This window comes from Narcine bancroftii, chromosome 7 (assembly GCF_036971445.1).
Source record: "Narcine bancroftii isolate sNarBan1 chromosome 7, sNarBan1.hap1, whole genome shotgun sequence".
Lineage (NCBI taxonomy): Eukaryota > Metazoa > Chordata > Chondrichthyes > Torpediniformes > Narcinidae > Narcine > Narcine bancroftii.
This window is the reverse complement of record NC_091475.1, coordinates 63,749,848-63,871,743: the sequence shown is the minus strand read 5'-3', so window position 1 is coordinate 63,871,743 and position 121,896 is coordinate 63,749,848. Positions and strand designations below refer to the sequence as shown.

The 121,896-nt window shown below is 43.3% G+C and overlaps 1 protein-coding gene and 1 long non-coding RNA gene across 10 annotated transcripts; one reads left to right on the top strand and one right to left on the bottom strand.

Moving 5' to 3' along the window:
- Positions 1–4,231: 4,231 nt before the first annotated feature.
- LOC138738971 (cell surface glycoprotein CD200 receptor 2-like) lies at positions 4,232–116,457 on the bottom strand. 9 transcript variants are annotated; one of them, XM_069890240.1, is made up of 8 exons: positions 116,363–116,457; positions 94,070–94,172; positions 38,913–39,067; positions 31,829–32,152; positions 26,250–26,537; positions 23,264–23,384; positions 12,190–12,217; positions 4,232–4,385 (listed from the first exon to the last, which is right to left on the bottom strand). In XM_069890240.1, the coding sequence occupies exons 3-8, from the start codon at positions 38,983–38,985 to the stop codon at positions 4,299–4,301; spliced, it is 921 nt and encodes a 306-aa protein (XP_069746341.1). In that variant the 5' UTR covers positions 38,986–39,067; positions 94,070–94,172; positions 116,363–116,457; the 3' UTR covers positions 4,232–4,298. The 9 variants fall into 9 exon arrangements, with proteins under 9 accessions (XP_069746341.1, XP_069746339.1, XP_069746344.1 ...); XM_069890238.1 differs by having other exon boundaries at positions 116,209–116,456; XM_069890243.1 differs by lacking the exon at positions 116,363–116,457 and adding an exon at positions 115,637–116,202.
- On the top strand, positions 75,791–79,323 carry LOC138738972 (uncharacterized). Its single transcript, XR_011341914.1, has 2 exons — positions 75,791–75,997; positions 79,004–79,323. It is a non-coding gene; the product is annotated as an uncharacterized lncRNA (long non-coding RNA).
- Positions 116,458–121,896: the final 5,439 nt, after the last annotated feature.

Genomic DNA, 121,896 nt, shown 5'->3' with positions numbered 1-121,896 from the left:
ATGGGGGTGTGGGGGAAGGGATGAGTGTTCTCATTTTATGGTGCCCTGTGCCAGTCCACTGTTTCCTGGAGTCTGCAATCCCTCATGGTATGCTGCCCAGCACAGGCACTGCTATCTTGGGCACAACATTGTGGTTTCAGGATTGAAAAGCAACACCTTTAACAGACCATTAAACGTTTGTATGGAGTCATTGGCATGGGGACTGGATGTTCGCACTCTGTGTTGAGAGAATAGTGATGGTGTGCATCAGGCAGAAGAGCCTTTAGATGGTGGTAATGTCACTTCTTGTCCTTGGAATGGAGAACACAGGTTCAGAAGGTGTGAGCAAGGTAGACTGGGTAAGTAACTGGTATGTGTTTTATAGATAATATTTTCTGCTGAAAAGGTGGCAGGAGGAATGAAAGGGACTGCTTTGTCATGGTTTCAAGGTCCTGAATGCTCTTGCATCTTCAGCTATCCAGACAGGTTGCAGTTATTTAGTTATTATGGTAGTGATGATTCTTGAAATGCTTTGTGGAGTGTAAAATGTAATGAGAGGATTAATAACAAATCTTTTTTTGTTTAAAACAGAGTTGCTGGCTCATAAACCTCAAACGGAGCAGGCTCGTTTAACTGGGAGGACGAGTAAGACAAGCCCTGATTCACAGCACCCATGAGGCCTTGAAACCTGCAAGCTGTATAGGAATGTGACGTGAGAAGGTGAATTTATTTTTGAGACTGAAAGATTGGTTTGGTGAACAACTTGGCGGGCCAAACAACACAGGTGGAAGGGAAAGAACAGTTGACAGTTTGGGCCCAGTCCTTTCACTGAAACTTCTGCTCCTGTTCCGTTCGTTGCTTCAGTGGTCTCAGTAATGTCTTGATGTCACAGGAACAGAATGGAAAGGCAAGTGGGGAGTATAGGATCATCCACAGTACTTCAGGCAGATGGTTCCAAACATCAATGCTAAAGACCCATGAGAGGCAGCATACACTGGAATTCAGGACAACACACAAGCTGCTGGGGGACCTCAGCAGGGTTGAGCAGCATCAGTGGGAGAAAAATAGTCGGCATCTCGAGCCAGTCTCTGCATTATTCCACGAGGTATTGTATGTGTGAATTATTGGGCATGAATGTAAATTTGATGAAACATGAGTCCCACCTATTTCCCATATGCTGTCAGTGGTGAGGTGATCAGCACTTGGCGATTGATTGGTGACAAGATTGATGACAGGAACAGATGGAAATGGGCTGCGCAGAATGCGTGGTTGTGACTGAATGGTGGGTGCTTTGGTTTGGTTTCTAGTGGATAAGTGAAGGCTGATTACAAATGCTGGCATTGTGCTAATTATGGCTGACTAAGGTAGGATGTTGACTGATCTTTGATGGTTGGGATTCTCCACTATTCAGGTGCTTTGGTCAGGTTATGACTAACCAGTTGGATGTTTTTCCAAATCATTATCAAATTGCTTAACACCAATATTTGGTGAACCACTCTGTTGATGAGGGAAGTATAGCAATGTAGCTCGGAGATTTTGCTCATTTTTGGACATTTCTGATCACTTCAATACCCTGTTTGTAATCATGGTCATGGTACCCATTGTGGAAACAGGGACTTTAGCCCAACTAAAATGTCCCATATAACCATATAACCACTTACAGCACAGAACAAGCCAGTTCGGCCCTACTAGTCCATTCCATAACAAATCCCCACCCTCCTAGTCCCACTGACCAGCACACGGTCCATAACCCTCCAGTCCTATCCTCTCCATGTAACTATCCAGTCTTTCCTTAAATGTAAACAATGATCCCGCCTCAACCACGTCTGCCGGAAGCTCATTCCACATACCTAGCACCCTTTGCGTAAAGAAATTTCCCCTCATGTTCCCCTTATAATTTTCCCCCTTCAATCTTCAATCTTAAACCATGCCCTCTAGTTTGAATCTCCCCCACTCTTAATTGAAAAAGCCTATCCACATTTACTCTGTCTGTCCCTTTTAAAATCTTAAACACCTCTATCGTCCCCTCTCAATCTTCTACGCTCCAGAGAAAAAAGCCCTAGTCTGCACAACCTTTCCCTGTAACTCAAACCTTGAAATCCTGTCAACATTCTCGTGAACCTTCTCTGCACTCTCTCTATTTTGTTTATATCTTTCCTATAATTTGGTGACCAAAACTGTACACAGTACTCCAAATTTGGCCTCACCAATGCCTTGTACAATTTCATCATAACCTCCCTACTCTTGAATTCAATACTCCGATTTATGAAGGCCAACATTCCAAATGCCTTCTTCACCACACCATCTACCTGAGTATCAGCCTTGAGGGTACTATTTACCATCACTCCTAAATCCCTTTGTTGCTCTGCACATCTCAATAGCCTACCATTCAATGTATATGACCTATTTAAATTTGCCTTTCCAAAATGTAGCACCTCACATTTATCTGTATTAAATTCCATCAGCCATTTCTCAGCCCACACCTCCAGCCTTCCTAAATCACCTTTTAATCTACGGTAATCTACCTCACTGTCCACAACACCACCAATCTTTGTGTCATCTGCAAACTTGCTTATCCAATTCTCCACCCCTACTTCCAGATCGTTAATATATATAACAAATAATAGTGGACCCAGGACCGAACCCTGAGGAACTCCACTAGTCACCGGCCTCCAATTGGACAAACAATTTTCTACCACTAATCTCTGACACCTCCCATCCAACCACTGCTGAATCCATTTCACTATCTCCTTATTTATACCTAATGTCTCCACCATTTTTCCTAACCTCCTGTGGGGAACTTTGTCAAAAGCTTTACTAAAGTCTAAATAGACAACATCCACAGCTTTCCCTTCATCAACCTTTTTTGTAACCTCCTTGAAAACTCAAATCAGGTTTGTCAAGCATGATCTACCCCTGACAAAACCATGCTGATTACTCCCTATCAATCCCTGTACCTCCAAAAATTTGTAAATACCCGCCCTCAGAACACTTTCCATCAACTTTCCCACTACAGACGTCAGACTCAAGGGCCTATAATTCCCAGGTTTACATTTGGACCCTTTCTTAAACAGCGGAACCACATGCGCCACCCTCCAATCCTTTGGCACTACCCCAGTGGCCAGTGACATTCTAAATATCTCTGTTAATGGCTCCACTGTCTGTCCACAAGCCTCCCTGAGTGTCTTTAGGAATATTTTGTCCAGTCCCAGAGATTTATCCACCTTTATCTTTTTCAACACAGCCATCACTACCTCCTCGGTTATCCTTATATGCTCATGACCTCCCCACTATTTTTCTTTACTTCAACTGGTTCAATATTTTTTTCCCTAGTGAATACCGAGGCAAAGAAATCATTCAAAATTTCCCCCATTTCCTCTGACTTCTCACTCAGGGGTCCAATTTTATTCCTCACTAATCTTTTACTTTTAATGTACCTATAGAAACCCTTTGGATTTATTTTTACTCTGTCTGCCAAAACCTCTTTGTGCCTTTTTTTGGTTCTTTCTTAAGATTCCTTCTACACTCCTTGTAGTCCACCTTCAAATTCTCAGCTACCTGCTCTTTATTCCTCTTGTACACCTCCCTTTTTCTCCTAACCAAATTTCCAATATTCCTCGAAAACCAAGCCTCCCTATGACTTCCAGCCTTTCCTTTGATCCTCACTGGGACATATCTACTCTGTACCCTCAAAATTTCTTTTTTGAATATCCTCCATTTTTCATTTACATCCTTACCTGAAAATATCCTGTCCCACTCAATACTCCCCAAATCCCCACTGACACTAGTCCCACCTGCCTGTGTTTGGCTGATATCACTCTAAATCTATATCCACTTTCTGCCTCGACCATCTCCTCCACCCTCAGATTCCAGTTAAATCTCTCCCTCCTCTCCTCCAGTTACCAGTTCCCCTGCTCTGAGTAAAAAACTCTCTGCGTTTGCCCGATCTATTCCTCTTGTGATTTTGTACACCACCCTTCATCCTCCTACATTCCAAGAAATAAAGCTCCATCTCTCCTTGTAGCTCAGGCCCCGGAGTCAACATCCTTTTACATTTTCTCTGCCCCCGCTCCAGCTTGACAACATCTTTCCTGCAGCATGGTGACCAAAACTGAACACAATGCTCCAAGTGGGGCCTCAGCAATGGCTTATACAACATACTCAGCTATCAAGCATCATATAATATAATGATAATATCCCCCCTCCATAAATCTTCGTCCGCGAAGCCAAGCCAAAGAGAAGAATATAATGATAAAGGAAAAAAAAAATTTTATTGCTTCTATTACAAATGAACTGTAATGTGATTGAGCAGAATGTTTTCATGGTTGCCTCATGTATTTTAGCTGCAATGTCTCATAAATGAAGTTCTCCATCTGTACAAAGGGGTCGTTTGATTGAGTTACATCCTAGAAGCAAAAATAATGAAATATTAAGGCCAGAATTTCTAACAGTAACACTGCAGCAGCAGCAAACCCTTCAGTGACAGCGGCCTTTCAACAACATATACAATATATCTAAAAATAAAATGAATAATTGTGGAAATACCCAGCTGTTTGAGTAGCATCAGTGGAGAGAGAAGCAGAACGACTATTTGAAGTATGTTCATCTCACCACAATTGAATCCTGTCATGGCTGGGAGAAATTTTAGGGGTGCACATTCCTGTGTGTTGTGTGAGATGGTAAGTTCAAAGCATCGGACTAGAAGTCAATACAGAGGGACATCAGGATGGCAAAGAAAATCACTGGGGTCTTCCTTTCCTCTATTGAAGACTTACAGCGGGAGCGTGACTGAAAGAGGGCTCAAGGTATTATAGAAGGCCCCTTGCATTCAGCATACAATATCTTTGACCCACTACCATCAGGAAGGAAGTGCAGGATCATCAACATCAGGATAGCCAGGCTGGAAAATAGCTTCTTCCCACAGGCTGTGAGATTGATGAACAATGTCCTGCAACTGACTTAGTCATCCCAAAATATTTACAGATATTTATTTTAAATTTTGTCTGTAAGCATTCCAGGAGGTATGTGTATCCAAACACACGTATCTTCTGCAGCTGAAAAATCCTTGTTATTTGTCAGACCTTTGAAGTTCAGCTCGGAGGCCTTGTATCAGACTTCAGCAAGGATTTTATCTGAAGGCTACACCTGGAAATTGGAGTCAGGTGACTCAGGCGGTTGGATTTGAAAAGCTCAGTCCGATGCTTTGAACTTACCATCTCACACAACACACAGGATTGTGCACCCCTAAAATTTCTCCCAGCCATGACAGGATTCAATTGTGGTGAGATGAACATACTTCAAATAGTCGTTCTGCTTCTCTCTCCACTGATTATTATGTGTTGTGTATTGTATGCTTTGTGCACTGTGGTGTGGAGAAACACTGTTTCATCTGGTTATATATGTAGATGATAATAAATTTGAACTTGAACTTGAAAACCATACCTAAAACATTGTGGTTCATGGGGTGGGGGGGGGGGTAATTAATGACATAGAGAGGAGTATGGATGAGGCCTTAAAAAGAGAATACAGGGGGTTAGGTAGGAAGTTAAGAATTAAGACCTCAAGGGTGGTGATCTCATGAATGCTGCTAGTGCCATGTGCAAGACAGGGGAGAAATAGGAAGTGGTGGAGGATGAAGGCGTGGCTCAAGAGTGGGGGCAGGGTTTCAGATTTGTGGATCATTGGGATCTCTTCTGAGGAAGGTCAGACGTCTACAAACAAGGTGAGCTGCACCTGAACTGGAGGGGGACTAATATCCTGGCAGGTCGGTTTACTAGAGCTGTTGGGGAGGGTTTAAACTAGTTTGGCAGGGTGGTGGGAATCCGAACAGTGCTGAGATTAGGGTAGAAAGAAACCAGGATGTAATGGTAGACAAAGTTAAAATTAGAAATAAGTCCACATTGATGTGCAGCAAAAAAGACAGATGAAGGAAATGTCAAGGTAATTTGGTGAACAATGGAACTACATAGAAACCAGATACCAGTCTAAGGGTGTTGTACTTAAATGCACGGAGTATTAGGAACAAGGTAGTTGTGCAGATGCAAGTGGAAAGGTCTGAGATTGTGGCCATCACTGAAACTTGGCTGAATGAGGGATGTGATTGGGAACTGAAAGTACAGGGTTACACCTTTTATAGGAAAGGTAGGCAGTAGGTAGAAGGGGTGGCCTATTCCTGATGGGAAACAATGCTATTAAATCACTTGAAAGAAGGGACATAGGGACAGAAATTGGTTGAAATAAGAAATGGCAAGGGTAAAAAGACCTTACTAGCTGTAATATACAGGCCCCCAAACACCAGCCGGGACATGGACTGTGAGATACAGCTGGAAATAGAAAAGCAGGTCAGAAGGAGAATGTCAAGATAATTATGGGAGATTTTAATATGAAAGGGGTTTGGGAAAGTCAGGAAGCTTCTGGATCTCAGGAGAAAGAGTTTCTAGAATGCCTAAAGGATGGCCTTTTGGAACCGCTGGTCGATCAGCCCATCAGAGGATCAACTGTTTTGAATTGGGTGATGTGTCATGAACCTGAGGTAATTCGGGATTTAAAGGTTGTGGAGCCCTTAGGAAGTAGTGATCACAACATGTTGGAGTTCAGCTTCCAATATTGAAGGGAAAAATGATATCAGGTGTGTCAATATTTCAGTGGAACAAAGGGAATTAGAGTGGGATGAGAGAGGAACTGGCCCAAGTTGACTGGAAAAGTGAGCTAGATAGGGGGGACAGCAGAACAGAAGGTGTTGATATTTCTACAAAAAAGCCCAGGATAGATATTTTCCAAGCAAAAGGAAAATTATGGGTGGTAAAATGATGCAGATGTGGCTAATGAGAGAGGTTAAAGCTAAAACAAAAGCAAAAGGGAGGGCAGACAGGGGAGGGAAAATTACCAGAAAAGCAGAGGACTGGGTCATTTTTAAAAACTTACAGAGAGAGGGAAAGAAAATCATTGGGAAAGAAAAGATGAATTAGGAAAGGAAATTGGCAAATAGCATGGAAAAAGATACTAAGAGTTTCTTCAAATATATGAAAAGTAAAAGAGAGACGAGGGCAGATTTAGGGCCGATTGAAAATGAAGCTAGAGAAATTGTAATGGGTGACAAGGAGATGACAGAGGAGCTAAATGGATATTTTGCTTCAGTCTTCACTGTGGAGGACATTAGCAATAGAGCTGATATTCACAGGACTCCGGGAATAGAATTAAGTAAAGTCAGGATTACTAGAGCGATGGTGCTTAGTAAGGTGAATGGTTTAAAAGTAAACAAGTTTCCGAGACCGGATGAGGTGCACCTATGGGTTCTGAAGGAGGTGGCCTTGGAGATTGTAGAGGTATTGGAATTGATTTCACTGAAATCAATAGACTCAAGCATGGTTCCCGAGGATTGGAAAGTCACAAATGTAGTTCCGCTGTTTAAGAAAGGAAAGAGGCAGAAAAAAGGAAATTATAGGCCTATTTGTCTGACTTCAGTAGTTGGAAAGATATTGGAGTCGATCCTCAAGGACGAGGTTATGGAATCCTTCGAGGTGCATGACATGATAGGTCCAAGCCAACATGGGTTTATGAAGGGAAGATCCTGCCTGACCAACCCAATGGAATGTTTTGAGGAAATCTCAATAGGGTGGACAAGGGAGAGGCTGTGGATGTTGTATATTTGGATTTTCAAAAGGCCTTCGATAAGGTGCCACATAGAGGCTTGTCAATAAGATGAGAGCCCATGGAATTACAGGGAAGATATTAGATTGAGTAGAGCATTGGCTGATGGGCAGGAAGCAAAGAGTGGGAATAAAGGGATGCTATTCTGGCTGGTTGCCTGTTACTAGTGGTGTTCTGCAGGGGTCAGTGTTGGGGCTGCTTCTTTTTATATTAATGATTTAGATTTTGGATTAAATGGTTTTGTGGCAAAGTTTTCAGATGACACCAAGATTGGTGGTAGAGTACAAAGTGTAGAAGAAATCGAAAGCTTGCAGAGAGACTTGGAAGGCTTAGGAGAATGGGCGAAGAAATGGCAGATGAGATATAATGTTGAGAAATGTACGGTTGTGCATTTTGGTCGAGGAAATAAACAGTCGGATTATTATTTCGATGGGAGGAAAATTCAAACCTCAGACGTACAAAGGGACTTGGGGGTCCTCGTGCAGGATAACCTGAAAGTTGGTCACCAGGTTGGATCGGTGGTAAAGAAGGCAAATGCTATGTTGGCATTTATTTCAAAGGGAATTGTGTATAAGAATAAAGAGGTGTTGATGAAACTCTATGGGGTACTGATGAGACCTCATTTGGAGAACTGTGTGCCCAATATCTTAGAAAGGATAGCGCAAGGTTGGAGAGGGGACAGAGGAGGTTTACCAGAATGATTCCAGGAATGAGAAGGATAACATATGAGGAAAGCTTAGTGGCTCTTGGACTCTTATTCATTAGAATATGGAAGAATGAGAGGAAATCTCATAGAAACATTTTGAATAATGAGTGGATTGGTCAGAGTGGATGTAAATAAGATGTTTCCCCTGTTGGGTGATTCCAGGACAAGAGGGCACAGTCTTTGAATTAAAAAGTACCAATTTACATCAGAGATAAGGAGAAATTTCTTTTAGCAAGAGGAATTTGTGGAATTCATTGCCACATGCAGCTGTCGAGGTCAGATCATTGGGGGAATTTAAAGGGGAAATTGATTGGTATCTAATTACTCAGGGTATCATAGGATATGGGGACAAGGTCGGAACTTGGAACTAGATGCAAGAAGAGTTTAGCTCAGGGAAGACTCACGGAGCAGACTTGATGGGCCAAATGACCTGCGTCTGTTCCTTTTTCTTGTATTCTTATGAACACTTCAACTAGTGACTGAAACTCCACACTGCACATGGAGCAGTGAGTTGGGAATTCACAATTAACTAGTTTTATTTTTCTACATGGTCCACAAATTACCATGTAACTGGAGCTTGTATAATTTAATCAAAATCTCCTTGTGCTAGGTTATTTGGAAGCATAATCAATGTACTATTGGTTTTGTCGATAATTATTATTTTGCTCAACTGATGATTTATAGCATTAGATTGGAATCATAGAACCCTACAGAGCAGGAACAGGCCCTTTGGCCCATCTTGTCTATACTGAACTATTATTCTGCTTGGTTCCACCGTCCTGCAATCAAACCATAGCCCTCCATACACCACTCATCCACATCCCTGTCCAAATCTTTCTTAAATGTTGCTATTGAGCCCATGTTCACCACTTCAGCTGGAAGCTCATTCCACACTCACTGCGTGAAGAGGCTCCCCTCTAATGTTCCCCCTAATCATTTCCCCTTTCATCCTTAACCCTTGTTCTCTGGTTCACATCTCACCTACTACCTAGTCTCTTTCAGACATCGGGGAAGATGGCTCTGAACTCTTTATGAATATTGTATTTTATCAGATGACACAAGAGAGTGTCCCACTTGCATCTATTTCACTGAACTCCCTCAAATACCTGTCCTCTTTAATCTGCTTTCGCTGCCAGGAGTGTGGGTATGACAATGGCTCTGTATACGCTAATCTTTGTGAGGTTTTTCAGTTGGTTGTTTTTCCACACTCTTTTGTGTAGTCTTCCAAAGGCGCTATTTGCCTTGGCGAGTCTTTTGTCTATCTCGTTGTCAATCCTACTATAATAGTGAACCAGGAAAAGATCACCTACCCCTTGCCCCTTGAATCCATGTTCCATTCAAAAAGATCATAGCCCACCTTCTACATCAGGTCCGCCTTCCTATCCTATCCCTAGGTACTTTGCCCCCTCTTATTTGGCTTGGCTTCGCGGACGAAGATTTATGGAGGGGTAAATGTCCACGTCAGCTGCAGGCTCGTTTGTGGCTGACAAGACCGATGCGGGACAGGCAGACACGGTTGGAGCGGTTGCAGGGGAAAATTGGTTGGTTGGGGTTGGGTGTTGGGTTTTTCCTCCTTTGTCTTTTGTCAGTGAGGTGGGCTCTGCGGTCTTCTTCAAAGGAGGTTCCTGCCCGCTGAACTGTGAGGCGCCAAGATGCACGGTTTGAGGCGATATCAGCCCACTGGCGGTGATCAATGTGGCAGGCACCAAGAGATTTCTTTAGGCAGTGCTTGTACCTCTTCTTTGGTGCACCTCTGTCACGGTGGCCAGTGGAGAGCTCGCCATATAACACAATCTTGGGAAGGCGATGGTCCTCCATTCTGGAGTCGTGACCTACCCAGCGCAGTTTGATCTTCAGCAGCGTGGATTCGATGCTGTCGGCCTCTGCCATCTCGAGTACTTCGATGTTAGGGATGAAGTCGCTCCAATGAATGTTGAGGATGGAGCGGAGACAACGCTGGTGGAAGCGTTCTAGGAGCCGTAGGTGATGCCGGTAGAGGACCCATGATTCGGAGCCAAACAGGAGTGTGGGTATGACAACGGCTCTGTATACGCTTATCTTTGTGAGGTTTTTCAGTTGGTTGTTTTTCCAGACTCTTTTGTGTAGTCTTCCAAAGGCGCTATTTGCCTTGGCGAGTCTGTTGTCTATCTCATTGTCGATCCTTGCATCCGATGAAATGGTGCAGCCGAGATAGGTAAACTGGTTAACCGTTTTGAGTTTTGTGTGCCCGATGGAGATGTGGGGGGGCTGGTAGTCATGTTGGGGAGCTGGCTGATGGAGGACCTCAGTTTTATTCAGGCTGACTTCCAGGCCAAACATTTTGGCAGTTTCCGCAAAACAGGACGTCAAGCGCTGAAGAGCTGGCTCTGAATGTGCAACTAAAGCGGCATCGTCTGCAAAGAGTAGTTCACGGACAAGTTGCTCTTGTGTCTTGGTGTGAGCTTGCAGGCGCCTGAGATTGAAGAGACTGCCATCCGTGCGGTACCGGATGTAAACAGCGTCTTCATTGTTGAGGTCGTTCATGGTTTGGTTCCTTTTGTGTGCACAAATAACAAATCTTAAAAAAAAGAGAATTGAACATTCCAGGAAGTACTGGCCATTCAGCCCACGATGCTGTGCTGACTTATGTAAACCTACTTTACAACAATCTAACCCAGTGGTTCTCAACCTTTTCCTTTTCACTCACATCCCACTTTAAGTAATCCCTGTGCTATCGGTGCTCTGTGATTAGTAAGGTGGGATGTGGGTGGAAAGGGAAGGTTCAGAACCACTGCTCTGGACCTAATTGTTACTGAAATATTTTGCTTGAGAAAAATTGTCATTGGCCCATTTCCTTTGAAGTTATGAAACCATTCATATAGAGTCAATGAGCTACGATTAAAACAGTGGTTTTCAAACTTTTTTATCTGACTTTCAGCAATCCCTTACTAATCACAGAGCACCTATGGCATAGGGAATACTTAAAGTGATAAGTGAGTGGAAAGAAAAAGGTTGAGAACGACTGATCTAACCCTTCCCATAGTCCTCTGACATTCACATCTTGCATCCCTATTATACTATTATACTAGCCTCCACCACCTCTCCCAGCAATGTATTCTCGGTATGCATCAATCTCTGAGTTAAAAAAAATTGCCTCTGGCATCTTCCCTAAACTTTCCTCCATTTACCTTAAACAGATGTCCTCTTGTACTTGCCATTGTCAAACCAGGAAAAAGTTGCTGGCTGTCCACCCAATAAAGGCTCCTCATAATCTTGTAGGCCTCATCTCTTGTCCTCCATCGATCCAGAGAAAATCCCGAGCTCTGTCAACCTTGCTTCATAAGACATGTTCTCCAATCCAGGCAACATCCTGGTAAATCTCCTCTGTGCCCTCTCTAAAATGCCCACATCCTTCCTGTATTGCAGTAATGAGAACTGGACACTCTACTCTAAGTGTGGTCTAACAATCCCTCCACTGATACAGTCCAGCACACCATTCAGCTTCGTGCCCATCTCCAGTGAGATGACCTGGACCCCAAGATATCTCTGTTCCTCCACACTGCTGAGACTCCACAGTTTGCACAGGGAACTCCCAAATCTGTTACAATATGCAGCAAGTCTTTTGTAGCTTTACCACAAGTTCTGAACCAGCTTGGTCAACCATTACTGTTGGGGACCTCATTAAGTCAGAGAGGGGAAAGCTACACACTTGGCATTCTCTAAATATTTGCCTGGCAATGGAAAAGAAAACTATAAGCTTAAGAAAATCTAACAGTAAAACTAAATAGTTAAAATCACATTACTCCCCAATACTCTGAGGACATTGCACCATTATTGATCTGACTTTATGATGTAAAATAGTTGGAAGGAATTACCTGAGTGGATCCTGACTTGCCCGTATTGCTGTGGGAAGAAAAGCAAAGTTGTGAATGCAGCATTTTAAGATTAAGTGGGGAAGTCTGCAGTTCCTATGATTGCAGCACAATACACAAATGTGCTAGAGAATCTCAGCAGGTCACACAGCATCTCTTGGAAGTAAAGGGTGACCAGCGTTTGGAGCCCGAGCCCCTTGTCAGATATAGATTTTTACTTATACCAAGCTCTTTATTCCTTGGAACTGGAGAATGAGGGGAGATTCAATAGATATAGACAAAATTATGTGTGTACAGATGCAGTAAATGTAAGCAGACTGTTTCCAGTGAGCTTGGGTGAGATAAGAACTAGAGGGCATGGGTTAAGGGTGAAATGTTTAAAGGCAGCATTTATGGGAATTTTTTCCACATGGAGTGTGGAATGAGCTGCCAGCTGAAGTGGTGAATGCAGGCTGAATTTTAACGTAAGAGAACAGTGGATAGGTAATGGATGGGAGGGGTATGGAAGGATGTGGTCCAGGGGCAGATCAGTGAGACTAAGCAGATTAATAGTTCAGCACAGACAAGATGGGCTGAAGGGCCTGGTACTGTGCTGTAGTATTTGATGGTACTCATCTGTGTGTTTAGGAAGCACATAGACAGGACTTCTCCTTGCTGATACCTGTGTTGCAGATGAGGTGAGAACAGCGAATGTTAATGCCAAGCAGGGCATGTTTATTGAAGGAGGCTCAGGTTCATTGTTTATTGTTCACCAAAATAGTCTTCAGAGCCTGGTCTCCAGTGTTCTTGGTTCACCTCGTCACCAGATCAAGACTTTGCTCATTGAAGGCTGGGGCACAATGGCTACCCCCGACACATAGTAAATAGCTCGAGAGGCTGACACTGAGTCACTGATCTACGATGGACAGGGACCTCATCATGTGCTGTGTTCCAGACTTTCTGGGGAAGTGTCAGGGTGATGGAGGCTTTATACGATATCAAAAGGTGGGGGTGGGGGGCGGCGGCAGGTACAGTCACAGGTTGAGGTGGAGCCAGGTAATCAGGAGTTTAGCACATTCACCCCTTGTTTATTTTTTATTGTCGGGTAGGGTGACGTGGGGCACGAAGTCTTACAGGTTAAGCCAGTCCGGAGGCTTGATCTTCTGTACTGACCGATGGAACGGCGGTTGTGGCCAGAGTCACAGTCTTGTCCTGGACCTCCAGCTATCGGCCTGCTGGGGGTGTGACGGCTCAGCTGGAGTCACTGGGGTGGGGGTGCAATGGTACATATTGTGTGACTGCAGAAGGGGGGAGTGGGAGTGCTGCTTGGTGGGTGTGCTCCTTTGGGGGGGGCCCCACACATGTGTGAGATTCCAGATGGACACCGTTTCCTTGTGTCCATCTGGGTAGGCTACATTCGCGTATTGGGGGTTCGTGTGGAGGAGCTGAACCCTTTCAACCAGAGGGTTGGTTTTATGGCCCCTCATTGTTTTCGTAGCAGGACCGGCCCCAGAGACGTCAGCCAGGAGGGCAGAGTGGTCCCCAACAGACATCCTGGGGAAGGAGAACATTCTTTCGTGAGGGGTAGCATTAGTGGCCGTACATAGCAGTGATCGAGTGGCTTGGAGCGCCTCTGGAAGGACCTCCTGTCAGTGAGAGACAGGCATTCCCCTGGACTTTACGGCAAGGATGATGGCTTTCCACATGGTGCCATTCTCTCTCTCTCTACCCAACCACCCCCGGGTGTTATAACTTGTTGTCCTGCTGGTGATGATACCCCTGGCCAGCAGGAATTGGCGCAGCTTGTTGTTCATAAATGAGGTCCCCCTGTCGCTGTGGATGTATGATGGGCACCCAGACCGGGTGAACAAGTTGCGTAGGGCCTCAATGACTATGATAGTGGTCATGTCAGGGGAACCACGAATACTCATCGATAACTGTGAGGAAGTATTTGTTGCGGTTGGTGGAGGGAAGGGGGCCCTTGAAGTCCATGCTCAGGCACTCGTAGGGGTGCATGGCTTTTATCAGGTGTGCCCTGACCTGTTGGTAGAAGTGCAGCTTGCACTCTGCACAAACCCTACAGTCCTGGTCATGCCTCTGACATCCCCAACGGAGTATGGCAGATTCTGAGATTTAATAAAGTGAAAAAAATCTTGTGACACCGGGATGGCAGAGGTTGTTGTGGAGGGCTTTGAGGCGATCCACCTGTGTGCTGACACATGTCCTTTGTGACAGAGGATCTGAGGGCTCATTGAGCTTCCCTGGCTGGTACAGAATGTCGTAATTGTAGGTGGAGAGCTTGATCCTCCACTTCAAAATTTAATCATTCTTTATCTTACCCCTCTGTTTATTGTTGAACATGAATGCCATGGCACGTTGGTCCATGACCAGGGTAAAACGCCTGCAGGCCAGGTAGTGCCTTCAGTGCCATACTGCCTCACCTATCACCTGAGCCTCCTTCTCTATCAAGGAGTGTTGGACTTCAGGGCCCTGGAGTGTGCGGGCATGGGGTGGGCTGCCTGATTAAGGATGGTGGCCAGAGTGAAATCTGATGCATTGCTGTCCACCTGGAAGGGGCAGATTATCCACCGCATACGTTGTACTATCGCGATGTCCTTTATGCGGTGGAAGGCTGCCCATGCATCATTTGTAAGGGGGAAGGAAGTGGACTTGATAAGGGGGTGGGCTTTATCACATAATTTGGAACCCACTGGGTATAATAAGAAAAGAACCCCAGGCACCTTTTTAGGGCTTTGAAGGGAAGAGGTAGGTCTAGCAGAGGCTATGTGTGCTCGGAGTCGGGGTCAATGAACCCATTCTCCATGACACAGCCAAGGTTAGTTCAGAAAAGACACATCCTTATTGTAAGTCAGATTCAGGCGGTGGTGAGGAATTTCTGGAGGTTCGTGTTGTGGCCTTGCAGGTCGTGGCCACAGATCATGACGTTATCCAGATATAGGAAGAGGCCTGCAGATTGTTTTGGTCTACCATCTGGTCTGTCCCCCATTGGAAAATGGACTGTGACACTGTAGGGGACCCTGAAGAAGTGGTAGAGATGGCCATCTGCCTCAAAAGCTATGCATTGGAGATTTCAGGGCAGATGGGGAGTTGGTGATAGGTGGATTTCAGGTCTGTTGTGGAGAACACATGATCTTGGGTGATCTGGTTAACCATATCCACGATGTGAGGGAGGGGGTACACATCAGTGGCATGTAGCAATTAATGCTTTGACTATAATCCAGGAATCATCGTACCTCCTCACTGTATCGCCCGCTCACTTGTAGCGACTGGCTTACAGTTGGGGGTAAGATTGGCGAACAGCAGCGGAAGGGTCGATGTGGAGAGTAGAGAGACTGTGCGTTGGTTGGGCCAGTGTGGGGGGTAGGGCAAAGTGGCCACTGGAGGGGGTGGTTAGGGCAGAGTGGCCAGGTGAGGAACTGTGGGTTGCCAACCTTGAAAGGTGGGAGACAAACATCATATAGTGAGATTGGAAGTCTAGCCCCAACAGTACCAGCACGCAGAGCTGCGGCATAACGAGGAATTTAAAGTCTCTATATGTCGTGCCCTGCACAGTCAGCATCACCGTAATGTAGCTGTGGATTTCTGCAGAGTGAGAGTGAGGCTAGTGCGACTTTGTAGCCGACTGGTCTGAAGAGAGTGTCAGGATGAATAAAGGTCTCGGTGTTCCCACTATCAAAAAGTCATTTAGTCACCTGGTTGTTGATGGAGACATCCATCCTGGAGCTTGCGAGTTGGTGAGGGCTGTTCTGATCCAGCACCACCAAAGCTAGGGTAAGTCGTTGGTCCGACCCACGCTGACTCACCATCTGGGGGAATGATGGCAGTGCCAACGCGGTGGCGTGGATCCCCCTGGAAGTCGGCAGCGCTGGGGATGGAGTGCTGTGATTGACATACCCTTGCGCAATGGCCCTTCTTTCTGGATTTGGAACATGTGTTTCTCCCTGGGCTGTGTTTTGGGGGGCGGGGTGGAGGGTTTACCTGGCCACAGAAGTAGCACTTCAGGTGATGACACCTGGGAGACAGCGACTGTGGTGGGCTTGTTAATTGGGCGTATTAGTGGACTATTGGTCTGTAGACCCGCGTACCAGAATGGCGATCTCCGTGTGGGCCTGCTTGCAGAGTACACTTCCGAGTCGTGGAGGGCAATCTCCAGTGACTTTGCAAGATCAATCGCCCCTTTTAAGTCTAACTCACTCTGCTCAAGTCATCTCTGGTGCACGTAGTTCAGACCTAATGCTTGCAACAAAGGCATCCTGGATCATGTCTTCCATGTTTTGGGCAGCTGATGTTGCCTGGAAGTTGCACTTGCATGCGAGTCCCTGCAGGGCCCAGGGGAACTCATAGCCTGATTTGCCCAGTTGCTGTCTGTGGGTGGCCAGCATGTGTCTGCCATACACCTCATTAAACTTTCTCCCTGTATTGTCTCTTTGAGTATATCTATTGCTTCCACGTATGTGGCGGCGTCCCTGATCGTTAGGAACACTCATGCTCCGACCTGGGAGAAGAGAAGATGCAGTCTGTTTGCATCGGTGGCCACGATTCTGGCTGAGTTATGTAGGAAGACCCTGAAACAGCATAGCCAGAGTTCGAAGCCATCTGAGGCATCAGGCGACTGTGGATCGATATCCAGTTTGTCGGGTTTCAGGAGTTGGTCCATTATTAGTGATAAAAACAAAAAAATTGTGAATAAAATTGATGCGCAGTAAATAACTTGAGAGGCTGATCTTCACAATGGGCAAAGTCCTCGTCCTGTGCTGTGACCCGGACTTTCTGGGGAAGGGTCAAGGTGTTAGAGGCTTTATTCAAGGTCAAAGAGGGAGGGGGCACAGGGTCAGTCACGGAACAGGGCGGAACCCGATAATCAGGGATACAGCAGTTCACCACACCCTCCATTTAAAAACATCACGAATTGGGACCTGAAAAGTTGGTCAGGACCTCGTGGATGTCCTCGGGGGGTTTTATCCTCAAGCTTGGACAGTAGTACTTATCAATAGGGGTCTATCAATAAATGTTCTTAATGATCGGGTGATAATTGCAGTGCAATATGAAAAAGTGTTGAAGAAACTCAGCAGGTCGCTCAGCACCCTCTCTTCTCCCCTCCCCCCATCTCCACCTCTGACCTCTTACCTGTTAGCCTGTACTCTTCCCCCCGCCCCGACCTCTACCTTCAAACGTTTGCCTGCTTTTGACTTGTCTCTTGACGAAAGGCTTCGACCTGAAACTTTGGCGACCCTTTGCTTCCTAGAGATGGTGCGAGACCTGCTCCTGCACTTTTGTGTATTCTACTACAATCACAGCACCTGCAGACTTGCCCATTTCAAAGCAATAATAACAGGCCAGAAGTTTAATCTTGGATCTGCTCCTGCTTCAGTGATGAAACTTGGGCTCCGAAACTTTCAGGAAAGTTATTGAACTGGATCCATTTCAGGGCAAAATTGATTCCAGGCAAAAATCTATTCTAACGTAAACACTGATCTAAGGAAACATTGTGAGTCATGTTTTTAGATGAATGGAAAGTATTTCCCATACCTTCACCTAGACCTAAATGTTTCACTCATTTAATCTTTTTTCACTGCCTGATGGCAGTTTGTTTTTCATATGGTCTCTCTCCCTCCTACAGTGTTTCCACAGGAGATTTCTATGTCGTTCTGGACTTTACAACATTGCACACAGTTTGATTTTCACATCAGCTCTTTCATGTGGTTTCATTTTTACCAGAAAGCTTCAAATGGTTGAAAGACATTAAATGATCTCACACCTGACAAAGATGAGCTTAGTTTGAGTTGTGTCCTTAGGACACCATTGTAATCACCAGCATCACATCAGTTCATTCTCCTGAAGAGAAACATACTTGGATAGTTTTCTTTGGGGTGTCCGAGGCAAGAGTTTTCCTGATGGAAGTTTGTAAATCTGTGAGAGCGTAGATATGGTGTGTCAACAGAGTCTGTTTCCCAGGGTGGAACTGTATTTTTTATCTTAGCCTATTCTGGACCTTTAACCTGCCAACCCCATATGTTTGGAGGGTGGAGTGGGTCCCAGGGAGAACTTGCAAACTCTTTATGGACAGCAGCAGATTTGAACCTGCGTCGCTGCCCCTGTAAATACCTTGCGCTAACCGCTACATTAGCTGCGCCAGCCGTGGAAATTTCAAACACCTGAAAATATAGAGGACAGAGCTTCAAGGTGGGGGAAGAGCAGAGGGATTTTAAAGGAGATTTCAAGTGCTAGTTTTTTTTCACATGGAGAAGGACAGCTAAGTTCCCAGAAGGAAGACAATGCCAGGGGATGTGGTGGGAACAGATACTTTTGTAACAATGATGAAGCATTTCAAAAGGCACATGAACAGGCAGGGATACAGACCATGGGTAGGCAGATGGAATTACTTTAAGTTCTCATTATGGTCGGTGCAGAGACTGGAGGATGATGTTCTCAATAGGGGAAAAAATTTAAATCTTGAATGTTTTGTGTTGGTGAAATGAACACTGTTCAGCAGGTTGGGTGGGACTGCAGGGTGAGAATGGGTTCAGTAACATCCAACAAAAGATGTCAAAAGGGTACTTGTGGTTCTGGTGCCCAAATCACATTTGGCTAGTACACAGATACTAAAGGGCAGCATAGTTAGTGTAGTGGTTAGCACAGGACCAGTGACCTGGGTTCAAATCTTGCACTGTCTGTAAGCAGTTTAGATGTTCTCCCTGTGTCTGTGTGGGTTTTCCCCAGGGGCTCTACTTCCCTCCCACTGTTCAAATAAAAATGTACCAGGGTTGTAGGTTAAGTGGGTTTAATTGGGTGGCACAGGCTCGTGGGCTGAAAGGGCCTGTTACTGCGCTATATGTCTAATTTTAAATTAAAAATTTAATTTGGGAGGAAGAAGAAGTGGGAGGAGAACAGGCTATCAGGCAAAAGGTAGGTGTAATGTGCGTCGAAAGAACCAAAGACCTGTTGATCCAAACCAAGGCTTTTATTAACTAAAAGACTAGAGCATATCACAAGTAGGTCGACCAGTCCAGAATGACCTGGTCTGGCTAGGAGCAATCCTTTAAGACCTGCCAGTAGGTGTGGCTACACTCTCAGCCAATCACAGTCATTCTACACTACCATCTGTACATATGTACATATACACGTTGGTGATAGAATCTGAACTATCACAGTGGGAAGATCACTGAGGTCTCCCTTTAGTCTATTCCAGTGGTTCTCAACCTTTTTCTTTCCATTCACATCCCACTTTAAGTATTTCCTATGCCATCGGTGCTCTGTGATTAGTAAGGGATTGCTGAAGGTGGAATGTGAATGGGAAGGGTCGGTTGAGAATCACAGCTCTAGACCCAATTATTGCTGAAATATTTTGCTTGAGAAAAATTGTCATAGACCCATTTCCTTTGGGGTTAAGACTCGCCAAGGCAAATAGCGCCTTTGGAAGACTACACAAAAGAATCTGGAAAAACAACCAACTGAAAAACCTCACAAAGATTAGCGTATGCAGAGCCGTTGTCATATCCACACTCCTGTTTGGCTCCGAATCATGGGTCCTTTAACGGCATCACCTACGGCTCCTAGAACGCTTCCACCAGCGTTGTCTCCGTTCCATCCTCAACATTCATTGGAGCGACTTCATCTCCAACATCGAAGTACTCTAGATGGCAGAGGCCGACAGCATCGAATCCATGCTGCTGAAGATCAAACTGCGCTGGGTAGGTCACGTCTCCAGAATGGAGGACCATCGCCTTCCCAAGATTGTGTTATATGGCGAGCTCTCCACTGGCCACCGAGACAGAGGTGCACCAAAGAAGAGGTACAAGGACTGCCTAAAGAAAGCTCTTGGTGCCTGCCACATTGACCATCGCCAGTGGGCTGATATTGCCTCAAACCGTGCATCTTGGCGCCTCACAGTTCGGTGGGCAGCAACCTCCTTTGAAGAAGACCACAGAGCCCATCTCACTGTCAAAAGACAAAGGAGGAAAAACCCAATACCCAACCCCAACCAACCAATTTTCCCTTACAACCGCTGCAACCGTGTCTGCCTGTCCCGCATCGGACTTGTCAGCCACAAACGAGCCTGCAGCTGACGTGGACATTACCCCTCCATAAATCTTCGTCCGCGAAGCCAAGCCAAAGAAAAAGAAGAAAAGAAAGAAGAAGAAACCCTGCTCATAACGAGTCAATGAGGTATGATTAAAACTGGTTTTCAAACTTTTTCATACCACCTTAAGCAATCCCTTACTAATCACAGAGAACAGATGACATAGGGAATATTTAAAGTGGTATGTGAGTGGAAAGAAAAAGCTTGAGAGCCACTGCTGTAGAAGAAATTATCCTCAGTGATATACTTTTCTTTGGCATGGTGGTGCAGAAAGATTATAAACCAAGAGATACTGAAGAGCCAGGTGTGATCAGAGTCGAGCAGGACACGTGGACTGTATCATTGAATAAAAATGGAGCAAATATTCCTTTCAAGTTCAACGTGTGGGAAAAGTCAATTTGATCTGTGAGCGTGACATCAGGCCAATGAAGATAAAGTCATACATCCATGCAAATCCTGTCCAACTCAAAGCCAACAATGGACATTGACACGAAAGGTGAAAGTTAAAGATAAAGAGCACCACCTCAGGTGCACAGTAGTCCCAGATGGACATGAATCACTGCTGGGTGACAAAGCATGTGAAAACTTACATGTAGTCAAGAGAGTGTACACACCAGGGAAACTTATTGTGTTAGCTGATGCATTATCCAAGGCAATGACATACACAATGAGAGTTCCACAGAGACAGATGTGAATCTCCACATGAACCTAATCACTGAATCTCTTCCTGTATCTGACATGAAATTCAAGTAGGTTACAGCTGAAACAGAAAAGGACACAGTTCTACAGAAGGTCATCAAGAATCTGTACGGCAGATGGCCTAGAGGTGAATGTCAGCCATATTATACATCAGAGCTGGCTTCTACTCAGACAGAGCAAATTGTCATTCTTCAATCACTGCAACAAGAGATGCTGAAAAGGGTGCACGAAGGGCACCTTGGAATGGAAAAATGCAAGAGGAGGGGCAGAACTGCTGTTTATTGGCCAGGGATAAATGCTGACATTGACAGGATGGTTTCCAACTGTGAGACCTGTTTGAAACATCATGCAAAGCAGGAAAAGGAATCCATGATAATAACTGATGTACCAGCAGAACCATTGCAGAGAGTTGGGACTGATCTGTTCCACATGGATGGAAAGCATTACTTACTGGTTATTGACTATCTATTGAACTATCCGGAGATTGCACAGCTTCCTAACATGTCTGCTGCTTGTGTGATCAAATATATGAAATTAATCTTTGCAAGACATGGAATTCTTCAAATTATCTACAGTGATAATGGGCTACGCTACAGCTGTAGAGAATTCCAGAACTTTGCAGAAGGGTATGATTTTCGACATGTGACGTCAAGACCTCTGCATCCAAAGTCAAACAGCAAAGCGGAGAAAGGAGTTCACATAGTTAAACAGCTGCTTAAGAAAGCACTAGACAGTGACTCAGATCCATATCTAGCTCTGTTGAGTTACCGAGCTTCAGCACTTGAACATGGCATGTCATCTGCTGAGCTTCTGATGGGACGTAGACTATGGACCACTCTTGGCAGACCCAAACAAGAACAGAAATGAAAGCATCTGCAAGGGAAACAAAAAGCAAACTATAACAAATCAGCAAGAAGCTTAGGGCCACTGGCACAACACGAGACAGTGAGACCCAGAGATTCCAACCCATGGGACATGTGGAAGAAATAAAGCCAAGATCCTATACTGTCAGAACAGAGGATGGTCAAATACTGAGGAGGAATCAAAAACAGCCTGCTAAAAATGCAAGAGACACTGCAGGAACAGACAAATGCAGAAGCTCCAACTTGCACAGCAACAGAAGAAATGCCGCTAGTAATGGACCAGCAGAGCTGACACAAGCACCTGTGTTTAAAAAGATCCACACATCTATCAAAGCACCTGACAGACTGAATCTCTAAAAGAAAAAGAACTGCACTCTTAAAAATTTGTGCTGCTTTTTGTTTATGTTTGTGTTGAGCTTTAAATGGAAATGAATTCTGTATTAGTGTTAGATTAAACATCTCAAGGAAAGGCGGTGTAATGGTAGGGTACTCGTGTTAATCCTGGCCACTAGAGGGAGTCAGAAGTGAGTTGTTGCAGCTAGGAGTACATTCAAAATGGATGCCTCCACAAGGTCAAGAACCCAAGTTTCTTTAAGATAAAAGAAACCACAACATCAGGGGTAAGTTTTTTTTACACAGAGAGTTGTGGGGGCTTGGAATGCCTTGATGATGGTGGAGGCTGGAACAATAGGGGCATTCAAGACCTCTTAGACACATGGATGAAGGAAAAATAGAGGGGTATGAGGTAGGGAGGGTTTAGTTTTTGCAGATTTACTGTAAATACAGTATTTGGATTCTAATCATTGGAACATTTCAAATGCTGGACAAAATAGATGTGAATCCAGGACAAGAGGGCACAGTCTTAGAATGAGAAGGTATCCATTTAAAACAGATGAGAAATTTCTTTAGCCAGAGGGTCATGGATTGGTGGAATTTGTTACCACATACAGCTGGGAGGCATTTAAGGAGGAGATTGATAAGGTATCTAATTAGTCAGGGTACCAAGGGATATGGGGGAAAGGCCGGAAATTGGAACTAGATGTGAGAACGGTTTAACTCAGAGTGGAGTTGCGGAGCAGACTCGTTGGGCTGAATGGCCTACTTCTGTTCCTTTATTATTGGCCTGAGGGCCTTACTGTGCTGCACTGTTCCACGTTGCTGTGGAAATTGATAAGGTGGGGTGTTGGTCTTCATTAGTTGGGGGATTGAGTTGTCGAGAGCTACGAGGTAATGGGCTGTTATGTTCCATGTTTCACGATATAGGACAAGAAGATAGGCAACAACTGTGGGTCTCACTGTGGGCTAAACAGACAGACTGGGCATCACTGACAACATTGTAACAACGTACGTTTCTCTTCTGATCAGAAAAGTTTGCTTTGAAATTGCAATTATTTCCCTTCCCTCTTGTCATTATCTTAAAGTTATGTTGGCTCACCTGTTGGAATTTTGCTTTTGTCTGCGCTTAAAATAGGTTACGGTGATGAAGGCCAGGAACATAACTATGGCCCCACTAATGAGGCACGAACACAATAAATAGATTGAAGTGAGTCCTAAATCTGTAATGACACAAGCATTAATTTAGTTTATTTGTTTGGAGTTCATTTTGGAGCAAATGTTGAAGAATATGGTTTCTAAAATCGGAGGCTTGTCAATACCTTCACTTGGAAAGAAAATTCACATTCAATTTTATTATTGCATTCACATTTAATTTACTCTTTTCAACAGTGAATAAAATGTTTTTTTCTGGGGGAACGATAGCAAATACCAGAGGGTATCCGTTTAAGGTGAGCAGAGTAAACTTCAGGGGAGATGCCAGATGTACGTTTTGTGGACACAGAGTGGTGGGTGCGTAAAATGCATTATCGGGGGGTGGTGGGGGTGGTGGTGGAGGCTGGTCCGAGAGGGACATTCAAACAACTCTTCAATAGGTACATGGACGTAAGAAACATAGAGGTCACGGGTGTGAGGTCGGGAAGGCTTAGATTGTTGTGGAGTAGGTCTTCATGGGTCACCACAACATCATGGGCTGAAAGGCCTGGACTGTGCTGCAATGTTCTAGCTTTTATATTACACTGCAACTTCACAAAGGTTTGAAGATCCTTGGGAAGTTTCATGACTCAAGACTCTATTTGTAATATTGCCTTGCTGTTTTTTTAATATTTGAATGAGTTTCTAATATACTGTAGAAGAATATACAACAGAAATCGGTCGTTTGGTGAGGAGTCTATATTTGGTCATAACACTTCACAATTTTAAAAATTCTATCCATTTTATCACACTCTTTCAGTGCATCTTGCTGCTCCCTTCTTATCAGGATTATTTGTTGAATTTTTTCCCCTTTGACTCATTTCCTTATTTGCCTCATTTAACGACTGTGGTGGAAAGCCAGGGTCCCACACACTTTATGATCTGCCTTGTGAGCAGGAGATGACACCTTCGAAGTTTTGTGCACAATAACAATTCAGCAATTGCCGACCAGATTCGAAACTCAGGAGGACCTCATGGGAGACGTCCTTTCCTTTCCATCTGACCAAAACAGATGTACTCCACAACAGGAAGATGGTCACATGAGTGTATTTGGGTGGCGTGGGCTGGAAGGGCCTGTAACCGTGCTGTATCTCTGCATTAAATTAATTTCTTTGCTCATTTCCCTTTCCACTTGATGCTCTTTCCAGTTTTAACAGACACTTTTAAATTTTGCTCATTGGTCCATTCATCAGAAGGCTTTTAAGGGTCTATACATAAAACTTCCTTCAGTAAATTTGTTGTTGCCTTTTCAAAAACTCCTAATTACTAAATTTTAATAAGTATTTATACTGCTCATACTAACCCACTGAGACTCTACTATTTATTAAAGAATATGTATTTATTTTTATATAGATATAAACTACCTCTCCATAAACTCAGAAATAACTTCTCTTTACTCGTTAAAATGTTCTCACCTAATTCGTTCTCCCTTTCAACTAACCTTTCTCTGATATCTTATCAAAGAGTTTTGGAACTCCAAGCAACAAATACTATATTTGCTTGTCTATGATGCTCTTCAAGGAATGTTTAATTTTAATGACACAGCAAGGTAAAGGGGCCTTCCAGCCCTTAAAACCTGTGCCATCCAATTAATCTACCAAGCCCATACATTTTTGGAGGGTGGGAGCACCCCAGAGGAAACCCACAGGGAGAAGGTACAGACTCCTTCCAGAGAGCGGTGGATTCGAACCCAGGTTGCGGTTGCTGTAACAGCTCCACGAACTCTGCTACTCTAGGGAAACATGACATTTTTACAGAGTCCACTCTGATGTTTTTGTTATGTAGAAGTCTACATCTATCTTGTTATAGATTCTACTGTTTTCCTGTCACTGTCATCTTCTGACTTAGTTTTTCCCAGTTTCTCTTCTGAATCTCTTTCTGTACATAAATATTTACACTGTTGGCCCAAAGTCCCTTCCTGTGGAACGTTCGTTTCACTTTTGTCTTCATCTTGTTGAGGGACACAAAGGCAGACTCTCTTTGATTTAGTATTTTGACAATTGCTTTTTCTGTTTCTATCCAAATGAACTAATATCCTTTCTCAGGGCATCCTCTGATGAAGTGTCCATTTTGGTTGAACATTTTTGGTGTTTTTCTAAATTCTACTCTCATTGGCCAGATACAGATATTGAAGAGTTAATGGTAAACCTCACCAAATGAAGGAACAATTGTTCTTCTACCTTCGAATGCTAATAGGTCACTGTTCACATCAATGGAACTCAATTTGACCAGGATTTGCATCTCCTGCAACTATTATTTTCTTTTGTTTATGACAATGTTGCCTGAACTCTTGGGAGAGGTTGAGCAGGTTTATTCCTTGGAGCACAGGAGGGTGAAGGGTGATCACATAGAGGTGTACAAAGTCATGACCGAATAGATCGGGTGAACACAGAGAGTTTTTTTCCAGAGCAGGGGATTTTTTTTTTTACACAGGGTGGTGTGTGTATGGAATGGGCTTCTGGAGGAGGTGGTTAAGGTGGGTACCATTGCAATGTTTAAGAAAATATTGGGCAGATACATGGATAGGCTGGGTTCAGAGGGATATAGGCGGATGGGACAACTGGGGCCTGTTTCCACGCTGTGTGACTCAGACTCTCTGTCAGTGGTGTATTTCATTCTTTTACACTGGTATTTTCAAATTGGCCTCAAATTAAATTCAACATTTCAGAAGAGACCAAAGTTATGCATTCTTGACAGTTCATCCACCAGATGTGGGGCAATGATTGACTCCCCCCACCCCCCTCCCATTGCTCCAGGACAGAAGCCAAGGTTTGCAGATAAGGCAATTAATCCAAATTCAAACATCCTTACTTTGTTGAGTGTTCTGTAGTTTACTCATACTTAACTGAAGTTTCTAGAAGCTCAGGAAGATAAATCAATGCATGTCTACTTACTGTTTGGAGTGGGTTGATGCAGTGGAATTGTATAGTTGTATGTTCCATTAAATGCTGGGTGGTTCACACTGCAGATTATCTGCTCATCCAACCGGTGGGTGGTGATACTATTCCTGCTTTGTATGGTTATGGTTTTGTTTCCATGAACAGTCTCACTTACTGAGGAGTTTCCTTTTTTATTTGAGTACCAGGTAATTTGTGCAGCTGGTTTCCCGTTTGAAGCAATACATGTAGCAATTGTTGTGTCGTTTAATTTGCTTTCAATGGTCAAAGAAACAGTGGGAGGAACTGGAAAAAACAGAAAAAATCTGAATGTGAGCACGTTCTAAGATTTTAAATGAAACAAATAGATGGAGTTAAAGTAAGAACGACCACCCTATTGGAGGAATAAAACAGATTCAACAGGTAGGCACAGGTAAGGGCAGGTTTTCAATGTCATATATTTTGTTCATCTAGTGGGAATAGGAGCCAAGGCAGGGTCCACTCTTGGAGAATGTGGGTGGTCAGGGAAGCCAGCAGTATCCCTGACGACTTCATCTGCAAGAAGTGCATCCAGCTGCAGTTCCTGACAAGCTGAGTTAACGAATAGGAGCTGGAGTCAGATGAACTCTTGGGAGGCAGAGGGGGTGATAGACTGGAGTTACAGGGGACACTATCAATTTTAGGAGTCAGGAGGAGGGTAAATGGGTGACAGTCAGAAGAGGGAAAGGGAACAGACAGGCAGTGTTGGGCCCCCCTGTGGCTATTCCCCTCAATAAAGTATACTATTGTGTACACTGTTGAGGGGGATGACCTACCAGGGACAAGCCACAGCAATCAGGTCTCTGGCACGGAGTCTGGTCCTGTGGTTAAGAAGGGAAGGGAGGAGCAGAGATGAGTTAGGGGGACAGATAAGAAATTCTGTGGAAGAGATTGAGGATCCTGGATGGTTTGTTGCCTCCTTGGTGCCAGGGAACAAGATATCCCAGATTGAGTTCACGGCTTTGTCAGGAGAGAGGGTGAGCAGCCAGATGTCGTGGTCCATGTAGGGATCAGTGATGTGGGTAGGAAGGGTGGGGAGGTCCTGCAAGGAGAATTCAGGGAGTTAGGTGCTAGGTGGAAGGACAGGACCTCCAGAGTTGTGATCTCAGGATTGCTCCCCATGCTACACTCTAGTGAGGAGATAGGAGGATAATGCAGCTGGACATGTGGCTAAAGACCTGGTGCAGGAGGGAGGGCTTGAGTTTCTAGACCATTGGGCTCTCTCCCAGGGAAGGTGGGACCTGTTCTGACAAGATGGCATCCATCTGAACTGGTCGGGGACTAATATCCTTGAGGGAGGGTTTGGTAGTGCAGCTCCAATAAGAGTTTCAACTAGATTTGCAGGGGATGGGAACCAAAGTGTCAGAGGGAACCGATGGTGTGAAAATTACATGCACCGTTAGTTGTCAATGGTTTGTACATGGTGGAAATGTTCTCAAGTGCATCTATTTTACTGCATGGAGTTTTGTAGGAAAAGCAGATGAGCTTGGAGCACTGATTTGCACATGGAATTATGACTGTGGCTATTAGTGAAAATTGGTTTCTGGATGGTCAGGACTAGTCGCTCAATGTTTCAGGTTTTCTTTGCTTTAGACACGATATTAAAGGGGTGGGGGGGGCGGTGGGGAAGGAGGTGAGAAATGAAAGGGGGAGGAATGGCATTGCTCTCCCGGGAAAATATCCACAGCTGCACTCAGGCAGGACAGGTCAGAGGGCTTGTCTACTGAGGCTATATGGATGGAGCTGAGGAATGGGAAAGGTGTAACCACACTGATAGGGTTGTATTATAGACTGCCCAATAGTCAGAGAGAATTGGAGGAGTAAATCTACAGAGGGATAGCAGACCGATGTAAGAAGCAGAAATTTGTGACAGGAGGAGATTTTAACTTTCCACATATTGATTTGGACTCTCATACTGTAAAAGGGCTGGATGGCTTAGAGTTTGTCAAATGTGTTCTGGGAAGTTTTCTAAATCAATATAGAGACACCAACCAGAGAGGGTGCAATGCAGGATCTCCTATTGGGTAACGGGGCAGGACAGGTGACAGAAGTATGTGTAGGGGATCATAATGCCATTAGTTTCATGTTAATTATGGAGAAGGATAGGTCGGGGCCTCGGGTTGAAATTCTAAATTGGAGACAGGCCAATTTTGATGAAATGAGAAAGGATCTAGAATGCGTGGATTGGGATAAGTTGTTTTTGGTAAGGATGTATGAGGTACATGGAGGCCTTCAAAGGTTACACATTGAGAGAACAGAGTTTGTATGTTCCTGTCAGGATTAAAGGCAAAGTTAGAAGGCAGAGGGAATTTTGGTTTTCGAGGGATATTGGGGATCTGGTTCAGAAGAAGAGAGAGGTGTATAACAGGTACAGGCAACTGGAGAAAATGGGAGGTTGTTAGTTCAGAAGATTAAGACTCTAGGTATCCATGGAGAGGTTGTAAACTGGATTCAAAATTGACTGTGTGGGAGAAGACAGAAAGTGGTAGTGGATGGTTGCTTCTCAGACTGGAGGTCTGTGTCGAGTGGTGTGCCTCAGGTATCTGTGTTGGGACCATTGTTGTTTGTTGTGTATATCAATGATCTGATGATAATGTGGTAAATTGGATCAGCAAGCTTGCTGATGACACAAAGATAGGAGAGGTTGTGGTCAGTGAGGAAGATTTTCAAAGTTTACAGAGGGATCTGGACCAACTGGAAGAATAGGACAAAAAATGGCAGATGGAGTTTATTGCAGACAAGTGTGAGGTGTTGCATTTTGGAAGGGCAAACCAAGGTCGGACACTGGTAAATGGTCGGGCACTGAGGAGTGCGGAGGAGAAGAGGGATCTGGGAATACAGATACATTGTTCCCTGAAGGTGGTGTCGCAGGTGGACAGGGTTGTAAAGAAAGATTTTTGGCATCTTAGCCTTTATAATTCAAAGTATTGAGTACAGGAGTTGGGATGTTATGTTGAAGTTGTTTAAGACATTGGTGAGGACAAATTTGGAATATTGTGTGCAGTTCTGGTCGCCAAACTACAATAAGATTGAAAGAGTGCAGAGAAGATTTATTAGGATGTGGCCGTGTCTTCAGGAGTTAAGTTACAGGGAAAGGTTACACAGGTTAGGACTTTATTCCTTGGAGCGAAGAATGAGGAGAGATTTGATAGAGGTTTATAAGATTATGAGAGGTATAGACAGAGTGGATGTGAGTAGGCTTTTTCCACTTATATTGGGGGAGATAAATATGAGAGGACATGACTTTAGGGTTAAGGGAGATATGTTTGTCGGGAATATTAGGTGGAAGTTCTTCACTCAGAGAGTGGTGGGTGTGTGGAATGAGCTGCCATGTGATATGGTGATTTCAGGCTCAATCTTGAGTTTTAAGAATAGATTGGATAGATGCATGGTTGGGAGGGGTTATGCAGTAGAAGCAGGTCATTGGGACTAGCGGAATAGTGGTCAGCATGGACTAGAAGGGGCTGAATGGCCTGTTTTCTGTGCTGTAGTATTCTATGGTTCTTTAAGATTGGAGGTGTCATGGACAGCTAAAGTTTTCAAAGTTTGAAGAGGGATCTGGATCAGCTGGAAGTATGGGCTGAAAATAGCAAATGGAATTTAATGCAGAGAAGTGTGAGGTGTTGCATTTTGGAAGGACAAACCAAGAAAGGACATACACAGTGAATGGTCAGGCACTGAGTAGTACGGTAGAAGAGAGGGATCTGGGAATACAGATACATAATTCCCTGAAAGTTGTGAAACACGTGGACAGGGTTGTAAAGCGAGCTTTTGGCATATTGGCCTTCATAAATCGAAGAATTGAGTACAGGAGTTGGGATGTTGTGGTAAAAGTTGTATAAGACATTGGTGAGGCCAGATTTGGAGTATTATTTTTAGTTTTGGTCACCTAATGACAGGAAAGCTATCAATAAGATAGAAATTGTGCAGAGAAGGTTTACTTGGATGTTGGCAGGATTTCAATTTTTATAGGAAAAGGTTAAACAGGTTAGTACTTTATTGCCTGGAGTGTAGAAGAATGATGGTTGGTTTGATAGAGGTATTTAAAATTATGAGGGGGGATAGACAGAGTTAATATAGATAGGCTTTTTCCACTGAGGATAGGTGAGGTACAAACCAGAGGATGTGGGTTAAGGGTGAAAGGGGAAAACTTAATGGGGAACATGAGAGGGAACTTTTTCATATAGAGTGTGGGGGTGTGAAATGAGCTGCCAGCTGAGGTGGTGAAAACGGGCTCAATTTTAACATTTGAAAATAATTTGGATAGGTACATGGATAGGAGAGGAATGAATGGCTATGGTCAATGGGACTAGGGAGAAAAATGGTTCAGCACAGATTAGAAGGGCCAAAGGGGCCTGTTTCTGTGCTGTAGTGTTATATGAATCTAAATGTTCCAGAATTGTACAATTGGCTTCTCAATGAATTTATTAACATTATGCCACAAAATTAAAGTAGCCCACAAAAGTTTAGCAGTAAAAATGTGTATATTTCGAGGTTTGTTCAAATGTCATGTCTTAGCTATCACTCCTGCAACCAATGCTAATGCTTCTGGATGTTACGCTAAGTCATGTCAGGTTTTGATTGAAGTCAAACACTTTGTTGAATCTCATGTGCAAGTGACATCTTTAGAAAGGGTGTGAATTATCCATTTACCTGTTGCTCATTCAGCATGCAAACTGTATGGTCTTGCTAAGGATAGATAAGATGTCTACTAAATCGATTCACCATTACTGAAACACAATTTAAATGCACATTATTTTGCTAATGTCAGTATAAATTGGAAAGAATAACCCTTGTGGAAGAAATCTGATGCCAACATAGTTTGGCCAACAGTCTGTTTTTGTTTGGTGACTGTACCTGGCTGGTCCTGTTCATATTGTTTAGAAGTTAAGTTGTACCTGTGACTGTAGTCAAGGATGGTAACAGTGGTTACTGATGGTTTTTTTCTTACAATGAGACAAAACTAAGGTTTTAATTTAAAAAAACCTGTAGTCTAGGTCAAGTGATAGTTTGCAAAGGTGCTGGAATCTGGAACGATAAACAAACTGCTGACGGAAGTCAAGATTCAGGGAGCGTCTATGGGAGACAAGGAATCAAAGTTCCTAATTCAGGATCTCATCCTGAAATGTTGGCAATCCCTTTCCCATCGGACTCCTGATTGAATCTCAAAATAGTGAAATTATGTTGGTGAACAAGAAAACCTGCAGATGCTGAGATCCAGTGCAGGTTACAGACGTGCTGGAGAAACTCCACTGATCACGCAGTGTTCATAGGAAGTAACTGCATTTCTGGCTGGAACAAAAGCAACATTCGAAAGGCCCTTAGATACGCACATGCATGTGATAAAAAACAGAAGGTTATGGATGTGGGGAAGGGAAAATATTAGATTATTTACAATATTGTGGTCAGTGTAACATTGTGGCTTTCAATGGTCTATGTTCTAGAAGGCAATCAAGGAGTTGGGACAGAGCCCTTCGCCAACAGGCACTGGCTTGTATTTGCTTATATCCAACAAATGACCATTTTTCTTGTGGATATGAGAAAATAATATGATTCACCTGTTACTATTAAGGAAAAGATGACTTTATGAACTCCATCTGGATCTGCTATTTCACACGTGTAATTCCCATCATCACCAAGGGTCACGGGCTGGATTTGAAGAGTCATATTGTGGTTTGATGTATTACATGCAGTATTTGTGATTATTATTCTGGAATGGTTGTAGAAGGACTGAAACAATTCTTTCCTTAAGCATCGGAGAGCTGCGATTTTGGTATCTTCCTGAAATGACCATGATACCATGGTCATATTTTCACTCAGTGGGCATCTGAAAATAACCGTCTGACCTAATAATGCCCTTGTCTCTTTGGCAGTCAGGAAACCTAAAAAAAGTGAAATGAAGGAATGTTAAAGTAAATAACAGTGCAAGCAGGCAGAGACATTGCCCAGCAGACAGCACATTGGCAATTTTTAGCATTAAAGTATATTTCCTGCTTTTTCTGTTGACAGAGGCCTCAAATCTGATATATTTTTGTGGTGAGGACATAGAGCAAAATTTCCACATTATCAGTTACATCTCATTTTGTGGTTGTGCCAGCCAATCCTTCACCAGAATTGATTATCCACTCAACATCACTGCCGAAGTGTTGCTGCAGGTGATTTAACCCTCAGTTCTATCGTACTGAAATTTACCAAACAATTAGTTGTCCAGTTAGCGATCAGCATTTCCAACCAGATAGAGCAGAACCCCTGACCAACGATGTGATTGGTCATCCGGGAGATTGCTTGGGTCTTTTTACACAATTACTGAATGTTGGCACCAAATAGCTGTCGATGCACGGAGATTGGGAGATGGTTTCACTGAGATTTCTCCTACGGCTCAACCATTCACCAAACAGCCCTTCCAAGTGAATCTGCAGGGGTCAGCTACGACATCCAGTGGCCCTGATGTGGCTTCCTCTCTACCAGTGAGGCGTAAAGCAGACTGGGAGATGCTTCATTCAATACCTTCACAACAGTAAGTACCTCCCAGTGGCCAAACTCTTCAATTCCACGCCCCATGGCCACAGTAACATGTCTGTCCATGGCCTCACGCACTGTCAAACCGAGGCCACGTGCAATATTCCATCTGGGCACTCTCCACCAGATGGCAATTATATTAACCTCCAATCTTCATTAATCCCCTCCCTGTCTCTCCTACCCTATCCCCCTTTCCTCCAACTCCCACCCCTTCTCTTTCCTATCAGAGAGTTACCCCCTCCTGATCCCTTCTTAGCCCTTTTCTCTTCTACTCTCCCACCTGAACCCATCTGTGCCCTCTTTCCTGTCGGCCTGTGTTCCTTCCCCTGTCCATTCCTCCCTCCTCTCCTCCTCCCCCCAGCTTTTCATTCAGGCTGAGACCTGAGGAAAGATGCAGGCCCAAAACGCTGGTTACCCTTTACTTCCTGTGGGTGCTGCATGACCTTCCGAGACATGCTGGCTCTTGATCCCAGCAACAGCGGGCATTCTTGTTAATTCCGAGTATTTCTCCCAGGATTTCAGATTTGATTCATGCAGTGTGAACTGACCGTGATTGGTTCGCCTCTAATTTCATACTTTTGAGTAGATTGAGTCTGAAGGATTTTGTGATGAAATCATGAATTTAGTTGATGTATCTTTAAACATCGCTGATTGTCTAAACTTCCCAAAGACTGAGATGGATGTTCAGCCATTCAGCTCTTGCTCTTGGTTCAATAGGCCAGACCTGTGGACGCATCTCTTAATGATGATGTCTTCCCAGCCCGAAATAGTTAATATCAGTAAATTTTTATTTGAAATTTTTTTTGTTGAAATTTTTAGACATACAGCACAGTAACAGGCCATTCTGGCCCATGAGTCTGTGCTGCCTAATTTACACCCATTAACCTATAATCCCCGGTATGTTTTGGAAACCGGAGCCCCCGGGGAAAACCCACGTAGACGCGGGGAGAATGTATAAACTCCTTTCTATAAGTACATTAAAAGTAAAAGATTAGTGAGAGATAAAATTGGACCCCTTGTAGATAGTGAGGGAAGGCTGAGTGAGAAGTCTGAGGAAATGGGGGAAATTTTGAATGATTTCTTTGCCTCGGTATTCACTAGGGAAAAAAATGTTGAACCAGTTGAAGTAAAGAAAAATAGTGGGGAGGTCATGAAGCATATAAGGATAACCGAGGAGGTAGTGATGGCTGTGTTAAAAAAGATAAAGGTGGATAAATCTCCCGGACCGGACAAAATATTCCCTAGGACACTCAGGGAGGGTAGTGGACAGTCAGTGGGGCCATTAACAGAGATATTTAGAATGTCACTGGCCACGGGGGTGGTACCAAAGGATTGGAGGGTGGCGCATGTGGTTCCTCTGTTTAAGAAAGGGTCCAAATGCCTGTAAGTCTGACGTCTGTGGTGGGCAAGTTGATGGAAAGTGTTCTGAGGGATGCTATTTACAAATTTTTGGAGGTACAGGGATTGATAGGGAGTAATCAGTATGGTTTTGTCAGGGGTAGTTCATGCTTGACAAACCTGATTGAGTTCTTCAAGGGGGTTACAAAAAAGGTTGATGAAGGGAAAGCTGTGGATGTTGTCTATTTGGACTTTAGTAAAGCTTTTGACAAAGTTCCCCACAGGAGGTTAGGAAAAAAGTTGGAGGCATTAGGTATAAATAAGGAGGTAGTGAAATGGATTCAGCAGTGGTTGGATGGGAGGTGTCAGAGAGTAGTGGTAGAAAATTGTTTGTCCAATTGGAGGCCGGTGACTAGTGGAGTTCCTCAGGGTTCGGTCCTGGGTCCACTATTATTTGTTATATATTTTAACGATCTGAATGTAAGGGTGGAGAATTGGATAAGCAAGTTCACGGATGACACAAAGAGTGGTGGTGTTGTGGACAGTGAGGTAGATTACTGTAGATTAAAAGGTGATTTAGGAAGGCTGGAGGTGTGGGCTGAGAAATGGCTGATGGAATTTAATACAGATAAATGTGAGGTGCTACATTTTGGAAAGGCAAATTTAAATAGGTCATATACATTGAATGGTAGACAATTGAGGAGTGCAGAGCAACAAAGGGATTTAGGAGTGATGGTAAATAGTACCCTCAAGGTTGATACTCAGGTAGATGGTGTGGTGAAGAAGGCATTTGGAATGTTGGCCTTCATAAATCGGAGTATTGAATTCAAGAGTAGGGAGGTTATGATGAAATTGTACAAGGCATTGGTGAGGCCAAATTTGGAGTACTGTGTACAGTTTTGGTCACCAAATTATAGGAAAGATATAAACAAAATAGAGAGAGTGCAGAGAAGGTTCACGAGAATGTTGACAGGATTTCAAGGTTTGAGTTACAGGGAAAGGTTGTGCAGACTAGGGCTTTTTTCTCTGGAGCGTAGAAGATTGAGAGGGGACGATAGAGGTGTTTAAGATTTTAAAAGGGACAGACAGAGTAAATGTGGATAGGCTTTTTCAATTAAGAGTGGGGGAGATTCAAACTAGAGGGCATGGTTTAAGATTGAAGGGGGAAAATAATAAGGGGAGCATGAGGGGAAATTTCTTTACGCAGAGGGTGGTGGGGATGTGGAATGAGCTTCCGGCAGACGTGGTCGAGGCGGGATCATTGGTTACATTTAAGGAAAGACTGGATCGTTACATGGATAGGAGGGGATTAGAGGGGTATGGACCGGGTGCTGGTCAGTGGGACTAGAGGGTGGGGATTTGCTACAGCATGGACTAGTAGGGCCGAACTGGCCTGTTCTGTGCTGTAAGTGGTTATATGGTTAACCCCGATAGCTGTTGCTGCAAAGCTGTTGTGCTGTTTGCCTCACCAACAGTGCCTCCCTTATTAATTTAGTAGCATCTTGCTTCATCTTTTACAATATTTAAGGAGATTTTTAACTAAGTGATACAGCACGGTTACAGAGCCTTTCTGCCCACTAGCCCATGTCCCCACCCCCAAAATGTACCAATTAACCTATGATCCTCCTACATTTGGAGGAAACTGAAGCACCCGAAGGAAACTCACACTGACATGAGGAGAATGTACAAACTCCTTACAGACAGCAGGGTCAAACCCGGGTCGCTGGTGCTGTAATAGTGTTGCAAACTTAAAAATAAATAGGTTCCATTTACAATCCATTAAACAATCATATATTTATAGGGCAGTAAAATCTTGTTCAGTGGCTTCTCTTGGTATTCTAATGCATTTAGGCCCATGGTGTCATCGAACATGGAACCTTGAACACAACAGCACAGTACAGGCCCTTCAGCCCATGATGTTGTGCCAACCTATATGTACCTAAAATAAATTAAACCCACCCTACCTCATAACCCTCTATTTTTCTTTCATCCATGCACCTGTTGAAGAGTCTCTTAAATGCCCCTAATGTTCTAGCCTCCACCACCAGGCCCCCATTAATCTCTGTGTTTTTAAAAAAATGTAGCCCTGATGTTTTCTCTAAATCTTCCTTCACTTTGTACAGATGTCCTCTGGTGTTTGCTGATCTTGCCCTGGGAAACAGGCGCTGGCTGTTCACTCTATCTATGCCTCTCCTAAGCTTGTAGACCTCTATCAAGTCTCCTCTCATCCTTCTAAGCTCCAAAGAGAAAAGTCCCAGTTCTGCTAACCTTGCCTCATAAGACATAATTTCCAATTCAGGCAACATCGTGGTCAATCTCCTCTGCACCCTCTCCGTAGCTTCCACATCCTTCCTATAATGAGGAGACCGGAACTGAACACAATACTCTAAGTGTGATCTCAACAGATTTATATAGCAGCAACATTATCTCATGATTCCTGAACTCAATCTCCCGATTAATGAAACCCAGCGTCCCAGAGTCCTTCTTAACTATCCTATCAACCTGTATGGCGACCTTGAGGGATGCATGGATTTGGACCATAAGGTCCCTCATGCAGTGATGAGTCTGCTTTTTCTACATTCAGCTAATTCTCATTCTCTCCATCTTCCATTTCCAAGATTCTACCACTCAGCTACATGCTGCCTCATATCCATACCATCTATTTTTCTCACATTTATGAACCTTTCTCAGAGTCTTTTGAAAATCCTTATTATACCATGCAACAGAAGCCCTCGCTTTGTCAACCTTGTTTCAAATGGCATTTCCTCCAATCCAGGCAACATCCTGGTAAATCAAGTCTGCATCTTCTCCAAAGCATTTACGTTCTTCCTATAATGAGGTGACCAGAACTGAACATAATACTCCCAAATGCAGACTAACTACAAATTTATAGTTTTGTTGAATTTTATACCACTTCTTCCTTCAAAAGTTTTTTTTTTCAATTTACTGATACAAGTCACATTCCCCACAGTGTAGCAAACTGCTGATCAATGTTTGTCCAGACTTGGCCAATTTCCATCAAGGCAAGCCAGCTCAGGACTGCAGCTCTTGGACTTTGAAACCCAGATATTCCTAAAATTATGGCTGGGGGTTTTCTTTGTGCGCTTATCTAGGAATTGGTGTTTTCAACCTCCTGCTTTCTTGAGAAAGCTCAAATAACCAATGGCAGGTTGGCTGGGTGCAGAATCTGTGAGCCCATTTATTTCACTGGAAATTCTGCACCTGGGAGAATGAAGACTAAGGTTAAGATGAAATTTTTTTAGTCAATTGCTCTGCAGTACCATTTATCGATTTTGTGAAGTACTTATATTATTGTCATAGAGTCATCCAGCATAGAAACAGGTCCTTCGGTCCAAATCCCCCTGCTGACCAAAACATCCCACTCACCTGCTGTGTTTGGACTATAACCCTATCCATGGATCCATCCAATTTTTTCTTAAATATTGCAATTGTACCTGCTCAGCCACATCCTCTGGCAGCCCATTTCATATGTTCACCACCCTCTGTGAGACTGCTGAGCTTCACCAGCACCTTTATTCCTCAACTTTATTCCTCAACATATTTATTCCTCAACTTGCTCTCCTGATCAGTGCCCTGATTTGATTGTGTAGCTCAAGGGTCTCATAGATTGTGTTGTGGCCACACGTTTAGCCTTCTCAATGTTCCCAGGACAATGGGGTATCTGCAAAGTGAGTGAGGGTGGTGATCACCAATCAGGAAAACTACTTTTGTGAGTTGAATAACTATATTTCATGCTACCCACTGCTATTGAAATGAGACACCGAGCTGAAAGTTAACAGGCGCCAGTTAAGAGGAAGTGTCAAGATCAACAAATTATTTGTAGAGATTTGTTGAGTATGAATAACCTTGGAAATTTCAATTTCCTAATGCTGATGATTGTAATCAAACTCAAGATGTACAACCAAATTTACTTCAGTTATTTGAGTCTTCTTACTCACGCCAGCTGCTGTGGGCTAATGGATAAAAATAAAATAATTGTTATCCGACAAGGAATAGGATTTATATAAAGCTTTTAACATTGTAAAGAGTCTCATGGGTGTGTTATCAGATGAAATTTAATGCATAAGTGTTACAGAGTCTGGACTTGGATGATAAACCACCACTGGCTGGTGCTGTGGAGTGGAAGGAGGCCCAGAGCATGAGTCATGGTCTGGAGGACAGTTTAGAATGTTGAGCATTTTAAAAGGGATGAACATACTGAAGGCAGCCAGAAGGATCTGGACCAAGCCAGTGGTTCCTCTCTCTGCAAGCAATACAAGACAACTTAGAATTTTGTGCTCTCTCTCTCTCTCTCTCTCTCACAAAGATCTTTTGGCTTCAGTTTACCAAACAAACTGAATTTTGTTTATGATCTTTGCTTCAGTTGAGATCGAAGTCTTGTGTGTTTTGTGTCTTTTTTCTGTGGGCTGGTTGGAAATATAACTTAGACTTTAATTACATATGTTATATTTAGGCTGTGGAATTTATTAGTTTTACACTGTTATAAAGATTTGCATAGTAACCAGTGGGCAATGTTATAAAAGGGGGGGATTTGAATTAAAGTTTGAAGGTGAATTTTTTTGTTAATAAAGTAATTGTTCATGTTTACCCCTGTGTGATATGCCTTCTTTGTGGTTGCTGGTTTGATCTTGTAACATAAGGAACATAAATAAATGTTCAGACAGGGTGAGTTTTGAACATCTTAAAAGGACAAGGTAGAAAAAGCGAGAAGTTTAAAGGCGACATACTTGAGACGCGGGTTCAAAAGGACCCAGAGCAGAATACCTGGTCGTGCAAAATAAATGAGGGTGGCCACTGGAATCAGAAGAGCCTTCAGCCTTTTCCTTAGTGGTTTCATTCTCGTCAGCAGTGCTTCTTTTGATGGGGGTCTTAACTCACTAGATTTCACCAGGTCTCATCTTCCCGCAGCGAACGAGTCTCTGGAGAAGAACATAATCACAGCATTTCTCAAACTAAAGCGATCAGACCAACAAATTTTGTAGGCCGAGGAATTCCTCGGTGTGTTTCCACGCTATGACGTGTAGAGAGCCCTCAAAGGTTGAACTATTCCACCGATCCATCTGCAGAGTTGTGTGCAGCGAGATCTGTGAGCATTTCTCTTGTACGTACAGCCGCAGACCAATCCTGTGGTCAGCATTGCTCCAACAAAGGACTATTGGAAGAGAGTTGTTGGGGGGAGCACTGGGCAGGTGGGAAAATTGGATGGGCACTTTTTGCTTGAGCAATGATCAGGAACATTGAGATAGGTAGATCACTCGAGGGAAAATTGTTTGGGGTGAGGATTGAGAGGCGGAAGTAACACATGGGATGCTAAGGAGAGAGGGAAACAGAGGGTGCTGAGGAAATTATTGGTCTTGCAGCACAGAAACATTCCCACAGGCCTAGCTTGTCCACACCCGACAACATGCCTTCCTGCTTCAGTCCTACATCCCTGTATTAGACCCAGGCCCCTCCAATCCCCTCCCATCCACAGGGGTATCCAAGGGTTTCTGAAAGGCTTTCATGTTAAGCTGAGAAGGGTAATTCAATGACAAGAAAAATAGGCATTCATATATTTTTGTTTCATGTTTTCTATTGAGAAATACAAGCACAAATACGTCTTTGAACAAATGTTATCTTCAAATCAAAGTATGCTTTCATTGTCTCTTGTTTTTAACTCAACGCAAGAGCTCAATGAAATAGACACAATTACGAGTTTCTTGTTTTCTGTGAATGCCAGAAACCACATTAAAAGATCTAGAAGAAGCTTTATCACTGCTACACCAGACACCTTTCACCTGTAGTCATTGGGATTCTTGTTATTTAACCACACATTTTGTGTGAAATTATAGATATTTTTACATAAAATTAAACTGAAGATTGGTTAGGGATATTTAAGATGAACTATATTTAATGAGGAAACTTTGTTTACCTTTGTCATCAGTTAGATTTCAGATTAATTGTCAGATAATTTACATGACAGTATATACAACTCTGAGATTCTTTCTCCTGTGAGCCAGGCAGAATTACCATTAATTTGTAGTGCAGAAAATAAACTGTACGTAGTGAAAATATTTAAACAAATAAAATAACTGCAAACAGATAACAAATGTAAACAAACTGTGCAAGAGAAAGCAACCCTGTATTCACAGGAGGTATGGTTTCTTCCAACTGACACAAAATGTCTGATTTCTTCAGTCATATCCTTTCTGAAAATCATGTGACATGACATCATCACTGATTCAGTTTCATTTCTTCGAAAACATCTGACCTCATCTTAGTCTAAATCATCTGATGTTTTTGAATTGTATGCACAAGTCACTCAAATGGTACTTCAGTTTTGAAACAGCTTTCAGCATAATGCTGAATGTGCACAAAAATGCTTTTAAAAACCACACTTTGTACTTGAGTTTTCAGTTAAGGCCACTTCAATTCTTCTATAGCTCTGTCTTTCCAAGACATGTCGACTCCAGAAATGACCTCACTCCTTAGTGTATTGTGTATCTGTGTGTGACCCTGTTCAAAACCCACAATAATCTTAACAAAAATATATATAATTTTATACCTTAACTTTAAATATGAATGTTAAGATTAACATATTTGTTACAGTAGTGTTAAGTCCAATGTGACTGATTACATTGTGTTGTGTGATTGAGAGTACTAGTGTGTGTTTAAAAAAATTAGACATACAGCATGGTAACAAGCCATTTTGGCCCATGAGTCTGTGCAGTTCAATTTACACCCCATTAACCTACACCCCCGGTATGTTTTGAATGATGATAGGAAATTGGAGTTCCCCCCCCCCCAGAAAAACCCATGCAGACACAAACTCCTTACAGATAGTGCTGGACTTGAACCCCAGTCCCTATCGCTAGCGCTGTAAAGGTGTTGCACTAACCGCTACGCCAACTGGGCCGCCTTTCATATGTTTTAGAACATATGTTCCTTTAAAAAATAGTAATAAATCTTCCCTAACCATAACCCTCTACTTCCATCCATGTGTCTAAGAGTCTTTTAAATGCCCTTAATGTTTCAGCCTCCATCACCATCTCTGGCAAAGCATTCCAGGTTCCCACAACTCTCTGCATAAAAAAAAATACCCCTGATGTCTCCTCTCAACTTCTCTCCCTTCACTTTGTACACACATCCTCTGGTGTTTGCTGATCCTGCCCTGGGAAACAGGTGCTGGCTGTTCAGCCTATCACCTCTCATAATCTTGTAGACCTCTATCAATTCTCCTCTCATCCTTCTACACTTCAAAGAGAAAATTCCCAGCTCTGCTAACCTTGAGGGATGTATAGATTTGGACCCCAAGGTCCTTCTGTTCATCCACACTCTTAAGTAACTGACTATTAACCCTGTACTCAGCCTTCTGCTTTGACCTTCAAAATCACACTTATCCAGATTGAAATCCATCTGCCAATTTTCTGCCCAACTCTGTGTCCTGTCTATATCTTGTAACCTTCAATAACCTTCAACTCCATCCTCAACTCCTCCAACCTTTGTATTATCCACAAACTTACTGACCCATCCTTCCGCCTCTTCATCCAGGTAATTTTTCAAAATCACAAAGAGAAGGGGTTCCAGAACAGATCCCTGTGGCACTCCACTAGTCACTAACCTCCAGCAAAATACTTTCCTTTCACAACTACTCTCTGCTTTCTTTCTACAAGCCAATTTTTTAATCCAGACAGCCAAGGTTCCACTAATCCTGTGACTATGACTTTCTGAATGAGCCTCTCATGGGAGATCTTGTCAAATGTCTTGCTAAAACCCAAATAGACCACATCTACCACCCTACCCTCATCAATTTCTTTTGTTACCACCTCAAAATCAGGTTAAATTATCATTATCGAGATGGTCACCTTTATCACTCTCAATGATTGGTTGTATTAATTCCATTAACATGAACATTTTACCTAAATTTTTGTACCTTTTCAATTTATAACAATTTTTATTCCTAAATCTTTTTTTTGACTCACTTGATTCACTCATCTTCTTACATCTGTCAAGAAAATTATCCCCACTGAAATAAAACTCTTCTTCAATAAGCTAGAAGGAATGGTAGAGTGGTACTTACCAATTGCAGATTCTATTATTGGGCGGTCACTATATACAAGTTAATACTTTTGTTACATTTTGATCAATTGGTTGCCCGCCCTTCTTTTGTAGAAATGGAACTGAATTTTACAAAGAATCCTTCTTTGTTGGCAATTTAAGGACCCGGTTGATCCTCCTCTTTACAGAAGATAACTAATAATTGGATAATGAAACATAATTCAAGAATGTTGGCCCAATTTGGAAGGTTTTTTTGATTTTGGAATTTTGTTGGATGCAGTTTTAAAGGAATGGCATAGAAAAGGTATTCCAAGTTTCAAGGATCTTCTTATTTAAAATAATTTTCTTTCAAACAATTATCAGCCAAATTTAACCTTTCCAATGGACAATTTATTTTAGATATTTACAAATTAGGCATTTTGCTCAGTCCAAGATTTTGGATTTTCTGTGAATTTCTTATATTAAGATCTGCTTTATGACATACAATTGTCTTTTCAAGGTGGATTAATAGCATGTATTTATAATAATTTACTGGACTTAAATTCAGTCCCACTGGCTGGGATCAAAAGAGACTGGGAAAGAGACTTGAATGTAACCTTTTCAGATGAAGGTTGATCTCCACTCTCAGCTTGATTCAGGGGTCCTTACTGAGTGCAGGACATTGCTTGTTACAATTTAAGGTGGTGCACCGAACTCGTGTCTAAACTGAAATTGTATTGTTTCTATGCAGGTATTTATCCTTTTTCATCCCCATCTGGCAATTGCTCTGTTTGTTTTTTCTTGAGACTCAAGTTTTAGTTTTTACCACATTGATAGCCAGATGAGCGATTTTATTGAAATGGAAATATGTTTCATCCCCTGCTCAAACTCAATGGTGATATGATATGATCTCCTATTTCTCCTTTGGAGAAAATCAGGTATAATATTAAAGATAGAAAGCTTCAATGTATGAAATTGTGGGGCCCATTCTTAGAATTTTTTTTAATTGGAAGAATGAATGATTGCTATAGGTTCCGGTAATTTTTGGTCTGTTCTCTAGACATCACCAGTAATTCCACATCATTTTTTAAAAAATTAATTACAACATATAAGGTAACCTTGATTAGAGGGAGGGGATGGATTAGATTAGTCCATTCATGTTTCTTTCTCTTCTATTGTTTTATCTTTATTATTTTATTAAAAGAATCCAATAAATGGGTCTGATATGGTTATAACTCAAGGTTGAAGAAAGAAGACTCTCACATGAAGGGAATGTAATCAACACTAGCTTCATTGGGCTGCAGCTCTGTCTTTTATAGGAAGCCGGCCTCATCTCCACCGAGGCGTGGCTTGAGCAGGGCTGGCTGCCAATTGTTTGTTCCGGAAGCGCAGGCCTAGATTAGACCCCCCCCCCTCCCCCAGTGATCCACTGGCGGTGATTGGTCGATTTGACCGCTATTCTTGTGGCCTATGGGAGCGGGCGTTTCATCCCACATGCTGTTTACTCAATCGCCATGTTCGACGGTCGTTTCCTGTGTCACAGGCTGCTACAGTTGCATACATTCTGTTTATTACTAGATTGAGTTATAAATAACTATTGATGTAGTTATGCGTATTTACTTGAACACAGTTGTTTCATTATGTAATTGTCATTTATTATATATGCTATGTGTTAAACAATAAAAATATTTAAAAGAGAAATAATTTTGCAAAGAATCTTTTTGATTGGCAATTTTTGGTTCCTGTTTATTTTCCTCTTTATATAATATAACCAATAATCTGATATTTAAGCGAAGTTTGAGAACATGGGCATAATGTAGGCTTTTTGGATTTTGGAATTTTTCCCTTACTTGTCCCATTATTATCTAATCACCTTTTTTCACCTTCTTGGTAAGACACATATTTTAATGATTGGCATAGATTGTCTATTAAATGTTTCAAAGACATTTTTATTCATAATAGTTTTGCTTCTTTTGAACAATTGGTGGAAACATTTAATTTACCAATACACATTTTTTTAGATACTTACAAGTTAGACATTTCACTCAATGTCAGATTCCCGATTTTCTGCAAATTCCTGAGGCAAATACTCTTGATTTACATTTGGATTTTCAACGTTCTCACAAAGGTTTAATATCTCTCATTTATAATAATTTTATCAGCCGCATTAGTTAAGATCAAGTGTAATTGGGAACAGAATTTGAATCTTTCATTTTCTGACAAGGTTTGGGATCTGATTCATATGATCTTCCTTTGTGCATGACACTGTTTATTGCAGTTTAAAGTGGTCCACAGAGAGCATTTATCTTAAGCTAAATTGTCTAATTTTTATTTAGATATAAATCCTGAATGTGACAAATTGGTTCATATGTTTTGGACTTGCCCTAGTCAAGAAAAATGCTGGAAAGATGTTTTCAAAACACTATTAATGATTCTGAATGTTAAATTGGAACCTTGCCCTTAAATTTTTCTCTTTGGATTATCTGATGAAGATGATGTTTTACTGACTCCATCTCAAAACTGAATTTCATAGTTTACTTCATTGGTAGCTGGACGTGTAAGATTGATCAAATGGAGAGACAGTACTCCACCTACACACACAAAATAGTTAAACGATATTATGTCTTGTTTAAGATTAGAAAAAAGATTAGATATGCCATTGAAGATTCAAATAACTCTTTTTCAAAGACATGGGGCCCTTTTATAGACTATTACCATAATCTAACATTTTGAGACTGTTCTAAACCTTGATGTTTGTGTTATCAGTTGTGTTGTCAGTTACTGAGTTGTTGAATCCCACATGCTAGGTTTTTTTTTAACCTTGTCAAATGGAAAGGGTTTTGATTAAAGGGTATTTTCCTTTTTTCATTGATTTCTGTATTTCAAATGTAACTACAGTTGAGGGATTTTGTTAAATTTAAATATATATTTGCCCTTTTTATTATGGCTGTGCTTTGGAATTCGTTTGTATGATTATTCTTGAAGGGTTTTTACATTTTTTTTCCTGTGACAAATTTATTGTTATTGAAATTAAAAGAAATATTTTAAAAGAAGAGGTATGCTGACTATCCCTGAGTAGACTGGACTTCTCCAAATGTTAACAGATCTTATCTTTAAGAACCCTCTCCATTAATTTGCACCCCACTGATCTAACACTCATAATTCCCAGAATTCTCCCTATTACCCTTTTTAAACAAAGGGATTACATTCTCCGTTCTCCGGTCCTCTGACACCTCCCCTGTGGCCAAAGGTCAGAGCTACTGCCCCAGCTATCTCTTCCCTCACTTCCTACAGCAGCCTGGGGGATATCACGACCGGCCCCAGGGACATCAATCTTGATGTTTTTGAGAAGATCCAACACTTCTGCATCCTTAATCTCCACATTGTCCAGCACACAGGCGTATTCTATTCCGACCTCACCCTGATCAAGGTCCTTTTCTCTGGTGAATTCACTTAGGTCCTCCGCAACCTCCTCTGCCTCCAGGCACATGTTGCCTCTTTTATCCTTTAGTGGCCCCACCTTCATTCTTGTCATCCTTCTGTTCTTCACATATACATAGAACACTTTGGGAATCTCCTTAATCCTACACGCCAAGGCCTTCTCATTGCCCCTTTAAGCTCCTTCCTGGCTACCATACATTTCTCATGAGCCCTTCCTGTTTCCTGCTTCCTTCTTTCTCTTGACTAGTTGCCTGACCAGTTTCGTCAGCCATGGTTCCCTTTTCCTACCACCTTTTCCTTGAACCCAGCACGAGTGGCCCCTAAACTTCCTCCACATTAGTTCTGTGCTTTCACCCTTGAGCATCTGATTCCAATGTACTCTTGCTAGTTCCTGCCTTGTCCCATTGTTAGTTTTCCTTCCCTGATTAAGCCTTCCCCATTTTGTCTGCTTTGATCCTTATCCATAGCTATGCTAAAGCTCAGGGAGTTGTGGTCACTGTCACTGAAATGCCACCTGACCAGGTTCATTCCCCTTCCTGTGTTCAGACTCGTTGCTCTTAGAAGCCATCGAACTTTTTCCTTGCCACACACTTCCCCAGTCCTCAACCACCCCTACTCCTTTGGCATTCCTTTTCCTCTCCTGTTCTCCCCAACACCCTCTCTTTTCTGTCTTCCTTCTCATATTCACCCATGGCCTCATGCCCCCCACCCCCACTAATGCCCCCAGCCACTTTATTCAGGCATCTGCCTACTTATTGATCATACCTTGATGAAAAGCTCAGACCCAAACATTGGTTATGTATCTTTACTGTATAAAGTTCGCTGTGTGACCTGCTGAGTTTGTCCGTCATTGCGTTTTTACTTCAATCACAGCATCTGTAGACTTTCACATTTCATTCTTTAGACATTTCAATACCTTTTTACTGGGAAATTTATTCGGGATCTTCGATACAGGTGCTTCAGCCCATTTAGTCTGTGCCGAACTATATTTCTGCTTACTCCCTTTGACCTGCCCCCGGAATCTAGCCCTCTGTACCCCTCTCATGCACATCCACATTTTTCTCAAATGTCAAAAATCAAGCCCACATTCACCACTTCAGCTGGCAGCTCGTTCCTCACTCCCACCCCTCTTGGCATGAAGGCATCTCTTTGGGAAAATACCTGAGGTAATAATAATACCGTACCTTCTAAAAGTTGCACCAATAATATGAGAGGCTGATAGGGAAATAGAATTGTGTTCCGAATGTAAAGAACAACGTCCAGTAAAACATGAAGAATCTCCAGCTTGGAGTAGAAGACAGTAATTTCAACTTGTTTGTCCAGATGAAGAACAGATTGAAGACAACTGTACATTCAGATCATCAAAAGGTTTCCAAAATTAATCAAAGGATTAATCAACTGGTTGAGATTATACAAGCCACATGATTGATAAAAATTGGCAGATGTAAATAATTAAGTTTGATCCCAAATTAAAAACATTATAACTAAAGGCCACTCATGTCTTTTGATATTTCGCTTGCACATTAGGAAGGTGAATTTTATTTTATTTTTTAAAAATCCATACATTTTCCAAGAAAATATCTACTTTTTTCAGTTGTGGATAAGAACTATTTTTTTCCACATCAAGAGATTCTGCCTATATATCTTTAGTCTGAGAGAAATATTGCTGTAGCCTGCAAAATCTTCAAAGTGCAGAAGCTCACGTTGCGATAAGATCAAAAAGTTTGATGCATCTGATTGAACTTGTTTTCACAAGTTTTCAAATTGTGGTGTCATTTACATCCTGTTTGCTCTTGTTTACCTTCGTGATGGTGGTTTGTAGAAAAAGCAAACACAGTCACTTAATTCAATGCCTTGTTTCAGATGAACCTGTCCTGTGCATTAGGGTATGCGCACCTCCTCCAGGCCTTTCCTCCCCCCCCCCCCCCACCCTCCAGCCCAACTCTCATCTTTTAGTAAGAAGCCTGTTTTTGCTCATATCTTGAAGAGAAGGTTGCCCAATACTTCCAGCAGACAGGAAGTTTCTCCTGCAGGTTTGTGTACAGCACCTGACCCCAGCCTCTGTCGACTTGCTTGTTTAACTGTGCATTAGGAGATAGACGGGCATCGGGCACACAAAACTCAAAACGGTCAACCAGTTTACCTATCTCGGCTGCACCATTTCATCAGATGCAAGGATCGACAATGAGTTAGACAACAGACTCGCCAAGGCAAATAGCGCCTTTGGAAGACTACACAAAAGAGTCTGGAAAAACAACCAACTGAAAAACCTCACAAAGATAAGCGTATACAGAGCCGTTGTCATACCCACACTCCTTTTCGGCTCCGAATCATGGGTCCTCTACCGGCACCACCTACGGCTCCTAGAACGCTTCCACCAGCGTTGTCTCCGCTCCATCCTCAACATCCATTGGAGCGCTTACATCCCTAACGTCGAAGTACTCGAGATGGCAGAGGTCGACAGCATCGAGTCCACGCTGCTGAAGATCCAGCTGCGCTGGATGGGTCACGTCTCCAGAATGGAGGACCATCGCCTTCCCAAGATCGTGTTATATGGCGAGCTCTCCACTGGCCACCGTGACAGAGGTGCACCAAAGAAAAGGTACAAGGACTGCCTAAAGAAATCTCTTGGTGCCTGCCACATTGACCACCGCCAGTGGGCTGATAACGCCTCAAACTGTGCATCTTGGCGCCTCACAGTTTGGCGGGCAGCAACCTCCTTTGAAGAAGACCGCAGAGCCCACCTCACTGACAAAAGGCAAAGGAGGAAAAACCCAACACCCAACCCCAACCAACCAATTTTCCCCTGCAACCGCTGCAATCGTGTCTGCCTGTCCCGCATCGGACTTGTCAGCCACAAACGAGCCTGCAGCTGACGTGGACTTTTTACCCCCTCCATAAATCTTCGTCCGCGAAGCCAAGCCAAAGAAGAAAGAGGAGATAGACAACAGACTCGCCAAGGCAAATAGCGCCTTTGGAAGACTACACAAAAGAGTCTGGAAAAACAACCAACTGAAAAACCTCACAAAGACCAGCGTATACAGAGCCGTTGTCATACCCACACTCCTGTTCGACTCTGAATCATGGGTCCTCTACCGGCATCACCTACGGCTCCTAGAACGCTTCCACCAGCGTTGTCTCCGCTCCATCCTCAACATTCATTGGAGCGCTTTCATCCCTAACGTCGAAGTACTCGAGATGACAGAGGTCGACAGCATCGAGTCCACGCTGCTGAAGATCCAGCTGCGCTGGGTGGGTCACGTCTCCAGAATGGAGGACCATCGCCTTCCCAAGATCGTGTTATATGGCGAGCTCTCCACTGGCCACCGTGACATAGGTGCACCAAAGAAAAGGTACTTTTCTGCCTAAAGAAATCTCTTGGTACCTGCCACATTGACCACCGCCAGTGGGCTGATATCGCCTCAAACCGTGCATCTTGGCACCTCACAGTTCGGCGGGCAGCAACCTCCTTTGAAGAAGACCGCAGAGCCCACCTCACTGACAAAAGGCAAAGGAGGAAAAACCCAACACCCAACCCCAACCAACCAATTTTCCCCTGCAACCGCTGCAACCATGTCTGCCTGTCCCGCATCGGACTTGTCAGCCACAAACGAGCCTGCAGCTGACGTGGACATTTACCCCCTCCATAAATCTTTGTCTGCGAAGCCAAGCCAAAGAAGAAGGAGTCCACTCCATTCCTTCAGTGCAAGTGAATCCAAGGACAAAAAAAAATTGCTTGCCAAAACTTGGTTCCAATAAGCCCTTGAATTCTACACTGGGAGGTGCCTGGTTTGTGAATGTCGAAGCAAATTTAATTTCTGTTATATGAGATTACAATCAAAACAGATCAGCATGTTCCAGCAACTATCAGTACCAGACTACCACAGGCTCCATTCCAGCCACTTGCTATACCTTTGACTGTGTGTCTTGGTGCAATAACAACCCCTTTTATAAATTCGCTGTAGTGGATTGTAAAAAGGGGCAAGGAGTCAGGATACAGGAGGGAGACTAAAAACTTGGCCAAATGGTGCACCAACCTTGCATTCAATGTCACCAAAACCAAGGAGCTGATGTTTGACTTCAGAAAGGGAAAGCCAGAGGTTTTCAGTGATTCAGTGATCATTGGGGGATCAGAGGTGGAGAAGGTGAGCAAATTGAAGTTCTTGGGTCACCGGAAGTGGGTGTTCGCAGCGCGAGGAATTCCAACAAAGTCAGTTACTGGTTCACCCTCACTGGATTCTGTAGCGTGGCCATAGCAGACACTGCATGACAATAAATATAAGTCTAATCTAACACTTTCTTTTTGCAAATGTTAACTTGTCCAGCGCTTCTGTTATTTTTTACTGCCAGATTTTTAAAGTGTTATTAATATTCAAAATATATAATTATGGTAGATATAAATCAGAGATTTAGTACCATTGAAAGTTGACTGCTTTAAGGAGTTGTCTTTAGATTGTATGAATCATATTGCTCTCATGCATGTAGCAGTTTAAATATTGTTTTTTAGTAATTGAATGGCTCTATGACGGCTTTTGGCTCACAGTGGTCTTCAGAAGGGTTCTGGGTTTAGGCGGGAAACCAGGGTTATTTGTGAGCAGATGAATGTGGAGTGGGGAGGCGGGGCCAGCCATCTGCACAACACCCTACCAGTGAATCCCAGTTCACTGCATTTACCACTTCCTGTAAAATTTAGGGTCTGTGAATGAAGATAGAGAACATGGGTTCAGAAAAATTATCAAAAAATATAGAGTTATTTACAAATTTACAGATTTAAGTGGTCTGGGCGGTCTAGAGATCCTGGTGGAGTGCCTTAGCACTGGGGGGGGCCTTGGACTCCTGGTCCCCCTGTGAGAGAGGAGAGGCAGACTGGGTTTCCAGCTCAATGGTGGAGGAGGTGCACTCTTCTCCTGAACTGGATCCCCTGAGGCCCTGACTGGGGGCAGTGAGAATGAACTCTGTGGCTCACAGGGCACATGAGGCAATGGACCCTCTGTTCTGGCGGGTACCAGGTCCTTGAAGGAGACAGTGTCCTCCCTGCCATCTGGGTACTCCACATAGGTGTACATGGGATTGGCGTGGAGCAGTTTTCTTGCTTCTCCTCACGTGCTTCCTGAGAAGGATTGAACCAGGAGTAGTGAGCCAGACTGGGAGTGTAGTTCCCGATGCTGACCTTCTTTCAAAGGTGAATAGGAGCTCGTGAGGAGTAGCGATGGTCACGGTACATAGTAGCAACCAGATGGAGTGGAGAGCCATAGGGAGACTTACTGCCAGCGTGAGTCTGGAAGGCCTTTTGACTTCAGGGCCAGTTTGACAGACTGTGGTGTTCTCCTTTTCAACCTGGCTGTTCCCCCAGGGGTTGTAGCTAGTATCCTACTGGACACGCTACCCCTCACCAGCAGGTACTGGTAGCTCGTCACACATAAAGGATGAGCCTCAGTCGCTATGAATATAGCTGGGATACCCGAACAGGGCGAAAATAGAATCTTGCTCCTTTATGACTGATGAAGTTGACACATCTGGGAATGGAATGGCAAACGGGAAGTGGGAATACTTGTCAATGATAGAGAGGAAGGTGTTCCCGTTCGTGGGAGGGGAGAGGTCCCTTAAAATCAATGCTGAGCCATTTGAAGGGCCTGAATGACTTGATCAGGTGTGCCTTTGCGGGGCGGTAGAAATGTGGCTTGCAGTCTGTGCAGACCTGGTAATTTCTCTGACGTCTTCCATGGAGTAGAGCAGATTGCATGCCTTGACAAAATGAACCATGCGGGTGAACCCTGGATGGCAGAGCTCATTATGCAGAGACCACAGTTGGCCGGAGTGTGCAGAGGCACAGCTTCCTCTGGATAAGGCACCAGGAGAGTCATTAAGAGCTCCTGGCCGATAAGCAATGTCATAATTGTAGGTGGAGAGCTCGATCCTCCACCTATCAATTTTGTCATTCTTGATTTTGCCCCTCTTAACATTATTGAACATGAATGCGACAGAGCGCTGGTCAGTGAGGAGCGTAAATCTTCTACCAACTAGCTGGTGTCTCCAGTGCCTTCTACAATGGCTTGAGCCTTCTTTTCCATCGATGGGTTCTGGAGCTCGTGGCCTTGTAATGTCCATTAAAATCATGCAACCGGCCTCCCCGTCTGATTGAGGTTAGGTTACCTTTCCACTTGGAAAGGTACATTCTCATCCACCGCATGCATGGTGGCTTTCACAATGTGATTCATGAGGCAGCTAAAAGCTATTTGGGCTTCAGCTGAGAGGAGGAAATTGGTGACTTTTAGGAGAGGGTGAACCTTATCAGCATATTGAGGGATCCACTGGGCATAATATGAGAAAAACCCCAGACATCTACTCAAAGCCTTTGTGGTCCTGGGTGTGGGGAGCTCTAACAGGGGGTGCATCTGATTAGGATTGGGGCCAATAATGCCCCGGGCTTCCCCTCACCTGACAAACCCTCGCCCAATGTCCTTTCTTGCCACAGCTGGAACACACTGACATAATGCCACATAGCCAAGGATAGCCAGCCATTTAGTCCTGAACACGCACTTGTCAGAATTATAAGTGAGGTTCAGGGCTTTCGCCCTGTGGAGAAAACTCTGGAGGTTCGTGTCATGGTCTTCCAAGGTGTGGCCATAGATGGTGACATTACTGAAGTAGGGAAGGTAGCCCTCAACCCACACTCATCCACCGTTCTGTCCATCTGCCTCTGGAAGATAGAAACCCCATTAGTAATATCGATAGGAAGCCTCTGGAATTGATAGATAGCCTCAAATGCCATACATGGACAGTCCTCAGAACAGATTGGCAGCTGGTGATAAGCAGCTTTCAGGTTGATTGTCAAATAGACCCGATACTGAGCAATATCATTTACTCTGTCCGAAATTTGAGGGAGGGGGTATGCATCTAGTAATGTGTACTGATTAATAGTTTGGCTTTAGTCATTTACTGGCCTGGACTTGTTTGTACCCTTTACCACTACCACACGTGCTCTCCACAGGTTGGTGCTCGGTTTGATGATACCTTCGTCAAGCAGACATTGAGTCTCAGACTTTATAAAATCTCAGTCTGCTGTACTGTACTTCCTACTCTTGGTAGCAATAGGTTTGCAGTTTGGGGACAGATTCGGGAAGAGAGGAGGAGGGTCGATATTCAGTGTTGGAGAGGCTGCATGTGGGTTCTGATTTTAGGGGCCCTCCATTCAGAACTGTTACAGGGTGAGGGGACCAGAATACTCCAAGGCCATGCTTTTAAGGTGACCCAGGAAGTCCAAATAGTTAATCAAGAAAATAAAAACAAAATATATATAATTCCACCCTTTCAAATGGCAGGTCTACTATACAATGTTATTGAACATGCGTAAAATGCGAGTGAGACTCAAGAAATATGCAGTAATTCGAAGGATACATCTTCAGGTTGCATTTTTGCACAGTCCATGAATCTATGAAGCTTTCAGTAGATCCCGTGTCGATCAGTGAATATCCTGTGAATATCCATTTACCTCCACTATGGAGTTGCTAGCTGGTGTGGTCTGTCCTGATCTAGGACCATCGAGGCTAGGTCCCCTGAGACTCCATGCTCCTCACTCGAGTGGCCCCCACCATCCTGGGTTCCCCTGCATGGGTAAGATGGCATCAAATTCGTGGTGCGGCAAGATGGCCGTTCTCCTCCTTTCTCTGATTTGAATTTGGGTCATGGCAAGATGGCCGCTGAGCCTTTTCGTGCCCTTTCCTTACTGTCATCCTCTGTCAGCGTGTTGCGCAGCAAGTGGGTTTGGATAAATTCAGGGAAGACAGCTTGGGGCTGGAATCGGATCCGGGAACGGTGCAGGCCGTGGACTTCCCCGGGCTTCCCCTCACCTGACAAACCCTCGCCCAATGTCCTTTCTTGCCACAGCTGGAACACACTGACTCTTTAGCCGGGCAACGGGATCGGGGATGCAGTTTCTTGCCGCATAAAATACACTCCCTAGCACGGGAAGCGGCGGGATGTTAGGGCAGTGGTAGTGGGAGCAGCTGGTCCTTGGAAGGGGATGTCTGGATGAGTGAGCTCGCTGGCTTTGAGGTCGTTGTTCTTGAGTTTGGCCTGTTCCAACGACTTGGCCAGTTCATTGTGGCTAGCCAGGTCTTTCTTACCCAACTCAAGCAGTTGCTGCCTCGAGTGGACCCCCGCAACTCGAGTGACCAAAATCTGTCGTTTCTCACGCATGCGGCCCGTAGCCTCTTCGTACCTGCATTTCTTGGCAAGCGTTCACAGATCTAGCAGGTAGTCATCGATGGTCTCTACTGACTGTTGGCGATGTAGTGCAAGTCAGTGCCTCACTAGGACCTTGTTTTGAGACTTCAGGTACCTAGCAGTGTCATAAATGTTTATTTATTTACATATTTAGTCCCTGATGACTGCATACCTTTTCGTTCCTACCCTTGAAACGAATGCGGACCTCCTGAGTTCATCAGTGTAGAAGACATCTCTGGACACGTTCAGGTAGGCCTGGAAGCAGTCTAGCCAGTATGTGAACTCCTCAGCCGTGTTGGGGGTCAGAGGGTCTATCAGTAGCATACCTGGCTTGAGTAGCACTTCCATCGTTAGGGAATAAGCTAATAAAATTGTAGTGCGAATGAAAGCACTCATGACTGGAGGGAGAACAAATGCTTTTATTAGCTTATATATAAGGGTAGGGTTCAACAGTGGTATTCAGAAGGGTTCTGGTTTCGGTGGGAAACCAGGGTTATATGTGAGTAGATAGGGGCAGAGCCGGGAGTTGGGGCCATTAGCACAACACCCTACCAGCGAATCCCAGTTCATTGAAATGGGACACATAGGTTCAAAACTGAACTGAATATATAAATTGCAGACTTGAATCTATAATTGAAGTTTTAATCAGATCAAAGCTTCAAAAATGAATACGGCAGTAATAATGATCAATTCAGTAAACAAGTTTGGATAAATACAATGAGTTATCTAATTATTACCTGAAATGTTTGTGTGGATTTTTGAGTAAATTTTAAACATTTATTTACCACACAATAGAAATCGATTCCGGTCATTGCTGCCCAATTAACCTTCCAACTCCATACCTGTTTGGAGCCCGAGGACCTGAAGGAATTCCATGAAGGTCATGGGGAGAATGTACAAACTCTTTTCAGCAAGGGGTGTGAAGCTGGGCCACTGATGCTGGTGCTCACTTCCTTGGGTATCTGTGTTGGATTCCTTTTGCCAATTCCCCAAAATTTCATGTACTGCTTTTCATATTATTTTTCAATGACAAATTTATTAGATCTTTTACGCAATTTCCCCCTTGGGTGAAACCTCTTGGGTGCAGTTACCTTAAGGCAGTGATTCTCAACCTTTTCCTTTCCACTCACATCCCACTTTAAGTAATCCCTATGCCATCGGTGCTCTGCGATTAGTAAGGGATTGCTTAAGGTGGGATGTGGGTGGAAAGAAAAAGTTTGATAACCTCTGTTTTAATCGTGCCTAATTGACTCATTATGAGCACGGTTTCATAACTCCAAAGGAAATGGGCCAATAACAATTGGGTCTAGAGCATTGATTTTCAACCTTGCCTTGCCTTCCCACTCACAATCCCACCTTCCTAATCACAGAGGCCCAATGGCGTAGGGTTTACTTAAAGTGGCAGTCAGTGAGGACCAAGAGAGTCGCTGCAGTAACTGTGACTGGCTGTGTTTTAAACATTTATTTATTTATTTAAAGTGAGGAGGGCTAAGTGATTAATTATTTACTAAGACATGTAGAGGGCTAAGTGTTTATTTACATATTTAGATATGTAGAGGGCTTAGCGTTTATTTATTTACATACTTAGAAATGTAGAGGGACCGAGTGGGAGGAGCGAGTACTTTGTGAGAGTTTATAAAAAGAGAGCCAGCTGGGAGTTGATTTGTGGGAGTCAGTAATTTGGTTAATTGGTAGAGGGCCAATAAAAGGAGGGTGAGTGGGGGGATCAGTGAAGGGATGGGGGGGATCAGTGAAGGGACGGGGGGATCAGTGAAGGGACGGGGGGGATCAGTGAAGGGACGGGGGGGATCAGTGAAGGGACGGGGGGGATCAGTGAAAGAGCAGGGGGATCAGCGAAAGGGCGGGGTGGGGGAATCAGGGCAGGGGCGGGGGGAGATCAGGGCAGGGGCGGGGAGATCAGGGAAGGGCGGGGAGATCAGGGAAGGGTGGGGGATCAGGGAAGGAGTAGGTGGATCAGGGAAGGTGTGTGTGCACTGAGGCTTCGCCACAAGAGGCTTCAGCGAGCAGAGGCTGAGGAAGGGCTCCCCATGAGGTAAGATTTGGTGAGTTTTTTTTAAGTTGATCTAAATTACTCTAATTAAAATTGAAGAGCAGGTGATAGAGGCAGTTAGGGGAGTTGAGTGCTCCGATTGCAGGATGTGGGAGGTCAGGGACAGCACAGATGTTCCTGATGACAACACCTGCAAAAGGTGATTCCAGTTGCAGCTCATGGGAGATTGGGTTCGAGAACTGGAGTTGCAGCTGGATGAACTGTGGATCATAGGGAGGCAGAGGCAGTGATGGATAGGAGTTATGGGGGGGTAGTCACCCCCAACAGTCAGGAGTTTTGGAAGTGGGTGACTCAGGAAAGGGGGGGGAGACAGGCAGTGTAGAGTACCCCTGTGGCCATTTCCCTCAACAATAAGTATACTGCTTTGGATACTGTTTGGGGGGGGGATGATCTACAGGAGATGAGTCATGGAGGTTGGTCTCTGGCACAGGGGCTAGACCTTCAGCTCAGAAGGGAACGGGGGGAAAGAGTAGGCCTCTTGTAGTTGGGGACTTGGTGGTTAGGGGAGCAGATAGGAGGTTTGCTGGATGAGATCCCGGTGGGTATGTTGTTCCCAGATGCCAGGGTCAGAGATGTCTCTGATCGAGTTCACAGCATTCTGGATGGGGAGGGGGAGGGTGAGCAGCCAGACATCATACCCACGTGGGGACCAATGACATAGTTAGAAGTGGAGATTAGTCCCTGAAAAGGGATTACATAGAGTTATCTGTGGCACGCACTAGCGAGGGCAGGAATAGGAAGTTGTGGAGGATGAATGTGTGGCCTCGTTTGAGGCAAGACTGACCTGTACAAAATGGGCGGGCTGCACGAACTGGAGGGGGATCGATATCCTGGCAGGCAAATTTGCTAAAGCTGTTGGGGAGGGTTTAAACTAGTTTGGCGGGGCGGTGGGGGGGGGGGGGGGTGGTGGGGTGGGGGGTGGTGGGGGGTGGGAATCAAAATGAGAGTAGGAAGAACACCTAGATTGGGGGAACAGAATTCAAAAATAAATGGAGGGAAGGAGGTAAAGGTACTTGGTAACAAAAGGAGTATATGTGAAGGACAGTCTCTCAAGTGCATATATTTTAATACAAGGAGCGTAGTAAATAAGGAGGATGAGCTTAAGGCATGGGTGGCCACATGGAAATACGATACTGTGGCCATCAGTGAAACTTGGTTGCAGGAGGTGCATGTTTGGTAGTTAAATATTCCAAGATTCCATTGTTTTAGGTGTAATAGAACAGGGAGGGGATAAAAGGTGGAGGAGTTGAATTGCTTATCAGAGAGAACATTACAGTCATGCTGTGGCAGGATGGTTTTGTGGGATCGACCAGTGAGGCTATTTGGGTAGAATTGAGGAATGGCAGAGGCATGAATACATTATTGGGCGTGAATTATAGACCACCAAATGGGCTGAGGGAATTAGAGGAGCAAATTTGTAAGGAGATTGCATATATGTGTAATAAACACAAGGTGGTAGCTGTGGGAGATTTCAAGTTTCCGAACATTAACTAGGACGCCCACACAGTAAGAGGGCTGGATGAGGTAGAGTTTATTAAGTGTGGTCAGGAAAGTTTTCTTAATCAATACGTAGAAGAAATAACTTAAGAGGGGAACGTATTGGATCTCCTATTATGGAATGAGATAGGTCAGGTGAGAGAGGTTTGTGTTGGGGAACACTTTGGGTCTAGTGATCACAATACTATTAGTTTTAGGCTAGTAATGGAAAAGAATAGAGATGGGGAAAAGGTTGAGATTCTTGATTGGAAGAAAGCAAATTTCGAAGGGATGCAAAAAGATTTGGAGGGTGTGGATGAGGATGAGATTTTCAGGGAAGGATACAGCAGATAAATGGAGGATATTCAAAGGAGAAGTTCTGAGAGGGCAGAGTTGGTCTGTCTCCATGACAATTAAAGGAAAGGTTAGAAACTGTAGGGAGCCTTGGTTTTCAAAAGCTATTGGGAACTTGGTTTGGAGGAAGAGGGATGTGTACAACAGGGATAAACAGCAGGGAATGGATGAACTGCTTGAAAAATATAAGGAGTGTTTTTAAAAAAAAAATCAAGAAGGAATGAGAATGGATAAAAGGAGAAATGAAGCAATTTTGGCAGGAAAAGTAAAAATAAGTCCTAAGGGTTTCTCTAGGTTCATTAAATGTAAAAGAATAGTGAGGGATAAAATTGGACCCCTTGAGGGTGGTGGGGGGGTGGTGGGGGGTGGTGAAGCTCCGTAAGAAGCCAAAGGAGATGGGAGAAAATTTAAATAATTCTTTTACTTCAGTATTCACCAAGGAAAAGAATATTGAGCCAGATGAAGTGAAGAAGTAAGGTTGGGAGCTCATGGATAATGTAAGGATTAATGAGGAGGTAGTGTTGGCTATATTGAAAAAGATCAAGGTGGATAAATCTCCAGGTCCTGACAAAATATTCCCTAGGACCCTGAGGGAGGTTAGTGAACAAATAGTGGGGGCATTGACAGAAATATTTAAAATGTCACTGGCCATGGGGTAAGTGCTAGAGGACTGGAGGGTGGCTCATGTTGTTCCACTGTTCAAAAAAGGATCCAAAAGTAAACTTGGTAATTATAGGCCTGTAAGTCTGACGTTGGTGGTGGGTAAAATAATGGAAAGTGTTCTTAGAGATGGAATATACAACTATTTGGAAAGACAGGGATTGCTTCAGAGTTGTCAGCATGGTTTTCTACGTCTAGATCGTGTCTAACAAATCTTGTAGCTTTTTTTGAGGTGGTTACTAGAAAGGTTGATGAGAAGAAGGTGGTGGATGTTGTCTATTTGGACTTAAGTAAGGCTTTTGATAAGGTTCCCCATAAGAGGTTAGTAAGGAAGGTGGAAGCGTTAGGTATTAATGATAAAGCAGTGAAATGGATTCAACAATGGTTGGATGGGAGATGCCAGAAAGTAGTGATGGAAAATTGTTTGTGGAATTGGAGGCTGGTGATGAGTGGAGTGTCTCAGGGATTAGTACTAGGTCCACTGGTGTTTGTCATATATATTAATGATCTAAATGATAGGGTAGCAAATTGGATTAGTAAATTTGTGGATGGTACAAAATTTGGCAGTGTTGTGGACAGTGAAGAAGATTATCAAAGCTTACAGGGTGATATAGGACAGTTGGAAGAGTGGGCTGAAAGAAGGCAGATGGAGTTTAATGTGAGGTGCTACATTTTGGTAGGACCAATCAAAATAGGCATACACGTTAAATGGTGGACAATTGAGGAGTGCAGTGGATCAAAGTGGTCATGGTACATAATTCCCTGAAAGTTGAATCATGTGGATAGGGTGGTGAAGAAGGCATTTAGTATGTTGGCTTTTATAAATCAGAGTATAGAATACAGGAGTTGGGATGTTATGTTGAAATTGTAGAAGGCACTGGTGAGACCAAATTTGGAATATTGTGTGCAGTTTTGGTCACTGAATTACAGGAAGGATATAAACAGTATAGAGAGAGTGCAGAGGAGATTTACAAGAATGTTGCCAGGGTTTCTGGGTTTGACTTACAGGGCAAGGTTGAGCAGGCTGGGACTTTATTCCTTGGAGCGTAGAAGGTTGAGGGGTGATTTGATAGAGGCTTTCAAAATTATAAGGGGGACAGATAGAGTAAATGTGGGTAGGCTTTTTCCACTGAGAGTGGGGGAGATTCAAAGTAGAGAGCATGGATTGAGAGTAAAAGGGGAAAAGTCTGGGGGAAACATGAGGGGGAATTTCATGCAGAGGATGGTTGGGGTTTGGAATGAACTTCTGGCAGTGGTGGTAGAAGCAAAATCTTGATTAGGTATATGGACAGGAGAGGTGTGGAGGGTTATGGGCCAATGTGGGTCAGTGGGAGAAGATGTTGGGCACAGATTAATTGGGCCAAACTAGCCTGTTTCTCTGCTGTAAATGGTTATATGGTATGTGGGTGGAAAGAAAAATGTTGAAAACCACAGCCATAAGGCAAAAACTATTTTTAATTGGGAGGAATAATTCTTTCCAAATGTGGTAGGTTATTAATAAATGAAACCAAGATTCTGAAACGCCCATTGTACACTTGCATCCCACAAAATTGGCCATTCAATGTCCCAGGATAGGATGGCATTTTTGCTCTTCACACCCGACCACTCCTAACTGGGACACTGAATGCTTTCACACTTGCAAGGAGCCATCCCTGGGGTTAGGACTGTTCTGCCTTCTACTGGTGATGTCATGATACATCGAGCAATAGTGGACCTACCCTAAATCTTGATTAATGTATTATGATCTTATATTTGAACAAAATTAATCATGCCTAATTATAACATAATTTCACCTATGTTCAGCACAGTATGAGCCCTTTAGCCCCTTTTTTTGTTATGCCAACCTATATAAACCTTTATAAGGGACCGTAGAAAAGTCCTAGCAATAAATAGCAATAGCAGACAATATAGCATGGGAAAGCTGCTAGTGCAATCGCGCACAATATCGAAATACCATGGGAAAAACTGATGGTGGACCTGCCCTCCCAGAATGCTATGTGGTAGAAAAAAGGCTGTCTGCACAGTTTCATGTATGGAGCACCCATGGAGGGTTTCTCTGCCACATGCCATTCTGGGAAGTCAGGTCCGCCATTGTTTTTTTTCCCCCCACGGTCTGAAATGAGAGTGATCATGTTTGCATGGCAAGTAGCAATGCCTTACTGTTTGTTGAGACTTGGCTGCTAGCAGGGGGCAGAGACACAGTTTGCAGATCTGTAATGGAGGCTGCAGCCTCATTGCCTCATGATGTTGTTTACATCCACTTTAAAGTAAATACCTTTTCCTTCATCCACGTTCTGAGGTTTTATGACCCAGCGAGACCCATCAAGATATCATCAGACACATCGCATAGTGGGCTTGGTGCAGTTCTTCTGCAAAAATATGAAGACTGGCAACCCATTGCATATGTTTCACGCTCAGTGATAGACGTGGAGACATGATACGCTCAAATTGAAAAGGAGGTGCTCAGCATCACATATGCCTGTGAAAGATTTCATCAGTTTGTGTCAGGACAAGCAATCAGTGTAGAAAGTGACCATAAGCCCTTGATTGCATTGTTCCAAAAGCTGTTAAATGAATGTCCACTGAGAATACAAATAATGATGATTAGGCTGCAACGCTATACACTGAATGTGGCATACACTCCGGGTAAACTAATGTATACAGCAGACATGATGTCTAGAGCTGTGCACACAAGAGAGCCCGCAAACACCAAAATGGATGAAGACGCGAATGCCTTCGTGGACATGATCACAAGTGAACTGCCCATATCAGATGCAAAAATGGAGCTCATAAAGTCAGAGACAAACAAAGATGAAACACTGAGACAACTGAGAAAACGTCTTGGATAGATGGCCCAACATGAAGCAGTACTGCTCACCTGATGTTTCAGAGAACTGAAACTGCAGGGCAGAACTATCAGTGATTGAAGACATCATCTACAAAGGAAGCAAAATCCTTATCCCAAAGAATTTGAGAAAAGAGATCCTAAAAAAGATCCATGGAGGACATCTCAGAATCGAAAAGTGTATGAAAAGAGCATGAGAGGTGATGTACTGGCCAAGAATCAACAATGACATTACATGATCCTGTGTCAAACTGTACAATATGCTAGAAATATCAAGCAAGCAATCCTGCAGAACCAATAAAACCACACCCAGCACCATACATACAGATCTTACCAGAAGGTAGGCGCTGACCTATTCGAATGTCAAGGGAAGGACTATCTTGTATTACTCAGATTATTACTCCCTGTATCCAGAAGTGTGTAAACTGAACACCACTACTGCAGATGCTGTAATAACAGGTATGAAAGCCATATTCTCCAGACATGGTGTGGCAAGTGAGATCTTCACAGACAATGGACCCCAGTTTTGCAATTTAAAGTTCCAACAGTTTGCTAAAGAGTGGGACTTTGTACACACCACATCAAGTCCTCATTTTCCACAGTCCAATGATCAAGTGGAAAAATCAGTATAGACAGTGAAAAGACTGATGTACAAGGCAAAAGACAGTAGAATGGACTTCTACCAGAGCATGCTAGTATACCGCACAATGCCGTTCAAGTGTGGTATGTCACCAGGACAACTCCTTATGGGACGTAGGCTAAGATCAAACCTACCCATTCAGGAGAACCTCCTAAAAACAAAAGAGGGGGAGAAAGTGAGGAAGTTCAAAGACCAACAGGAAGAAAAGCAAAAGTATTACTTTGTCAGAGAAACAGAAAACCTACTGGAACTCTAAGGCTAAAAGACAAAACAAACTTATCGTCTCAGAAGGGAACTATCCTTAGTGAAGTCCACCAAAGATCATACACCATTCAGACAGATGAAGGTGCTGTTCTGCCAAGAAATTGTCAAGATCTTCAAATGGGACCAGCCACAGTAGATGGAAAGACGATACTGTTGAACAACCTGAATTCACATCTGAGAAGACATCATCTGAAGCAAAACTCAGATTCAACGACAATCAATGAGGAGATCGTCAAGGCACATGACTAATTGAGCAAATTTAAAGACTCTTGTTATAGAATGAAGTAGTGCTATCTTATTCGCTTTTCAAGTTTCAGTGTATGTAAATGTGAACACACAAAACAAGTTTAAAAAATGTTAACATTGTTGATAATAATGAAAATGTAAGTTCTTGGTGTTAAAGTTAAAATTGCAGAGTTATACAAAGAAAACATTAGTTAAAAGTAAGCTATTTTTGTTTTAAGAAAGGGAGAAGTAATGATAGTGATCATGTTTGCATGGCCACTAGCAATGCCTTTCTGTTTGATGAGACTTGGCTGCCACCAGGGGGCTGACACACATAGAATATGCAGATCTGTAATGGATACTTACAACCTCATGGCTTAATGGTGCTGTTTACATCAACTTTAAAGTAAAGAACTTTTTCCTTCATCCATATGTTGTCTATGAACTCACACACACGAATACAAGATGAAACACAGTCTTTATAAATTGTGCACTAGTATGCTGCCAACTTCACCACGCTGTTTTAAAAATTCTCCGTTATTTCTATACCCACCCCCCCTCTCCCACTGCAACATTCTCCTGACAAAGTTTATACCTACATTTTAATCTTTTCTTCATTCACGTTCCTGAACTCATGCAAACACTTGGGTTATTTCTATCCCAGAATAGAATTGCCCCTTCTACACTTGGCTGATTGCAATGCTGGCATCTGCAGTCGCCAGGGATGGTACTGGGGGTCGAGGCTGTCTCTCCCCAGTGTGGGATGCCATCATTTCGCGCCAGTATTGGAAAGATTTTGCTTTCACACTAGACCCTTTTTAAACCAATTGGCCATTAATTCCTGGGACCACTTGCAAGTGTGAAACAAGTTTAAGACCAAAGAACAGACTTAGGCCTGCTTTGTTGTGGCCGGCTCAAGTTCACTGCTTAACTCTCCATTCCCTTCCTGAGTCAAATTCCACCAATCTCATTTTATCCAGGATCAGCCTCGATCTCAAACACGTGAAAGCTGAACCTTAGATTCTCTTCTGAGAAACCATTTACCCTGAGCGTCTTTCTCTTTCAATTATTTTAATCATTATCTGCGTATCTGTGATTATTACCATGCAGATGATGATAACTTCTCGTTCTAAATTCCAGGGAGTATAAACTCAAAGGTTGGAGGTTGCTCATGTTGTTCCATTGGTTTAAAAAAACTTTAAAAATAATCCTGTAAATTATAGGCCAGTGAACCTGATGTCAGTAGTAAGTAAACTATTTGAACTGTTCTAAGAAATTAGACATATAAGTATTTGGTTAGAGAAAGTCTGATAAAGGATAGTCAACATGGCTTTATGCGTGGGAAGTAGTGTTTAACGAATCTCAAAGTTTTTTTTTTGGCAAAGATTACCAGTAAGGACATGGACTTTAGATCGGCAAGTTTGCAGTAGACAGTGAGGAAATGTTTCAAAGCTTTCAGCGGGATCTGTTTCTTTTGGCTTGGATTCGCGGACGAAGATTTATGGAGGGGTAAATGTCCATGTCAGCTGCAGGCTCGTTTGTGGCTGACAAGTCCGATGCGGGACAGGCAGACACGGTTGCAGGGGAAAATTTGTTGGTTGGGGGTGGGTGTTGGGTTTTTCCTCCTTTGTCTTTTGTCAGTGAGGTGGGCTCTGCGGTCTTCTTCAAAGGAGGTTGCTGCCCGCCAAACTGTGAGGCGCCAAGATGCACGGTTTGAGGCGATATCAGCCCACTGGCGGTGGTCAATGTGGCAGGCACCAAGAGATTTCTTTAGGCAGTCCTTGTACCTCTTCTTTGGTGCACCTCTGACATGATGGCCAGTGGAGAGCTCGCCATATAACACGATCTTGGGAAGGCGATGGTCCTCCATTCTGGAGACGTGACCTACCCAGCGCAGTTGGATCTTCAACAGCGTGGATTCGATGCTGTCGGCCTCTGCCATCTCGAGTACTTCGATGTTAGGGATGAAGTCGCTCCAATGAATGTTGAGGATGGAGCAGAGACAACGCTGGTGGAAACGTTCTAGGAGCCGTAGGTGATGCCATGATTCGGAGCCGAACAGGAGTGTGGGTATGACAACAGCTCTGTATACCCTTATCTTTGTGAAGTTTTTCAGTTGGTTGTTTTTCCAGACTCTTTTGTGTAGTCTTCCAAAGGCGCTATTTGCCTTGGCGAGTCTGTTGTCTATCTCGTTGTCGATCCTTGCATCCGATGAAATGGTGCAGCCGAGATAGGTAAACTGGTTAACCGTTTTGAGTTTTGTGTGCCCGATGGAGATGTGGGGGGGCTGGTAGTCATGGTAGGGAGCTGGCTAATGGTATCAGCTGGAAAATAGCAGACGGAATTTAATGCAGACAAGTGTGAGGTATTGCATTTTGGAAGAACAAACCTAGAAAGAACATTCATTGTGAATAGTAGGACACTGAGGAGTGTGGTAGAACAGAGGGATCTGGAAATACAGATACAAAATTCCCTGAAAGAGGACTCACAGTATCATAGAACATTACAGCACACAAACAGCCCCCTTTGGCCCTTCTAGTCTGTGCCAAACCGTTTTTTTGGCCTAGTCCCACTGACTAGCATAGATTCCCTAGCCTTCCCTGTACCTGTCTAAATTCTTAAAGGTTAATATTGTGCCAACGTTCACCATTTCAGCTGGCAGCTTATTCCACACTCCCACCCCTCAGTGAAGAAGTTCCCCTTTAAAATTTCCCTCTTCATTCATAACCCATATCCTCTTTATTTCACCCATCCTCAATGGAAGAAAAAAAGCCTATCTACATTGAGTCTATTCTCATCAGAATTTTAAATACCCCTATCAAATCTCTCCTCATTCTTCTATGCTCCAGGGAATGAAGTTTAACCTTTCCCTGGAACTCAGTTCTTTAAGTCCTGGCAACATTCTACTCCATACAATACTCCAACGTTGGCTTCACAAATGTCTTATACAATTTTACTATAACATACCAATTCCTATAATTAATACTCTGATTTATGAAGACCAATATGCCAAGAGCTCTCTTTACAAACCTATCCAGCAATGATGTTACTTTCATGAAATTATAGATCTGTATTCCTAGATTCCTCTGTTCTACCGCAATCCTCAGTATCCAACCATTTACCATGTATGTCCTTTCTTGGTTTGTCCTTCCAAAATGCAACACCTCACACTTCTTTGTATTAATTGCATCTGCCATTTTTCTGCCTGTTTTCCCAGCTGGTTCAGATCCCTCTGCAAGCTTTGAAAACCTTCGCTGTCCACAACATCTCTAATCTTAGTGTCATCTACAATCTTGCTGATCCAATTTATCACATTATCAGCCAGATCATTGATCTAGATGACAAAAAAAACAGTGGTCTCAGCACCGATCCCTCAAGCACACCACTAATCACAGGCTTCCACCACTCTCTGGCTTCTCTTGTCCAGCCACTGTTGAATCCAGTTCATTATTTCACCATGAATACCTAGTGTCTGGACCTTCCTGACTAACTTTCCTTGTGGGACCTTGTCAAAGGCCTTACTAAAGTCCATGTACAACAGCCACAGCCTTTCCTTCATCAACTTTCCTGGTAACCTCCTCGATAAACTAAGATTGGTTAAACATGATTTTTCATGCACAAAGCCATGTTGACTATCCTTAATCAGCTCTTGGCTCTCCGATCTCTTACAACACTTGCCAATAATTTACCAACTACTGACGTCAGGCTCACTGGCCTATAATTTCCAGGGTTACTTTTGGAGCTTTGTAAAAAAAAAATAAATAGAACGTGAGGTCCCCTCCAATCCTTGGGTACCACACCAGTGGCCAAGGATATTTTAAATATTTCTGCCAGGGCCCCTGCAATTTCTACACCTGCCTCCCACAAGGGCTGAGGGAATATCTTGTCAGGCCCAAGGGATTTACCACCCTTATTTGCTTTAAGACAACAATCACCACCTTCTCTTTACTCTGTATAGGTTCCATGACTTCACTGCTTGTTTTTCTTACTTCCCACGTGCCCATTTCCTGAGTAAGTACTAATGGAAAAAAACATTTAAGATCTCTCCCATCTCTTTTGTCTTCATATAATCGACCACTCTGATTGTCAAGGGGACTAATTTTGTCTCTTACTATCCTTTAATATAACCTGTAGAAACCCTTAGGATTTTCCTTCACATTTTCTGCCAAAGCAACCTCGTGTCTCCTTTATTCCTTCCTGATTTCTTTTTTGATCTTTTTCTTGCATTTTCTATACTCCTCAAGTATCTCATTTACTCCAGTTGCCTCTACCTGTTATAAATCTCTCTCTTCTTCTGAACCAGATCCCCAATATCTTGAAAACCAAGGTTCCCTCTGCCTTCTAACTTTGCCTTTAATCCTGACAGGAACATACAAACTCTGTACTCTCAAAATGTCACCTTTAAAGGTCCTCCATTTACCTCTCACTTCCTTTCCCAAAAACAACTTATCCCAATCCACACATTTTAAATCCTTTCTCATGTCTTCAAAATGAGCCTTTCTCCAATTTAGAATCTCAAACCGAGGCCCCGACCTATCCTTCTCCTTAATTAACTGGAAACAAATGATCACTGATCCCAAAATGTTCTCCTACACATAGCTCTGCCACCCGTCCTGTCTCTTTCCCTGATAGGAAACCCAGTATTGCACCCTCTCTAGTTGGGATCTCAATATATTGATTTAGAAAACTTTCTTGAACACATTTGACAAACTCCAAGCCGTCCAGCCCTTTACCAATATGGGGGGGGGGTCCCAATCAATATGTGGCAAAGTTAAAATCTCCCACTATCACAACTTTGTTTCCTGCAGCTGCAAATTTGCTCCTCCAATTCTCGTTGATTAAGGACGGTCCATAATACAACCCCATGAGTGTGGTCATACTTTTCCTATTCTTCAGTTCCACCTACATTGCCTCAGTAGATGAGTCCTCTGGTCTGTCCTGCCTGAGCACAGCTGTGATATTTTCGCAGACAAGCAATGCCACTCCTCCCCCTTTCATCCCCTTGTTCCATCATGTGTTAAGCAATAGAAACCTGGAACATTGAGCTGCCAGTCCTGCCCTCCTGCAACCAAATTTCACTAATGGCCACAATGTCATAATTCCACATGCCAATCCACGCTCCAAGCTCATTTGCCTTTCCTACAATACTCCATGCATTAAAAAAAATGCTCTTTTGAACATTTCCGCCTCATTGAGTTCTAATGACGCATGTAATTTTCACATCTTTTCCTTCCTCCACTCCTGTCTGCTCTGGTACTCTGGTTCCTATCACCCTATAAATCTAGTTTAAACCCACCAGAGCAGCACTAGCAAACCTTCCCACAAGGATAGTAGTCTCCCTCCAGTTCAGATACAAATTGTCCCATCAGAACAGGTTCCCACCTTCCCTGGGAGAGAGTCCAATGATCCAGAAACTTTAAGCCCTCCCCTCTGCACCAGGCCTTTAGCCTCATGTTGACCTGCATTATCCTCCTATTTCTAACCTTATCAGCACGTGGTGTGGGTAATAATCCTGAGATCACAACCTGGAAGTCCTGACCTTCAAACGAGTGCCTAACTCCCTGAACTCTCCTTGCAGGACCTCCTCACCCTTTCTACCCACATCATTGGTCCCCATAACATCTCACTGCTCACCCTCCCTCCTGAGAATGCCATGAACTCGATCTGAGATATCTCAGATTCTGACACCAGGGAGGCAACATACATCTGGGATACTCAACCTCTTCCACAGAACCTCTTATCTGTTCCCCTAACTAAGGAACCCCCTATCAGTATAACTCACCTCTTCTCCATTCCCAGCCACAGGACCAGACTCCATGCCAGAGACCTGATCACTGTAGCTTGTCCCTAGTAGATCATCACCCCCCACAACAGTATCCAAAATGCTATACTTGTTATTGAGGGGAACAACCACAGGGTGCCCTGCCCTGCCTGCCTATTCCCTTTCCCTCTCCTAACTGTCACTCATCTACCTTCCACATACCTCCTCAATGTGTTAGTGTACCTGTAACTGTGTATCACCCCTTCTGCCTTCAAAATGATCCAGAGTTCATCCAACTCCAGCTCCAGTTCCTTAATTCAGTTTGCCAGGAGCTGCAGCTGGGTGCACCTCACAAATGAAGTCATCAGGGATACTGCTGGCTTCTAGGTCAACCCACATTCTGCAAGAGGAGTGTTCCCCGCCTTGGCTTCTATTCCCACTGCTTATGACTACAGTGAAAAATGTGATATCTCTGCCTACCTGCTGAACTCTTTTTGTTTCTTCTTACTTCAGCTCCTGCACCATCCCCTCAACCACTATTCACTGAAGCACCAAAGCCTTTCCACCTTGACTCAGCCCACTGATCACTCCACTACACATTCTCTTACTCTTCCAGTGATGTCAGGTCGATTGACCTTCAACTGTTGAACTTGAATGCCTAATCAATAAAGAGCACTTTTGACATATATCGGCCTTTATAAATCAAAGTATTGAGTAGGGATGTTATGGTGAAGTTGTATAAGACCATATTTGGGGTATTGTGCACCATTCTGGTCTCTTAACTGCAGATGTCCCATCAATAAGATTGACAGAGTCGAGAGGAGATTTCTAAGGATGTTGCTGGGATTTGGTCACATCAAAAGGTTGGACAGGTTAGCTCTTTATTTCCTAGAGCGTAAAACAGTGAGAGAGATTTGATTGAGGTATACAAAATTATGATAGACAGAAAATGCAACCTGGCTTTTTTCCCCACTGAGATTAGGTGAGATTAAAAAAAAATGAGAGGACATAGGTTCAGGGTGAAATGAGAAAAGTTTAAAGGGAACAGTAGGAGGAAACTACTTCACACAGAGAGGGGTGAGAGTATGGATCGAACTGCCAGTTGAAATGGTGAATGTGAGTTTTGACATTTAAGGAAAATTTGGACAGGCAAATGGATGGGTGCAGGTCAGTGGGACTGGGCAGAAGAATAGCACAGCACAGACTAGTGTGTGCAATTGTAACAGACTAGCACAGAATAGTAACACTTTCTGTGTTGTACTGTTCTATGATCCCATGGTTCTTAAAGATAACCTCCGCAATCCAGCATTTTCAGACTGGATATTCTCAAAACTGTTTTCAATTATATATTTTTCTTGAAGGGGCTGTGGGGTGCAAAACTGCACACTTCACACCAGAGATGATTAATCCAATCTATGTGAAGATTAGAGATGCCCATGTTTAACGCGCTATTCTTTTCACTTGTTCCTATTACCTCCTGACTGCACTCTTTCCAAAACGCCCACCATGTATAACATTTTTCCCTTTGCTATTATTTCATACCTCAACTCAAATCAGTTTATCATTTTTTTCAGATTAGATTGCTTGACACAATTAGCAGAGCTATATCTTTCTCACCTGTCTTGTAAATCATTCAAACAAATTGTTTTGGCATCCCAAATACTGAATTCTCAGCTTTAATTTCCTTCCAATCAAGTCTCTCATGACTATCAGGACCATCCCTGGAGAGAATGATGAAGTTTACCGAGATGTTGCCTGGATTGGAGAATGTTGTAAGAAGCGAGGTGAACAGAGCTGGGGACTTTTCTCTTTGGAGCGATGAAGGATGAGATGTGAATTAATAGAGGTTGAGAAGGGTATGGGCAGTGGAAAACCAGCTCTTTTTCTCTCACAGGGCAACAGTAGCCAATGCCAGCGAACATCTGTGTAAGGTGAGTGGAGGAACGTTTAGGGGAGATGTCAGACGGAAGTTCTGTTTTGCACAGACTGGTGGGTGACTGAAATGCATTGCTGAGTGTGTTGATGGAGTCAGGTACAATTTGAAAGAATTTTAGATAGGCACCTGGATGTAAGAAACATGGACGGTAATGTGTGTGAGCAAGGGAATAATTAGATTGTTATGGAATAGGTTGGCACAGCAGTGTGGGGTGAAAGACCTGCACTGTGCTGGAATGTTCTGTGCTCAATGTTTATAGTGCTGCTTGTTTATTGAGTTTGTTTCAAAAGGATCACTTGAAAATGGCTCTTGACGCTTCATTATTTTTCTTCTTGACTGAATCCTAGCAACAGTAAACTTTAGTTTAAGTAATTGGGTCATAGAAACATAGAAACATAGAAGATAGAAGCAGGAGTAGGTCATTCGACCCTTCGAGCCTGCTCCGCCATTCAACGAGATCATGGCTGATCTTAAAGTTCAGTACCCCGTCCCCGCCTTCTCTCCGTAACCTTTAATACCCTTATACTGAAGAAATATATCTAATTCCCCCTTAAATATATTTAATGAACCTGCCTCTACTGCCCTCTGTGGCAATGAATTCCACAGATTCACCACCCTCTGGGTAAAGAAATTCCTCCTCATCTCGGTCCTAAATGGTTTGCCTATTATCCTCAAACCATGGCCCCGGGTTCTGGATTTTCCCATCATTGGAAACATCCCATCTGCATCCATTCTGTCCAGTCCTGCCAGAATTTTATATGTCTCTATGAGATCCCCTGTCAATCTTCTAAACTCCAGCGAGTACAACCCCAATTTGCACAATCTTTCCTCATAAGTTATTCCTGCCATTTCAGGTATCAGCCTGGTGAATCGCCTCTGCACTCCCTCCATTGCAAGAACATCCTTCCTTAGATAAGGTGACCAAAACTGCACACAATACTCCAGGTGTGGTCTCACCATGGCCCTGTACAGCTGCAGTAAGGTATCCTTGTTCCTATACTCAAACCCTCTTGATATGAAACATAACAGCGCAAAATGACTTGGACAGAAACAGATCCCAAATTAAAGCTTCTCACAGTTTTGCAACCGAATGAGATCGGATGTTGTGAGGGCATCTGCAGCAATTATTTTCTTACACATGGCAAACAAATCGAATTAGCATTTCATCCAGTTGTTCATTTTTAGAGCCGTATTTTAAAACAACAATTTAATTCCTTCAATCGTGCTCTACGTTGGCCTGGGAGTATGTTTTAAAGTAGACGAAGAACTCTACCTAACCTAAGTTCTCGGATTTGAAACTTTTTTTCTGAGTTAATTGAAACATGGAATAATAACAGTAGGGAAACTAACCATCTGGCCCATCATTAATGAGATGAGTCTTGATAGATGTATCCAAATGCTAAATCTTCTTACGTGCCAATATTATATTAAGAAATATAGGTGGCTCAGAAATATAAGCAGAGAGGTTTCAAATAAATTGCTTTCCCTGGAAATTAAATTTGGAAGATTAATGCATGAATTTGATGTAGAGTGGAAATTAGACCCAGTGTCAGTGCTGAGCTGTTGCTCAGCAAAAGGAGGGAGTAAGGTGCTTCTTCTGTCCGATAGCCTACAGGTCAAAGATTAACCTCCCAATCAGGGTCATGTGAAGCCACGGATTGCAGATGGTGGATTCTACAAATTGGAATTTATGGTTGTGAAACTAAAAATGCTGGGCGGATGAATCTGCTGATCAATGGCCAGGGTTATCTGTCCAGTACGGACACTGCCACCGAAGGAGGCGACGGGAAACCACTTCAGTAATTTTTTTCCCTGATCTACTATGGTTTCACTCAAAGATGGAGCCTTCACTGAAGGAGAACAGGTGAGGCAACAACTACAATTCAGAGGGTCAGAGATCGTGACAGATGGAGAGACATGATGGCCCATGGCAAGGCATCTGAATGATGATGAGAGTGAAGGAATAGACTGATATGTTGATAGGATTAGATAATTGCCGACAGATGCCAGGCAGGCAAAGTGGACTATTTTATGCTGCAATCTTGGTAATGAAAACAAAATCTGTTATTTTATCAACCTTTACTTAATCTAGTGAAATATGAATAGGCCTTGACTGTTGTGTTCTGGGTGAGAGTAGATCTATAATTGGACTGAATACAGTGTCACTAATTAATTATTTCTGGCCCTGAAATTGTGACATAATTTTCTTATGCAAATATAGGGTGCTATATAGTTTAATTGTAATGCAATTTTAATTTATAGATGCAGCATGGTAACCGTCCCTCCTATATACACCCATGTGACCAATTAACCTACCAACTCCGACCATCTATGGAACCTGTGAGGAAATTGGACTCCCCCCACCCCCTCCAGAAGAAACCCATGCAGTATGTGGGAACAACAAATAAACTATTTGCAGTCAGTTTCGAACCTGGGTCGCTGGCACTGAAATACGTTGTGCTAACCATGTTGGTTCCTGAAGCTGTAGGCCAGTCAAAGAATAAAGAAATCAGACAGTGAGACTCTCGAGGGGCGGATTTGCCGACAACTGCATTATTTTAATCGACATTGAGCATAACATTACAATTTGGAATGATGAACTGTGATGATTGGCAATGGGACTTGGGATGGAAGAGGTCCTTCTATTTACTCATAATTACTGGATCCTCTTGTGTAGATGCCCGGTCAATCTGCTGCTGTACTTGTGGTTCAGGTGTAAACAAAGTGCTCTGGTTTGAGGGTTCCAGTATTTTATCTCGACACCTATGGGGGGGGGGGGGGTGGGAAGGAGAATGGACAAACCTATCTCCAGGTTATCTGCCACAAACGCGTCAGTGGTGGTGCATCTATGTCATTGTTGCCTTGGTTATTCCTGCATGAGGAAGGTGGGACATTTGTAAGGTGCCATTGCAGAAGACTTGCCAAGTTCAGATTTATTGTCAGAATGCATGACATCCCATTAAAACCCTAAGCTGCTTTTTGTGGTCCAGACAGAATTTCTAACTTATTGGTAGTGCAAAGCTCAGCTCAAGAAAATGTATGTATACAAATGAGAGAAATCTAAACAAATAAAGGAAATGTAAATGAACTGCAATACAGAAGAAAAAAAATGTTCAGTAATAAATAATGTGAAAAATAAGAGACCTTAAATGAGTCTCTGAGTTTGTCGGTGAGGGATGATGAAGGGGTAGCAGCTGTTCCTGAACCTGGCGGTGCGAGTCTTGTGACACGTGTACCTCTTTCCTGAGGGCAGCAGCGAGGACAGAGTGTGTGCTGGGAGGGGTGGAACCTCAATGATGAACACTTTTCACTACACATTCGTAGAAGTTTGCCAAAGTTCCCGGTGACGTACCAAACCTAAGGAAGTGGAGGCACTGACACCGCTGTTCTCCCTCTGCCTCTTCTGGCAAGGAGTAGTGTGTTTGGAATCCCTCCTCCTTCCCCATTTGATGTAGTTTTGAAGGTTCACCCTCTGCACTACTTCTTGACTATGGACTTTAAATGTCTGTGGTGAGTATCCAAGTAATGGTACTCTGGGATATTCATGAACTCGTCGGTAAGACATTTAGAATTAATATAAATGGAGCAACCAAATGCCCATGTTCTCATCCATGAGCCAGCTGGACCCTCATAACACACCACAACAGACCAGGCAATAAATAATGATCGCATCAGAATTGACATAACCACAGTTCACAGGTTTCTGCACTATTCAATTTCTAGTGTCTTCCCAGAGAAATGCTTAACAATTAGTTTGAAGTAGATCACTGTACCAGGGGGGGTGATGCTTCATATAGTTGATGTGTAGGCAGGAATCTGTGATCATTCTCATGCTTTTGAACATCACTTTCACCTCCTTCCCTGTTCCCGAGAACACCTGCACTTCAGTTCTATATTCTCTACACAAGCCCTGGAACACCTGGACAGCAGAGATGCACACATCAGGATGCTCTTTATCGACCACAGTTCAGCATTTAACACCATTGTCCCCTCAAAACTGATCAGCGAACTCCAAGACCTGGGACTCAATGCCCTACTGTGTAATTGGGTCCTGGATTTCCTCCCCTGTAGGGCACTACAGGGTTGCATACTTATCCCCCTGCTACAATTACTTAACACCTGTAACCGTGTGGCTCAGTACGACAACAACACCATCTACTAATCTGCTGACGATACCACAGCAGTGGGCTGCATAAAAAATGGGTGATGAGTCAGGACTCAGGAGTGAGTTTGAAAGCGTGGCTGAATGGCGTCTTAACAACAACCTCTCACTCCATGCTACCAAAACCGAGGAGCTGATCATAGATTTCAAAAAGGGAAAACGAAAGATCTATGATCCAGTAGTCAGTGGATGATTGGATGTGGAGAGGGTGAACAAATTTAAATTGGGGGAACTTTCCTGGATTCAACATAATAATGCCATCGGGAAGAAAGCAGGTCAGTGCCTCTGTTTCCTCAGGAGTTTGCTGAGGTTTGGTATGACCCTGGAAACCTTGGCAAACTTCTACAGAAGTGTAGTGCAAAGTGTGCTGGCAGGCTGCATCATAGCCTGGTATGGGGCTACCAATATGTCTGAGCGGAGAGTCCTGCAGAAGGTAGTGGACACATCACAAGCACCATCGAGAAAATCTACATTGAGTAGAAGCGGTCATCAAGATCATCACCACCCAGATCTGTTCTCTCTGCTGCCATCAGGAAAGAGATATCTGTGCCACCAGACATGCACCACTAGGTTCTGGAACAGCTGCTACCCCTCCACCATCAGACTCCTCACCGACAAACTCAGAGAATCCATATTACAGATTGTTTTACATTTCTCTCTTTTGCATACATGTCTTTTTTCTTGAGTACATTTTATAGTTACTGGTAAGTAGAAATTCTGCCTGGCCTGCGGGAAAAAGAATCTCAGAATGGCATCTGATGTCATTTATGTCCTGATCTTAGAATGCACGTCAGCTCTGTGAGACTCACCAGCAGGTTCCCTGGGCTTCTTTTCTTTCCCTTGGTGAGTGTCCTCTGAGAGAGTTACAATTGACTTTGTCTTGACTGATCCTATTTGAGGGAGCACTGCTGTTTCTCCATCTCCATGACTATGATATGTCTTACTCGCAACCCTGGCACTATAGTTATATACAAATCAGCTCAGATAATTTCATTGCATAGCAAGAAGGAAAGGAATAGCCACTTCCAAGATCCGTTGAAAGCTACTTTGTATATTTTTAATTGGATGGGGGAGTTATGAGATGAAACAGTTCCCTGGGCTTTTGAAAATGTTTGATGCCCTGACAATCTGCTAATCTCTGACCCATTTCAATTTTTCTCCTTTCCTTTCTCATCTTAATCACAAGCAACAAAAAAAAACAATTTCTCGGCTTTGATGAGCAGCAAATTTGACATAAAGCCAGTAATTAAAGAGTTTTTACAAAAAGTAACATAAATTTGTAGTGTTCCTTGCAGGGAATTTTTTGAAACCAGTGTGGTTTTACATCTGATCATTTTGAGCCAATTATCCTTGATTATTTGCTCCCATAAAGTTTCACCTTGTCATCAATTAGCAAGAATGAAATGTAGAATGTTTTTTTTCTACTTTGAATCTTATTGCAACTCACTGAAATTCCCCAAAGCCCTTTAAACATTATTTTAAAGGCGCATTTGACTGTCGTTTTAGGCACCAGATCTTGCCTTCAACAAGATAGTAATAACCAGCCAGTTACCTTTTTAGATATCATTTGGAGAGGAAACACATTGTGGTGAGTCAAGAAAATTCTCCGCTCTGAATCGTCCCGAGTGGTCCTGACTTCAGCTGAACAAACGTACCTTCAGCAATGCACTGAACTGCACTGAAGTGAAAGATTCTAAGAGTCACAACTTTCTGACTCAGAGATGTTACTAACTCAGCAGAATCTTCCACGAGAGGGAGGAGGAATTTTTGATGTAAGTACGTGCCTCTGTGCATTTGATCTTTAGAAACTCCAAATGTGGGACTAATCCCCTTTATGTTCATCATTTATATTTTCCATTATTAAATCTCTCCTTTTGAAATCATTTTCAATTTAGTGCATATCTATTTCAAAAGGAATTTATAACAGTTTAGTCCAAGCCAGATAAGATCATTTTGATCATAGTGTATCACCCTAAATTATTTTCCCCATAAATGTTCTAAATATTCCAGCAATTGGAATTTTCTGAATTTCATTAACCTTTTTTTGCAGATATTGTAAAAGTACTTCCAATCAAACAAAGCAAAGTGACAGATTGTATGGAATATTTTTTATAATAATTCATTACGAAGCACAATTGCCAGTTGTCACACTAGCTGACAACTTCACCATGATGTAATATAGTGTGTGTAATTCACCTTCATTTAAGGTAGGGTCCTGGGGAGCGGAGACACAGCGCTGCTTCGAAGGGTTCAACCACCCAGTCCTAATACCGATGGTTCCGAGCAGGCTTTAAATGGCCTGTTATTGAAAATCCTGCAACTGCAAGATGGCGGCACTTGAGCTTGGCAGTGGCTATGAGGGGTCGCCGTCCCTGGAGGAGCATTCGATAGCATCCGAAATGGGGGAAGTACTCTCCATTGAAAAGGAGAAGCAGAGGAGACAACCCTACTGGAAGGTGGCCACAGTGGCTGTCCCGCGGCTGAGGGGCCCACATGGGTTGCAGTCAGGGATCCCCCCACAGGCTGTGGATTGCTGGAGGCTGGGTCATGGGAACCAGGTATTGAAACTGGGATTCAAGAGGGCGCTGAGGGAAAGAAGTGCTCGTGAAAGGCCTCGGGGAAGGGGGTGTGTCAAAGGCTTGGAGGTTTTGACCTGTTGCTGATGGATTGAACAGCAGATTGTGCAGCTGTGAAACTGAGGGAGCATTGGAGGCGAATCCACAGGCCCTCAGTGTCTCTGAAGGGGTTCTCTTTCTCTCTTACTGTAAGGGGCAACACTAATTGCCTTATAGCAGGCAGAAGGCAATTTTATGTAATATTACATGATAACAAAAGAATCTTGATATTCTGCCTATTACCCAAAAGCTATCTCTTGGGTTTTTCTGCTTTCATTAAACTGACTGCAAGCCATTTCCTGGGACAAGGGCAGCAGGAACGGGAAAGTTTCTGTAAACGACGAGAGGGTTTTCCCCGGGCTGAAATGGCGAACACCAAGGGCATGATAGTTTTAAGGCACTTGGAAGTACTGGGGGGGGGGGGGGGGTGGGGGTGGGAGGGTTGGATGGGGGATGGATGTTTTTCCACACAGGGTGTGGTGGGTTTGCCAATGGCAATGGTGGTGGAGACAGGTAAAATTGGATCGTTTAAGAGACCATTAAATACTGGAGCTGAGAGAAAATGGAGAGTTATGCAGCAGGGAAATTCTAAGGAGTTGTTAGGTTGTCACAACACTGTGGCTGAAGGGGCCTGTCTTCTGCTATAGATTTCTAGGTTCTATGTGAACTTCGGTGGCTTTAAACCCCTCACTATATTTGCACACTTGTGGGTCACAATTTCCTTCCAACATAGGAGGCATTTGCCCAGAGAATTCCCATTCATCTCATTTCCCCCCACCCCCCACTCCCCACCCCTCCCAAACCTCCCAGTTTCTCCCACCTCTCACCAATCTCCACCAACAGGGATGTGGCTGATGTAGTCAATGAACCCAATAACCAGTTCAACTTTGGGATATGGGAGGAAGTTGATGAACTGAGGAAGATCACACCACCAGAGGGAGAAGGTGCAAACTCCACATAAAATAGCAGCAGGAGTCACAATCAGGATCTGCCCTGCTCCATCACTGTGGATTGGAAGCGTCCTGGGCCATCGTAATTGCGACTGAGATAAATCCTTGGAGTTTCTATCCAATGGTAGTACGGTGGTGGTGGTAACTGTAGTCAGAATGTCTGGAACATGATCAGGACGAGGCTCCATATCACATCCTTTGTCAGTAGCCCACATGCCTCATAAATTAAAGCTCATGAAGGTACTTCTATAGCTCCTTTGAAGGGCCAAAGGTTGTATGTGATGAATTCTGCTTGTATTAGAACTGTATGTGATTGATGGTTCACTGGGTCCACAATCAGGGTGACCCTGAGACTTGCTTGACAGTGGCTAAAAGCAGAAATGTTGAAAGAATTGTACTCACAGCCTCGCTTAGAAGGTTTGATCAGCCAATGTGTAATCTTGAGGGTGGAAGGGTTAACGTTCCTACAATAGCTTTGAAGGCTGATAGTTTTGAGATGGACCCAGGCAAACACTTTCTAGGAGGGTGAGGGAGGGGGGCTAGGCTACTGGGCCTCACCTTGACAACCTTTCACAATTGACATGTCCTGTCTGGCTGCATCATTGCGTAGTACAAAGTAGCTACAGAGCATCAGACTGGAAGTCTATACAGAGAATCATCAACATGTCCGAGAAGATCACTGGGGGGTCTCCCTTTTCTCTATTGATGACATTTGCCAGGAGTGTTGCAAGTTCAACCAAAAGAAACGGTGTTCTTTGTTCCTCGGTGGAACATACTGCAAACACACATGCAGACATAACGTACACATGCTCAGTACTTCCATACAAATACTAAAATAAATAAGTATTATTGTTATTATTGGGCTCAAAGAATAACTGAAGGCCCTTTCCATCCAGTACATAGAATCATTGACCTCCCAACATCAGGCAGGGGGTTCAGGAGCATCAAAACCTGGACGGCCGGGTTAGGAATTAGCTTCTTCCTGCAGTTTGTGAGATTGACGAACAGTGTCCTATAACCCTGGGTCTCTTGTAAATGAAACAAGTAAATGATTCCAAAATACACTGGACAATGAAGATTTTGCTCCCTGAATTACTTTTGGGTGTATTTTATGGATTCTGGGCTGCAGATCATGAAAATCACCTGAAAAGTTTTCCTGTCACGTAACATTTTTAGATATAACCTATATCTATGATTTCCTGTCTACTTCAAGCTGACAAAACCGTGAAGTGCAACATGTCACTGAAAATTCATTTCCTGCATTCCCACTTGGACGTCTTCCCCTGATGATCATGGTGCCATCAGTGACGAACACAGAGAAAGGTTTCACCAGGACATTGCAACCATGGAAATGCAGTATCAAGTCCATCAATGCGGGCCGACTATTGTTGGACACTGACACAAGAGGCATCAGATGCTGAGGACAAATGAAAACCAGCGGCAAAACTTCTTAATGTCAGTTGAACTAACGCAGTGTGTCATTATCATTGGCCGATTAAACATGCTAAATTCAATAAAAGTTAATTTAATGTTTCTCCAACTTCCTACATGATGCAGAAAATCTAAAATTATCTTTGTGTTCAGCTTGAATTTATGATAACCTTTTGAAAAAAATTGTCCAACGATATTTATTTTATAATGTCTTTATGTATATATGTGATTTTTATGTTGTGTGTAAATGTGCATGTATGTATTTGAGTGTGTGTAGGGTTAGGGTGTGCACATGTGTATGTGTGTGTTTGCGTGTGTGTGTGTGTGTGTGTGTGTGTGTGTGTGTGTGTGTGCATGTGTGTGTACCATGGTCTGTAGAAACACTGTTTTGTCTGGTGGTATGTGTGCAGTTAGATGATAAACTTGGGTGGATTTTGAACATATTTGGAACTCCCCTGAGCAGGGATTCTCACTTTTGGAGGGGACAACTCTAGCCACCTCATATCAGCCAGTGGCACATCCTCTGGAATCCTTGACACCAAGAGTTTAGATTGTGGCCCAGTTTCCTCACCAATCTATTCTCTCCCTCTAATTGCCCTTCTTTCCACATCCTCAACTGGATAATAAACATTAATTTTTTTTGAGATCTTTTTCCTTGAAAGTGGCATTTCAAAGATGAGGTAACCATTTCTAGAAGAGATTGGGGAAATATTTCTTCCTGTGGTGACATTAAAATTCCATTCAGAAAGCTCATCTTTTCACTCCACTGTGTGCATTGAGAAAACCTCCAGCTCGGGGCTGCTCTCTGGTGGCTTTCTGGAGCCCCACATTTTACTTTATCGTTGCTTTTGAGCAAGCATGGAAGCTAGATTTTAGATACTCAAATGTAATGATTAACATTTTGGCACTGAACTTTGAAAAACTAATATTTGTTCAAAGCTGCAGACATTTATTGTGTATTCCTGGGCACATGGTTTTCTACCGATTTCTGAATTCAGCCTTCCCTGACCCACTACACTGCTCATATTCTCTGAATCACTGAGTGAATTTAATTCACTTCACCCTGGGCTGCATTTTATACAGTGGAGTATGATCGACTTCTGCTGGATTGTCATTCTCGGTGTTTCCCTCTGTCCGAGCAACTTCAGACTCAGAATTGGTGGAACAAATAAAGCAAAAGATTGACAACTCGAATCTGAGCCTTAAAGCATACATGAGGATTGTTAAATGTTTAAAATTTTAATGATGCAGCAGAGGTATACCATTTTGGATACTGTTGGTGAGCTCGACCTACCAGGGACAAGTTGTAGTGGTCACGTCTCTGGCACAGAAATGGACCCTCAGCTCAGAAAGGAAGGAAGGAAAAGAGGAGAGCAATAATGATAGGGGATTCCAAAGTTAGAGGGACAGATAAGAGGTTTTGTGGAAGAGATGGAGTAGCTGGATGGTCTGTTTCCTCCCTGGCGTCAGGGTTCGATATATCTCAGATCAAGCTGATAGCATTCACAGGAGGGACGGTGAGCCATCAGATGTTATGGTCCATGTAGGGACCAATGACGTGGGTAGGAAGGATGAGAACGTCCTGCAAGGAGAGTTCAGGGAGTTCGGTGCAAAGTTGAAGGACAGGACCTGCAGGGTTGTGATCCCAGGGGGTGCTACCTGTGCCCCTGTTAGTGGGGTTTGAAATAGGAAGTTAACGCAGCTAAATATATGGCTAAAGGGATGGAGCAAGAGGGACGGCTTTATGTTTCTGGACAACTGGGCTCTGTTCAAGGGCAGGTGGGACCTGTTCCAATGGGACAGTTTCTACCTGAACTGGAGGGGGCTAACATCCTTGTGTGTGGGTTTGCTAGTGCTGCTCTGGTGGAGTTTAAACTAGATTGGCAGGGGGATTATGACATTATTGTTATTAGTGAGATGGTTGAGGAGGGGCAGGACTGGGAGGTCAATGTTCTGGGGTTCCGTTGTTACAGACGTGATAGAAGGGGAGGGATGAAAGGGGGAGGAGTGGCATTGCTACTCAGGAAAAATATCACAGTTGTGCTCAGACAGGACAGCCCAGAAGGTTTGTCTACAGAGGCCATATGGTTGGAGCTGAGGAACGGGAAAGGTGAGACCACACTGATAGGGTTGTATGATAGACTACCCAATAGTCAGAGAAAATTGGAGGAGTAAATCTGTCGAGAGACAGCAGACTGATGTAAGAAGCAGAATGTTGAGAGAGTAGGAGATTTTAACTTTCCACATATTGACTGGGACTCCCATACTGTAAAAGGGCTGGATGGCTTGGAGTTTGTCCAATGTGTTCGTGAATGTTTTCCAAACCAATATATAGGGGTACCAACGAGAGAGGGATCTCCTATTAGGGAACAAGATAGATCAGGCCACAAAAGTTTGTGTCAGCAAACATTTTGGGTCCAGTGACCATAATGCCATTAGTTTCAAGTTAATTATGGAGAAGTATAGGTCTGGTCCTCGAGTTGAGATTCTAAATTGGAGAAAGGCCAATTTTGTGGAAATGAGAAAGGATCTAGGAAGAGCAAATTTGGATAAATTGTTTTTGGGAAAGGATGTGATCAGTAAGAGGAAGGTCTTCAAAGGCGAAATGTTGAGAGTGTAGAGTTTGCATGTTCCTGTCATGATTAAAGGCAAAGTTACCAAGCGTAAGGAACCCTGGTTTTCAAGAGATATTGGTGATCTGGTTAAGAAGAGAGAGGTGTATAACCGGTATAGGCAAGAAGGAGCAAATGAGGTACAGGTACCTAATCTTTTATCCGCAATTCTGAAAACCGGCACTTTTTTCGGTAGTTGATATCTGCTCATCAAAAATGGAGTTTGAGGCCAAACATGACCCAATGCGACCCTAGCTCAGCTCCCATGTATCCAGTCACATTCCACTACTTTATAAGCACCGCCAAATCACATATATGGAGTATAGAAAATGTAAGAAAATACCAAAGAAGGATATCAGGGAGGCAAAAAGAAGGGCTTTGGCAGATAATGTGAAGGAAAACCCAAAGGATTTCCACAAGTATATTAAGAGTGAAAGGGACAAAATTGGTTCCCTAGAAGATCAGAGTGGCCAACTATGTATGGAGCCTCATTAGATGGAGGAGATTTTAAACAGTTTTTTTGCATCAGTATTAATTCAGGAAACTGGCATAGTGTATAAGGAAGGAAAGGAAACAAGCAGTAGTGGCAGGGAACATATATGGATTAAGGAGGAGGAGTTTCTTGCTGCCTTACAGCGAATAAAGGTAGATAAACCCCCTGGGCCAGATATGATATTCCCTTGGACCTTGAGGGAGACTAGTGTAAAAATTGCAGAGGCCCTGGCTGGTATATTAAAAATGTCCTTGGCCATGGATGAGGTGCCAGAGGATTGGAGGGTAGCTCACTTTTCCTGTTGTTTAAAAAAGGCTCCAAAAATCCCAGGTAATTGTAGGCTGGTGAGCCTGATGTCAGTAGTAGGTAAATTATTAGGAGTTCTGAGAGATAGGATATATAGGTATTTGGACAGCCATGGGCTGATTAAGAACAGTCAGCTTGGCTTTCCGCTTAGTATGTATGTTTAACAAATCTTGCAGAGTTTTTTGAGGAAGTTACCAAGAAGGTAGATGAAGGAAAGGCTGTGGACATTATCTACATAGACTTCAGTAAGGCCTTTGACAAGGACCCACATGGGAGGTTAATTCAGAAGATTCAGACATGAGGTATCCATGGAGAGGTTGTAAATTGGATTCAAAATTGGCTGTGTTGGAGAAAACAGAGAGTGGGAGTGGATGGTTGCTTGTGACGAGTGGTGTGCCTCAGGGATCTGTATTGGGACCATGGTTGCTTGTTCTATAAATCAATGATCTGGATGATAATGTGGTGAATTGGATCAGCAAGTTTGCTGACGACACAAAGATAGGAGGGGTTGAGGACAGCGAAGAAGATTTTCAAAACTTGCAAAGGGATTTGGACCAAGTGGGATAATGGGCCAAAAAATGGCAGAGGGGGTTTAATGAAGACAAGTGTGAGATGATGCATTTTGGAAGGGCAAACCAAGGTCAGACATCTGGTCAGGCACTGAGGAGTGCAGAGGAGAAAATAGAGCAAATAGGTGGACAGGAATGTAAAGAAAGCTTTTGGCAACTTTATGAATCAAAGTATTGAGTGCAGGAGTTGGAATGTTATGTTGAAGTTGTTTAAGACATTGGTGAGGCCAAATTTGGAATATTTTGTGTAGGTCTTGTCGCCAAACTACAGGAAGGATATCAATAAAATTGAAAGAGTGCAGAGAAGATTTACTAGGATGTTGCCAGGTCTTCAGGTATTGAGTTACAGGGAAAGATTAAACAGATTAAGACTTTATTCCTTGGAGTGTAGAAGAATGAAGGGAAAGTTAATAGACTTTTACAAAACTATAAGGGGTATAGACAGAGTAAATGTGAGTAGGCTTTTTCCACTTAGATTAGGAGAGATAAATATAAGACAACATGGCTTTAGGGTGAAAGGTGAACCTCTTCACTCAGGTGAGGGTGTGGAATGAGCTGCCATCTGACGTGGTAAATGGGTCTGTTCAGTTCTGGTCACCTCATTATAGGAAATATGTGGAAGCTATGGAGAGGGTGCAGAAGAGATTTACCAGGATGTTGCCTGGATTGAGAAACAAGTTTTATGAGGCAAGGTTAGCAGAGCTGGGACTTTTATCTTTGGATCATAGAAGGATGAGAGAAGACTTGATAGAGGTCTACAAGGTTATGAGAGGGATTGAGAGTGTGGACAACCAGCACTGGTTTCCCAGGGCAGGATCAGCAGACACCAGAGGACATGTGTACAAAGTGAAGGGAGGGAGGTTTAGAGAAGATATCAGGGGTAAGTTTTTTACACTGAGTTGTGGGGGCCTGGAATGCAGTGCAAGGGATGGGGGTGGAAGCTGAAACATTCGGGGCATTTAAGAAACTCTTAGGCACATGGGGTAGAGACGATTTAGTACTTTTTTTTAGGAAGTAATATATGGGTCAGCACAACATCTATGTTCTATGTTCTAAGGGAAGGGAGGAGAAGAGGCGAGCTGTAGTGCATAGTTGGAAGAACAGATAAGAGGTTCTGTGGATGAAATTGAGAATCCTGGAGGGTATGCTGTAATGGAGGATTTAGACCAGTTTATGCAAGAAGGGATGCAGTTGCATCAGAAAACATAACCTAAATTCCACCAAGGAGCCCAGGGATGCAGTTGAATAGACATAATCTAATTTAAACTATGAGGCCCAGGGATGCATATGAATCAGTAGACATTATCTAATTTCCACCATGAGGCCCAGAGATGCAGTTGTCTTTTGTTGGTCGCAGACAGTCAGGAGACCTTGAAGATAATTAAATCATTTTATTCAAGGAGATAAGCTATGAGTAAACAACTTTTGGGTAATATAAGCCATGGTCCCACTGGTGAAGTTTGAGACTCTCCGAGAGGTGGCAACATATCTCAACAAGAAGAAGAACTTCTAGAACCAACGTCCTGGTCGGGGGAGGTGGAGAAGCTGCTACCGGCGCCCAGACAACCTACTACAAGTGTGCAGTCGTTGCCTCGCTTTGGCAGTTGGGACCAGTCTAGGCGTTAAAAAGTATAATTGGGAAGGGCTTGCATATTGTAGCTTGAATTCAGCTTTAGATTTAGTAATAAAGACTTGTATAAACTGAAGTGCTCTCGATGTGTGTGTCTGTTTTCTTTCGGTAGCTCAAACACTGTGTCCAATCTAAAATGAACAAAGTGAGAGGTACAAATTTACCCAGGACAATTGGCGCTGCGAGCAGGGTTGGTCTCGAGATGTTTTGCCAAAAGAAAGAGGTGAGCCCTGAGCAGTTCTTGATTCCAGGATGGACTTCCAAAGATGATGGGTTTGGCATGTTGGCCAATACCCTATCGTTGTTGGGACCACTCCTCAGTTGGGATGAGAAGTTAGATCCATCAAGTGCACCTCTGGGAGAGCGGGTTGCCACTCTCCTTCGAGAAAGTAAATTTCCTGTTAAAAAGGGGATGCTGACAGACTTTTTTTGATTGCTGGCCACAGCCTTACAACAATCTGTTCAGCATGAAGTAGAATCACAGCATAAGAAAGAGCAACTAGAGGAGGAGCGAGAAGCCCTGCAACAACGCTGTTCCATGATGAGCGAGATTGTTCGCATCAATCAGAATCGAGCCAAAGAATGGGAGGATAAGCACGTCCAAACGATCTGCCGTAATATTAAACTCCGGCTGCAGCTCTGTGCAGGTAAAGAAAGGCATGGAGTAGAACCCGATCCACATTGTATTCATGCCATCATAAGGAATGGCGACGATCCTGATGTAATTGATGAATGGGATGGGAATATCTGGAATGATGAAAATGGTAATAATGCAAATACTCCTCAGCATGTGCCTAACATAATACCCTCTCCACCCGCTGTTCATGCCCGACCTGTAAAGCAGCAGATTTTCCAAACAGACGGAGAGGGAGAGGGGTGGAATGTAACTGACGAGATTGAAGAGGTAGATGATCCCCTGATCTCACTAGAGGACCCAGGGGAAGGTACCCGAACCCCTGCTTATGCTCAATGGCCCACCCCCTCTTTGGGAAGGCCTAGGCCTCATCCCGTCCACTGGGCAAAGGATCCTTGGGCCAAAGTGGGAGCAGGGGTCAAGAGCAGTCAATGATACATGACTTCTCTATAAAAGAGCTGGCTGCCATTGGAGATCGATTTAGGCAAAAGGCGGGAGAAACTCTGGCGGCCTGGCTCCTGTGTGTTTGGGAGCAAGGAGGGGGTAATGTATATTTGACCCCTGAGGAATTGTTGGGATTAGGAACATTGACTACTGATATCTGGGTCACTGCTGAGCTGCGGGGTAGAGGAAGAGAAGTGGATTACTTACTTGCCACTCTAGGGGATGCCCTGCTACGAGTATACCCAATCTAACCAGTAGATTGGGATTTACATTTGCAGAACAATTGGGGCACCCCAGAGGAGGATATAGCAGTAATTCGTCAGCTGGCCCTGCAGGGCATTTGAGGCTGTGGGTACATGGGGGAAGCCCTGATGAAGAGATATTCACAGCCAGAATGCATACCCAATTGGTTCGTTCCACCCAACCCACTGTATAGGGGCTGGTTCTGTCCGTAACTAGTTTGCTAATTGGGCACCCTGTATCTGAGGCAGTGCACGCCTTATCGGGGCTTCGAGAATTAGAGTTGGGAGGTAAAATCCACTCACGTACAACCCAGGTTAAATCAGACAAGTAGGATGAAAAGAGAGGGGCTGCTGCTAACAAGGGACTGACAAGAATGGACCTTTTTCTAACCTTGTTAAAGTTAGGCGTACCTAAAAGTGATATTGATGGGAAACCTACTGCGGTCCTTTATGCTTCTCTTGCTCCAGTTACCTGTGATGAGATACAACAATTGGTTAAAATGGCTCTTATGGATAATAGTGACATGTGGGCCTGGAAGCCCCAAACCCTACTAAAGCATGAGGGTGTGGGCAGGGCCCCCGTGTCTACTCCATTGAGATACGGTGGATACACGGGGACCTGCATACCGTTAACAATCCATTGGGGTGGGGGTAATGACAGCCAATATTTGGCCTTGGTCGACACCGGTGTGGAGCACTCGGTGATTCCGGGTAACCCTGACCTCTGGACTGGACCGACATTTCGAATAGAGGGGATGGGAGGAGTGATCACCCTGGCGAAGAAAATAAAAGTCCGCGCCATGGTGGGTGATGGCCCTTCCCCTATATGGTTACATGCCCTGGTGGCTGCCATTGACGAGTGTATCCTGGATATCAATATGTTGGCCGGTACGGCCCTTAATACTAGTCAAGGGGAATTTGCATTTGGAATTCGGACTATTACAAAAAGACTAGTGGTGGGTCAGGCTAAGTGGGATCCTGTTATGGTGCCTCCCAACCCCCCGAAACCAGTATGCATTCTACAATATCGTCTCCCTGGAGGGCAGGAAGAGATTACTGCCACCATCGATGCTTTGCAAGAAGAAGGGGTAGTGAGGCCTGCAACGTCGCCCTTTAATAGTCCTGTTTGGCCTGTCCAGAAGTCGGATGGCTCCTGGAGAATGACAGTTGACTATTGTTTTTTGAACAAACATGCCCCACCACTTGCTTCGGCAGTTCCGGACATTGTTACCCTTATTGAAAACATTGCTACTGGGAACTCAGGAACATGGTATGCTGTCATTGATCTCGCTAATGCCTTCTTCAGTATTCTTATAGATGAGGTCTCACAGGATCAGTTCGCCTTTACCTGGAAGGGGAGCCAGTATACCTTCACCCACCTCCCTCAGGGCTATGTACACTCTCCCACTATTGGCAAATAGCCTAATTGCCCGTGATTTAGAGACGGTGCCAGTATCGCCATCTCTCTTGATTCACCATTATATTGATGATGTGATGATCCAAGGGACCACGGAAGAGATGGTACAGGAAGGTATGGAGAATGTCCAAAATACCCTGATGCAAAGAGGGTGGGCCATTAACCCTGCCAAGGTACAGGGCCCATCCCAGACGGTTATCTTCCTTGGAATTCAGCGGCATGCTGGAGAACAGGTGGTTCCCGATAAAGTTTGCAATAAGATTGCAGTCTTGGCCACTCCTACTAGTAAAAAAGAGACCCAGCGTTTCCTAGGGTTATTGGGATACTGGCAACACCATATTCCTCACTTGGCGTTGCTTTTACGTCCTCTGCACAAGATTACCTAAAAGAAAGCAGACTTTTTATGGGGTGACGATCAGAAAAGGACATTCCAGTCGGCCAAGCAGGCTATTCTTCAGGCCCTGCCCATTTCTCCCCCCATCCCAAATATCCCCTACGAACTACAGGTCTCCGTTACTGATTATGTGGCCTCCTGGAGCCTCTGGCAGAAACAAGAGGGCCGCCGAGCCCCGCTGGGATTCTGGTCATGAACCATGCCCAAGGCTGCCACTCGTTATTCTGCTTTTGAACAACAGTTACTAGCCTGTTACTGGGCCCTGCTGAAGACTGAAAGAATGACAGGCGATGCAGATATCCAGTTGCGACCTGCACTTCCAATAATGAACTGGGTCCTGTTTAATGATGCTAATCTAAAGATCGGGCGGGCTCAGCAGTCTTCTATTGTTAAATGGAAGTGGTATATTCAGAGTCGTGCAACCAGAGGGCATACACAAACAGGTGGCTGATCTTCCATCTCATCATGAGGACGTTGAACCCGCCTTGCCCCCTCCCCTACCCCCTTCACCAGTTCAGTGGGGTAAACCATATGATTCGCTCACTCCAGCAGAACAAGAGGATGCCTGGTTTACTGATGGTAGCAGTGTGGGTGCAAGGAAAGCAGAAGTGGAAGGCGGTGGCTTACCATCCCAGGTCAGGAACTCACTTATTGGAGGAGGGAGATGGTGGCTCCAGTCAGTATGCGGAATTGAAGACGGTCACTTTACCACTAGACCCCCATGATCACCCTCTTTGCTTGTTTGCTGATTCCTGGGCTGTGGTTAATGGACTAGTGGTATGGATGCCTGACTTGCAAAAGAATGACTGGCTGGTACATGACTGCCCAGTATAGGGCAAACAGTTGTGGCAGCTGTTGTGGGATGCTTCCCATCATTGTGAGATAACCATATATCACATTGACGCCCATACCAATGCGACAACGAACATGGCACAACATAATGCAGTAGCAGATTAGCTTGCCACTATCAACCGCGCCGATACCATTGCACCCTTCCAGGTGCCAAGTTCTGGGATGTCTCAGATTGAGTTCAGAGTATTTTCAAGAGAGAGGATGAGCATCCAGATGTCGTGGACAATGATGTGGGTAGGAAGGGTGGGGGGGGGGGTCCTATAAAGAGAGTTCAGGGAGGTAGGTGCTAAGTTGAAGGACAGGACCTCCAGGGTTGTGATCTCAGGATTGCTACCCCATGCCACATGCGAGTGAGGTTAGATAATGCAGCTTAACACGTGACTAAAGATATGGTGTAGGAGGGAGGGCTTCAGGTTTCTGGATCATTGGGCTCTCTCCCAGGGAAGGTAGGACCTGTTCTGAAGGGACTGGAGGGGGACAAATATCCTTGTGGGAAAGTTTGCTAGTGGATTTAAACTAGATTTGCAGAGGGAGGGGAACCAGGGTGCCAGAGCAGATAGAGGACTGGAGGAGGGAAAACATGATGTGAAAATTACATGCACCATGAGAAATCAACGAGTTGAATATGGTGGACATGTTTTCAGGTGCATCTATTTCAATGCAAGGAGGATTATAGGAAAGGCAGAAACTTAGATTGTGGATTGGCAGGAGGGGCAGGACTGGCAGCTCAATGTTCCAGGCTTCCGTTGCTTTAGATGCGAAGAACAGGATGGGGGGCGGGGGTGGGTGTGAATGAAAAGGAGAGGAATGGTTTAGCTCATCAGGGAAATATCACAGCTGTGTTTAGGCAGGACAGATTAGAGGGCTCATCTACTGAGTCTATATGGGTGGAGCTGAGGAATGGAAAAGATATGTCCACACTCATGGGGTTGTATTTTCATGAGTAAGAATTGGAGGAGAAATTCTGCAGAGAGATAACAGACAGCTGCAGGAAAACAAAGTTGTGATAATTTAAATATATTGACTGGGACTCCCCTACTCAAAATCCCTGGATGGTTTAGAGTTTGTCAAATGTGTTCAAAAAAGTTTTCAAAATCAATATGGAGGTGGAGAGAGTGCAATACTGGCTCTCTAGGGAACAAGACAGGACATGTGACAGGAATGAGTATTAAACGAGAACTTAACGGTTTGAAGTTGGATGATGATTATTTGAGTAACGGGAGTGGTGAGATCTGCGCATGCGCAGCCAATCTTTGAATCTCGAAAAAGTCGACCACTGGTATAAATCTGTCAAAAGAGCATTTTATTGTGGGGCATACATGCAACACCAGAAACTACCCTAACAACATTCGATGTAATTACGGGAGGTGAGGAGGGCATATTATCTCACCACTCCCGTTACTCAAATAATCATCATCCAACTTTGGACCGTTAAGTTCTCGTTTAATGCTCCATTATTTTCGATAATGCTCTTTGGTTTGCTCATATGAGATTTCAAAGTCCAGTGGTCTCTTTTTTGCATGGTCTGAAAGACCATAGGATAGATCAATGAACCTCCAGTAAAAGGCACAATTCAATCGGCAGCCAGCAAAATTGCTGCAGTGAAATTTTTCCCCTCCGTCCTCCGAGGTTTATTGTAAAACCTGTTAAAAGTTCTTTCATTTGACCATCCCGCCTGATGGATGATATCCAAAATGGGGACTTCCACTCTACTAGCAGTAGACATAGCTGCTGCTCTGGTAGAGTGAGCCCCAATCTGAGTGGTCCTCTTTAGCCATTGGCCAAGGTCTGAGAGGATGTCCGCTGATGTGGTTTCTTGTCACATATAAACAAGAATCTCTCTTCCCCTCTGATATCATGAGTACATTCAATATATTGTCTCAGATCCCGCACCACACATAATCTTTCATCCTCTTGATAAGTGTACATGTTGTCTATTTGGACTTTAGTAAAGCTTTTGACAAAGTTCCCCACAGGAGGTTAGGAAAAAAGGTGGAGGCATTAGGTATAAATAAGGAGGTAGTGAAATGGATTCAGCAGTGGTTGGATGGAAGGTGTCAGAGAGTAGTGGTAGAAAATTGTTTGTCCAATTGGAGGCCGGTGACTAGTGGAGTTCCTCAGGGTTTGGTCCTGGGTCCACTATTATTTATTATATATAGTAACGATCTGGATGTAGGGGTGGAGAATTGGATAAGCAAGTTTGCGGATGACACAAAGATTGGTGGTGTTGTGGACAGAGAGGTAGATTACCGTAGATTAAAAGGTGATTTAGGAAGGCTGGAGGTGTGGGCTGAGAAATGGCTGATGGAATTTAATACAGATAAATGTGAGGTGCTACATTTTGGAAAGGCAAATTTAAATAGGTCATATACATTGAATGGTAGACAATTGAGGAGTGCAGAGCAACAAAGGGATTTAGGAGTTATGGTAAATAGTACCCTCAAGGCTGATACTCAGGTAGATGGTGTGGTGAAGAAGGCATTTGGAATGTTGGCCTTCATAAATCGGAGTATTGAATTCAAGAGTAGGGAGGTTATGATGAAATTGTACAAGGCATTGGTGAGGCCAAATTTGGAGTACTGTGTACAGTTTTGGTCACCAAATTATAGGAAAGATATAAACAAAATAGAGAGAGTGCAGAGAAGGTTCACGAGAATGTTGACAGGATTTCAGGGTCTGAGTTACAGGGAAAGGTTGTGCAGACTAGGGCTTTTTTCTCTGGAGCATAGAAGATTGAGAGGGGACTTGATAGAGGTGTTTAAGATTTTAAAAGGGACAGACAGAGTAAATGTGGATAGGCTTTTTCAATTAACAAAGGGGGAGATTCAAACTAGAGGCATGGTTTAAGATTGAAGGGGGAAAATTATAAGGGGAGCATGAGGGGAAATTTCTTTACGCAGAGGGTGGTGGGGATGTGGAATGAGCTTCCGGCAGATGTGGTCGAGGCGGGATCATTGGTTACATTTAAGGAAAGACTGGATCGTTACATGGATAGGAGGGGACTAGAGGGGTAAGGACCGGGTGCTGGTCAGTGGGACTAGGAGGGTGGGGATTTGCTACGGCATGGACTAGTAGGGCCGAACTGGCTTGTTCTGTGCTGTAATGTGGTTATATGGTTTTCTGGTTAAACTTTGTTCCCAACTTGTTTCAACAAATCTTGAACATGAAATTCAACAAAATCATTTCCCCAAATGATAAAGTGTAAACAAGTTAAAGTCTATATTCTTTGGGCCGAAATCAAGGCCACAAGCATGACCAATTTCCGAGATAAGTCATGCAAGTCCAAAGTGTACGCTGGTGACAAATGTTTCAACAAATTCAACACAACTTTAATGTCCCAGATGACGTGATAATGTGGCATAGGACAGACATAAGTGGAATGCTCCCCTCATGAATCTTCAAATCAGGGGATGATTCCAGACAGAGTGTTTGGTGTCTCGTAGAGTTAGGAAAGCAGCCAAAGCTCTCTTGGTCGTGTTGATAACTCTATAACTGGCTATGCGAACATAAAACAAATCAGTGAGGAAATGCAAAATATCTGAAACTGAAACATAATTAACATTTAAACTCTCCTTAAAACAAAACATTTCCCATTTGTTAACATAAGTGACGTATTGCTTCTGAGTTGACTTTCTCCATGAAGCACAAATAATGTCCATTTTCGGCTGCAATTCTTTTATGCCATACTTTTCACGCCAATCCTGCAGCGTAAGAGATGGAGATGAGTGATAGGGTGGGGAAGGAGTGATACTGGTTGAACAAGCAGCTCCTTCTCAACAGTAAAGGCCATTCTAGCAGCATCCAATTCAGCACTGGGAACCAAGACTGGGAAGGCCAATTTGGCACCACCAGTGGTCCCAACCTCCTGAATTTGGTGCAGAAAAGGGGGGAAAAGCATAGAAATTCACTTCTGCCCAATCATTGTAAAGACGTCTATGGTTCTGCCTGGGGATCTGGCAACCAAGAAACATATCTCTGTACATTTAAATGAGATGCAAACAGATCGATTTCTGGCAACCCAAAATTTTGTACTCTCAGATTAAAATTCTTTCCCCCCAACATCCATTCTGATCAATCATTGAACTTTCTAGACATCAAATCCGCCTGATAGTTCAGACGCCCTGGCAAATATGTAGCTGTAATCCAGATATTCCTTTCAATACACCAACTCCACGTCTGTATCACGAGCCAGTTACATGATGGGGACTTCAAATCTCCTATTTTATTCAGGGATGCTACTGCTGAGGTGTTATCTAACCTCATCAGTGAATGTATACCCCTTTCCTCTGCACAGAACAACTTCAGTTCCAACTGAGCTGCCAACATTTCTAGAAAGTTAATGTCAGATGCTGATGCCAGTCTAATCTCCTGAATAGTCCATCTGCCACCGGCAGAGGTAGTTAAGTCTGTGACACCCCATTCTTCACCACTAGCATCTGATCGGATTTCCATATCAAACTTTCTAATCTCTATCATGGCATAAGCCTCCGATACATTTGTCGTCCACCATGCAAGTTCTGCTCTAGTCTCTTGTGGTAAGCTCATAGGTCTATCAAAATGACCCCTGGCGGCCTTTAAGGCTTGTACATTATCTCTTTTCAGGAATCTATATTTTAGCGGATCGTACTGAACGGCTGGGAAAGCAGCCACCAATTTCCCAATTACTTTTGATACTTTACGTACAGAGGGACGTGAATCTGCAATCAAGCCTGTAGAATTTCCACCTTTTAAAAAAATCTTCTAGCAGGCTTATTCTCATAGATTCCGTATTTAAGAGGAACCCAAAGAATTTAATTTCTCTGGTTGGGCTGAGAACTTATTTTTCTGGGTGTATAATAAATCCCAGTTCCTGCAAGAGTGCTGTTGTTGGCCATCACTGCTCTCTGTGTTTTGCCCATGGGATGTTGACCTTTATTTTCCACCCACACCAACCCCTTTTACCTGCACTTTAACATATTTCTGCCTTGCTAATTTAAACATATGTCTAAATACCTCTTGAACCCAGTAATTAAAAGAGTGTAAAGAAGATTTGCAAGGATGTTGCCAAGACTTCAGGAAATAATTTACAGGGAAAGGTTGAACTGGTTAGGACTTTATTCCCTGAAGTGCTGGAAATTAAGGGGAGGTTTGACAGAGATATACAAAATTATGAGAAGGAGAGAATTATAAACATTATAGAGCAGAAAACAGGCCCTTTGGCCCTTCTATTCTGTGCCGAACTATTATTCTGTCTTATACTCCTATCATCAATGTACCTGTCCAAATTTTTTCTTGAATGTGAGAAATGAGCCTGCTTTCATCACTTCAGCTGGGAGCTCGTTCCACATGCCCACTATCCTCTGGGTCAAGAAATTCCCCCTATTGAATAATGAAGGAGAAATTAATGATTTTTTGCAGAAGCTTCAACTTCCATTTTTAAATTGCCAAGCTTGAAAAGATTTAGATTCTCCATTTATGTTGAAAGAAGTTATCAAGGCTTTAAATTCTATGCAAAATGGTAAATCTCCCGGCGAAGATGGATTTAAATCTGAATTTTATAAAAAAATTAAAGTCTTATTAATGCCTTTATTAATGGAAGTATTAAAACAAGCAACTGAAACTTGTTCATTACCAGAATCTTTTTCAAATGCTGTGATAATAGTAATACCTAAGAAAGATAAATATTTATTAAAAATGAAGTCTTATATACCTATATCATTATTAAATGTTGATTATAAGATTATTGCTGAAGTTTTGGCAACTAAATGGAATGGATATTTATCTGAGTTGGCTTATTTATATCAAATGGGATTTATTGAAAAAAGATATTCTGCTGACAATATAGCTAAATTAATTACTCTAATTCATAGCTCTCAGTAGAAATCAGACCTGGCATTAGTTTTATCATTAGATGCCGAAAAGGCTTTTGATAGATTAGAATGGAATTATTTATTTAAGGTTTTGCAAAATTTCTATTTGGGCCAATATTTATAAACTGGATTAAAGCTTCATATAGAAATCCTTTGGCGAGAGTGGTTACCAACGGACAAGTCTCTTCTTTTTTCTTTAACCAGATCGGTTCGACAAGGATGTCCTTTATCTCCTGCATTATTTGTTTTAGCTATTGAACTGTTAGCACAATCAATAAGGCAAGATTTTCGTATTAAAGGAATGAAAGTTAGTGTGGAGGAATAGAAGATTAGTTTGTTTGTAGATGATGAATTGATTTATATCACAGATCCTGAAAATTCTTTAACTTCTTTATGTAAAAAAAAATTATAAGATTATATGAAAATATCTGGTTACAAAATTAATTGGGATAAAAGTGAAGTTATACCATTAGTAGAAGGAAATTATGATCGATGTAAACGAGTAGCTCAATTAAGTGGACACAAAATCTGATTAAATATTTAGGTATCAAAATTGATAATTTAGATAATTTGTATAAATTAAATTATGTACTGCTATTTAATAAAATTAAAGATGATTTAAATCCATGGAATTACTTACCTATTACCTTAAAAGGTAGAGTGAACTGTATTAAAACGACTATTTTCCCAAGGGAAATAAGGCAATCTATTCAATCTATTCCTTGTTCAATACCTCAAAACATTTTTAAAGATCTTAATTCAATTGTAAGGAAATTTTTATGGAAAGGGAAAAGGAATTGGGTACTTTTGGAGAAATTCACTTGGAGATTTGAATTAGATGGTTTACAACTGCCACATTTTCAGAATTATTATAAAGCTGCACAATTGAAATTTATTAATGCAATGTTTGATTTAAATACATCTCCAATTTGTGAAAGTATAGAATTAGATAAAATTGATGAGAAATCTATGTCAGAATTTATTTATAAATAGAATCCAAAACTGTTAATTGGTAAGGACCCACCAATATTGAAACATTTAATTGAATCATGAAATAAAATTGATTATGAGATAGGTGGAAAAGGAAAGATTTCAGCGAAAATGCCTTTATATCAAAATAAACCTTTTTCCTTTTACTGTCAATAATCAGTTTTTAAAGATATGGAATCAATTTGGGATTTTAAAAGTTGAAAATTGTTTTGAAGCAGGAATGTTTGCATCTTTTAATGAGATGAAGGAAAAATATCCAGTTCCTAGCAATACTTTTTTTTTGCTATTATCAGAAAAAAATCTTTTTATTGGAAAAATTAGGCCACAGTTTAAAATTAACTAGACAATCTGCTTTAGAATTATTACTTACTAAGGAAGAAACAAAAAAGTTTATTTCTGAAATGTACAAGTTATTACAAAATAAAATGTCTAGGTTAAATGTTCATAAATCAAGATTAAAATAGAAATCTGACTTAAACAGGAAGATAGATGAAAATGTTTGGAGAAATTTATGGAAGGATAGTATGACTAAGGTTATAAATGTAAGATATAGATTAGTACATTATAATTTTCTACATCAATTATATTTAACCCCTAAAAAATTAAAGAAATTTAATTTAATTTCTTCAGATTTGTGTTTTAGATTTGGAGAATCTTTTTTCATTCGATTTGGACCTGTTCTTAGGTGAGGACATTTTGGAAACAAGTTAAATTATTTTTGGAGAAAGTATTAAAAGTTAGTCTTCCGTTTTATCCAATGTTGTTTTTATTAGGGGATATTAAGTCAATTGGAGATGTGGGGGGGCTGGTAGTCATGGTGGGAAGCTGGCTGATGGAGGACCTCAGTTTTCTTCAGGCTGACTTCCAGGCCAAACATTTTGGCAGTTTCCGCAAAGCAGGACGTCAAGCGCTGAAGAGCTGGCTCTGAATGGGCAACTAAAGCAGCATCATCTGCAAAGAGTAGTTCACGGACAAGTTTCTCTTGTGTCTTGGTGTGAGCTTGCAGGCGCCTCAGATTGAAGAGACTGCCATCCGTGCGGTACCGGATGTAAACAGCGTCTTCATTGTTGGGGTCTTTCATGGCTTGGTTCAGCATCATGCTGAAGAAGATTGAAAAGAGGGTTGGTGCGAGAACACAGCCTTGCTTCACGCCATTGTTAATGGAGAAGGGTTCAGAGAGCTCATTGCTGTATCTGACCCGACCTTGTTGGTTTTCGTGCAGTTGGATAATCATGTTGAGGAACTTTGGGGGACATCCGATGCGCTCTAGTATTTGCCAAAGCCCTTTCCTGCTCACGGTGTCGAAGGCTTTGGTGAGGTCAACAAAGGTGATGTAGAGTCCTTTGTTTTGTTCTCTGCACTTTTCTTGGAGCTGTCTGAGGGCAAAGACCATGTCAGTGGTTCCTCTGTTCATCCATCGGGCACAAAACTCAAAACGGTCAACCAGTTTACCTATCTCGGATGCACCATTTCATCAGATGCAAGGATCGACAATGAAATAGATAACAGACTCGCCAAGGCAAATAACGCCTTTGGAAGACTACACAAAAGAGTCTGGAAAAACAACCAACTGAAAAACCTCACAAAGATAAGCGTATACAGAGCCGTTGTCATACCCACACTTCTGTTCGGCTCCGAATCATGGGTCCTCTACCGGCACCACCTACGGCTCCTAGAACGCTTCCACCAGCGTTGTCTCCGCTCCATCCTCAACATCCATTGGAGCGCTTACACCCCTAACGTCGAAGTACTCGAGATGGCAGAGGTCGACAGCATCGAGTCCACGCTGCTGAAGATCCAGCTGCGCTGGATGGGTCACGTCTCCAGAATGGAGGACCATCGCCTTCCCAAGATCGTATTATATGGCGAGCTCTCCACTGGCCACCGTGACAGAGGTGCACCAAAGAAAAGGTACAAGGACTGCCTAAAGAAATCTCTTGGTGCCTGCCACATTGACCACCGCCAGTGGGCTGATAACGCCTCAAACCGTGCATCTTGGCGCCTCACAGTTTGGCGGGCAGCAACCTCCTTTGAAGAAGACCGCAGAGCCCACCTCACTGACAAAAGGCAAAGGAGGAAAAACCCAACACCCAACCCCAACCAACCAATTTTCCCTTGCAACCGCTGCAATCGTGTCTGCCTGTCCCGCATCGGACTTGTCAGCCACAAACGAGCCTGCAGCTGACGTGGACTTTTTACCCCCTCCATAAATCTTCGTCCGCGAAGCCAAGCCAAAGATTAAGTCAATTGCCTTAGAATTAAGAATGACTATGTATCAAATTGAATTTCTATGTTTCTATAAAATGTTTGGCCATCACCTGGAAATTTGATTTAGTTTGAGACAAAGATGACATACAGTAATGAAATCCTGTGTTCCTTTAGAAAAGATAACATATAATTTGAGGGATAAATATCATTTTTTGTAAAAGTATGGAGCCCATACCTAAAAATTCTTGGTTTGAAGATTTAATCTCTCGACCTGTTCCGGTGGGCGTCTAGGTTTCCACAGCTAAAAAGTGACGGTCTCCTTTCTTAGTAGGTAGAAGGGGGAGGAGGGAGGGTGTTAGTGGGGTGGATGAGGGAAGTTTTTTTAAAATTTAATCATATACTTTCTTTATGAATATGTTATAATTGATGTTATATGATTTAAAAATTATAAATAAAATATTCAAAAAAAGTTCATCCTAAACTTTTCCCCTTTCACCCTTAATCCTCTGGTTTGTATCTCACTTACCCTCAGTAGAAAAAGATGACTTTCATTTACTCTGTCTATTACCATCACTTTGTATACCTCTATCAAATTTCTCTTCTTTCTTCTACACTTCAGGGAATAAAGTCGGAACCTCTTTAATGATTCCCTGTAACTCAATTCATGAAGACCCGTTAACATCCTAGTAAGTCTTCTCTGCCCTCTTTTAATCTTATTGATATCCTTTCTGTAGTTCGGTGACCATAAATGCACACAATCCTCCAAATTTGGCTTCACCAATGTCTTATACAACTTTACCATAACATCCCAACTCCTGGATTCAATAGTAAAAGATGAACGTTTACAGGCACTGTGATTGAAGTAAAACACAAAGCTGGAGAAAGTCAATAGGTCAAATCATGTACTTTACGTGGCAAAGATAAAGATACATAACCAACGTTTTGGGCTTGAGCCCTTCATCAAAGTATGAACAAAATGTGGGCAGGTGTCCGAACAAAATGGTGGTGGGAGGTGGTCAGGGGAGGAGCACAGTCCCTTAGGCAGGAGATAAGAGGAGATTAAGGGAGGGAAGGCACACAAGCAAATGGAGGGAGAGGGGCTGGCTTTGTGAATTGAAGGGGAAGGGCTGGAGAGCTGGAAGGAAGAAGACAGAGGGATAGGGAAGAGAGGAAGAGCTAGGCTATTGGAAATTGGAGAATTCAATGTTAATGCTATCAGGTTGGAGAGTCTCTGATGGAAAATGAGGCGCTTCTCCTCCAATCTAGGGGTGGTATGGGTGTGACAGTACTCCATTCACAGGGCCATTCCCCCTTCTCTTGTTTACTTGTGTGCCCTCCTTATTCACCAATTTCCTCCTGCCCGTGGGACTGTGCTTCCCACCATTTGATCTGGCACCTGCCACATTTTGTTCATAGCTTGATGAAGGGGTCAAGCCTGAAACATTGGTTATGTTGTAGCAACTGTGTCACAGTATGAAATGAAGAATGAAAAAATGATCAGACATGGTCAAGTCGAGGCTCAGTAAAAGTAGTTTACTCAAGCAGTCACCTGCATCTTTTTAAAACTGCGCATGTTCCGAATCACATCATCGAATTGTGATGCCACTCGGCACTTCCCTAGCTGGTTCGATTTAGCCTCCGATGAGCCACTACATGGCCAACCCGCCCCAGAACTGGCGATAGGAGGCTAAACCTCTGTTGCCATTATTGTCCACCGCTCTTGGGTGGTCGTCCGTGCCTTTGCATTGGGGGTCGTGGCAAGAGCCAATCAAGGTCAAAATGAGCAGGCTTTAGTTGGTCAATCATAAATGTCTCTAGATGTCCGCCAATGTCCAGTACACAAGTTGTACGATTGTTTCGTAACATTCTGAAGGGGTCCTCATACGGCCTCTGGAAGGGTGGCCCATGTGCACCTCTACGCACAAACACAAACTCACAGTCCTGGAATTCCTTTGGGATGAAGGGTCTCATGGTTCCATGCCTTGATGTGGCACCCCCTGTCCATGTGCTGCAGGCACGAACTCCCCAGGTACAATGAGCAGGGCTTCATAACCAACTCTGCCGATGAGGAGTTGAGATCCTCCTTGGGTGTTGTTCTTATGCCCAGGAGGATCAAGAGCAGCTCGTCTGCTCAAAGGTCCCTGGAGGTGGGCCATCAGTGCAGCCTTCATAAGCTTATGGAACCACTCGACCAGGCCATTCGACTGTGGGTGGTAGGCTGTCATGTGGTGAAACTGCATTCCCAGCTGTCATGACAAAACATCCCAGAGTGTGGAGGTAAACTCTGTTGTGTGTGGGTAGGCTGAACCGAGATACCCAGACAGAAATAAAAGCTCTGGGACATGAATCAGTCAATGAGTCCGTCATAGGAAATGCCTCCGGCCACCAAGTGAATCTGTCAATGACCGTTAAGAAGTACCTAGACCCTTGTGATACCAGAAGCGGGCTGACAATGTTGATATGCACGTGGTTGAATCTGTGGTGTGGTGGCTGGAAAGGCTGAAGCGACGCCTTCACATGCCTTTGCACTTCTGCAGATCGGCCGTCCATGCACGTCTTTGCCCAGCACGTGACCTGTGTTTTGAGTCCATGCCAAATAAACATATTGCCTATCAGGCGGACCGTCGCTCCAATTGAGGGGTGGGACAGTCCATGAATGGCATTAAAAATGCAACATCTCTATGCAGCAGGGACAATAGGGCGAGGCTGACCTGTGGAAACGTTGCACAGGAGAGTGGTACCTTGCAGCCCAAAGGGTACATCCTCGAGTTGCAGGCTTGTGACAGCTGTTCTATAAGCCAGGAGTTTGACATCCTGCTGCGGGACAGGGCATCAGCCACCATATTACTCTTACTGGAGATATGCTTAATCCTGGTTGAAAACTTGGTGTTGCTGGCAGGATGCCTTCCTAAAGGCAAATGTTAGCAGTTTGTGGTCAGTAAAAACTGTGAAGTCCCTGTCTTCCAAAAAATGGTGGAAGTGCTTGACCGCTAGGTGCGGTGCCAGCATTTCCCTATCGAATATGCTGTATTTAGTTTCCGGAGGGTGGAGATGCCTACTAAAAAATGCTAGAGGCTTCCATTGGCCATTGGTGAACTGTTCCAAGACCCCGCCTGCTGCCGCATCGGACACGTCTATTGTCAAGGCAGTTGGTGCATCCATTTGTGGATGGGCCAGCAATGTTGCCTTCACTGGGTGTCTTTGGTCTGCTGGAATCTCTTTTGTCCACTCGAATTCTTTGGCATCGCTGGGCATGAGGTTTCATAATATGAGCTACAGGGGGTAGAGGGTGATAGAAATTGACCATCCCCACAAATTCCTGGAGTCTTTTGATGGTATCGGGCCTCGGGAATTTGAGGATGGCTTTCACCTTGCTAGGCAATGGAACGACACCCCAGATTCTGATGTCCCAAGAACTTGGTAGAGCACTGCCCGAATTTGCTCTTGGCAGGATTCACAGTTAACCTGACCTGCTGTAGGCAGCGGTAGAGTAAATGCAGATGCTGTAAGTGCTCTTTGTGAGAGTTGCTGGTGACGAGGATATCACCCAAGTATATGAAAAGAATGTCCCACCGCGTCCATCAGTCACTGGAATGTCTATGCAGCATTTTTGAGCCCAAAAGGGATTCTCAAAAATTTGAAGAGGCCAAACAGTGTTATGACGACGGTCTTGGGCACATCCTATGGGTTCACAGGTACCCACGCACCGTCAATTTTAGAAAGTATCCTGGCCCCATAAGGATTAGCTGTAAAGTCCTGTATATGGGGCATGGGGTAGTGGTCTGCAGTGGTAGCGTCGTTGAGACACCTGTAATCTCGGCAAGGTCTCCGGCCTCCTGTGGCTTTGGGAACATATGTAGCGGGGATCCCCACGGGCTATCAGATTCCAAGTTCCTCCATTTTGTGGAACTCTTGTCTTGTGAGCTACAACTTGTCGGGTTGCAGGCGTCAGGTTCAGGGGTGTAGAGGAAGTCCTTGGGTGAGGATGTGGTGTGCCACACCATGCTTGGATGTGGCAGTGGAAAACTGGGGGAGCGACAATGTCCGGAAACTCTGCAAGAAGTCTGGCAAATTTGTTGTTTGAGTACTCCACGGCGTCTAGGTGTGGGGCAGGTAGTTTGGCTTTTCCAAGGTGGAAAGTCTGGAACATTGAGGAGTTCACCAACCGGTGCCCTTTTAAGTTTACCATCAGTGAGTGGGCTCTGAGGAAGTCAGCACCCAGCAACAGCCGGGACACAGCAGCAAGAATGAACTTCCATGTGAACTTATTGTCGCCGAATTTCAGGGGTATAATCCGTGTGCCATACGTACAAATCAAACTGTTATTCACTGCAGTGAGTGCTGGACCTGCGCTCCTGGTACGGTGTGTAAAAGCCCAAAGAAGGAAGGACACTAACCTCTGCACCCGTGTCGACTAGAAATTTGTGCTGGGAGAGTTTGTCCCAGACGTAGAGTAAGCTGTTACGGTGGCTAGACGTCATACCCATTAGCAACAACTAGCCATGGTGTTTCCTGGAAAAGTGCAATGGGGTCGGCAGCAGTGAGTTCCAGAACCCCAGCGTTGATGGTAAAAACACCAGGTGGTTGGCATGGAGACATGCTTGTCCAGGAGAATGTGCACCCTCATCGCAGGTACTCATGGAGCCTGGGCATTTGGGTGTGATGCAGCACTAATTTCTGTAGGCCTTGTGCCTTGCTGTTTCATATGCCATAGAATGTCTGTACGGGGGGCCACTGTTTGAGGGTTATCAAAGTCCTCGTCAGCCAACATGAGGGGGATGTCTTCTGACATGTGCTCTAAAAACAACTGCTCACAATATTCAAAATTTGGCCTCACCAATGTCTTAAACAACTTGAAAATAACATCCCAACTCCTGTATTCAATAGTAAAAGATGGCCTATGGCTATCAGCCAGTGGCAACGTGTCATTCATTATCTCCAAAGGGGCATGGTCCCCAGGCCATCGATATGGAGAAGCCATGCTGCTCGTTCACGCTGTGAGAGACTGTAAATCCAGAGGGGAGGGCTTTTAGGGCTTCATACTTGCTGAGAGCTGGTGGGTCCTGAAGGAGATCCATTACTCGACCAGCCGTGACCTGGTTGAAGGCGCTTACCACATTATAGTACTTAGTGGCGTCCACTTCTATCTTGCGAATGTGGAACTGTGCCTCAATCTACCCAAACCAAACTTCAGTTTGCAGTGAGTCAAAAGACAGGCAGTTTGAGTGAAATTGCTGCATTGTCCATTTTGGGTCCAAAATCCGTTTGGGCCCGTCGGGGTCACCAATGTAGCAACCGTGTCGCAGTGAAATGAAGAACGAGAAAATGATCAGATGTAGTCGAGTTGAGGTTCAGTAAAAATCATTTACTCAAACATTCACCTGCAGCTTTTTAAAACCTTGCATGTTCCAAATAAGGTAATTGCATTGTAACGTCACCCGGAACCTCCCGAGCTGGTTCAATTAAGCCTTCGATGATCTGCTACATATGCATCTTTATCTTTGACCTGCTGAGTTTCTCCAGCATTGTGTTTTTATTCCTCTACTCAATACTTTGATTTTTGAAGGCCAGTATACCAAAAGCTCAATGTGACACCACTTTCAGGGAATTATATATCTGTATTTCCAGATCCCTCTTCTCTACCGCATTCCTCAGTGCCTGACCATTTACTGTGTAAGTCCTTTCTTGGTTTGTCCATCCAAAGGACAACACTTCACACTTGTCTGCATTAAATTCCATCGGCCACATTTTAGCCCATTTTTCCAGTTGGTCCAGATCTGCAGGTGTTGGAAACCTTCTTCATTGTTCACAACGCCTCCAATCTTAGTGCCATCTGAAAACTTACTGATTCTATTTACCACATTATCATCCAAGTCTTTGATATAGATGACAAACATCAATGGTCCGATCCCTGAGGGACACAGGCCTTCATTCTGAGAAGCAACCATCCACCACTACTCTCTGGCTTCTCTTGTACAGTCAATGTCAAATCCAATTTACTTCCTCACCACAAATACTGAGTGTCTGAACCTTCCTAACCTCCCATATGGGACCTTGTCAAAGACCTTACTAAAGTCCATGTAGTCAATGTCCACAGCCTTTTCTTCGTCAATGTTCCTGGTAACCTCCTCAAAAAACTCTCTAAGATTGGTTAAACACAACGTTGACTTCCCTAATCAGTTTCTGGATATCAAAATAATTGTATATCTGATTTTTTTGAATGCCTTCCAATAATTTACCTACTATTGACATCAGGCTCACCGACCTATAATTTCCTGGGTTACTTTAGGAGCCTTTTTTAAACAACATGAGCTTCCCTCCAATCCTGTGGCTGAGGACATTTTAAATATTTCTGGCAGGGCCCTACAATTTCTACATTTGCCTCCCTCAAGGCCTGAGGGAATATCTTGTTTAGACCCTGGAGATTTATCCACCCTTATTAGATAGAGTAAATGGAAGCAGGCCTTTTCCACCGAGGATGGGTGAGACAAGAAGTTGAGGTTGAGGGCGACAAGTAAAAATAGGACATTAGGGGGATCTTCTACACGCAGAGAGTGGTGGGATGATGGAACGATATGCCAGGTGAAGTGGTGAATGTGAGCTTTGTTATGATAGTTAAGAAAAATTTGGACAGGTATATGGATTGGAGGGGTATGTTCCCAGTGCAAGTCAATGGGTCTAGGCAGAATTTGGCACAGACCAGATGGACTGAAGGTCTTATTTCTCACTGTAGTGTTCTCTGGTTCTAAGTGAATTCAACACCTCCTCTTGCAGTATGTTCCAGAGATCAACTGCTCTCTAAGTGAGGGCTGCATGGTTAGCGCAGTGGTTAGTGCAACGTTATTGCAGAGCCAGCATCTCAGATACAAGTGTGCTGCCGTTTGTAAGAAGTTTGTTCATTCTCCCTGTGACCTGCCTGGGTTTTGCCCAGGTACTCTGATGTTCTGCCATTCTCCAGAACATGCGGGGTTGGTAGATTAATTGTGTGGCATGGCTTCCAATGGCTAGAACCGTTGTAAATAAATAAATATTTAACTTATCTATTAGATCATCTTTAGAACCTTCATCTTATAGAATTCCATTAAGCCACATCTCATCCTTCAATTGAATGTATATAAAATGCAGATATATTTTTGAAGATAGATAGATTTTTGGTTCTGGAGAATGTGTGGGTAGGTGGAGCTGAGTCCACAGCCCAAATGGCTGTGATTGTACTGAGTGATGAAGCAGGCTGGATGGGTCAGATGGCCGTCTCTTGCTCCTATTTGTAATGTTTTATCTCTCTCTCTCTCTCTCTCTCTCTCTCTCTCTCCCCCCCCCCCCCCCCCCCCCACCGAGTGACAAGCACGCACCTCATTTCCCTTTTAACATGACAAAGGTTCCCTCTGAAGCAAAGGGGCATTGTTCTCCTCTGACCATTTCTTGCTCTGGCATGCCTGCTGAGTCTTTCCAACACTCTCATTTGATTCTCAGATTTCCAGCAGTCTTATCCTTTCTCTTGAGACTCACGAGTGAACCTCCAGGAGGCAGAACAACTCGAAACTTCACTTGAACAACGGGCTTACATTGGAAATTGTACAAGAAACTATTGCGATTACTAATACACAACTGCAGATAAGGAATTTTGGACATGAATTCAAAAAGCTTACATTAGCCCTGGCAAGCAACAAGCTCATTCTTCCAAAGCAGCTATTTATCCTCACATTATCACTAAAAGCTTCAATTAACAGTTAGTTTATTTAACTGACAAGTGCATTTGTTCATCTTGTTTAAAAAATATGGGATTGTTTTACATTCTTCTGCTTCATAGTACACATTTTATGTTCTCCATTCTGTAAACGACAGAAGACAAGCAGCTAAAATCTGTCTGTTCAGTATAAATTTATTTGAAAACAGATAGTAAAGTTGTAAATTTGCATTACAATTTTACCCCTTTAACATTTAAAGTCATGTTTTCCACACTCAGAACTGGCTTGCCTACAGAAACAGAGGGGAGTAGTAAATGTGACGGGCTCTGCCTGGAAGTTAGTGACTAATAGGGACATTGTGATTGTCCCAACCTCCACCACAATCCGCAGCAACGCATTCCAGGTACTGTTAGCAGGGACGGTCATTCAAGAAGCTGGTCAGACCAAAGGAGTTTCAATGGACTTGAAACCTGGAAGGCCACTCACGTAGGAGGCAGGCCAAAAGTCGTGTCCCCTGTCAATCATGATCAGGCCAACCCACACCTTCCTCCTCCTCCTCACCTCAGGCCACACGGGCCTACCTGGGTCGGCTGCTGTCTTGCTGCCATATGAAACCCAGCATGTGTACTTGTTCACTCTCTTTTCCCCTTGAGACCATCCCTAAGCTCATCTCCAGGTTATGAGCTATAAAGAGAGTTCTTTGGAAGGCTTCTTAAATAACTTAGAGATGAAAGATTCAAATAACAAAAGAGACTTTTACTGATGCCTTCCACCATCTCAGGAAACTGTTCACACACTCCGATACATACACGCACATACGCCCCACAATGGTACACTGCAGTTACTATAGTGAGGAGGGGGTATTCTTACTCCGTTACAAAATGGTTCACATCCCTCCTTCTCAAGATAAAAAAAAAATTTAGTGTTCTTTATCACTTTCTTTCTAGTGCAACTTAAGTAATTGAACTTGTTCACTCGTTCATTTACACAGCTATTTTTAAATAGTTCTCATCCATATCACACTGACGTCAGCATGTTCCTTCACCATCTTGTGGATTTGGCTATGACCATTGGGCTCTGTGTTGCTGGTACACGTGGAGGTGATGTAGCTTGGTGTGTTTCACCTGACAACTGCTGTGTGGATGTTTTTGTATTAGTTGTTGTGGTCTCTTCACTTGTTACCTCACTTGTTGTAGGCTTTGCTGGTATTAAAGCTCCCTGCTTCATCACATCTTCCTCCTCCGCTGATGGCCAGAGTCTGTCTCGACAATGTATGATCTCTGTGGCTTCTCTGATGACCTTTGCTGGGGTCCATATTTTCAACATCAGCTCTTGAGTATGCAAATGCTGCCCTCTGAAGAGTTCTGGCAATGTTTGTGCATGTTTGTTATAATGTTGCCATCCTTCTGGTTTCCTCCTTGTCTTCTAGAGGGTTTATTTTGCTTGGCAGAGTTGTTTAATATCTCCTGCCATTTAGAAGTTCTGCCAGGGACTTCATGTCAGCCCTTAAAGGTGTTGTGGTATGGGTCTTCTTTTGTTTCACGACACTTAACTAGTGTGCATTTCACAGTTTGCACTTGTCTTTCAATGGACCCACGACCTTTGGAGTCATAAAGGATGATGTAGTGATAACAAACCCATATTCTGTTGCCAGCTTTCTGAATTCTTGTGACGTGAACTGTGTTCACGTATCCTTAAATCTGCATTTTGCAGCAACAATTTTTAGTCTAGTGAGGAAGTTATCAACAGTTTCATCAGTCTCTTGCATTAAGCCTTGAACTTCATAGCGTTTAATTCTATGATTAGATCTGGGTTCAAGGTGAGAAGCAAACTTTGCAAATATCTGTTCTGGATCATTTTTCTCCACCTCTGTAAGTTCCCAGCTATTAAATAAGTCAAGGCCTTGCTCCCCTGTTCAGACAAGTATATAATTGACCTTCTCTGCTGTTGCATTTTAAAAATAGCTTTTGAATGTTAAATTGGACATGATGAAACCTTTTAAATGATTCGCCAATGTCTTCAGCCTCCCGTCCATCACTGGGTGAACTGTTGTTGCTCCAGCCGTTTTTATCAGTAATTTTTTTTTTCTCTTCTTCCTCTTCGTATTTCAGTGACTTACGATCAATTGTACAGCTTTATTCCTGTTCTCATGCTGCTGCCACCATGTTATGTCTCTTGAGTGACTTAGGAGGCTTCTTAAATAACTTAGAGATGCAAGATTTAAATAACCAAAGAGACTACTTACTGATGCCTTCCACCATCTCAGGAAATTGTCCACACACTCACATATACATGCACCCTACAGTGGTGCACTACAGTTACTACAGTGTACTAAGGTGTGTCCTTACACGGTTACAAAATAGTTCACATTATCCTGACTATATAACATGAGCTGTGGCTGACACCAGAGGACTAGTTGTAAGGTGTGTGCTGGTAAAAGATGGTGTATCATAGCTTTATTTATCTTTGTTAAATAGTGTTCCATGCCTGTTATCAAAGGTTGGGAGGTGATGGAAGGTACTGTTAATTCTTACATAGTTACATGGATCAAAGAAAAATAGAAGCTATGGGGTAGGGAAAAATTAGATTGTTGTGAAGTAGGTTTACATACGTCAGCACAACAATGTGGGCAGAAGGGCCTCCACTGTGCTGTAATGCTCTGTGTGCTATGTAAATGAACCTTTATGAAATAGAAATAAAAATATTATGAAATAGAAAATAGAACCTTTATGAAACAGAAATAGGATCAATGAACAGCAGTGAAATTACATTAATATGAGGATGTACCATGATAAAAGTATGGATACCATATAACTGAGTACAGGTTGTCCTCAACTTATGACTGAAATTGGGACCAAAGGTCATAAGTCTGAATGAGGAAACGAAGCAGTTTTTCAAAAATATTTCCAACAAATTAGGAATCTCACCACATGTACAGTATTTTAAAAAAAAATATTGGTCGTATGTGCTGGTGGAAGTAATTCACGTTGGTCATAAGCTGAGGAGTACCTTTAAATATCATCCCAAAATATTTATTTTATATTAATGGATATACATGATTAGTGTGTGCTGGGTACTATGCGTATATGTGTGCATCATATTCTGGAGAAACACTTTTGTCTGGTTCCATTATACACCCAAATGATAATAAACTTGAAGTTGATGTTGGGCTCAATCCAATCAAAATTCCCAGCTAGTGAGCCAATCCCTTGCAGTTGAGGTCACTATAATCAAGAAACTTGGCCTCTCACTCTTTCCATGGTAAAATTGTGAAAATCAATGTCTTCCAATTGAAATAGCTGCTTTCATTTGTAACAGAGTTTAGAATGTGGAAATGAAATCAACAGCTTTGATTGCAGCTATAACACTTTTTCATGAACTCCCATAAGAAGATGATGGAGATCTAATGCTCATTATATGGTGTTGTTTCCCTCTCACGTTCAGAGCAGTTTGGCTTCATAAATCAAAGTTCAAGTTCAAGTCAAGGTACATACTTGACATCACATACAACCCTGAGATTCTTTTTCCTGTGAGTGAGGCAGAATTTCTACTTATTAGTCATGTAAACCAAACATTTTCAACCTTCTTCTGGCTAAACCCACCTTAGGACACACCTTAAAGGGAAGCAATCATTTGATGTCGTAGCATGTCGATAGTACTGGTCGTTTGATGTCATAACATGTCGATAGTACTGGTCATTTGATGTCATAGTCTGTCGATAGTACTGGTCGTTTGCTAAGACTGGTGGACTCGCCATGAGCTTCTTGAGGCCTTCAAATGCTTTTCTGATGGGCACTGTCCCATTACCATTCTGAGTCTTGTAGTGGCGTGGACAGCTCATTGGCATTCGGAATGAATCTGCCCAAGTAGTTTGCCTTGCCTAGAAATCTTTGGAGTGATGTGACATCTTTAGGTAGTGGCACTTCACTAATAGCTCTGGTCTTAGTACTATACAAACTTAAGGCGCACGGTATAGGGGATATGGTATTGAGGTGGATAGAGAATTGGTTGACAGATAGGAAGCAAAGAGTACGAAAACGGGTACTTTTCGGAATGGCAGTCAGTTAGTAGTGGGGTACCACAAGGCTCTGTGCTAGGACCCCAGTTATTTAAGATATATATTAATGATTTAGATGAGGAAATAGAAAACAGCATGTCCAAGTTTGCAGACGACACGAAGCTGGGTGGGATTGTAAGCTGTGTAGAGGCTGTTAAGAGTGTGCAGGGTGACTTGGACAGGTTGGGTGAATGGGCAAATGCATGGCAGATGCATTATAATGTGGATAAGTGTGTGGTTATCCACTTTGGAGGAAAGAATGGAAGGGCTGAGTACTCTCTTAATGGTATCCAATTAGGAAAAGGGGAGATGCAAAGAGATCTGGGTGTCGCTGTGCATCAGTCATTAAAAGTGGGCAGGCAGGTGCAGCAAGCAGTTAAAAAGGCGAATGGTATGTTGGCGTTCATATCAAAGGGATTCAAGTTCAGGAGCAGAGAGGTATTGATGCAGTTGTATAGGGCCTTGGTGAGACCTCACCTGGAGTATTGTGTTCAGTTTTGTTTTCCTTATCTGAGGAACGACATCATTGCCATGGAGAGAGTGCAGAAAAGGTTTACCAGATTGATACCAGGGATGGCGGGACTTGCATATGAAGAAAGGCTAGAACGACTAGGCTTGTACTCGCTGGAGTTTAGACAATTAAGAGGAGATTTAATAGAAATGTTCAAAATTCTTAAGGGATTTGACAGGCAAGATGAAAGAAAGAAATTAGAAAGGCCAAAAAAAGGCGTGAAGAGGCTTTGGCTGACAGAGTAAAAATAAATCCAAAGGGTTTCTATAAGTACATTAACAGTAAAAGATTAGTGAGATAAAATTGGACCCCTTGTAGATAGCGAGGGTAGGCTGAATGAGAAGTCTGAGGAAATGGGGGAAATTTTGAACGATTTCTTTGCCTCGGTATTCACTAGGGAAAAAAATGTTGAACCAGTTGAAGTAAAGAAAAATAGTGGGGAGGTCATGAAGCATATAAGGATAACCGAGGAGGTAGTGATGGCTGTGTTAAAAAAGATAAAGGTGGATAAATCTCCCGGACCGGACAAAATATTCCCTAGGACACTCAGGGAGGCTAGTGGACAGTTAGTGGGGCCATTAACAGAGATATTTAGGATGTCACTGGCCATGGGTGTGGTACCAAAGGATTGGAGGGTGGCGCATGTGGTTCCTCTGTTTAAGAAAGGGTCCAAATGCAAACCTGGGAATTATAGGCCTTGTAAGTCTGACGTCTGTGGTGGGCAAGTTGATGGAAAGTGTTCTTTTTGGAGGTACAGGGATTGATAGGGAGTAATCACCATGGTTTTGTCAGGGGTAGATCATGCTTGACAAACCTGATTGAGTTCTTCGAGGGGGTTACAAAAAAGGTTAATGAAGGGAAAGCTGTGGATGTTGTCTATTTGTACTTTAGTAAAGCTTTTGACAAAGTTCCCCACAGGAGGTTAGGAAAAAAGGTGGAGGCATTAGGTATAAATAAGGAGGTAGTGAAATGGATTCAGCAGTGGTTGGATGGAAGGTGTCAGAGAGTAGTGGTAGAAAATTGTTTGTCCAATTGGAGGCCGGTGACTTAGTGGAGTTCCTCAGGGTTCGGTCCTGGGTCCACTATTATTTGTTATATATAGTAACGATCTGGATGTAGGGGTAGAGAATTGGATAAGCAAGTTTGCGGATGACACAAAGATTGGTGGTGTTGTGGACAATGAGGTAGATTACCATAGATTAAAAGGTGATTTAGGAAGGCTGGAGGTGTGGGCTGAGAAATGGCTGATGGAATTTAATACAGATAAATGTGAGGTGCTACATTTTGGAAAGGCAAATTTAGATAGGTCATATACATTGAATGGTAGACAATTGAGGAGTGCAGAGCAACAAAGGGATTTAGGAGTTATGGTAAATAGTACCCTCAAGGCTGATACTCAGGTAGATGGTGTGGTGAAGAAGGCATTTGGAATGTTGGCCTTCATAAATCGGAGTATTGAATTCAAGAGTAGGGAGGTTATGATGAAATTGTACAAGGCATTGGTGAGGCCAAATTGGGAGTACTGTGTACAGTTTTGGTCACCAAATTATAGGAAAGATATAAACAAAATAGAGAGAGTGCAGAGAAGGTTCACGAGAATGTTGACAGGATTTCAGGGTCTGAGTTACAGGGAAAGGTTGTGCAGTCTGAGGCTTTTTTTTCTCTGGAGCATAGAAGATTGAGAGGGGACTTGATAGAGGTGTTTAAGATTTTAAAAGGGACAGACAGAGTAAATGTGGATAGGCTTTTTCAATTAAGAAAGGGGGAGATTCAAACTAGAGGACATGGTTTAAGATTGAAGGGGGAAAATTATAAGGGGAACATGAGGGGAAATTTCTTTACGCAGAGGGTGGTGGGGATGTGGAATGAGCTTCCGGCAGATGTGGTCGAGGCAGGATCATTGGTTACATTTAAGGAAAGACTGGATTGTTACATGGATAGGAGGGGATTAGAGGGGTATGGACCGGGTGCTGGTCAGTGGGACTAGGAGGGTGGGGATTTGCTACGGCATGGACTAGTAGGGCCGAACTGGCCTGTTCTGTGCTGTAAGTGGTTATATGGTTATATGGTTTGCATCCTGTCAATATCCACAAAACCTTTTTTTGCACAGATGCAGGAAGATTGTTCCCAATGTTGAGCAAGTCTAAACCAGGGGTAACAGTTTAAGGATAAAGGGGAAGTCCTTTAGGACTGAGATGAGGAAGAATTTTTTTCACTCAGAGGGTGGTGAATTTATGGAATTCTCTGGCACAGGAAGTGATTGAGGCCAGTTCCATAGCTATATTTAAGAGAGAGTTAGATTTAATACTTGTGACTAGAGGGATCAGGGAGTATGGTGAGAGAGCTGGAACAGGGATGATCAGCCATGATCAAAATGAATGGCGGTGTAGGCTTTAAGGGCCAAATGGCCTACTCCTACACTTATTTTCTATGTTTCTCTGTCTGCTTTTAGGCCATCTTTTGTGAATATGTGGCTCACATATGGCACTTGGTCCACCCTGAACCTGCACTTATTAGCATTCAGACACAGGTGTACATTTTTTTGCTCTGTCTAGTAACCTTTTTAGGTTGGGGTCAAGTTCCTCTGTGGTCTTGCCTCCTACTAGGATGTTGTTGACTACAGTGGTACATGGATACCCAGTGAATGTCTGTTCCGTGGATCTTAGGAACACCTAGCTGGCTGAATTGATGCCAAATGGCATCCTTACCAATCTGTACCATCCGAAAGCGTTGCTAGAAGTTGTTAGCAGTAAGGACTGATGGTCTAGTGTTATCTGGCAGAATGAACTCTTTGTGTCTGGGTGGCCACTTCCTCCACTGTCCGTTTTGGATGGTATGGCATTTTCAGTATTGTGTTTAAGTCTTTAGGGTTTATGCATATTATTATTTTCTTGGTGTTTTTCTTTTTTGCCACCACCATGGATGAGACCCATTCGGTGGGTTTGGACACGGGGGAAATGACCCCTAATTGTTGAATTCTGTCTAGCTCCAGTTTGACTTGTTTCTTCATGGCACTGGGATCCTCTGTGCGGGTTGCACAACTGGGTGTATTTCTGGGTCTATGCGCCTACTATAGGTGACTGGCAGTTTTGGATGGTATGGCATTTTCAGTATTGGTGTACAACCAGTCCGAAGGTTACCAAACCCAGGTCTACACATGCTCTTATCCCCAGTAGTAGGAGTAGGTCTTCTTTGATTACATAGAAGGAGAGTGGTTGTATACATCCCTGTGTGGTGCACAGCAGTTGCACCATCCCTAACGGGTGTATTCTGCTGCCTCTGCATGCCACCAGGCTTGAGGCTCTGCCCTTGGATTGTATCATTGCTTTATATTTGATCCTGTTGAACTCCTTCAATGGTAAAACACTACGTCTATTTTAATTTCCACTGTTCACCGTTACGGTGACGAAGGCTTCACCATTTCTCTTGAGTGTGGATTCCCTCAGATTTTCAGGGTCACCTGGTGTGGACACTGTCGATATTGAACTCCTCTTCAGATGACTCGTCCTCTTTAGTCACTTGGTCCACCGGTCCCTGAACTCTTTCTCGTGTCCGTGTTCTTTGAGTGCTCCTGCACTCTCGCACGAAGTGGTTCCATAGCAGGCAGTTCCTGCACTGCCTTCCCTGGGCTGGGCACACCTTTCTGTGGATGTGTTCAGAAGCGCACTTCCCGCTGGTGGCCGCCTCTGTGGGGCGACCTTGTTGGTGGGTCTGCTCACCACTGTCCTGCCACCAGCTGTTGCTGGTCAGGGCTGTCCGGCAGCTGTTGCCATGCCTCTGTAGTGGCCACAGCTGGGCGTGGCTTGGACCATGTCTTGTTGCCTTCTCTGAGGGTGCCACCAGGCACCTGATGCTGGTCTCCACTACTTCATAGGCTAAGCACTTATCTATGGCTTTATGTAGTGTTAATTCGCTGTCTTGTAGCAGCGTTTTTCTCATTCTGTTGTCGAGCACTATGTGGTCTTTTATCAGGTCATCGGTCAGTGTGCCAAATCTGCAGGTCTTGGCATTCAGCCTTAATGCACTTACGAAGGACAGTATCGGTTCTCCTATCTCCTGGTCTCTTCTATACAACTTCAGCTGTTCCATGGCGATGTTAACCTGTAGGCTGCACGTTTCCCGAAATTTTGGTTTCAGACACTCCGGGTCCTCCCTGGACTCCACCGCCTGAACTATTTGATTCTCATCTCTAACTTTCGGTGCATATACGAATGCTCGCTCCCTCTTGATAGCCTCTAGCCCGGTCAAGTTGAGCAGAATATAGGCTTTTTTGCATGGTGTCTTGTCCAAGTGCGCAGCCATAATAAAGATGTCATATTCCTCTTCAAAAATCCTCCAATTCTCAGCCACTTTGCCCTCGAACAGCAATGGGTTGGGGTGTCTCCATCTGCCAGGTGTAGCGGCTGGGAAAACGTGGTTGTGTACTCACTGCGTCACAAAACCAACCTGGTCTCTGCCTTCAAGCTCTGCTCATCCAACTCCTGACACCATTTATGTGTCTGGAGGCCAGAGCTGGTGGATAAACCATACACTTTATTAAATCAAAGTAAACGCAGTGAACCACGAGTCCCGGGTGGGGATGGGGGAACAGCTGCTCCTCCCGAGCTCCACTCTTGACTGGGGTTTTTCAGTTGCCCCCTCATGCATGTTTGCAACGTCCATCTTTTACGGTGTCCCGCACATGCTGTGCATGTTCTGCGAGCCAGTCTGCATAAAGCTGCCTATGGTGGGTGGGGGGGTGGGGGAGTCCATCCCATCCCAACCAGGAAAAGTCAAGAGAAGAAAGCAGCCCGAGCACTGGCCGCCAGGTCGTGACAAACCCATAAACCCTGATATGTGTTTCACACCATTGTTGTGAGTGTCCTGAATGTTATGTGTAACTGTTTAAGTGTTAAATATTAAATGTTGAGAGTGTGGGGGCGTGGGGGGGGGGGGGGGGATGGGGCGGAAAGAGCTTGAACTCTGCAGAAAACCATGTATAATTATAAACTGTTGACATTGACATTGATAAATGTTGATAACTGTTTAAGTTTGGAAAATTATAAATAAAATATTCAAAAAACAAGAACATCCTCGTGGCTGATGTTCTGGCCCATGCATCTGTCCTGTCTGTGCACTCCCTGTCCCATGGAATCAATTTTACAGCACTTGCAGTAGCCCAGCGGCAGGATAGTGAGATACCAGCCTATCGCACTCCAGGCTCAGGGCTACAGCTGGGAGATGGGCATTTCGGGCCATCTGAAGCCACACTTCTCTGTGATGAGTCCACTGGCTGACCTCGGTCCACCATTCCCACGTTGGCCCACCCATCCATGCAGCTGACAACTCAACTGGTCGCAAACAGATTCATGTGGCATGGCCTACGTAAACAGGTTGGCCACTGGGCCAGAACTTTCCTACACTGTCAGACATCTAAGGAACAGAGGCACGTGAAAGCTCTTCTTCAATCCTTCCTGCCAAAACACCATATCCACAAGGACATCGTTGGGCTGCTGCCAGTTTCCAGAGGTGGCATGTACCTGTTTATGATAGTAGATGGGTTCACTAGATGGTCGGAAGCTGTCCCGCTCTCAGACATTTCCACAACATCCTGCGCCAGGGCCCTCATCACCCATCTTGGGCCTTCCTTCCATTATCACGTTGGATAGTGGGGCACAGTTCACATCCGGCCTCTGGGCAGTGTTGGCACAGCTCCAGTTACATCACACCATGGCCTACCACCCACTGTCTAATGGCCTATAGAAAGGTTCCATCGGCATTTGAAGAAGGCCCTCATGGCACATCTCCGATTAGGTGGACGAGTTGCCTTGGGTGGTCCTTGGCATCTGCACTGTGCCAAAGGAGGATTTGGCCACGTCCTCCACTGAGCTTGTCTTTGGGGCCCCGCTGACTGTCCCAGGAGTACTTGTGCCAGCAGCTCGTGAGATGGTGGGCTGCTTGGCCCTTAAACTCACACCATACTCTATCCTATGTACTGAAAGATCTCGAAGACGGCGAATAAGTTTATATAAGGAAAGGCATGCACTGGATCCCCCTTCAGCACCCATACAAGGGTCCATACAATATGTTACAACACAACGGGAAGACGTGCCTTTTGGACATTGGAAGTAGGGAAGAAATGTTCATGGTCGACCACCTCAAACTGGCACACCTTGACCTCAACCAACCGGCAACTGTTCCAGCCCCACGATGGAGAGGTCAGCCTCCCAAACGTACAAACTGTTTACAAACTGTGGACTTGGCACCTTTGAACACTGGTTCTGGGAGGGGGATGGTTCATGTCACGAACTGCACTGATCCACAAGCGAACCGGGTCACGGAGGTGCAGGCTTGCACTGGGCTGACATCACAATGGTCCCCGTGGGAGGGACTGAAAAGGATCATGGGAGTGGTGCTGGTAAGCTCTCGGGGAGTTCCAGTAAAGTCAGTCTGTTGGTTTAACTCACAGCCTCTCTGTGCTTTTTCTTTTGTTCACTTCACAGCACACTGACCACAGTGTATAGGTTTAATATCCTTTATTTATAATGAAATAGCTGACTTAAGGTATGCCCCAATACTTAAAATTAAAAATGCTTGGGAACAGGATTTAAATTTGTCCATATCAGAAGAGATTTGGGATTCAATTTTTAGGTTCACCGTTATGGTTGTACATTGGTCCTATATTTCCAACCAAATGATCTCCTATCTATCCAAAGGTAAATTCATGTTGTGATAAATGAAAGAGAGATGAGGCCTCTTTAATTCATATGTTTTGGTCCTGTCCTTGTCTTGAAAAGCACTGGAAGGAGATTCTCTGAACTTTATCTTTAATCTTGGATATAAAGATAGAACCAAATCCTTTAGTAGCACTATTTGGTACAATGGGTGACAATGATATTTTGCTAACCTCCAAAGCAATGTCATATCTTGTCTTTTGGCGAGACGTGTTGTATGACTCAGGTGGAAGGGCACCGCCCCACCTCCTCAAGCTTAGTGGCTGAAGATATCATGTTGTGCTTAACTTTAGAAAAGATTAGATATTCAACTAGAACAAGATTCCAAGCATTGTGGGGACCAATTTTGAATTATTATTTCAATCTTTAGATATAATTTATAATCTGAGTTTTTTTTGGCTTTTTCATTTCACTTCGAGGAGTGAGGTTTCATTGATGTTTTGTTCTGCTGTGCAACGTTATTAGGTGGAGGGGTTTTGATTTTTGTTTTCCTTTAGTTGCTTTTTTTGTCTTTGTATATTATACTTACCTTTGTTATATTATCGCAGATCAATGTAATATGTTGATTTGTGTAATTTCTTACTTAAGTTTTGCATTTCATATGAACTATATACTGGTTTGGTTTTTTAAGTATAAAATCAATAAAATATTTTAAAAAGAAAGAAAATATGTTTTTCAAGCTGCCCCAGTATTTGCTCCTAAATCTTTTTTTTGACTCAAATATTTCTTCTTTTATATGGAAAAATAAGCATCCCTGTACAATACCAAGAGAAATGGGGGTTTGGCCTGACCTAATTTGAGACTTTATTACTGGGCAGCGAACATTGGATATATCATTATTTGGATACATCATATTGAATATTCAGGGCCTCAGTATGAATTGACTTAGAGATGAAATCCATTAAAACACATTCTCTTATCTCAATACTGGGAGCACATTTGCCTTTTTTGGTCTCCAAACTAACTGATATTTTAGTTCCAATTTAGAAAGCATTTTGGTTATCATAGATTTTTATTAATTAGTCCAATTTTTCATAATTCCTTTTTTTTTAACATTGGAATACTCAATGGTCTAAGTTGGGTATTCAGTCTTTCTTGGACTGAGATATATTTCTTCCTCTTTTGACCAATTATCTGGCAAATTTAAATGTTTATTTCGGTTTATTTCGGTATTTACAGATTAAGAGTTTCTTAAACTCCTTAACATTGAGGCTTCTCCAAGACTTAGATTTTAATCTTATCTGCGAGGTATATTAATTTTAGACCTAATCAGAAAGGACTGCTTTCAGCCCTTTATGAACTACTTTTAAGATTTACCGATAGTTCTTTATCTAACATTAAGAAAGTTTGACTTTCAACAGTTGTTGGCTGAAGATACATGAGAGTCTATTTTGAAACATGAACATTCATCCTCTCCCTGTGCTAAACATTCCTTATGATAATTTAAAGAAGTTCAAAGTTCCAATGAGCTAAATTTTACTCCAATATATCCTTGAAATGTGATAAGTGTACAACTCAGGAAGGTCCTTTATATCTTATGTCCCTCCATTTATAACTAAGGAGAGAGGCATTTGGTACATTAAATTTATATCAATCTCTCTCTGAGTCCTTTTATTGCTATTTTTGGAATGAGTGGACCAATGGACTTAATTTTGACTCCCATCTCAATCCCATGTGGTTACTTTTGTTTCCCTGATCACCAGGAGGCTCATTAGCTGCAGAGGAAAGATGTTGTCCCTCTCACCCAGACACATGGTTATTGGCTTTGATGGCATCTCCTCTCTTTAGAGAAAAGTAGGTGTTCAACTATTAAAATGAGTAAAAAATATTCTCTTTGGGATTCTTTTTTCAAAATTTATAGATAATTATTTTTGCTCTTTATTAAAAACCTTTTTTTTCATTTTTTGAACTATTTCGTGTTGAAATTAGTAGTTGATGCCTGGTTTTGATTGTAATCATTCAGATAATAGGTTGGGGTTAGAAATGACAATAGTTATAGGGTTTTTTTATTTTCCTTTTTTATTGACGACTTTTTATCGACATATGTATCTTGTTTACCATGGTTTACTATCTGGAACTTTTATTTACTTTTACCTGAACTTTATATCATATGATTCTATGTATTTGATAGGAGAACTTTGTTGGATTTGAAATGGCATCAATGGAGTATCTGAATCCCATTTGAGCACATTGGGCAAGTTTATTCTTTCAAGTTGCGACATTATATTGCCGCGTCAAATACATTTTGGATCACTGAGATTTTTGGTTAATTGGTTCTTGGATAATCGGTTCCATGCTGTATGTGTGCACGTGTCTGCACCATGGTCCAGAGAAACACTATTTTGTCTGGTTGTATATGTACAACCAGATGATAATGAACTTGAAATTGAGTGTGAATCACACCAGTTCAGAAGTGTAACTGGAGGTCCTGGTTAGCAATTGTATTTGCCACATATTTTCCACACCAACAATAATCCTTTGGGGCATTGACTGAGAAATTAGGTGGGATTGTCTTGACATCAAAAACTCTCTGAACAACCATTAACAATGCTACTTCCTAAGCAAGTCCAAACCCCAGGTCAGGAACCCCACTCAGAGAAGTTCCATTACTTGTATCTTCTCCCATGGCATTGAAGACACCTGAAACTTCAAACCTTACCGCCCAATCACCACACAAAGGTGCTCCTAATTGCCCCAACGATGGTAACACCTGATTACTCCTCCTCTGGTGATTCGGAACCATCCCATCACACACACTGCCATGCTGCCACACATGAAGATAGCAGTCTGCAAAGGCACTTCATGAGTGATGGACCTTGGATGCCATTGAATTTTGCTTTAGTGATGCCTCTTGAGCAGGCTTCCCCAGTACATATTTTAAATTAAATTTTTAATTTAGACATACACCAAAGTAACAGGCCCTTTTGGCCCAAGAGTCCGTGCCACCCAATTGACCTACAACCATTTTCAACAATGGGAGGAAACCAGACCCCCTCTTTGGCTTGGCTTCGCGGACGAAGATTTATGGAGGGGGTAAAAGTCCACGTCAGCTGCAGGCTCGTTTGTGGCTGACAAGTCCGATGCGGGACAGGCAGACACGGTTGCAGCGGCTGGAGGGGAAAATTGGTTGGTTGGGGTTGGGTGTTGGGTTTTTCCTCCTTTGCCTTTTGTCAGTGAGGTGGGCTCTGCGGTCTTCTTCAAAGGAGGTTGCTGCCCGCCAAACTGTGAGGCGCCAAGATGCACGGTTTGAGGCGATATCAGCCCACTGGCGGTGGTCAATGTGGCAGGCACCAAGAGATTTCTTTAGGCAGTCCTTGTACCTTTTCTTTGGTGCACCTCTGTCACGGTGGCCAGTGGAGAGCTCGCCATATAACACGATCTTGGGAAGGCGATGGTCCTCCATTCTGGAGACGTGACCCATCCAGCGCAGCTGGATCTTCAGCAGCGTGGACTCGATGCTGTAGACCTCTGCCATCTCGAGTACTTCGACGTTAGGGATGAAAGCGCTCCAATGGATGTTGAGGATGGAGCGGAGACAACGCTGGTGGAAGCGTTCTAGGAGCCGTAGGTGATGCCGGTAGAGGACCCATGATTCGGAGCCGAACAGGAGTGTGGGTATGACAACGGCTCTGTATACGCTTATCTTTGTGAGGTTTTTCAGTTGGTTGTTTTTCCAGAAGAGTCCGTGCCACCCAATTGACCTACAACCATTTTCAACAATGGGAGGAAACCAGACCCCCTACACCTGAGGAAACTCACACAGACACGGGAAGAACGTACAAACTCCTCAGAGACAGCGCAGGATTTGAACCCCCATCCCAATCGCTGGCACTGAGCTCACTGTTATGCTGACCACATTGCCCTAAATGAATGCCTTAAGATGGTGATGAGAGAGATGGCAGAGATTGAAGTTAGCACACTTGCTCTTTTCCAAAATAGTGCTATCAGGATACCTCACACTCATCTGAGAAAGCAGATGGAATCTTTATATAACATTTCATCTCACCTGATAGATATCCTTCAACCAGGAATGTGTTGAGGCAGCTGCTTGTATTTTTCAGTTCAGATTTCAGGACTAGGCTTGATGGTGTGCAGAAGTGATGCAGCTGACGCTGACAAAAATTGCCGTAATCTTTAGATATGCCATACTTGCAGTATAATTCCGACTCGAGAATATTTCCTTGAGAATCGATATTTCCTTGTTAAGCGGTTTTAATGTTGATGCCATTTGTTGGTTATTCATGTGACATTCTGTCAAAAGAAGTAAATAATGAGATGTAAACTCTCGCTCCTGATTGACAGTAATTCTTCAAGAAGCAGCACCCACAAGTTGCTGAACAGGTTTTGTTACCCCCCCCCCACCCACAACTGCGGTTTGTTCTGAAGTGCGATTGTGTCTGCTGTCAATCAAAGCATGTTGCATTGCACAACTGATTCAAGATGTCAAGCATTTGGTGGCAGACTGAAAAAGAATATTAATTTCCTTGGGGAAATAAAAGAGAAACACCTGGAAATAATCAATAATTTACGTGGTATCTATGGATTTATCGCTGGGGGGTCAGAAACCTGTTAAGATGATTGACCCAAAATTTCTCTCTTCACTGAAGCCATTGGTCCTGTTGGGAGCTTTTGACGGAAGATGCCCAGCTCCAAAATACCTGCTGGATTTCCTTTGGAATTCTTCAGTTACCAAGTGGATCCCTACTCATCATCTGCACAAAGGATTCTGTTTGTGCTTCAAATGCCCTTTCTTTAAAAAACACAGAAACTGAGAAACACTGTAAAAATGTACTGACTTGTAAGCAAGAGGAAACGTGTTTGAAATGTTTGATACCTCCCAGGTAACATGACTGAAACTTCATGGGGGAATGAGAAAGTGATATGAAAATGGGCAGAGAGAGAAATCATGAGACACAAAAAATAATGAATGTAAAATAAACAACCAGATATAACCTGATGGAAGGAAACTGAACAAGAAATAAGCAAAGTTTGAGGAATGGACTAAATGGAGACATTGACATATGGATTGATGAAACAGAGAAAATGGTGCCTTACAGCGAAGACAT

What these genes read in the sequence shown, in the direction of transcription:
- LOC138738971 (XM_069890240.1), bottom strand. Translation starts at nt 38,985, where the DNA reads ATGAAACCACTAAGGAAAAGGCTGAAGGCTCTTCTGATTCCAGTGGCC. An exon ending in CTTTTCCTTAATAGTAACAG is followed by an intron (nt 26,538 to 31,828) that starts GTGAATCATATT and finishes TGTTTTTTCCAG; the next exon opens with TTCCTCCCACTGTTTCTTTG. An exon ending in GCATCAACCCACTCCAAACA is followed by an intron (nt 23,385 to 26,249) that starts GTAAGTAGACAT and finishes GTGTCATTACAG; the next exon opens with ATTTAGGACTCACTTCAATC.